The sequence below is a fragment of the Salvelinus namaycush genome, chromosome 39 (assembly GCF_016432855.1).
Source record: "Salvelinus namaycush isolate Seneca chromosome 39, SaNama_1.0, whole genome shotgun sequence".
In the NCBI taxonomy this organism is placed as follows: domain Eukaryota; kingdom Metazoa; phylum Chordata; class Actinopteri; order Salmoniformes; family Salmonidae; genus Salvelinus; species Salvelinus namaycush.
This window is the reverse complement of record NC_052345.1, coordinates 3,702,464-3,839,726: the sequence shown is the minus strand read 5'-3', so window position 1 is coordinate 3,839,726 and position 137,263 is coordinate 3,702,464. Positions and strand designations below refer to the sequence as shown.

The 137,263-nt window shown below is 42.6% G+C and overlaps 5 protein-coding genes and 1 pseudogene across 12 annotated transcripts; 3 read left to right on the top strand and 3 right to left on the bottom strand.

The window, feature by feature from the left end:
* The first annotated feature begins 2,058 nt into the window (after nucleotides 1–2,058).
* Nucleotides 2,059–4,260, top strand: LOC120032461 (zinc finger protein 239-like). The gene is made up of 2 exons (XM_038978565.1): nucleotides 2,059–2,062; nucleotides 2,924–4,260. Exons 1-2 carry the CDS (start codon nucleotides 2,059–2,061, stop codon nucleotides 3,877–3,879), a joined length of 960 nt encoding a protein of 319 aa, XP_038834493.1. The 3' UTR covers nucleotides 3,880–4,260.
* Nucleotides 4,261–18,648: 14,388 nt separating this feature from the next.
* Nucleotides 18,649–25,176, top strand: LOC120032413 (zinc finger protein 271-like). Its single transcript, XM_038978499.1, has 3 exons — nucleotides 18,649–18,828; nucleotides 21,296–21,449; nucleotides 22,447–25,176. The coding sequence occupies exons 1-3, from the start codon at nucleotides 18,820–18,822 to the stop codon at nucleotides 24,567–24,569; spliced, it is 2,286 nt and encodes a 761-aa protein (XP_038834427.1). The 5' UTR covers nucleotides 18,649–18,819; the 3' UTR covers nucleotides 24,570–25,176.
* Nucleotides 25,177–43,776: 18,600 nt separating this feature from the next.
* LOC120032414 (zinc finger protein 883-like) lies at nucleotides 43,777–61,826 on the bottom strand. Of its 6 annotated transcripts, none has more exons than XM_038978502.1 (4): nucleotides 61,554–61,826; nucleotides 60,751–60,809; nucleotides 58,286–58,466; nucleotides 54,014–56,249 (listed from the first exon to the last, which is right to left on the bottom strand). In XM_038978502.1, the coding sequence occupies exons 2-4, from the start codon at nucleotides 60,757–60,759 to the stop codon at nucleotides 54,304–54,306; spliced, it is 2,136 nt and encodes a 711-aa protein (XP_038834430.1). In that variant the 5' UTR covers nucleotides 60,760–60,809; nucleotides 61,554–61,826; the 3' UTR covers nucleotides 54,014–54,303. The 6 variants fall into 6 exon arrangements, with proteins under 6 accessions (XP_038834434.1, XP_038834433.1, XP_038834432.1 ...); XM_038978503.1 differs by having other exon boundaries at nucleotides 61,742–61,771; XM_038978506.1 differs by lacking the exons at nucleotides 60,751–60,809; nucleotides 61,554–61,826 and adding an exon at nucleotides 43,777–45,788 and having other exon boundaries at nucleotides 54,351–56,249; nucleotides 58,286–58,813.
* An 8,935-nt stretch (nucleotides 61,827–70,761) lies between these two features.
* Nucleotides 70,762–78,814, top strand: LOC120032415 (annotated as a pseudogene).
* Nucleotides 78,815–117,803: 38,989 nt separating this feature from the next.
* LOC120032532 lies at nucleotides 117,804–121,269 on the bottom strand. Of its 2 annotated transcripts, none has more exons than XM_038978672.1 (4): nucleotides 121,046–121,269; nucleotides 120,495–120,583; nucleotides 119,227–119,435; nucleotides 117,804–118,898 (listed from the first exon to the last, which is right to left on the bottom strand). In XM_038978672.1, exons 1-4 carry the CDS (start codon nucleotides 121,069–121,071, stop codon nucleotides 118,212–118,214), a joined length of 1,011 nt encoding a protein of 336 aa, XP_038834600.1. In that variant the 5' UTR covers nucleotides 121,072–121,269; the 3' UTR covers nucleotides 117,804–118,211. The 2 variants fall into 2 exon arrangements, with proteins under 2 accessions (XP_038834600.1, XP_038834599.1); XM_038978671.1 differs by having other exon boundaries at nucleotides 120,495–120,688; nucleotides 121,046–121,268.
* An 8,127-nt stretch (nucleotides 121,270–129,396) lies between these two features.
* On the bottom strand, nucleotides 129,397–134,642 carry atf4a (activating transcription factor 4a). 2 transcript variants are annotated; one of them, XM_038978579.1, is made up of 3 exons: nucleotides 134,482–134,642; nucleotides 131,925–132,458; nucleotides 129,397–131,294 (listed from the first exon to the last, which is right to left on the bottom strand). In XM_038978579.1, exons 2-3 carry the CDS (start codon nucleotides 132,310–132,312, stop codon nucleotides 130,288–130,290), a joined length of 1,395 nt encoding a protein of 464 aa, XP_038834507.1. In that variant the 5' UTR covers nucleotides 132,313–132,458; nucleotides 134,482–134,642; the 3' UTR covers nucleotides 129,397–130,287. The 2 variants fall into 2 exon arrangements, with proteins under 2 accessions (XP_038834507.1, XP_038834508.1); XM_038978580.1 differs by having other exon boundaries at nucleotides 129,397–131,291.
* Between the last annotated feature and the right edge of the window lie 2,621 nt (nucleotides 134,643–137,263).

Here is a 137,263-nt window from a genome sequence, read left to right as displayed (position 1 = left end):
ACTACTGTAGGTGGGAGTAGCCATGGTGGACTCACAGGGATAGGTACCGTGGGGCTTCAGTCCCTGCCATACATTCCCATCTGCCTCGCCTGCTTATCACCCACCCATCCAAAGCTTTTATTCTGTCCACGTTATGCTCCCAACTTTTCTGTAGCACCCCTTTTGTGGGGTGAGACACCTCATGTTCCTGTAAGTTAACCCAATAATTCATTCCCAGCGATTGCCTTCTAATATGTAATGGCAATGAAAATACATTTCTTAAATGTAAGGCTGTCGTTACCACAGCCACAAAGTCAAAAATGTTTGTCGTGGAAGTTCATGGAAACAAAAATGTGCTTTTTGGATTTTAAGGTTAGGATCAGGCGTTAGGATCAGGCATAAGGTTAGCAGTGTGGTTAAGGTTAGGTTTAAGATTACATTTTAAGTAGATACATTTTTTAAAATAGGCTTGGCTTATGACTTTGTTGCTGTGGTAACAAATGTCGACCTGGCACTAGTGTTTTGCTAGCATGTCACGTGTCCTACTTTTATCAGTAAACTCGTAACAACCTAATAATTACGAAACATATAATCGATCAAATAAGCCACAAGTCGCCTCTTCCTCTGTTTTGGAAGGAAATGACTGGTATAATAAATATGGTGGAAACTCTGACTAGCCCATGCCTCCACCAACCTAATGCTATTAGATTAGTGGGATGTTGTGAACGATTGAACATATGAGGAAACTCTAGGGCTGCTCCCAAATCAGAGTTTCAGACTAAATTAATATAAAAATTGGTTTAATGATAAACTATGTTTAATAATTCTTGTTGCCAACAGGACAAAGCTAGCCCGTTCCCCTCTACCCTCCCGGAGTCCCCAGGTCAAACGTCTCCCGGTACAGCTTTATTGCTGGGTCTGGTTGGCTGCAGGAAAACACTGGGGCCGCGTGGAACTGAGAGGGGAGCAGGAGGAGGAGAAGAGAAGGAAGATGAAGATTTGAACCATGGTTTGTAGATTAGACTACAGTCTTCTTCTGAACTGATATCGGAGGTGCATAAAGATGGCACTTGTACACTTCATGTACTTACCACAAATTCCTTGTATTGCTAAGTTCACTGTATTGTACATTGCTCTCCTTTACTGTTTTTTTGAATGGTCATTGGCACAGTAAAGATGATCCCAATTTTAGCTTCAAGATGCTGGCAATAAAAAATAAAAAAAACAAATAAGTAGATTGTGTTGATTTATTGGAGCGTTGAACAATGTAGCGCACCGTAGTTTCAAAACTCAGTGGATAGTGCTAAAACAAGGATGTTATATCAGAATTCTGCCATCTTTATGAACTTTAGTCATTCATTGATGAATTATATATTTATTCAAATATCTGGGTCATTCCACCCATTTTTAAAAGTGTAACTTGGTCCTAAAATATTTTTCACCTAATTTTAAAATTCTGTAATGTTCAACTTAATAAAATATATTTTTTTTCCCCATCTCAAGACATCGAATTAAAATATTACTGTAATAAGTGCCTATGTGCCAAATAAAGTAACAGTGCATAGATGTGACAAGGAATACAACGTGGCTGCTATGAAAGTGAATTGTGTCTACGCGTGATCAGGTGTGTGTTCATACCGCTGATTCTGTTAAAATGTTTCTTGAACAGAAGCAAACTGGAAAAAATTGGGACGAACATACCTGAAGTTGTTTGCAAATGTTTGTATAATGATTACCCGCTATAGATAATTAGCAGCCAGTGTGTGTTAACTGTCCTGTTGCGTAATAATCATATTTTAGAACACTGAGTGCATTCTGACATCACGTGCATAAAACAACTCACGCTGGGGTGACCGTTAGAGATATTTGGAACTTTTCATTCCACCCATTTGGTGTAAATTGGTCCCCAAAAATGTTTCACCTAATTTTAACATTCTGTAATAAAGAGCACATGTTCAACTTTTTAAAAAACAAGACATTGAATAAAAATATTACTACACTAAGTGCCTATGTGCCAAATAAAGTAAAAGGGTTGACCGTAACAGGGGACTACTGAAAACAACAAAACCACCAAATTACATGGGTATGTGAACCATAACACCGCTTGTGACAGGGAATAGAAGGTTGTTTTGTGAGACAAGGAGTGGCATTTGAATGCAATCTTCACCAAAAAATGTAATTGTAAAACATTTCTAGCATGTCTATGTATGGGGAGAGGGTTGACTTGCTCAGTTTTCCACCACAAACAGCAGTAAATTGTCAAAAAGAGTAGAACCAGCTCACCTGCTTTTACTCTGATTTGACTATTAGATGTTCAATGTTTCTTTTGAAAACATATTTTTTAAAGGAATAGTTTCACCATATTAAAACGAGAGTTCAGTTCATGGAACTGGGTTGACCTTAAAATGAGGGTCACTAATCACATTGATAAAAATCTTCAGAAAGGACTTTGTCAAAGCAACAAAATAACTAGTGCTCCTACAATGAGTGTGTTTACATGCACACTCATCATTTGACATTAAACTAGTTATGGAATTAGTCATGTAAACACCTTACTCTGCTTATCTTAATTGGCTTAAGGTCATAATCAAAGTGACGCTGTTAAAAACACCTGGTTTTCTGAGCAATTTCTCAATTTATTAGGACACGTCAAGGCCTACAGATTCATAGAGGCATATTTCATCTTTACATGTTCTAACACGAGCAGCGCAAGCTTCCTTCTTTTGACCAAGTCCAGTGAGTTCAGGAAAAACTGAAAGTATGCATCTTAGAAATAGTTTTCACATACAAACTGTCCGAAATCGGAATCTAATATGCTAATCAAAAATAACATGGACGCTGTGGTAGTACGTTTATTTAGATGGGACTTTGATAAATGCAGAACATTGCCTATCAGTTAACCTGATTACAGATGTCTATGCTATTCAATATCTTTGTTTCACAGGGGACAGCCCTAACCGTTGCTTTCTGAGTGGCAAGGGCTTATCATCTGGGGATCCTCAACATGATGCTGACAAGACGTCTCTCCAGAAGAGTCTCTCCAGATCAGAACATCTCAATAAACACAAGCAGAGACTTATAGGGAAGAAACCTCACCACCGCTGCTTTGAATGTAGGAAGAGTTTTTCTGAACAGAGAGAATTGATCATTCACCAGCGGACTCACGCTGGAGAGAAACCTTATTGCTGTGATCAGTGTGGGAAGAGTTTCAGGAAGTCAGAACACCTGACTACACACCAACGCATACACACAGGAGAGAAGCCTTATAGCTGTGATCAGTGTGGGAAGAGCTTCAATCATTCAGGACACCTGACTACGCACCAACGCATACACACAGGAGAGAAGCCTTATAGCTGTGATCAGTGTGGGAAGAGCTTCAATGATTCAGGATCCCTGATTAAACACCAACGCATACACACAGGAGAGAAGCCTTATAGCTGTGATCAGTGTGGGAAGAGCTTCAATCAATCAGGAAACCTGACTACACACCAGCGCATACACGCAGGAGAGAAGCCTTACAGCTGTGATCAGTGTGGGAAGAGCTTCAATAATTCAGGAGACCTGACTGCACACCAACGCATACACACAGGAGAGAAGCCTTATTTTTGTGATCAGTGTGGGAAGAGCTTTGCTTTTTCCGGACACCTGACTGCACACCAACGCATACACACAGGAGAGATGCCTTATAGCTGTGATCAGTGTGGGAAGAGCTTCAATCAATCAGGAGACCTGACTAGACACCAACGCATACACACAGGAGAGAGACCTTATAGCTGTGATCAGTGTGGGAAGAGTTTTGCTCGAGATTCCACCCTGACTACACACCAGCTCACACACACACTAGAGAGAAACCTTACTCCTGTCTATGTGGCAAGAGCTTCAATCATTCAGGGTCACTGATAAAACACCAGGAAGCACAAACATGTTTTCTTTCATCTCCCTCCTCTCTGGCACCGGTTCCAGATCTCTAAATAAAGTTTCAATAGAAAACATCTTGTAAAGAGTCATATATCTCCCATTCTCAAACAGTTTACTAAGTCTGATTACCATGGTAACCTGTGAAGCATAATATGCAGCTCTGGATCCACATGTATCAAGCATCTCGGAGTAGAAGTGCTGATCTAGTGCTGTGTGGGATGGGGGTTTTCAGAGACATTAAATAATGTAGAAAAATGTTTCAACAATAGTAGGTGGATATTCATGTATGAGGGAAATGTCTTAAGAGATAGCCTTGGATTGTACATCTTGTCTCATATAATCATTGGTTCCTGTAGGTGCTGGGTAGAGATGTAAGGGGGAGACAGTCATGAGCCCCTCCTTAGACCTTTTGGCAGAATACCCAGAATATGTTCTATAAATTAAGATAGTGCTAGTTAGATGCAGGAACCAAACGTTAAAGATGAAAAATGACAAATTTAAATCATGCAAATATAACTTGTCTGTGTAAGCAGTATATAGGAGAACTAACGGGACTGGCCCGAAAGAGCTCCTGACCGACGTGTACTACGGTGCATTACGTTTGTTGGGACCTCCAGCTTGCTGATAATAAATAATGATTCATTTAAGTTTGACTTTGAGTCCCTGGTGGTAATTTCCACGACACATTTTCAATACAAAGATCAATTATTGTGAAGGAGAGGTGTCGATCTGCATGAGGCAAATGGTGGTCACACCAGATACTGACTACCTTTTTTTAAAGGTATCTGAGACCAACAGATGCATATCTGTAAACCCAGTCATGTGACATCCATAGATTAGGGCCTAATTCATTTATTTCAATTGACGGATACCTTTATATGAACTGTAACTCAGTAAAATTGTTGAAATTGTTGCATGTTGCGTAAAATATTTTTGTTTAGTGCAATAATAATTTAAGAATCTAATGGAAGAAATGAATGGGCCTCCTACTGTTTTAGGTGTTTTGGGTCAGAACTGTTTCAACGTGACTTACACCAATCAGAGTATCTGTGCTATGAAGGGCTCAACAGTGGAACTGCCCTGCACATATCAACATCTAAGTTATCATGTAGTCTCAGAACCAAACTGGTATATACAAGAGAAATGTAATGAGGCACCTAAAATACTGAGCTCTGTGCCAGAGTATGCAGTTCGTGCTGAGTACCTTGGGACTAAAGAGAAAGACTGCACCCTGAGAATCACAGACCTGAGAGAGATTCAGCTGAGTACTGGTTCGGATTTAAAACACAGAATGCAGAATGGGGGTACAGCTTCTCTGGAACAACTCTGACTGTCACAGGTAATATATAATATCTAATTCTAATAATTCATTTGAATCATTCAGACCTACAGGTGAAGGTGTCTTCCTCCACAGAGGAAAAGAAGAGAACACTGAACTGTAGCACCACCTGTCTTCTGACTGACAACTCCAACTACATCTGGTACAAGAACGGACAACATCTCCATCGCCCTACTCCCCAACAATACTCCTGTAATACTCTACTGTACTGGTGTTACTCTGCAGACAGTTACTCCTGTGCTGTAAAAGACCATGAGGATATTATACAGTATAATAGAAAAGGTAGAAAATGCCTGGTATGTTACCTTGTTATAACGTTTTACAAAAACATATATTTTTTATCCATTTTAGAATAAGTCTGCAACGTAATAAAATGTGGAAAAAGTCAAGCGGTCTGAAAACTTTCCAAATGCAATGTAAGTGTCTATATATTTTGTTAATTTCAATGGACCAGTCCAATACATTTTAAACACTTGAAAATAGTCTCATTATCGTTTGAGGAGTTGATCAGATACATTTTGTGTCAGATGTTCGTTGTCAGAGCGGTTTGAATGTGACTCACACCAAGAGGATATCTGTGCCTTGAAGGGGTCAACAGTGGACAATACCTGCACGTATAGACATCCCAGCTGGCAAAACGTCACAGAAGTATCCTGGTTCAACAAATGTGAGAATGGAGTTACAACAGATCTAAGCCAGGACCCAGAGTATGCAGGTCATGTGAAGTACCATCCAACTACAGACAAGGACTCCACCCTGAGAATCACAGACCTGAGAGAGAATGACTCTGCTGAATGGAGGCTGCCTTAATTAATCGACATCCACGTCTTCGGGGCCCTGAAGAGATCAAATCAAATTGTATTAGTCACATGGGCCGAATACAACAGGTGTAGACCTCACAGTGAAATGCTTACTGGCTGGAGTCTTTGACAATTTGTAGGGCTTTCCTCTGACTCCGCCTGGTATAGAGGTCCTGGATGGCAGGACGCTTGGCCCCAGGGATGTACTGGGCCGTACGCACTACCCTCTGTAGTGCCTTGCAGAAGGAGGCTGAGCAGTTGCCATACCAGTCAGTGATGCAATCAGTCAGGAGGCTCTTGATGGTGCAGCTGTAGAACCTTTTGAGGATCTGAGGACCCATGCCAAATCTTTTCAGTCTCCTGAGGGGGAATGGGTTTCGTTGTGCCCTCTTCACGACTGTCGTGGTGTGGTTGGACTACGTTAGTTTGTTGGTGATGTGGACACTAAGGAACTTGAAGCTCTCAACCTGCTCCACTACAGCCCTGTCGTTGAGAATGAGGGCGTGCTCGGTCCTCCTTTTCTTGTAGTCCACAATCATCTCCTTCGTCTTGATCACATTGAAGGAGAGGTTGTTGACCTGGCACCACACGGCCAGGTCTCTGACCCCCTCCCTATCGGCTGTCTTGTCATTGTCGGTGATCAGGCCTACCACTGTTGTGTCATTGGAAAACTTAATGATGGTGTTGGAGTCGTGCCTGGCCGTGCAGTCATGAGTGAACAGGGAGTACAGGATGAAACTGAGCACGCACCCCAGAGGGGCCCCTGTGTTAAGGATCAGCATGGCGGATGTGTTGTTACCTACCCTTACCACCTGGGGGCGGCCCGTCAGGAAGTCCAGGATCCAGTTGCATAGGGAGGTGTTTAGTCCCAGGTTCCTTAGCTTATTGATGAGCTTTGAGGGCACTATGGTGTTGAATGCTGAGCTGTAGTCAATGAATAGTATTCTCAAAAAGGTATTCCTTTTGTCCATGTGAGAAAAGGCAGTGTGGAGTGCTATAGAGATTGCATCATCTTTGGATCTGTTCAGGCGGTTCGAGTGCAAATTGGAGTGGGTCTAGGGTTTCTGGGATAATGGTGTTGATGTGAGCCATGACCAGCCTTTCAAAGCACTTTATGGCTACAGACGTGAGTGCTGCGGGTCGATAGTCATTTAGGCAGGTTACCTTACTGTTCTTGGGAACAGGGACTATGGTGGTCTGCTTCAAACATGTTGGTATTACAGACTCGGACAGGGAGAGGTTGAAAATGTCAGTGAATGCACTTGCCAGTTGGTCAGCGTGTGCTCGCAGTACACGTCCTGGTAATCCATCTGGCCCTGCGGTCTTGTGAATGTTGACCTGTTTAAATGTCTTACTCACATCGGCTGCAGAGAGTGTGATCACACAGTCTTCCGGAACAGCTGGTGCTCTCATGCATGTTTCAGTGTTATTTGCCTCAAAGCAAGCATAGAAGTGGTTTAGCTCGTCTTGTAGGCTCGTGTCACTGGGCAGCTCTCGTCTGTGTTTCCCTTTGTAGTCTAATGGTTTGCAAGCCCTGCCACATCCTACGAGCGTCGGAGCCGGTGTAGTACGATTCGATCTTGGTCATGTATTGATTCTTTGCCTGTTTGATGGTTCGTCGGAGGGCATAGCGGGATATCTTATAAGCTTCCGGGTTAGAGTCCCACTCCTTGAAAGTGGCAGCTCTACCCTTTAGCTCAGTGAGGATGTTGCCTGTAATCCATGGCTTCTGCTTGGGGTATATACGTCACTGTGCGGACAACGTCCTCAATGCACTTATTGATAAAACCTATTCCCCCTCAGGTGACGGAAAATATTTGGCATGGGTCCTCAGATCCTCAAAAGGTTCTACAGCTGCACCATCGAGAGCATCCTGACTGGTTGCATCACTGCCTGGTATGGCAACTGCTCGGTCTGCGCATGGCAAGCGGTACCGGAGCGCCAAGTCTTGCTCCAAGAGGCTTCTAAACAACTTCTACCCCCAAGCCATAAGACTCATGAACATCTAATCGAATGCTCCCCTCCCCTCTTTTCGCCGCTGCTACTCTCTGTTGCTATCATCTATGCATAGTCACTTTAATAACTCTACCTACATGTACATACAACTGTCACATCTGCTCCTGCTACGCCCCCTTGTGTTCATCCGGTTTCTTCTTGACCTGCAGCCACTCCCCCAGTACACTCTCTCTCTCTCCCTCTCCCTGTCTGTGTGATTGTGTGGTTGGAGACAGGTGTGCTGGAGTCAGAGCAGATCCCCACCAGCTGCAACCTGTTCCATAATCAAGACCTCTACAAATACTCAGTCCTGCCACCTCCACTCGCTGTTTATCCTCTCACTGCAGTTTTGCCGCTCTGACTCTGGTACATGTCTCCTGTTCCACATCTCACCACCCTGCTCCCATGTTCTGGATTCAGCTCACCATCCCTCCCTTGGATTTCCCCCCAGACCTGTTTACCCTGTCTCAACCCAGCTCACTCCAAACTCAGCCTCCACTTCTGGTTTCCTACAACCACCCGAGCTTCCTCTGGCCTGCACTCCATCTCTCTCTGTTTGGCAAAAAATATTTTGGTTTATTCATCCAGTTTCCTCATCTGAGTCTGCTCTTGGGTTCCTCTGTGCCGCTCCACCTAACAGTACGATCTGGCCAAGAGATGAACTCAGCAGACCACTACTCTCCACCACACTCTGGTTGGACAAGAAGCGCTGCTTGAAAAACATGACTAAGCCCTGAAAGCCCTTCTCGAGAACATCAAGGAGTTTTCACGGAGCCTGTCTGACCTACGGGCCCGAACCTCCGCCCAGAGCTCACAACCAGTCCCAAGTCCTTCTTCTCCGCCCTGGAGCCTTTTGTTCCGACTCCCTAGTGCTACGATGGTAATCTCTGCGTTTGAGCATCAGCCCTACTCTTATGCTAGTGAATGAGCCAAGATTTATTTTCTGATTGGCTGCCTCCGTGGAGCAGCGCTTTCCTGGGCCACTGCGGTGTGGGAGAGACAGTCACTCATCTGCTTCTCCTACGGTAGATTCACAGAGGAGATGAGGAAGGTCTTCAACCACCCGGTCTGTGGAAAGGATGCCCCTAAACAACTCCTGTTCCTTCATCAAGGCTCCCAGAGTGTGGCTGAAATGGCATGTGAGTTCCGCACCCTCGCCACAGAGAGCGAATGGAATGAGGAGGCCCTTCAGGGAGCATTCTAGAATGCGACCCTCAAAGACGAGTTGGTGTCCAGAGAGGAGCCCGATGGACTTGACAAACTAATTTCTCTCACTATCCGCATTGACAACCATCTCCGTGAGCGTTGAAGGGAGAGGGTAGGTTGGATTGCATGTCCCATAACATCTGCTTCGGGGCCTTGCTCTCCTCCCCCGACTGCATCACATCTCCAGGCATGTTCTAATCCTGAACCCTTGCAGCTCGGCCGGAACCGTCTATCTCCAGAGGAGAGGCAGCGGCTTATCAGTACTAGGAGCTGTCTATATTGTGGCCAGGTTGGTCACCTGGTCTCCACTTGTTCCCTGTGTCCAGCAAAAGAGGGGGCTCAGCAGTAGTGGGGGATATACTGTTGAGCCAAATCGCCTGCCCATCAACTCCCAGACCCCTGCTTGAAGCCAACCTTGTGTGGCAGAGCCAGGCTTTTCCTCTGTCTGCTCTCATCGATTCAGGTGCCGAAGAGAGCTTCCTGGACCGAGGGGTCAATAACCAGTTGGGTCTGGACACTGTTTCACTCGATTCACCTCTTAATGCCAACGCTCTCAATGGAAAGCTCCTTTTCCGTGTCTGTGAGAGAACCGTTCCTGTTATCCTGCATCTCTCTGGAAATCACCAGGAAAAGATCAGTTTCCACACAATCGACTGTCCTTACTCTCCCCTGGTTCTGGGTCATCCATGGTTAAAGCTAAACAACCCACAGATTGACTGGGCCACCGGGAGGGTAACTATTTAGAGAACATTTTGTCATTCCAATTGTCTACATTCTGCCCTTCCACCTGCCTTGTCTGCACCCCAGTCCATTCCAGAACCCCCGGACCTGTCTTCTGTTCCTCCAGAGTATCACTGTCTAGCTCCTGTGTTCATTAAGTACCACACGCCTTCTCTGCCGCCTCATCGGCCATACGACTGCGCTACCGAGCTTCAGCCTGGAGCTCCTCTCTCCAGTAGCAGGTTGTATAACCTTTCTCGCCCCGAGCAAGAGGCTATGTAGGAATACATCCAGGATTCCCTGGCTGTCGGACATGTCAGACCTTCTTCCTCTCCTGTGGGAGCTGGGTTTTTCTTTGTCAAGAAAAAGGATGGGTCACTGAGGCCGTGCATAGTCTTCCGTGGGTTGAACAGTATCACTGTCACGAACAAGTATCCCTTGCCACTCATCAGTGCTGCTTTTGCCCCCCTCCATGGTGCCACGGTGTTTTCTACAAAACTCGACGGTGTTCACTAAACTCAACCTCCGGAATGCCTACCACCTTGTCCGCATCAGAGAGGGAGACGAGTGGAAAACGGCGTTCAACACACCACTTGGACACTTGAGTATTTGGTCATGCCGTTTAGTCTCACTAACGCCCCTGCTGTTTTTCAGAGCCTGGTAAATGATGTTCTGAGGGATGTTATTGGGTGTTTTGCTTTTGTCTATGTGGATGACATTCTTATTTTTTCGAAGGACCTTGAGGCTCACAAGCAACACGTTCACCAAGTTCTCCAACAGGTGGTGGAGAATAAGCTGTTTGTTATGTTTCCTCTGTGTCCTTCTTGGGTTACATCATTGCACAAGGACAGCTACGAGTGGACCCTGCCATGGTTAGGGCAGTCACAGAGTGGCCTGTGCCCGCGAATCTGAAGCAGCTACAGCGTTTCCTGGGGTTTGCCAATTTTTATAGACGTTTCATCCATGACTACAGTCGTTTGGCAGCTCCTCTCATCACTCTCCCCTCCACCTCCACTCCGTTACACTGGTCCCCTGAGGCAGGGTTCCGGGAACTCAAGCACCGCTTCACTTCCGCTCCAATCCTAACCCAGCCAGACCCAGAACTCCAGTTCGTCCTCGAGGTGCACGCTTCCGACACCGGGGTAGGTGCAGTTCTGTCTCAACGTTCACCCTCGGATCAGAAGCTACATCCATGTGCCTTGTTCCGCAAGGTCTCACCTGCAGAGAGAAATTTTGACATAGGAAACTGGGAACTTCTGTCCGTGAAGCTGGCTCTTGAGAAGTGGCGTCACTGGTTAGAGGGTTTGGTCCTCCCCATCATTGTGTGGACGGATCACAAAAACCTAGCCTACGTCTGAACTCTCGGCAGGCCAGGTGGGCATTGTTTTTTGGAAGATTCAACTTCACACTCACACTAAACTGGGATCTAAGAATACCATGCCTGACGCCCTCTCCCGTCAGTTCACAGCAGACAACACAGGTTCCGAGCCAGAAACTATTATGCCATCCTCCTGCTGTCTCCTGGGAGATTGAGTCCCGTGTTTCCAGGCTCAGCTGAACCAGCCTGATCCAGGAAACGGTGCATGTAAGGCTCTGTTTGTGCCAGATTCAGTTCGCTCTGAAGTTCTTCAGTGGGCCCACCTCACCTGTCACCCTGGCATGAATCGGACTGTCGCCTCACTTCATTCCCCTCTCCAAGCTTCCTTCCTCCAGGGAGACTGCGGACCTGCTGGTATCCCATGTGCTGCGGCTGCATGGCATCCCTATTGACATAATTTCTGACAGGGGACCCCAGTTTACTTCCCAGGTATGGAGAGCCTTCTGCACAGAACTTGGCATTAATGTTAGCCTTTCATCTGGATATCACCCCCAGACTAACGGCCAGACCGAGTGGGCCAACCAGGAGTTGGAGACTGCCCTACGCTGTGTGACTTCGGCTAACCCTTCCTCCTGGAGTGCCCAGCTACCCTGGGTGGAATATGCCCACAACACCCTCATCAACGCCTCGTCAGGTATATCACCCTTTGAGTGTGCTCTGGGTTACCAACCCCCCTTGTTCCCTGCCCAAGAGGTCGAGGTAGTGGTGCCCACAGTCCAGGACCACATGCGCTGTTGTCATCGCACCTGGAGGAGGGCCCGGGCCGCTCTTCTTCGTGCCTCCGCCAGGACCCAATCCCAAGCTAACCGTCGCCGTGCTTCAGGCCCAGTCTACACTCCAGGCCAAAAGGTATGGCTTTCATCTAAGGATTTGCCCTTGAATGTGGTTTCCAAAAAACTAGCCCCCCGAGTCATAAACCCCTCTGCTGTGCATCTGAAACTCCCAGGCTCTCTCAAAATGTCACGACTTCCGCCGAAGTCGGGTCCTCCCCTTGTTCGGGCGGCAGTCGGCCATCGTCGATCCACTTTTCATTTTCCATGTGCTTTGTCTTGTTTTTCCACACACCTGGTTTCAATTCCCTCATTTACTTGTTGTGTATTTAACTTCTTTGGAGTAGGGGGCAGTATTTTCACATCCGGATGAAAAGCGTGCCCAGAGTAAATGGCCTGCTACTCAGCCATAAAACCTAGAATATGCATATTATTAGTAGATTTGGATAGAAAACACTCTGCAGTTTCTAAAACTGTTTGAATTATGTCTGTGAGTATAACATAATTCATATGGCAGAGGTTGGTCGATTTTCAACTCAGCCCCTATTGAAGATACAGTGGGATATTGGTCATGTTGCACTTCCTAAGGCCTCCACTAGATGTCAACAGTCTTTAAAGCCTTGTCTGATGCTTCTACTGTGAAGTGGGGCCGAATGAGAGGGGATTGAGTAAGGTCTACCATGAGCTGAACATGCGCTGACCATGTGCGTTCATGTGAGAGCGAGCTCTGTTCCATCGCACTTCTGAAGACAAAGGAATTCTCCGGTTGGAACATTATTGAAGAATTATGTTAAAAACATCCTAAAGATTGATTCAATACTTAGTTTGTCATGTTTTTACGGACTGTAATATAACTTTTGTAACTTTTCGTCCGTACTTTCCGCTGGACTTGCACGTGCGTCGTGAGTTTGGAAAGTGTACTGAACGCTAGAACAACAAGGAGGAATTTGGACATAAATGATGGACATTATCGAACAAAACAAACATTTATTGTGGAACTGGGATTCCTGGGAGTGCATTCTGATGAAGATCATCAAAGGTAAGTGAATGTTTATAATGTTATTTCTGACTTCTGTTGACTGCACAATATGGCGGATATATTTTTGTCTTGATTGGGCTCTGAGCGCCGACCTCAGATTATTGCATGGTTTGCTTTTTCCGTAAAGCTTTTTGGAAATCTGACACAGCGGTTGCATTAAGGAGAAGTGCATCTAAAGTTCCATGCATAACACTTGTATTTTCATCAACATTTATAATGAGTATTTCTGTAAATTGATGTGGCTCTCTGCAAAATCACCGGATGTTTTGGAACTACTGAACGTAACGCGCCAATGTAAACTCAGATTTTTGGATATAAATATGAACTTTACCGAACAAAACATACATGTATTGTGTAACATGACGTCCTATGAGTGTCATCTGATGAAGATCATCAAAGGTTAGTGATTCATTTTATCTATATTTCTGCTTTTTGTGAATCCTCTCTTTGGCTGGAAAAATGGCTGTGTTATTCTGTGAATAGGCACTCACCTAACATAATCGTTTGGTTTGCTTTCGTCGTAAAGCCTTTTTGAAATCGGACACTGTGGCTGGATTTACAACAAGTGTATCTTTAAAATGGTGTAAAATACATGTATGTTTGAGGAATTTTAATTATGGGATTTCTGTTGTTTTGAATTTGGCGCCCTGCAGTTTCACTGGCTGTTGTCATATCGATCCCGGTAGCGGGATGCAGCCATAAGAAGTTAAATGTGCAACCAGAGGGAAACAGGCACAGCAGGGTAACAGGATCTTGAATAATCATAAATAGCTAGAAGCATAAACTGACTGAGCAGAGATTACGATCTGGCAGATTGGAAGTGGCAGGACTGAGTATTTGTAGAGGTCTTGATTATAGAACGGGTTGTAGCTGGTGGGGATCTGCTCTGACTCCAGCACAGCTGTCTCTAACCACACAATCACACAGAGAGGGAGAGGGAGAGAGAGATAGTGTACTGGGGGAGTGGCTGCAGGTCACGAAAACACCGTATGCACACAAGAGGGCGTAGCAGGAGCAGATGTGACAGTACCCCCCCCCCCCCCCCCTTACTGGCTGGTCTGGGTGTGAGGTATGGAAATCCTGTAAGAGGGAGGGATCCAGAATGTGATGAAGGGCCACCCAGCAGTGCTCCTCAGGCCCGTATCCCTCCCAGTCCACCAGATACCACCAACCGCGACCCCGACGGCGCACATCCAAAAGCCGCCGGACGGTATAGGCAGGATGGTTGTCGATAAGCCGAGGGGGTGGAGGAGCTGCTGCAGGAGGGGACAGAGGACTGGAGCAGACTGGTTTAATTAAGGACACATGGAAGGTGGGGTGGATTTTCAGTAGCGGGGTGCGTAATTGGCGGCAGAGAAGTCAGGCGCAGGAGAGCAGGACTGGGTATTAACCGGAGATTTATGAAGCAAAACCAACAGCATCCAGAACAACAAGATAATTGAAGAAAAACTCTTTGTCTAATCTGAGGTGAGTAATCGCAGTTCTGATGTCCAGAAGCTCTTTTCGGTCAAAAGAGACGGTAGCAGCAACATTATGTACAAAACAAGTGAGGAACAACGCGAAAAAAACTACAAAATAGCATGGTTGGTTAAGAGCCGGTAAGACGGCAGCCATCCCCTCCGGTGTCATCACGTCATTTTGATGCAGCACTCCATCACTCTTGTTATTGGTCAAATAGTCCTGATACAGCCTGGAGGTGTGTTTTAGGTCATTGTCCTGTTGAAAAACAAATGATAGTCCCACTAAGCGCAAACCAGCTGGGCTGGCGTATCGCTGTAGAATGCTGTGGTAGCCATGCTGGTTAAGTGTACCTTGAATTCTAAATAAAAAACCAACAATGTCACCACAAAGCACCCCCACACCTCCTCCTCCATGCTTCATGCTGGGAACCACACATGGGGAGATCATCTGTTCACCAACTCTGTGTCTCACAAAGACACGGCGTTTGTAACCATCTCAAATGTGGACTCATCAGACCAAAGGACAGATTTCCACCCATCTAATGTCCATTGCTCGTGTTTCTTGGCCCAAGCAAGTCTCTTCTTATTATTGGTGTCCTTTAGTAGTGGTTTCTTTGCAGCAATTCGACCATGAATGCCTGATTCCTCTGAACAGTTGATGTTGAGAGATGTCTGTTAGTTGAACCCTGTGAAGCATGTATTTGGGCTGCAATCTGAGGTGCAGTTAACTCTAATGAACTTACCCTCTTCATGTAACTCTGGGTCTTCCTTTCCTGTGGGGGTCCTCATGAGAGCCAGTTTCATCATAGCGCTTGATGGTTTTTGCGACTGCACTTGAAGAAACTCAAAGTTCTTGACATTTTCCGTATTGACTGACCTTCATGACTTAAAGTAATGATGGACTGTTGTTTCTCTTTGCTTATTTGAGCTGTTCTTTCCATAATATGGACTTGGGTCTTTTACCAAATTGGGCTATGTTCTGTATACCACCCCTACCTTGTCACAACACAACTGGAACCCAAAAGGGTTCTCCTATGTGGACAGCTGAAGAACCCATTTGGAATCCTTTTTTCTAAGAGACTACCCTGCATGTGTCACAGGTGTAACCAAGGTCTTATAATGAGTGACATCCTCCTCGCCTCCTCCATGGCGGCTACACTGTTGCTCCTGGCAACGGCTCAAGGTTCTGAGCACGGTCGCTAGGCGACGGTCCAGGGCGGACAGGTGCAGCTCGTGGAGGGGCCACGGAGAATAGATGATCATGGACAAGAGAGTCCTTCATGACATCACAGACTGTACGGGGCAGGGAGAGAAGACACAGACAGATGCAGGAGGGTGGAACGACAGATCATAGAGAAGGAGAAAGAGAGAGAAATTGACTGAAAGTTGAGAAAGAAAAATAATATTTTTCATGTATCATGTTCTCTCCTCCAGCTGAGTATATATATTCATGATAACACAACTTATTGCGCCTTAATGTTTAATCATGTACCATGTTTTAGGATTGAGGGTTCATCTTTAGAGGGGCCTCCAAACCTGTGGTCCACACACAGTGTCAATGTTACAATCAGCTAACGTTAGTTAAACTTGTAGTCAGCACACAGTGTCAATGTTACAATCAGCTAACGTTAGTTAAACTTGTAGTCAGCACACAGTGTCAATGTTACAATCAACTAACGTTAGTTAAACCTGTAGTCAGCACACAGTGTCAATGTTACAATCAACTAACGTTAGTTAAACCTGTAGTCAGCACACAGATAGTGTCAATGTTACAATCAACTAACTTTTGTTAGCTAGCATTCGAGTGCTGACTGTTCTCAATGATTTGTGCAGTGTAAAAATAAAATGTTGGTAATTGGTGTAGCCTGACTACTGCAGTAGGCTACTGCTTGTCCATGTGTTAGCTAACAGCAAAAAACCCAGACGAGAGAAACTTGAAACCATTCAGGCAGCAGAGATGAGCTTGTCATTAGCTAGCTAACGTTAGCTTTATTGTAGCTATAAAGCGTTATGTTTATTGTTATTTATTTTATTGTATACAAGTTATATACATAGACAGAAGGGAGTTAGTTATAAATACAGTATATTTGTCTGTAGTTTAGAAGAAAGACTTACGCAGTGGTGTAAAGTACTTAAGTAAAAATACTTTAAAGTGTTACTTAAGTAGTTTTTGGGGGGAATCCGTACTTTACTTTAGTATTTATATATTTACAACTTTTACTTTTACTTCACTACATTCCTAAAGAAAATGATATACTTTTTACTCCATACATTTTCCCTGTCACACAAAAGTACTCATTACATTTTCAATACTTAGCAGTACAGAAAATGGTTCAATTCACACACTTATCAAGAGAACATCCCCGGTCATCCCTACTTCCTCTGATCTGGCAGACTCACTAAACACAAATGTTTTGTTTGTAAATTATTTCTGAGTGTTGGAGTGTGCCCCTGCCTATCCGTACATTTTTAAAAACAAGAAAATTGTGCCGTCTGGTTTGCTTAGTATAAGGACATTTTAATTATTCATACTTTTACTTTTAATACTTAAGTATATTTGAGCAATTACATTTATTTTGATAGATAAGTATATTAGAAACCAACTACTTTTAGACTTTTACTCAAGTAGAATTTTACTGGGTGACTTTCACTTTTACTTGTCATTTTCTATTATGGTATCTTTACTTTGACTCAAGTATGACAATTGGGTTCTTTTTCCACCACTGGACTTAAGTTTATTTTTGACAGGAGAATTACTTGTGAAATAGGTTTGATGCACCCATTGCAAAGACTTGCATAAACAGCTCTTTGTCCTATCTGTGCTAGTAGTGTACAGCAGCTGCCATTATAGCAGCAGCGAAAGACCAGAAGTAGTAATTCTCAGACACCCCCTCACGAGAGGCCTATTCAGATAAGGAATTCTTATCACTTTACAAGGTCCCTGTAACACCTAAAGATTTTGCAATTGTTTTAGATGCCATTCCCTCAGGTGTTGCTTTGTTATTCAGGAACGTGTCAAGACCTGGCCTCAGAACCTACCTTCCATTAACCCTGTTGACTCGTCAGTAGGAAAGATTTGTTTCTTTTTTGGTCCATTCAACAACAGAGCGATACGAACCTTGTTTCAGCAGGATGTTGTATCATATACCTTATGTCATGCATTATTGGAACGGATTTATTGATAATATCTGTTGAGAAAAAGTTTGGATGTTGCCACACATATACCTACTTGTTAACAAAACTAAGGAAGTTTCCTTTTAAATTATTAATAAATATTATCCTGCTAACCACTATATGAAGAAGTTTAAGGAAAACATCAACTTGAATTGCTCCTTTTTGTAATGACCACCCAGAAACAGTGTTGCATCTTTTTTGGCATTGTATTCATGTAAGAAAACTGTGGCAAGACATCAGTAGATTTATAATTGAACACATTTATGAAGATCTTACACTATTGTGGAGAGATGTACTGCTTGGATTCTTTACCTACGATAGAAATAACCTGAAACACTTTTATGTAATTAATTTCATTATTCTTTTGGCCAAATTTCATATTCACAAATGTAAATTTACAAACAAAACACCATGTTTTCTTACCTTACAAAAATAAATTGAACTGTACTTTAAGACAATTAAATACTCTACTAACAAAAAAGCTGTTAGAATAATAAGTGTATGTATGTCCCTTAAGGTCCTTGTGTAATGTGATATTGTACTTCCTAGCCCAATTGTCCGTTGTATATTATTTATATAAACTTGTGTTCCCATATGTACTTCCTGTATTGATTTGTTGTTAATAAAAGATACAATTTAAAAAAAAAAATGCCCATTCAGATACTCCCTCTTTGCGCATGTGTTCCAAGTTACTGCCAGGCAAGGGTAGACAATAGCAGACTACAGGATTCTTAGCGAAATGCGGTGTTGAACGTTTTCTTGACTTTAATCGAATTGTATAGATCACGTAAAATGTTATCCAGGAACTTTCGGAAGTAATATTAGGCTACATGAGACGTTTATTTGTTTGAACTTAATTCCGTTTTGATATTGAAGTACATGTTTGATTGCTCTGGTCTAGGGGCGCATCAGTTGCAGCCTTGGGATTCGAATTTTCTCTCCGCAAGTCCCTAGTCATTATCTGAACACTACAACAAAGTAGTCTAACTGTACTGTACCCAACAATATTTCATTCCATACAAAGAAACAATAGCTTCCACAATGGATCGGGTAAGTCTGGCTTTAACAGTATAAGTCTGCTGGTTTGTACAAAATGTCTAGGCCTAGTTTTCATAATCTTTGATCCTCCACTTCCTGTGCTCGGTTTAAACGGCTCAACAAAAAATACATCACGGTAAAACTTGTTGTGATTTTTTTCCTTCGTCAAAGTAGCCTACTACTATATCATGTTTAGGAATCTGTGATTATGAACTAATTATCTCTCCTTCCTCCCAAAGTGTTCACATTCCTTTCGAACACATTATCCATTATTTGACCAGATACTCAAGTGGCCGTTCTAACAAAGAAAATAAAGGTTTTCTTAAATGGAAGGCAATCGGTAAAGAGGCAAGATCAGGTGGGACCATTATAGCCAATGAGAGGGCAGACATGGGTGTTTCCACAGCCACAAAGGTCTATATCGCATTTTCATTTATTCAAGGTTCGGGCAAAAAGTCAGAAGTGTTGTTAGGGTTAAAATCACATTTTAATAAGATCAATGCTAGAAATGTGCGTGGTTTATGGCTTTGTTTGTGGTAACTAGTGACGTCCAGGCAGGCCAGTTGAGAACAAGTTGTCATTTACAACTGCGACCTGGCCAAGATAAAGCAAAGCAATGCGACAAAAACAACAACACAGAGTTACACATGGGATAAACAAAGTACAGTAAATAACACAATAGAAAATATGTATACAGTGTGTGCAGATGAAGTAAGGAGGTAAGGCAATAAATAGGCCATAGTGGCGAAGTAATTACAATTTAGCCATTAACACTGGAGTGATAGATGTGCAGTTGAGGATGTGCAATTATAAATACTGGAATAAATACTGGTGTGCAAAAGAGCAGAAAAAAAACAAATATGGGGATGAGGTAGGTATTTGGTTGGAAGGGCTATTTACAGATTGGCTGTGTACAGCTGCAGTGATCGGTAAGCTGCTCTGACAGCCAATGTTTGAAGTTAGTGAGGGAGATATAAGTCTTCAACTTCAGTGATTTTTGCAATTCGTTCCAGTCATTGGCAGCAGAGAACTGGAAGGAAAGGCGGCCAAAGGAGGTGTTGGCTTTGGGGATGACCAGTGAAATATACCTGCAGGAGCGCGTGCTACAGGTGGGTGCTGCTATGGTGACCAGTGACCTGAGATAAGGCGGGGCTTTACCTAGCAGAGACTTGTAGATGACCTGGAGCCAGTGGGTTTGGCGACAAATATGTAGCGAGGACCAGCCAATGAGAGCATGCAGGTCGCAATGGTGGGTAGTATATGGTGCTTTGATGACAAAACGGATGGCACTGTGATAGACTGCATCCAATTTGCTGAGTAGCGTGTTGGAGGCTATGTTGTAAATGACATCGCCAAAGTCAAGGATCGGCAGGATAGTCAGTTTTACGAGGGTATGTTTGGCAGCATGAGTGAAGTAGGCTTTGTTGCGAAATAGGTAGCCGATTCTAGATTTAACTTTGGATTGGAGATGCTTAATGTGAGTCTGGACGGAGAGTTTACAGTCTAGCCAGACACCTAGGTATTTATAGTTGTCCACATATTCTAAGTCAAAACCGTCCAGAGTAGTGATGCTAGGCGGGCAGGTGCGGGCAGCGATCGGTTGAAGAGCATGAATTTAGCTTTACTAGCATTTAAAAGCAGTTGGAGGCCACGGAAGGAGTGTTATATGGCATTGAAGCTCGTTTGGAGGTTAGTTAACACCGTTTCCAAGGGAGGGCCAGATATATACAGAATGGTGTCGTCTGCGTAGAGGTGGATCAGGGAATCACCCGCAGCAAGAGCGACATTGATATATACAGAGAAAAGAGTCGGCACGAGACAACAGGCCCTCCGATTTGACACACTGAACTCTATCTGAGAGGGGGGCCAGAAGCTGCAGGGGGTGCAGAGCTGTTGGCCGGGGTTGGGGTAGCCAGGTGGAAAGCGTGGCCAGCCGTAGAGAAATGCTTATTGAAATTCTCGATTATCGTGGATTTATCGGTGGTGACAGTGTTTCCAAGCCTCAGTGCAGTGGGAAGCTGAGAGGAGGTGCTCTTATTCTCCATGGACTTTTGGAGTTAGTGCTGCAGGATGCAAATTTCTGTTTGAAAAAGCTAGCCTTTGCTTTCCTAACTGACTGTTTATATTGGTTCCTGACTTCCCTGAAAAGTGGCCTACTTTTACCAATACACTCCTAATAACCTAATCTTTACGAAATGTATATTCGATCAAATAAGGCAGAAGACAGATTTTGGGCCCAGTTATCTCTCTCGCTTCACCTCTTCCTCACTGTTTGAAGGGAAATTACTGGTATGAGATATATGGTGCAAACTAGCTCATGCCTCCACCAACCCAATGCTCTTAGATTTGTGGGTTGTAGTGAACGATTCAACATTAAAGGAAAAAGGAGATATTCGAGGGATGCACCCAACTCAGAGGTTTAGACTGAATTAATACAATATTTGGTTTAATGTTAATCTATGTTGAATACTTCCAACAGGACAAATCCAGCCCGTCCCCCACCAACCTCCAGGAGTCCCCAGGTCAACCGCCTCTCCGTACTTTACTGCTGGTTCTGGTTGACTGCAGGAAAACACCGGAGCAGAGTGGAACTGAGAGAGGAGAAGAGGATCATGGAGATGTGATTTCATTAAGTAAGAACCATGGCGTGTGGATTAGACTACAGTCCGCTTCTGTAACAATTAATTGATGAGTTATATATTGATGAAAATATCTGGTCGTTACACCCAATTTTAAGAAGTGTAACTTGGTTAAAAAAAAGTTTGATTTCACATCATTTCAACATTCTGTCATGTCATAAAGAGCACGTGTTCAACTTAATAAAATACATGTTTTGCCATATGGCAGTAGGCTGAGTTTGGCATTAGTCATGTAAACACCTTACTCTGCTGATCTTAATTGGTGTAAGGTCATAACAGAAGGAAGCATACGCCTTTAAAAACACCTGGTTGTCTTATCAATCTTTAGAATAATTAGGACATGAAACACTTTAATCAGAGTTATAGAGGTGTATTTCATCTGCATGTTCTAACACAAGCAGCGCCAGCTAACTTCTTTTGACAGAGTGCAGTGAGTTCAGGAAAAACTGAAAGTATGCAGCTTAGAAATAGTTTCACATACAAACTTTATTTGTCCAAACTCGTATTCAAATATGCTTTTTTTTTTTTTTTTTTACATGGATGTTGTTGTAGAAAGTATATTTTAATAGCCAATTTTTCATTTATCAAAGTCCCATCAGGTAGCCTGATTTCAGATGTGTCCATGTAAACAGGTTTATTAGGGAAATTGTTCTTCTTTCCAAGCTTGTCGACGTTTAAATCAAACTCCTATACTAATTGACTATTCACAATAATCATATTATTCTGCGCTTGTAACCGTACTCAAAATGCTGAAATGTCACTTTAGCAAGTGTTTATTCATATTACAATTCTGATGAATTGAATGTTCCATGTGTCCTGTATTAAAGGGCACTTTATTTAATATAACAGAGATTTAAAATTGAATTTTGGTGCACAATTATTACTGGAAAATATCTAAGGAACGCAAAAGGCATTCATTTCATGTAACGCCCCATCTGTTTATGGACCCATATTTTACAAAACTTAATTATTCAATATCTTTGTTTCACAGGGGACATCCCTAATCGTTGCTCTCTTAGAGGGAGGGGCTTATCATCTGGGGAGCCTCAACAACATCATGACGCTGACAAGAAAGAGAAGAGTCTCTCCAGATCAGAACACCTCAAGAAACACCAGTATAGAGGTATAGGGAAGAAATCTCACCACACCTGCTCTGACTGTGGGAAGAGTTTTGCTAAACAGAAGGATTTGATAATTCATGAACGGATTCACACCGGAGAGAAATCGTACCACTGCTCTCAGTTTGGGAAGAGTTTCGTTGCATCTAAAACCTTCAAATCTCATCAGAGAATTCATACAGGGGAGAGGCCTTACCCCTGCTTTGATTGTGGGAAATACTTCAATCAATCAGGAGACCTGACTACACACCAGCTCGAATACAAAGGAGAGAAATCTTATAGCTGTGATCAGTGTGGGAAGAGCTTCAATAAATCAGGAGCCCTGACTACACACCAGCGCATACACACTGGAGAGAAGCCTTATAGCTGTGATCAGTGTGGGAAGAGCTTCAGTCATTCAGGAGCCCTGACCACACACAAACGCATACACACAGGAGAGAAGCCTTATGGCTGTGATCAGTGTGGGAAGAGCTTCAATCAATCAGGATCCCTGATTTTACACCAACGCATACACACAGGAGAGAAGCCTTATAGCTGTAATCAGTGTGGGAAGAGCTTCAATCATTCAGGACACCTGATTATACACCAACGCATGCACACAGGAGAGAAGCCTTATAGCTGTGATCAGTGTGGGAAGAGCTTCAATCATTCAGGAGCCCTGACCACACACCAACGCATACACACAGGAGAGAAGCCTTATAGCTGTGATCAGTGTGGGAAGAGCTTCAGTCGATCAGGAGACCTGATTACACACCAACGCATACACACAGGAGAGAAGCCTTATAGTTGTGATCAGTGTGGGAAGAGCTTCAATGGATCAGGACACCTGATTACACACCAACGCATACACACAGGAGAGAAGCCTTATAGTTGTGATCAGTGTGGGAAGGGCTTCAATCAATTAGTACATCTAACTACACACCAACGCATACACACAGGAGAGAAGCCTTATAGTTGTGATCAGTGTGGGAAGGGCTTCAATCAATTAGTACATCTAACTACACACCAACGCATACACACAGGAGAGAAGCTTTATACCTGTGATCAGTGTGGGAAGAGCTTCAATTATTCAGGATCACTGACTACACACCAGCGCATACACACAGGAGAGAAGCCTTATAGCTGTGATCAGTGTAGGAAGAGCTTCAGTCGATCGGGAGACCTGATTACACACCAACGCATACACACAGGAGAGAAGCCTTATAGTTGTGATCAGTGTGGGAAGAGCTTCAATCGATCAGGACACCTGATTACACACCAACGCATACACACAGGAGAGAAACCTTATAGTTGTGATCAGTGTGGGAAGAGCTTCAATCGATCAGGACACCTGATTACACACCAACGCATACACACAGGAGAGAAGCCTTATAGTTGTGATCAGTGTGGGAAGAGCTTCAATCGATCAGGACACCTGATTACACACCAACGCATACACACAGGAGAGAAGCCTTATAGTTGTGATCAGTGTGGGAAGAGCTTCAATCGATCAGGACACCTGATTACACACCAACGCATACACACAGGAGAGAAACCTTATAGCTGTGAGCATTGTGGCAAGAGCTTCAATCAATCAGGATCCCTGACTAAACACCAACACATACACACAGGAGAGAAGCCTTATAGCTGTGATCATTGTGGGAAGAGCTTCAGTCGAACAGGAGACCTGACTATACACCAACGCATACACACAGGAGAGAAGCCTTATAGCTGTGATCATTGTGGGAAGAGCTTCAGTCGAACAGGAGACCTGACTAAACACCAACGCATACACACAGGAGAGAAGCCTTATAGCTGTGATCAGTGTGGGAAGAGTTTTGCTCTAGATTTCACCTTGACTACACACCAGCGAATCCACACGGGAGAGAAACCTTACTCCTGTCTATGTGGAAAGAGCTTTGCTCATTCAGGGTCACTGAAAAAACACAAGGAAGCACAAACATGTTTTCTTTTATCTCCCTCCTCTCCGGCACCGGTTCCAGATCCCTCAATATAGTTTCAATAGAAAACAAAGAGTCATCCATCTCCCATTCTCTAACAGTTTACTAAGTTTGATTACCATGGTAACCTGTGTAGATAATATGCAGCTCTGGATCCATATGTATCAATTGTCTTGGAGTGGTGTGTGTGGAGTGGGGTGTTCAGAGCTGTATCTTATTTCAGTAACTCCTGTAATCCATTAAATAATGTAGAATGATGTTTCAAAAATAGTAGGTTCATATTAATGTGTGAGAGAAATGTTGTCTGAAGAGAGAGCCTTGAATTGTACATCTTTCCTCATACAGTCATTGGTTCCTGTTGGTGCTGGGTAGAGATGTGAGGGGGGTCATTACCCCCTCAGACCTTTTGTCAGAAGGCCCAGAACATGTTCTATAATTTAAGATAGGAGACGGTGCCAGTCACATGCATTAACCAATCGTTAATGATGAATTAATTATGAAAAATGTAAATCATGCAAATATAACTTGTCTGTGTAAGCAGTATATAAGAGAACTAACGGGACTGCCCCGAAAGAGCTCCTGACCGACGTGTACTGTGGTGCATTAAGTTTGTTGGATCCTCTCCAGCTTGCTGATAATAAAGAATGATTCATTTAAGTTTGACTTTGAGGCCCTGCTGGTAATTTTCAGAAAACATGTATTCAATACAGAAATACATTCAATCTATTGTATTATGTGAAGGAGATGTGTTGCACTGCAAGTGGTGGTCACACCAGATACTGAGTACCTTTTTTTTAAGGTATCTGTGACCAACAGATGCATATCAGTATTCCCAGTTATGTGACATCTATAGATTAGTGCCTAATTCATTTATTTCAATTGACTGATTTCTTTATATGAACATTTAACTCAGTAAAATCATATAAATTGTTGCATGTTGTATTAATATTTTTGTTGAGTGCAACAGTTCTGGGTCAGAACTGTTTCAACATGACTTACACCCATCAGAGTATCTGTGCTGTGAAGGGCTTAACAGTGGAACTGCCCTGCACATATCAACATCCAAGTTATCATGTAGTCTCAGAACCAAACTGGTTTAAAACCTCTCACTGCACGGTCTAGTTTCCTGAATTTCCGCCTGTCTGACGTGCCCAAAGTAAACTGCCTGTTACTCAGGCCCAGAAGCTAGGATATGCATATAATTGGATAGAAAACACTCTGAAGTCTCTAAAACTGTTAAAATAATGTCTGTGAGTATAACAGAACTGATATAGCAGGTGAAAACCCGAGGAAAATCCATCCAGAATTTTTTTCTTTAGGCCCCGAATGACTTCCAATGCAATGCTATTGAAAGATATAATTTCCGCCTCCCAGATTGCAGTTCCTATGGCTTCCACTAGATGTCAACAGTCTTTATACAAGGTTTTAGGCTTGTATTTCTGAAAAATGAAGAAGTATTTGTAGTCTTTCCAAAGTGAGCGCCAATGCAAAAGTTGTCTTTTTGCATGCGCGAACGTGGGCGCGGTCTTCGCTCTTTTCCTTTCCTATTGAACATAGTAATCTCCGTCCGAAATATTATTGTTTATTTATATATTAGACAACCTGAGGATGGTTAAAAAACATAGTTTGACTTGTTTGTACGAACTTTTCTGGTAACATTTTGGAATCCTTTGTCGGCATGTTGGGTTATTGAATTCAATGGCGCCAACTAAACGGCGTTTTTGGGATATAAAGAAGGACTTTATCGAAAAAAAAACACAATTTATTGTGTAGCTGGGACCCTTGGGATTGCAAACAGAGGAAGATCTTCAAAAGTAAGTGATTTTATTTATCTTTATTTGATATTTTGTGATGCCTGTGCTGGTTTGGAAAATATGCTAATGTGAGGCGCTGTCCTCAGACAATCGAATGCTATGCTTTTGCCGTAAAGCCTTTTTGAAATCTGACAACGCAGTTCGATTACCAAGATTCTAAGCTTTTGAACCATGTAAGACACTTGTATTTTCATGAATGTTTAATATTCCGATTTTTTTATTTTGAATTTGGCGCTCTGCAATTTCACCGGATGTTGTCGAATTTGATCCCGCTAGCGGGATCCGTGCGCTAAGAGGTTTTAAACAAGAGAAATGTAACGAGGTGCCTAAAATCCTGAGCTCGGTGCCAGAGTATGCCGGTCGTGCTGAGTACTTTGGGACTAAAGAGAAAGACTGCACCCTGAGAATCACAGACCTGAGAGATTCAACTGAATACAAGTTCAGATTTAAAACACAGAATGCAGAATGGGGTACAGCTTCCATGGAACAACTGACTGTCACAATATACTGTTGAAGTCGGAAGTTTACATACACTTAGGTTGGAGTGATTAAAACTAATTTTTAAACCACTCCACAAATTTCTTGTTACCAAACTATAGTTTAGGCAAGTCGGTTAGGACATCTACTTTGTGCATGACACAAGTCATTTTTCCAACAATTGTTTACATACAGATTATTTGACTTATAACTTACTGTATCACAAATCCAGTGGGTCAGAAGTTTACATACACTAAGTTGACTGTGCCTTTAAACAGCTTGGGAAATTCCAGAAAATTATGTTATGGCTTTAGAAGCTTCTGATAAATTATGTAAATTAGGCTAAGTCAATTGGAGGTGTACCTGTGGATGTATTTTCAAGGCCTACCATCAAACTCAGTGCCTCTTTGCTTGACATCATGGGAAATCAAAAGAAATCAGCCAAGACCTCAGAGAAATAAATTGTAGACCTCCACAAGTCTGGTTCATCCTTGAGAGCAATTTCCAAATGCCTGAAGGTACCACATTCATCTGTACAATCAATAGTATGCAAGTATAAACACCATGGGACCATGCAGCCGTCATACCGCTCAGGAAGGAGACGCGTTCTGGCTCCTAGAGATGAACGTTCTTTGGTGCGAAAAGTGCAAATCAATCCCAGAACAACAGCAAAGGATCTTGTGAAGATGCTGGAGGAAACAGGTACAAAAGTATCTATTTCCACAGTAAAACGAGTCCTATATCGACAAAACCTGAAAGACCGCTCAGCAAGGAAGAAGTCACTGCTCCAAAACCGCATAAAAAAGCCAGACTACGGTTTGCAACTGCACATGGGGACAAAGATCGTACTTTTTGGAGAAATGTCCTCTAGTCTTATGAAACAAAAATAGAACTGTTTGGCCATAATGACCATCGTTATGTTTGGAGTAAAAAGGGGGGGGGCTTGCAAGCCGAAGAACACCATCCCAACCATGAAGCACGAGGGTGGCATCATGTTGTGGGGGTGCTTTGCTGCAGGAGGGACTGGTGCACTTCACAAAATAGATGGCATCATGATGTGGCAAATTATGTGGATATATTGAAGCAACATCTCAAGACATCAATCAGGAAGTTAAAGCTTGGTCGCAAATGGGTCTTCCAAATGGACAATGACCCCAAGCATACTTCCAAAGTTGTGACAAAATGGCTTGAGGACAATAAAGTCAAGGTATTGGAGAGGCCCTGACTTCAATCCTATAGAACATTTGTGGGCAGAACTGAAAAAGCATGTGCGTACAAGGAGGCCTACAAACCTGACTCAGATACACCAGCTCTGTCAGGAGGAATGGGCCAAAATTCACCCAACTTATTGTGGGAAGGTTGTGGAAGGCTACCCGAAACGTTTGACCCAAGTTAAACAATGTAAAGGCAATGCTACCAAATACTAATTGAGTGTATGTTAACTTCTGACCCTCTGGAAATGTGATGAAAGAAATAAAAGCTGAAATAAATAATTCTCGACTATTATTCTGACATTTCACATTCTTAAAATAGTGGTGATCCTAACTGACCTAAGACAGGGAGTTTTTACTAGGATTAATTGTCAGGAATTCTGAAAAACTGAGTTTAAATGTATTTGGCTAAGGTGTATGTAAACTTCCGACTTCAACAGTATTATAACAAATTATATTAATTCATTAGAATCATTCAGACCTGCAGGTGAAGGTGTCTTCCTCCACAGAGGAAAAGAAGAGAACACTGAACTGTAGCACCACCTGTCTTCTGACTGACAACCCCAACCCCACCTACATCTGGTACAAGAACGGACAACTTCTGCTGTGGAATATTCTAATCAAGTGAGAGACTTTGTCATTTTTTCAAACAATCATCTTTATTCAATATCGATTAATCATTGCAATAATGAGGCTGTCGACCCAACACCCTTGAGTGTTGGACCGAGTAACCCAACTGATAATGAGAAAACAGATGTTATACAGGACTTAAAAATTCTTAGTCGGGCTAGTTCGACTCCTCCCCGGCTTAGTTTCCCAGATGCAAGGATGAGAACAAACAATGAGATGTTTGTTCTATTCCTTCAGGCTATCTCTATCTCGAGTCACAGACACAATCTCATGTATAGAATGCAGGCTCAGTTAGACCGGAGACATATGTCTCACATGCACCACTAATGATAGAATGGAATGTTTGTTTTTTTATCACTAAGACATCAATCAATTGTCAGCTTCAAGCTATCTCTAGTAAAACCCATGTCCTCGACTAGCTGCAGGAAGCTAGAGTGGAGACCATAAAAAACACATCATTAATAGGACAGAAATGTCTTACTATTGTTAGGTATATATTGTTAACTATTAATATCAAACAAATAAGGTAAATATGTAATTTTTCTATCATACTTCTCACCAACCCAAACACCCAAGATAACTACCTCTACCTAGACCAAGTCAGCAGTGAGGACGCAGTCAGCTACTCCTGTGCTGTTAAAGGCTACGAGAATCTCTGTTCTCCTGTTATGTTCGTTGGGGAACCAAAGTCTTTGAAGAATGCAGTTGTAGGAATCCTAGTTGTTGTTCTGATTCTCATTTTCTGTCTCGTTGGGTTCATGTGGTTCAGGTGAGTGAGATGAATTTACCCTTATTCACATTCTGTTTTTTATCATTGATCTTGACACATTTTTATTGATTGATTCTTCCATTCATCTGTTCATTCATTCTTTCATTTACAAAACAGGAAGAAGGCCTCCATATCCACCTCTGACACAAGAGACAGAAGAGACACAGTAGAGAATGGACAGGTGAGTTTTGGAATCAGTTGACTGAGAACTACAGTGGTCTGTGAAAGGGATACCTAGTCAGTTGTACAACTGTCATTTCCGGTCACAACTTGCAGACTTGTTTACGTGCTGCTGCTCTGTGTTTTGTTGCCAACCTTACTTTGCTACCTGGTAACTTTACGGTTTATACTTTTTAATTACCATTTATATTTTTTGTTTTTCCCTCACTCAACTTTTTTTCAATCAACTTTTTCACTCCGGACGTTTTATCTGGACATGGTTCGTCAGGACCTCCAACAGCCGAAGCTAAGTAGTAACATTAACATGATGTCTTCTAATTGCAGTCGCTGTACTCATAATATACAATGATCGGCTATGAAAAGCCAACTGACATTTACTCCTGAGGTGCTGACTTGTTGCACCCTCGACAACTACTGTGATTATTATTAATTATAATAATAATCATTTGATATATCAGCTGATGTAAGAAGGGCTATATAAATACATTTGATTTGAATGCATTCAGAGAGGCGCGGAGGGCTGTCGCAATCGACATGTCTTCGGCGCCCTGATCAAATCAAATCCAATTTTATTAGTGTGCCGAATAGTAGACCTTACAGTGAAATGCTTACTTACAAGCCCCTAACCAACAATGCAGTTAAAAAAACATGAATAAGAAATAAAAGTAACAAGTAATTAAAGAGCAGAAGAAAAAAATAACACTAGCGAGACTATATACAGGGGGTACCGGTACAGAGTCAATGTGCGGGGGCACCGGTTGGTCGAGGTAATTGAGGTAATATGTACATGTAGGTAGAGTTATTAAAGTGGCTTTGCATAGCTAATAACAGAGAGTAGCAGCTGTGTAAAAGGGGGAGGGGGCAATGCAAATATTCTGGGTAGCCATTTGAAGCTGTTTAGAAGCCTCTTGGACCTAGACTTGGCGCTCCGGTAAAGAGAAACATCTATGACTGGGGTGGCTGGAGTCTTTGACAATTTATAGTTCCTTCCTCTGACACCGCCTGGTATAGAGGTCCTGGATGGCAGGAAGCTTGGCCCCAGTTATGTACTGGGCCGTACGCACTACTTTCTGCAGTGACTTTTGGTCGGAGGCCGAGCAGTTGCCATTCCAGGCAGTGATGCAACCAGTCAGGATGCTCTCGATGGTGCAGCTGTAGAACCTTTTGAGGATCTGAGGACCCATGCCAAATCTTTTCAGTCTCTTGAGGGGGAATAGGTTTTGTCGTGCCCTCTTCATGGCTGTCTTGGTGTGCTTGGACCATGTTAGTTTGTTGGTGATGTGGACATGTGGAGCTCTCAACATGCTCCACTACAGCCCCATCGATGAGAATGGGGCGTGCTCGGTCCTCTTTTTCCTGTAGTCCACAATTATCTCCTTTGTCTTGATGAGGGAGAGGGAGAGGTTGTTGTCCTGGCACCACATGGCCAGGTCTCTGACCTCCTCCCTATAGGCTGTCTCATCGTTGTCGGTGATCAGGCCTACCACTGTTGTGTCATCAGAAAACTTAATTGAGGTGTTGGAGTCGTGCCTGGCCGTGCAGTCATGAGTGAACAGGGAGTACAGGAGGGGACTGAGCACGCACCCCTGAGGGGCCCCTGTGTTGAGGATCAGCGTGGCAAATGTGTTGTTACCTACCCTTACCACTTGGGGGGCGGCCCGTTAGGAAGTCCAGGATCCAGTTGCAGAGGGAGGTGTTTAGTCCCAGGGTCCTTAGCTTATTGATGAGCTTTGAGGGCGCTATGTTGTTGAACGCTGAGCTGTAGTCAATGAATAGCATTCTCACATAGATGTGTCTTTTGTCCAGGTGGGAAAGGGCAGGGGAATGGGCAGTGTGGAGTGCAATTGAGATTGCATCATCTGTGGATCTGTTCGGGCGGTATGCTAATTGGAGTGGGTCTAGGATTTCTGGGATAAGGGTGTTGATGTGAGCCATGACCAGCCTTTCAAAGCACTTCATGGTTACAGACGTGAGTGCTACGGGTCGGCAGTCATTTAGGCAGGTTACCTTAGTGTTCTTGGGAACAGGGACTATGGTGGTCTGCTTAAAACATGTTGGTATTACATTTTCGAACAGGGAGAGTTTGAAAATATCAGTGAAGACACTCGCCAGTTGGTCAACGTGTGCTCGCAGTACACGTCCTGGTAATCCGTCTGAATGTTGACCTGTTTAAAGGTCTTACTAACATCGGCTGCGGAGAGCGCGATCACTATGTCTTCCCGGAACAGCTGGTGCTCTCATGCATGTTTCATTGTTATTTGCCTCGAAGCAAGCATAGAATTGGTTTAGCTTGTCTGGTAGGCTCGTGTCACTGGGCAGCTCTGCTGTGCTTCCCTTTGTAGTCTGTAATGGTTTGCAAGCCCTGCCATATCCCACGAGCGTTGGAGCCGATGTAGTACGATTCGATCTTAGTCCTGTATTGATGCTTTGCCTGTTTGATGGTTCGTTGGAGGGCATAGCAGGATTTCTTAATACAAAGGACCCACGTTTAGAAAGTCTGTTTATTAATTTGATGTTGCATTTCCCAAAATAAAAATACGATTTCTGTGGTCAATAGCCAACAGTGGGAATAGATTAGAAAATCCTTTAAAAGTGGTTTCCCAGAAAAATCCTCCATCTGTTGTCTCTGTTTTCTGCAGGTGCCAGGATCAATGCTCAGACAGAGGAGACGGTGCTGCTGGGGCCAATATCGAGCTGGGCTGCTCAATGCCTTGAGCTGGTGGACAATACAATACACCTGTCTGCAGGTGAGCAAAACCTCTCCTAACAGGACAGCCTCTCAGTTTGGCTCTCAAACCAAACTCTACCAAGCTCTATTTGAGATTCTCTCATCCTCAAGTCATACATTATTGAAAGGAACTTGGCTATCACCAAAAATGTTATGCATTGTGCATCCTTCCTACTTTTGTGTGAAATATGTCTTGAGTTTTTCCCTGTCATACGTGTTCCAGCCAAGGGCAATGTAAATATGAATGTCCTTTTGCTAATACGGTCTTCTCACAATTGGTAACAGTTCTCTTTATTTAGATGTTTTTGTATTTTTTTCAGTCCCACTGTGGCAAAAAAGGAGATCCATGAAGTGAACATGGACAGCATATCTAAGCCTGAGTCGAGTAAAGAGTAAGGATGGCTCACCTAGGGAGTTCCTACACTAGCTAGCTAGCAAGCCATATGAGTGATGCACTGAAATGCTGTAAATTAATGTCACCAGGTGTGGAGGTGTAACCAGGGTGTAGTGATGTAGTAAATTAATGTTCGCAGGTGTGGCGATGTAACCAGGGTGTAGTGATGTAGTAAATTAATGTCGCCAGGTGTGGCGATGTAGCGATATCATAACCGCCATCGATAAGAGACATTACTGTGCAGCCGTATTCATCGACCTGGCTAAGGCTTTCGACTCTGTCAATCACAACATTCTTATTGGCAGACTAAACAGCCTTGGTTTCTCAAATGATTGCCTCGCCTGTTTCACCAACTACTTCTCTGATAGAGTTCAGTATGTCAAATCAGAGGGCCTGTTGTCCGGACCTCTCTATGGGGGTGCCACAGGGTTCAATTCTCGGGCCGACTCTCTTCTCTGTATACATCAATGATGTCGCTCTTGCTGCTGGTGATTCTTTGATCCACCTCTACGCAGATGACACCATTCTGTATACCTCTGGCCCTTCTTTGGACACTGTGTTAAAACTTCTTATGGCTGAGATCCCGCTAACAGGATCGATATGACAACAGCCAGTGAAAGTGCAGGGTGCCAAATTCAAACAACAGAAATCTCATAATTAAAATTCCTCAAACATACAAGTATTTTACATAATTTAAAGATACACTTCTTGTTAATCCCACCACAGTGTCCGATTTCAAAAAGGCTTTACAACGAAAGCATACCAAACGATTATGTTAGGTCAGTGCCAAGTCACAGAAAAACACAGCCATTTTTCCAGCCAAAGAGAGGAGTCACAAAAAGCAGAAATAGAGATAAAATTAATCACTAACCTTTGATGATCTTCATCAGATGACACTCATAGGACTTCATGTTACACAATACATGTATGTTTTGTTCGATAAAGTTCATATTTATATAAAAAAATCTCTGTATACATTGGCGCGTTATGTTCAGTAGTTCCAAAAACATCCGGTGATTTTGCAGAGAGCCACATCAATTTACAGAAATACTCATCATAACTGTTGATGAAAATACAAGTGTTATACATGGAACTTTAGATAAACTTCTCCTTAATGAAACTGCTGTGTCAGATTTCAAAAAAGCTTTCCTGAAAAAGCACACCATGCAATAATCTGAGTACAGCTCTCAGAGACCAAAACCAGCCAAACATATGTTGTGTAGTCAACAGAAGTCAGAAATAGCATTATAAATATTCACTTACCTTTGATGATCTTCATCAGAATGCACTCCCAGGAATCCCAGTTCCACAATAAATGTTTGATTTGTTCGATAAAGTTCATCATTTATGTCCAAATACCTCCTTTTTGTTCGCGCCTTGAGTTCACAAATGCAATTTCATGACGCGCAAAAAGTTCCGTTACAGTCCGTAGAAACATGTCAAACGATGTATAGAATCAATCTTTGGGATGTTTTTATCATAAATCTTCAATAATGTTCCAACCGGAGAATTCCTTTGTCTGTAGAAATGCAATGGAACTCAAGCTAACTCTCACGTGAACGCGCATGGTCAGCTCGTGGCTCTCTGCCAGACCTCTGACTCAATCCCCTGTCATTCGCCGCCACTTCACAGTAGAAGCATCAAACAAGGTTCTAAAGACTGTTGACATCTAGTGGAAGCCTTAGGAAGTGCAATATGACCAATATCCCACTGTATCTCCGATAGGCAATGAGATGAAAAACTACAAACCTCAGATTTTCCACTTCCTGGTTGGATTTTTTCTCAGGTTTTTGCCTGCCATATGAGTTCTGTTATACTCACAGACATCATTCAAACAGTTTTCGAAACTTCAGAGTGTTTTCTATCCAAATATACTAATAATATGCATATTTTAGCTTCTGGGACTGAGTAGCAGGCAGTTTTCTCTGGGCACCTCTGGGCATCTTATTCATCCAAGCTACTCAATACTGCCCCCAGCCATAAGAAGTTAAATGCAAGTAAAACTAAATGCATGCTCTTCAACCGATCGCTGCCCGCACCTGCCCGCCCATCCAGCATCACTACTCTGGACGGTTCTGACTTAGAATATGTGGACAACTACAAATACCTAGGTGTCTGGTTAGACTGTAAACTCTCCTTCCAGACTCACATTAAACATCTCCAATCCAAAATTAAATCTAGAATTGGCTTCCTATTTCGCAACAAAGCCTCCTTCACTCATGCTGCCAAACATACCCTCGTAAAACTGACTATCCTACCAATCCTCGACTTCGGCGATGTCATTTACAAAATAGCCTCCAACACTTTACTCAACAAATTGGATGCAGTCTACCACAGTGCCATCCGTTTTGTCACCAAAGCCCCATATACTACCCACCACTGCGACCTGTACGCTCTCGTTGGCTGGCCTTCGCTTCATACTCGTCACCAAACCCACTGGCTCCAGGTCATCTACAAGACCCTGCTAGGTAAAGTCTCCCCTTATCTCAGCTCGCTGGTCACCATAGCAGCACCCACCCGTAGCACGCGCTCCAGCAGGTATATCTCTCTGGTCACCCCCAAAACCAATTCTTCCTTTGGCCGCCTCTCCTTCCAGTTCTCTGCTGCCAATGACTGGAACGAACTACAAAAATCTCTGAAACTGGAAACACTTATCTCCCTCACTAGCTTTAAGCACCAGCTGTCAGAGCAGCTCACAGATTACTGCACCTATACATAGCCCATCTATAATTAAGCCCAAACAACTACCTCTTCCCCTACTGTATTTATTTATTTATTTTGCTCCTTTGCACCCCATTATTTCTATCTCTACTTTGCACATTCTTCCACTGCAAATCTACCATTCCAGTGTTTTACTTGCTATATTGTATTTACTTCGCCACCATGGCCTTTTTTGTTGCCTTTACCTCCCTTATCTCACCTCATTTGCTCACATTGTATATAGACTTATTCTTCTACTGTATTATTGACTGTATGTTTGTTTTACTCCATGTGTAACTCTGTGTTGTTGTATGTGTCGAACTGCTTTGCTTTATCTTGGCCAGGTCGCAATTGTAAATGAGAACTTGTTCTCAACTTGCCTACCTGGTTAAATAAAGGTGAAATTAAAAATGTAAACATTTTTAAAAAGTACCAACGCATATTTTCAACTGGTTGGATTACCGAAATATGGTTCCGTTTCCCACCTTTTGATGTTACCAGACTCTCTATGTTAACAAAGGCTTTCCAAGAGTCAACTCTATAGATTAGAGAGAGAGAGAAAAGGGGAAAGTTATTTATGGGGGTCATAAACCTCCCCCAACAGGCCAACTTCATGACAGAAGAAAATGCATCACCTATAACAGCCAATCACAGTTATAGAGAGACCCTTTGAAACTTCAATATTCAAATCAAGACATTCCAACTGTTTACAAATAGTTTCAGACTTTGCCACACTTACAAGGAATTTAGTCTTTACATATATAGCCACACCCCCACCCTTCTTAACTCGACCAGGGCGATACACAATGTAACCATTTATACAAATATCCTTATCAAGAAAAGACTTGCTGAGCCAGGTTTCAGAAAACACAATTACATCAGCATCAGGGTGTAGGGATGTAGTAAATTAATGTCACCAGGTGTGGAGGTGTAACCAGGGTGTAGTGATGTAGTAAATTAATGTCACCAGGTGTGGAGGTGTAACCAGGGTGTAGTGATGTAGTAAATTAATGTCACCAGGTGTGGAGGTGTAACCAGGGTGTAGTGATGTAGTAAATTAATGTCACCAGGTGTGGAGGTGTAACCAGGGTGTAGTGATGTAGTAAATTAATGTCACCAGGTGTGGAGGTGTAACCAGGGTGTAGTGATGTAGTAAATTAATGTCACCAGGTGTGGAGGTGTAACCAGGGTGTAGTGATATAGTAAATTAATGTCACCAGGTGTGGAGGTGTAACCAGGGTGTAGTGATGTAGTAAATTAATGTCACCAGGTGTGGAGGTGTAACCAGGGTGTAGTGATATAGTAAATTAATGTCACCAGGTGTGGAGGTGTAACCAGGGTGTAGTGATGTAGTAAATTAATGTCACCAGGTGTGGAGGTGTAACCAGGGTGTAGTGATATAGTAAATTAATGTCACCAGGTGTGGAGGTGTAACCAGGGTGTAGTGATGTAGTAAATTAATGTCACCAGGTGTGGAGGTGTAACCAGGGTGTAGTGATGTAGTAAATTAATGTCACCAGGTGTGGAGGTGTAACCAGGGTGTAGTGCTGCTTGAGATTTAATTAATAAAATACTATGTGATCTTTACTCACCTGTCCGTCGTCTGCTGTATCACTTGTGACATAGGTGGATGTGGAGGCCTTCTTTCTGTTTAAAATAATGAAATGATTGAACAAATCAATCAATAAATCATTGAATAGCAATCAAGTTAATAACAAATGAAAATGATAAAGTGGAAGATAAGTCTTAGAAAGATGCTCACCTGAACCACATGAGTCCAGAGAGACAGAAGATGAGAACCAGAACCACCACTATGATTCCTACAGATGCATTCTAACAGAAGCTTGTTCCCCTAAAGAATAAAGAATGATATGAATGTTATCGTATAGCTTTAAATAAAAAAGTATCTTACCGGCTACAATGATCAATTGAGGTGTAGATTTCTGGGCTCCGATTGTATTCTCAGCCTCACAGTCGTATTCTCCACTGTCCTCAGAGCTGATGTTAGTGATGCTGTAACTCTGTCCTGATGATTTTGGTGAGGTTACATTCTTGTACCAGGTGTATTTGTCCACAGGTGGGTTGGCATCACTGCTGCAGGTCAGAGTCACTGAACTGCCCTCCACTATTTTACCAGAAGGACTGACTGATACTGACACTCTCTTTGGGCCATCTAGTGTTGGGAATGACATACAAATGAACACACAGTGTAACCAAAGTATAATACTAGAATTAAATGACAGTGAGATTATATATGTATTGTACTTACATGTGACAGTGAGAGTCTATTTAGGAGAGTGGTGTTGTTTCTGGACTATCATTAAATGTGAAGACTTATTTTATCAAATCAATTCTCTATGTGTAATTATTATTACGTGATTAAACTAATCATGTAAACTTTAATTAACTAGGAAGCCGGAGCACCATGGAAAAAATGTGTTTATGGAGTGTCAATTTCCCGAATATAACTATTTAGATATTTTCATGTCTTATCGATTAGTCATTCTCATTAATGTATTATTATTACATCATCAGTTCTCATTACTGAACATCGCAAACCCATGAATATCTGCACGAACCCTAGCCTAAATCATGAATCAGCGATATACAAATTGGCTTAATTATTGATTTACTAACTAACTAAATAATTACACATAACACACAAACAGTAGGTATTTGGGTTACTACGTGATACAAAGAAAAAGTCCTTCGCAAACGAAGCCGCTATGATGGCTTGGTAACAAAGGAAAGGGGTGGGGACTGAGAAAGAGCGGGAAAGACAAAATGGATTACACACAGTTAGTTGATAATTGTGCTCATGGACATGCTAATACTTTGCACATGAATGGTCGCTCATTCTGAAAGAAATTGCAATGTACATATTTACGCTTGTATGTTGTTGTTGTCTCTCCGTTGAAAACACTAGATCATCCTGAAGAGTTCATCAGAGTCTCTGGTTAACTTTCCCAGAAGTCACAATGTCTTTCGTGGTTGTAGGTGGTTACAATGGATACTTCAGAGTACCATTCGGAAATGTTCTCAAAGATAGATGCTTTGGCGGTTGTCTGTATTCTCGTTCTAGGTTTATGTAATTTCTAGCTGCAGACTAGTAATTCATGTCGTCTAGAATTTGCCCCTTCTGTAGTGAATCGATAGTCTCAGAGTTTAACAATTTTTAGCAATGTAGCCACCGCTCCATGCTTTTCTGGTTACCTTGAGTTGTAGCCATTTCAACATGTGGATGACGTCCCGGCATTCTCTGACTTAATGTATATTTTGTAGTAAGTGGGTTTTATACTCTGTGGAAGAAGGGGCGATTTTATGACGCCTAATGTGATGTCTAGCCTCACGGGGGTGTGGCCACTGACTAGTTACAGTTGAAGTCGGAAGTTAACATACACTTAGGTTGGAGTCATTAAAACTCAATTTTCAACCACTCCACAAATTTCTTGTTAACAAACTATAGTTTTGGCAAGTTGGTTAGGACATCTACTTTGTGCATGACACAAGTAATTCTTCCAACAATTGTTTACAGATTATTTCACTTATTACAATTCCAGTGGTTCAGAAGTTTACATACACTAAGTTAACTGTGCCTTTAACAGCTTGGAAAATTCCAGAAAATGAAGTCATTGCTTTAGAAGCTTCTGATAGGCTAATTGACATCATTTGAATCAATTGGAGATGTACCTGTGGATGTATTTCAAGGCCTACCTTCAAACTCAGTGCCTCTTTGCTTGACATCATGGAAAAATCAAAAGAAATCAGCCAAGACCTCAGAAAAACAATTGTAGACCTCCATAAGTCTGGTTCATCCTTGGGAGCAATTTCCAAACGCGTGAAGGTACCACGTTCATTTGTACAAACAATAGGACACAAGTATAAACACCATGGGACCACGCAGCCGTCAAACCGCTCAGGAAGGAGACACGTTCTGTCTCCTAGAGATGAACGTACTTTGGTGCGAAAGGTGCAAATCAATCCCAGAACAACAGCAAAGGACCTTGTGAAGATGCTGGAGGGAACAGGTACAAAAGTATCTATATCCACAGTAAAACGAGTCCTATATCGACATAACCTGGAAGGCCGCTCAGCAAGGAAGAACCCACTGCTCCAAAACTGGTATAAAAAAGCCAGACTACGGTTTACAACTGCACATGGGGACAAATATCGTACTTTTTGGAGAAATGTCCTCTGGTCTGATGAAACAAAAATAGAACTGTTTGGCCATAATGACCATCGCTATGTTTGGAGGAAAAAGGGGGGGGGCTTGCAAGCCGAAGAACACCATCCCAACCATGAAGCACGGGGGTGGCAGCATCATGCTGTGGGGGTGCTTTGCTGCAGGAGGGACTGGTGCACTTCACAAAATGAATGGCATCATGAGGAAAGGAAATGATGTGGATATATTGAAGCAACATCTCAAGACATCAGTCAGGAAGTTAAAGCTTGGTTGCAAATGGGTCTTCTAAAATTACAATGACCCCAAGCATACTTCCAAAGTTGTGGCAAAATGGCTTAAGGAAAAAAAGTCAAGGTATTAGAGTGGCCATCACAAAGTCCTGACCTCAATCCTATAGAAAATTTGTGGGCAGAACTGAAAAAGCGTGTGCGAGCAAGGAGGCCTACAAACCTGACTCAGATACACCAGCTCTGTCAGGAGGAATGGGCCAAAATTCACCCAACTTATTGTGGAAGGCTACCCAAAAAGTTTGACCCAAGTTAAACAATTTAAAGGCATTGCTACCAAATACTAATTGAGTGTATGTGAACTTCTGACCCACTGGGAATGTGATGAAAGAAATAAAAGCTGAAATAAATAATTCTCTCTACTATTATTCTGACATTTCACATTCTTAAAATAAAGTGGTGATCCTAACTGACCTAAGGCAGGGAATTTTTACTTGGATTAAATGTCATGAATTGTGAAAAACTGAGTTTAAATGTATTTGGCTAAGGTGTATGTAAACTTCCGACTTCAACTGTAATCTTTATATGAAAACCACTCTCATTTAGAAGGTTAACATCACATGACATCTTTTCACAAATAGTTTAATCACATACGTTTCACAATATTTATATGTAAACCTGACAGCTGGGAAATGTACACATTAAGAGATATAGTTGTGTGTCAAACAACTTCGACAGGATTGTTCTTTAAATGTCCACGGACCATTCCCACATTCTCAAAAATAGAAATTGTTTAGTTCTCCCATTTTGGGGATTAGCAGTTTTGAACAAAGAGAAGCTCTTTGCTCTGGTAGACTCTCTCCCTCAATACTGCATGGCAGTTTCTACCAGGTATTTATGACAGTTGTAAAACCTGACGTGGGAGAGAGAGAGAGAGAGAAGGGGGGAGCCACAATATACATCCAAAAAGCCAAATCTTGACAGTGAGAGTCTTTTCAGGAGAGAGGAGATCCTCATGGCCGTTTACAGCACAGGAGTATCTGTCTGTATCCTCACTGCTGACTGGGTCTAGGTACAGGTAGTTATTTTGGTATTTGGTTTGGTGAGACGTTGCCTGTTCTTGTACCAGATGTAGCTGGGGTTGGGGTTGTCAGTCAGAGTACTGGTGGTGCTTCAGGTCAATGCCATTCTCTGTCCCTCTGTCACTGTTGTTGGAACATTTGCCTTCGGGCCTGTGATTAAAAACAAACGACAACCATTGTAATCAAATGACACCAGACATTCATATTACATACAGACTGTCATTTGTAATGTACTGTATAATGTCAAATTAAAACAGATTTCCAAAGGCTTTAATGTAACTGATAAAGCATTACAAAATAGTGTACCTGTGACAGACAGCCTGACTCCAGGACTGCCAGAATATCTCTCACTTGTCACACTTTGAAAGACATGACCTTGTATGATCTGAGTCTTGAATGTGAACCAGTACTTAGCTGAGTCTCTCTCAGGTCTGTGATTCTCAGGGTGGAGTTACTCACTCTGTCCCCATAGTACTCCACACGATCATCATTCTGAGGTTTCACACCAGACTATCTATAGCACCATGATGTCTCTGTGACTGTATGACCTCTGGGATATGTGTAAGAGCAGGACAGATCCACTGTTGACCCCTTCAAGGCACAGATACTCTGAGTGGTGTAAGTCACACTCCAACCTTCCTGCCCCAGTATCACTGCAACACAATCACACATCAAAAATATATTAAATTAGGCACAAACATATTAGCTCACACAGACAGAGTTTGTCAACACTTTGTTGCCGTAGTTGCTGAGTTCAGTGTGAATAACAACCATGGAGAAGCATCACGAGATGTATTGTTGTCTCTACTTTCTTGCCCTTTGTGCTTTTGTCTGTGCCCAATAATGTTTGTACCGTCTTGTGTGCTGCTACCATGTTGTGTTGCTACCATGCTGTTGTCATGTTGTGTTGCTACCATGTTGTTGTCATGTTGTGTTGCTACCATGCTGTGTTGTTGTGTGTTGCTGCCTTGCTATGTTGTTGTCTTAGGTCTCTCTTGTCATGATGTGTACTTTGTTGTATATTTATATATATATATATCGGGGTAGGCCTTTTCCCTTTTGGTAGGCCGTTATTGACTTGCATAGTTAAATAAAGGTTAAATAAAAAAATGTAAATCCCTCTGTTTTATTCTCATGATTATAACGCTGATGGTACTTCACATGACCTGCATACTCTGGTTCCTGTTGTAAATCTAAACTTGTATTCAGCAGTCACTCTCTCTCAGTCCTGTGATTCTCAGGGTGGAGTCCTTGTCTGTAGTTGGATGGTACTTCACATGACCTGCCTACTCTGGGTCCTGGCTTAGATCTGTAATAACTCCAGACTCCCATTTGTTGAACCAGGATACTTCTGTGACGTTATTCCAGCTGGGATGTCTGTACGTGCAGGTAATGTCCACTGCTGACCCCTTCAAGGCACAAATACTCCTCTTGGTGTAAGTCACATTCAAACAGCTCTGACCATGAACACCTGAAACAAAATGTATCTGATCAATTCCTCAAACGATAATGAGACGATTTCATGTGTTTTAGATGTATTGGACTGGTTCATTTAAAATGAATAAAAAATATAGACACATACAGTGCATTCGGAAAGTATTCAGACCCCTTGATTTTTTCCACATTTTGTTACGTTACAGCCTTATTAAAAAAAGTATTATTCTAAAACAGTAGAACAAGATAACATACCATCAGCCATTTTCTACCTTTTCTATTATTCTGTATAATTTCCACGAGTGTTACAGATTTGTCTGTTTTTCCCCACATGTTCTACTATTGGTCCACAGGCCTTAATGATTGATACTTAAGATGATTATTATAGGAGAGTCCAGACTCACACACTGTAGGAGCGAGAAAATCCTCATGGTCTTTTACAGCACAGGAGTAACTGTCTGTAGAGTAACGCCAGTACAGTAGAGTATTACAGGAGTATTGTTGGGGAGTATGGAGATGTTGTCCGTTCTTGTACCAGATGTAGGTGGGGTTGGGGTTGTCAGTCAGAAGACAGGTGGTGCTACAGGTCAGTGTTCTCTTCTTTTCCTCTGTGGAGGAAGACACCTTCACCTGCAGCTCTGAATGATTCTAATGAATTATTGTAATTTGATATTATATATTACCTGTAGATATTATATATTACCAGTAGATATAATATATTCCCTGTAGATATTATATATTACCTGTATATATTATATATTACCTGTATATATTATATATTACCAGTAGATATTATATATTACCTGTATATATTATATATTACCAGTAGATATAATATATTCCCTGTAGATATTATATATTACCTGTATATATTATATATTACCAGTAGATATTATATATTACCTGTATATATTATATATTACCAGTAGATATTATATATTACCTGTAGATATTATATATTACCTGTAGATATTATATATTACCAGTAGATATTATTTATTACCTGTAGATATTATATATTACCTGTAGATATTATATATTACCTGTATATGTTCTGACACAGAACATCTAAAACAGTAGTAGGCCCATTAATTTATTCAATTAGTTTATTATATTATTATTACTATACTGAATAACAATAGAAACACAACATGCAACAATTTATATGATTTTACTGAGTTAAAGTTCATATAAACAAATCAGTAAACTGTTCTAAATGAATTATGCCCTAATCTATGGATGTCACATGACTGGGAATACAGATATGCATCTGTTGGTCACAGATACCTTTAAAAATAAAATGGTAGTCAGTATCTGGTGTGACCACCATTTACCTCATGCAGTGCGACACATCTCCTTCACATAAGACAATAGATTTCATGTATTTTTGTATTGAATACATGTGTTCTGGAAATTACCACCAGGGCCTCAAAGTCAAACTTAAATGAATCATTCTTTATTATCAGCAAGCTGGAAAGGTTCCAACAAACTTAATGCACCGTAGTACACGTCCTTCAGGAGCTCTTTCGGGGCAGTCCCGTTAGTTCTTTTATACACTGCTTACACAGACAAGTTATACATGCATGATATATATTATTCATCATTAACGTTTGGTTCCTGCATGTGACTGGCACCGTCTCCTATCTTAACTTACAGAACATATACTGGGCATTCTGCCAAAAGGTCTGAGGGGGTCATGACCTTCTCCCCCTCATAGCTCTAACCAGCACCTACAGGAACCAATGTTTGTATGAGACATGATGTACAATTCAAGGCTCTCTCTTCAGACATTTCCCTCACACATGAATATGCACCAACTATTGTTGAAACACAATTCTACATTATTTAAAGGATAATAGGAGTTAATGAAATAAGATACAGCTCTGAACACCCCCACCCCACCACACACACACACACTGCACTCCTACTCCAAGACGCTTGATACATATGGATCCAGAGCTGCATATTATGCTACACAGGTTACCATGGTAATCAGACTTAGTAAACTGTTAGAGAATGGGAGATGGATGACTCTTTACAAGATGTTTTCTATTGAAACTGTATTTAGGGATCTGGAACCCGTGCAGGAGAGGGAGATAAAAAACAACACATTTGTGCTTCCTGGTGTTTTATCAGTGACCCTGACTGACCAAAGCACTTTCCACATAGACAGGAGTAAGATTTCTCTCCTGTGTGTATTCGCTGGTGTCTAGTCAGCTCTACTGATTGAATGAAGTTCTTCCCACACTGATCACAGCTATAAGGCTTCTCTCCTGTGTGTATGCGCTGGTGTGTGGTCAGGTGTCCTGACTGAATGAAGCTCTTCCCACACTGATCACAGCTATATGGCTTCTCTCCTGTGTGTATGCGTTTGTGTGTAGTCAGTGATCCTGAATGATTGAAGCTCTTCCCACACCGATCACAGCTATAAGGCTTCTCTCCTGTGTGTATGCGTTGGTGTTCAGTCAGGGATCCTGAATGATTGAAGCTTTTCCCACACCGATCACAGCTATAAGGCTTCTCTCCTGTGTGTATGCGTTGGTGTGTAATCAGGGATCCTGAATGATTGAAGCTTTTCCCACACTGATCACAGCTATAAGGCTTCTCTCCTGTGTGTATGCGTTGGTGTGTAGTCAGGGTGGAATCTCGAGCAAAGCTCTTCCCACACTGATCACAGCTATAAGGCTTATCTCCTTTGTGTATTCTCTGGTGTGTAGTCAGGGTGAAATCTCGAGCAAAGCTCTTCCCACACTGATCACAGCTATAAGGCTTCTCTCCTGTGTGTATGCGTTGGTGTAAAGTCAGGTGTCCTGACTGATTGAAGCTCTTCCCACACTGATTACAGCTGTAAGGCTTCTCTCCTGTGTGTAGGCGTTTGTGTGTAGTCAGGTCTCCTGATCGAATGAAGCTCTTCCCACAATGATCACAGCTATAAGGTTTCTCTCCTGTGTGTATGCGCTGGTGTGTAGTCAGTTGTCCTGAATTATTGACGCTCTTCCCACACTGATCACAGCGATACGGCTTCTCTCCTGTGTGTATGCGTTGGTGTCTAGTCAGGTCTCCTGATCGACTGAAGCTCTTCCCACACTGATCACAGCTGTAAGGCTTCTCTCCTGTGTGTATGCGTTTGTGTATAGTCAGGTGTCCTGATTTCTTAAAGCTCTTCCCACACTGATCACAGGTATAAGGCTTCTCTCCTGTGTGTATGTGTTTAGTCTGGGCTCCTGATTGATTGAGGTATTTCCCACAATCAAAGCAGGGGTAAGGTATCTCCCCTGTATGAATTTTCCGATGAGAATTTAAGGTTTTAGATGCAGCTAAACTCTTCCCACACTGAGAGCAGTGGTACAGTTTCTCACCGGTGTGAATCCGCTCATGAATGATCAATTCCTTCTGTTTAGCAAAACTCTTCCCACAGTCAGAACAGCAGTGGTGAGGTTTCTTCCCTATACGTCTGTGCTGGTGTTTCTTGAGGTGTTCTGATCTGGAGAGACTCTGCTCTTTCTTGTCAGCATCATGACATTGTTGAGGCTCCCCAGGTGATAAGCCCCTCCCACTAAGAGAGCAACGGTTAGGGCTGTCCCCTGTGAAACAGAGACATTTAATCATTAAGTTTTGCAAATATGGGTCCATAAACAGATCGGTATTTCCATTAAATGAATGCCTTTTGCGTCCTTTTGATATTTTTCCAGTAATAATTGTGCACCAATATTCCATTTTAAATCTATGTTATATTAAATAAAGTGTCATTTAATACAGAACACATGGAGTATTTTATTAATTCGATTGTTTATATGAATAAAAACTTGCTAAAGTGACACAATTCAGCATTTTGACAAGTCCCTCCGTCAACCCTGTTTAACGTCAGAAAGATTTTAACCCAACAAGTACAATAATTACTCCTAGGTTTACCATCATTGAGTACGGTTACAAGCACAGAATAATATGATTATTGTGAATAGTCAATTAGTAATAGGAGTTTGATTTAAACGTTGACAAGCTTGGAAAATAGAACAATTTCACCTCATAAACCTGTTTATATGGACAGATCTGAAATCAGGCTACCTGACGGCATTTTGATAAATGCAAAAAATAGGCAATCAAAATAAAGGTTCTACAACAGCGACCATGTTATTTTCAACATATTTGAGTTCGGATAAATAAAGCTGCATATTTTCAGATTTTTCCTGAACTCACTGGACTCGGTCAAAAGAAGTTAGCTGGCGCTGCTTGTGTTAGAACATGCAGATGAAATACACCTCTATAACTCTGATTAAAGTGTTTCATGTCCTAATCATTCTAAAGATTGATCAGAAAACAAGGTGTTTTTAAAGGCGTATGCTTCCTTCTGTTATGACCTTACACCAATTAAGATCTGCAGAGTAAGGTGTTTACATGACTAATGCCAAACTCAGCCTACTGACATAATCAGTTTAATAGGAAATTATTAGTGTGCATGTAAAGCACTGGTTATTTGGTTACTTTGACAGTCATTTCTGAACATTATTTATTTAATGTAATTAGTGATTCATTTACATTTGTCCCTCATTTTAAGGTCTACCCTGTTACATGAACTGAACTCTCGTTTTAATATGGTTAAACTATTCTTTAAAAAATAAGAAACATTAAACATCTAATAGTCAAATCAGAGTAAAAGCAGGTGAGCTGGTTCTACTCTTTTTGACAATTCTCTGCTGTTTTGTGGTGGAAAACTGAGCATCTCAACCCTTCTATCCAGACACAGACATGCTAGAAATGTTTTAACAAAAACTTTTTTGGTTAAGATTGCATTCAATTACTACTCCCTATTGCACAATACTAGCTTCCATCCCCCTGTCACAAGCAGATTCATGACTGATTTAAAGGACTATTTTAACAATGTAGTGTTTTTTTTTGTTTCACTAGTCCCCTGTTACGGTCAACCCTGTTACTTTATTTGACACATTGGCACTTACTATAGTATTTATTTCCATGTAACCTCTTGAGATGACAAACGTGTTTTTTTATTTAGTTGAGATCTTGCTCTTTATGACAGAATGTTAAAATGATGTGAAATCAAACGTTGTTTTTAACCACTTCTTAAAATCGACCAGATATTTGAATCAATATATACTTAAATCAATTAATTGTTACTGAAGCAGACTGTAGTCTAATCCACACCATGGTTCTTACGTAATGAAATCACATCTCCATGTTCCTCTTCTCCTCTCTCAGTTCCACTCTGCCCTGGTGTTTTCCTGCAGTCGACCAGACCCAGCAGTAAAGTACAGGGAGGCGATTGACCTGGGGACTCCGGGAGGGTGGAGGGGGACGGGCTAGCTTTGTCCTGTTGGCCACAATAAGTATTCTACATTGATTAACATTAAACCAAATATTTTATTAATTTAGTCTAAACCTCTGATTTTGGGTGCATCCCTAGAATATCAAATTTTTCCACAAATGTTGAATCGTTCACTACTTCCCACAAATCTAATAGCATTGGGCTGGTGGAGGAATGGGCTAGTTTCCACCATATTTCTTATGCCAGTCATTTCCTTTCAAACAGCGAGGAAGAGGCGAAGCGAGAGGGATAACTCGGGCTAAAAGCTGTCTTCTGTTTTATTTGATCGAATATAAAATTCGTAACGATTAGGTTGTTAGGAGTCTATTGATAAAAGTAGGACAGTTTATATGGGAGTAGTGCCTGGTCGTCACTAGTTACCGCAAACAAAGTCATAAACCACGCCTATTTCTACCATTGTCCTTATTAACATGTGATTTTAACCCTAACATTAACCACACTTTTAACTTTATTCCTAACCCTAACATTAACCACACTTCTAACGTTATGCCTAATCCTAAATAGATTAAAATGCGAAATAGAAATTAAACTCTGTGTATCTGCCCTCTCGTAAACCCCATTAATATCTGCCCTCTCGTAAACCCCATTAATATCTGCCCTCTCGTAAACCCCATCAATATCTGCCCTCTCGTTGGCTATAATGGTCCCACCTGATCTTGCCTTTTTCCAATTGCCTTCCATTGTTGAAGACATTTATTTTCTTTGTTAGAACGGCCACTTGAGTATCTGGTCAAATAATGGACAATGTATTCGAAATCAGTGAAGGAATGTCAACACTTTGTGAGGAAGGAGAGATAATTAGGTCATAGTCCCAAATTCCGAAACATACTTAGGCTACTTTGAAGGAGAAGAAAAAAATCCCAACAAGTTTTTCCGTCATGTTTTTTTTGTCCGGCCGTTTAAACCGAGCACAGGAATGTGGAGGATCAAAGATTATGAAAACTAGGCCTAGACATTTTGCACAACACAGCAGGCCTATACTGTTAAAACCAGACTTACCCGATCCATTTTGGAAGCTATTGTTTCTTTGTATGGCATGAAATGTTGTAAGCTACAGTACAGTTTAACTACTTTGTTGTAGTGTAGAGATAATGACTAGGGACTTGCGGAGAGAAAATTCGATTCTCAAGGCTGCAACTGATGCGCCCCTAGACCAGAGCAATCAAACATCTACTTCAATATCAAAACGTAAATAAGTTAGAGCAAATAAACGTCTCACGTAGCCTAATATTACTTCAGAAAGTTCCTGGATAACATTTTACGTGATCTATAACAGTCAAGAAAACGTTCAACAACACCCCCTTTCACTAAGAATCATGTTGTCTGCTATCCTCTACTTTTACCTGACAGCCACTTGGAACACATGCGCAAACAGGGAGTATCTCAACAGGCCAATCTCGTGAGGGAGTCTTTATTTAGTTGAGCTCTTGCTCTTTATGACAGAATGTTAAAATGATGTGAAATCAAACATTGTTTTTAACCACTTCTTAAAATCGACCAGATATTTTCATCAATATATAATTAATCAATGAATTGTTACAGAAACAGACTGTGTCTAATCCACACACCATGGTTCTTACTTAATGAAATCTCCATATTCCTCTTCTCGTCTCTCAGTTCCACTCTGCCCCGGTGTTTTCCTGCAGTCGACCAGAACCAGCAGTAAAGTACCGGGAGGCGGTCGACCTGTGGTCTGGAGGGTGGAGGGGAACGGGCTAGATTTGTCCTGTTGGCCACAAGAAGTATTTTACATAGATTACCATTAAACCAAATATTGTATTAAGTCAGTCTAAACCTCTGAGTTGGGTGCATCCCTCGAACATCTCCCTTTTCCTTTAATGTTGAATCGTTCACTACAACCCACAAATCTAAGAGCATTGGGTTGGTGGAGGCATGGGCTAGTTTCCACCATATATCTCATACCAGTCATTTCCTATCAAACAACACAGAAGAGGAGAAGCAAGAGGGATAACTGGGCCCAGAATCTGGCTTCTGGCTTATTTGATCAATATACACTGCTCAAAAAAATAAAGGGAACACTTAAACAACACAATGTAACTCCAAGTCAATCACACTTCTGTGAAATCAAACTGTCCACTTAGGAAGCAACTGCTGGAGGTCATTTTGCAGGGCTCTGGCAGTGCACCTCCTTGCACAAAGGCGGAGGTAGCGGTCCTGCTGCTGGGTTGTTGCCCTCCTACGGCCTCCTCCACGTCTCCTGATGTACTGGCCTGTCTCCTGGTAGCGCCTCCATGCTCTGGACACTACGCTGACAGACACAGCAAACCTTTTTGCCATAGCTCGCATTGATGTGCCATCCTGGATGAACTGCACTACCTGAGCCACTTGTGTGGGTTGTAGACTCTGTCTCATGCTACCACTAGAGTGAAAGCACCGCCAGCATTCAAAAGTGACCAAAACATCAGCCAGGAAGCATAGGAAAAGAACGTGGCCAGCCAGTGTGGCAATGGAACATTTAGAATGAACAACTGGGTCGCGTCCATAGATACAGAACAAAAAGACTGAACGACTGGGTCACGTCTCTAGCAACCGAACCGTCTCGGGCCTGACAACACCAGTGCCAATATATCGTCCAAATACCCGCATCTCGGGCATTATCACTTAAGTGACTAATTAAATATGGCACCATCCCATTCTCTGGGCTCTGTCTGCAATCATAACCAGTAGTATAAACCAGGAATAATGAAACATAAATAATGATCGATGTTTGGTGAATCTATGAATTATGTATGACCACTGGAGCCTTTACCACAATTTTTTTTTAAATCATATTTTTAAACGTATTTAATCACTCAATCTTGCCAAAGCATATTCTGTGGGAGGGGTTAATATGAATTTAAAATAATTTGACATGATTTATATGAATCGGGGCATGAACATATGGACTTTGAAATGAACAAGGGAGAGGTTAAATGTAGGCTAGTCTAGAATAAGCTTATTCCCACACTTTACAATAACTGTTGCAGTGGTCTTAGGTAGTCTCCCTATAGGCTGTTCCCTCCATTGTGACACTGCTACCCAGTTGAAGAGCTTGTGATCTGCATGCAGCACCACGCGCCTTAGTAAAAGCACCTCTCAGCCTCAGAAGACGCCCTTCTGGAAGCATGTAGCCATAGAGTCATTATACCCTAATGTAGACCTATTTGCCTACTAGCCAAATAAAGTGCAGAGCATGCATGATGCATGCAACTCATCATTCCAACATATTTGAACATTTAATTCATCCTGCATGAAAAACTACACCTGATACTTCAATAAAGCAGTAAAAAGCACTTATTATAACAGATGTGTAGCACTGTAAGACACATGTTTCTCTGTTGTTGTTTTAAACCTGTTTTATTCTCAGGACCAGGACTACAACATTGAGTGTTGGGACCCAGGCCAACAACATATCCTGGTCTCTATTCTCAGGACCAGGACTACAACATTGAGTATTGGGACCCAGGCCAACAACATATCCTGGTCTCTATTCTCAGGACCAGGACTACAACATTGAGTGTTGGGACACAGGGCAACAACATATCCTGGTCTCTATTCTCAGGACCAGGACTACAACATCGAGTGTTGGGACCCAGGCCACCAACAACATATTGGTCTCTTCTACATAATACAACTAAATATAAAAAAATACATGTTTAAATAAATGAATATACAATCAGCAATGTAAAACAAATGAAGAAAACATGAAACCACATTCCAGATATGTTTTACAATGACATTTACATGCAATCATTCGTTCTGCATAACAAATCACCAATAGTAAGGTATAAGATATTATCAAGTGTATTTTCAGAGTGAAGAGAGAGAAGTTTGGTAGGAGAACTTACTGGCCGTGAGAAAACCGAACAGTGTGAGGTCTGTGGTTGACATGACCTATAAGTACTGATGGGCAGAGCTGGCTTTCTGCCCCCATGATGCCTCTTCCTAACAACCAACACATCATTCGATTCACAATAAAAATGTGTGAAAGTCTTTTTGGAGCACACTTAATATACAGTACCAGTCAAAAGTTTGGACACACCTACTCATTCAAGGGTTTTTCTTTATTTTGACTATTTTCTACATTGTAGAATAATAGTGAAGGCATCAAAACTATGAAATAACACATATGGAATCATTGTTAAACAAATCAAAATATATTTGATATTCTTCAAATTAGCCACCCTTTGCCTTGATGAAAGCTTGGCACACTCTTGGAATTCTCTCAACCAGCTTCGAGGTAGGCACCTGTAATGCATTTCAATTAACAGGTGTGCCTTGTTAAAAGTTAATTTGTGAAATGTATTTCCTTCTTAATGTGTTTGTGCTAATCAGTTGTGTTGTGACAAGGTAGGGGTGGTATACCGAAGATTTGGTAAAAGACCAAATCTATATTACTGCAAGAACAGCTCAAATAAGCAAAGAGAAATGACAGTCCATCAAGACTTTAAGACATGAAGGTCAGTCAATCCGGAAAGTGCAATCGCAAAAACCATCGAGCGCTTTGATGAAAATGGCACTCATGAGGACCGCCACAGGAAAGGAAGACCCAGAGTTACCTCTGCTGCAGAGGATAGGTTCATTAGAGTTACCAGCCTCAGAAATCGGTAATTAACTGCACCTCAAATTGCAGCCCAAATAAATGCTTCACAGAGTTCAACTAACAGACACATCTCAACATAACTGTTCAGAGGAGACTGTATGAATCAGGCCTTCATGGTCGAACTGCTGCCAAGAAACCACTACTAAAGGACACAAACAAGAAGAAGAGACTTGCTTGGGCCAAGAAACACGAGCAATGCACAATAGACTTGTGGAAATCTGTCCTTTGGTCTGATGTGTCCAAATTTTAGATTTTTGGTTCCAAAAATCTTTGTGAGACACAGAGTAAGCAGCATACCACCCTGCATACCACTGCTGGCTTGCTTCTGAAGCTAAGCAGGGTTGGTCCTGGTCAGTCCCTGGATGGGAGACCAGATGCTGCTGGAAGTGGTGTTGGAGGGCCAGTAGGAGGCACTCTTTCCTCTGGTCTAAACAAAGATCCCAATGCCCCAGGGCAGTGATTGGGGACACTACTCTGTGTAGGGTGCCGTCTTTCGGATGGGACGTTAAACGGGTGTCCTGACTCTCTGAGGTCATTAAAGATCCCATGGCACTTATCGTAAGAGTAGGGGTGTTAACCCCGGTGTCCTGGCTAAATTCCCAATCTGGCCCTCAACCATCACGGTCACCTAATAATCCCCAGTTTACAATTGGCTCATTCATCCCCTCCTCTCCCCTGTAACTATTCCCCAGGTCGTTGCTGCAAATGAGAACGTGTTCTCAGTCAACTTACCTGGTAAAATAACAAAAAAAAAGGGAAAGGGGGATACCTTGTCAGTTGTCCAACAGAATGTATTCAACTGAAATGTGTCTTCGGCATTTAACCAAACCCCTCTGAAAAGGTGAACAGATGATCTCTGCATGTGTGGATCCCACTGTGAAGCATGGAGGAAGAGGTGTTATGGTGTAGGGATGCTTTGCTGATGACACTGTCTGTGATTTATTTAGAATTCAAGGCACACACTTAACCAGCAAGGCTACCACAGCATTCTGCAGCAATACGCCATCCCATCTGGTTTGCACTTAATGGGACTATCATTTGTTATTCAACAGGACAATGACCCAAAACACGCCTCCAGGCTGTGTGAAGGCTATTTGACCAAGAAGGAGAGTAATGGAGTGCTGCATCAGATGGTTTGGGATGAGCTGGACCGCAGAGTGAAGGAAAAGCAGCCAAAAAGGGCTCGGCATATGTGGGAACTCCAAGAATGTTGGAAAAGCATTCCAGGTCACTACCTCATGAAGTTGGTTGAGAGTATGCCAAGAGTGTGCAAAGCTGTCATCAAGGCAACCTTGAAGAATCTAACATATATTTTGGTTACTACATTATTCCATATGTGTTATTTCATTGTTTTGATGTCTTCACTATTATCCTACATGTACATGTACATCCTACATGTAGAAAATAGTCAAAATAAAGAAAAACCCTTGAAGGATTAACTGTGGCCTAACTTTTCACTGGTACTGTACAATAAGGAAAGTTGAAAGATATACCCATTAAAATCATTGAAAACAAATGCAACAACATAATATGACCACACTAATAGTATTTTTGACCACACTTCCTCATGGCTCATCAGCTACAGTAAAACCTGATGAAGGGTTTTAAAAATAAATATGTTAACATCTTTAGGACCAAAGAAATTATACAAGAGGCCTATGTTCCTTATAAAAAAAATATTATTATAGATTTTAAAAGCATATAATTAATGTGATAAGCAGACGTTGAACAGATAATGGATTTAATATTTATCTATTGAATACATACCTAATATTGTTGAAACATTATTCTACATTAAAGTTAATTAATGGATAATAGGAGTTAATGAAATAAGATACAGCTCTGAACACCTCCACCCCACCACACACACACACCACTCCTACTCCAAGAAGCTTGATACATATGGATCAGAGCTGCATATTATCTACACAGGTTACCATGGTAATCAGACTTAGTAAACTGATAAAGAATGGGAGTTGCATGACTCTTTACAATATGTTTTCTATTGAAACTTTATTTAGGGATCTGGAACCGGTGCCGGAGAGGAGGTAGATAAAAGATGACATGGTTGTGATTTCTGGTGTTTTTTCAGTGACCCTGAATGAGCAAAGCTCTTTCCACATAGACAGGAGTAAGGTTTCTCTCCTGTGTGTGTGAGCTGGTGTGTAGTCAGGGTGAAATCTCGAGCAAAACTCTTCCCACACTGATCACAGCTATAAGGTCTCTCTCCTGTGTGTATGCGTTGGTGTGTAATCAGGTCTCCTGACTGATTGAAGCTCTTCCCACACTGATCACAGCTATAAGGCTTCTCTCCTGTGTGTATGCGTTGGTGTGCAGTCAGGGTGGAATCTCGAGCAAAACTCTTCCCACACTGATTACAGCTATAAGGCTTCTCTCCTGTGTGTATTCGTTGGTGTATAGTCAGGTATCCTGATTGATTGAAGCTCTTCCCACACTGATCACAGCTATAAGGCTTCTCTCCTGTGTGTATGCGCTGGTGTGCAGTCAGGTGTCCTGAGTTCCTGAAGCTCTTCCCACAATGATAACAGCTATAAGACTTCTCTCCTGTGTGTATGCGTTGGTGTTTAGTCAGGTCTCCTGATTGATTGAAGCTCTTCCCACACTGATCACAGCTATAAGGCTTCTCTCCTGTGTGTATGCGTTGGTGTGCAGTCAGGTGTCCTGAGTTCCTGAAGCTCTTCCCACAATGATAACAGCTATAAGGCTTCTCTCCTGTGTGTATGCGTTGGTGTGTAGTCAGGTCTCCTGATTGATTGAAGCTCTTCCCACACTGATCACAGCTATAAGGCTTCTCTCCTGTGTGTATGCGTTGGTGTGTAACCAGGGATCCTGAATGATTGAAGGTCTTCCCACACTGATCACAGCGATAAGGCTTCTCTCCTGTGTGTATGCGTTGGTGTTTAGTCAGGTCTCCTGGTTGATTGAAGCTCTTCCCACACTGATCACAGCTATAAGAAGTCTCTCCTATGTGTATGCGCTGGTGTTCAGTCAAGTGTCCTGACTTCCTGAAGCTCTTCCCACACTGAACACAGCTATAAGGTTTCTCTCCTGTGTGTATGCGTTGGTGTGAAGTCAGATTTCCTGAATGATTGAAACTCTTCCCACACTGATCACAGCTATAAGGCTTCTCTCCTGTGTGTATGTGTTGATGTGTAATCAGGGATCCTGAATGATTGAAGCTCTTCCCACACTGATCACAGCTATAAGGCTTCTCTCCTGTGTGTATGCGTTTGTGTGTAGTCAGATTTCCGGATAGTGCAAAGCTCTTCCCACACTCTTCACAGGTATAAGGCTTCTCTCCTGTGTGTATGCGTTTGTGTCTAGTCAGGTGTCCTGAGTTCCTGAAGCTCTTCCCACACTGATCACAGCTATAAGGCTTCTCTCCTGTGTGTATGCGTTGGTGTGTTGTCAGATCTCCTGATTGATTGAAGCTCTTCCCACACTGATCACAGCTGTAAGGCTTCTCTCCTGTGTGTATGCGTTGGTGTGTAGTCAGGTGTCCTGACTTCCGGAAGCTCTTCCCACACTGATCACAGCTGTAAGGCTTCTCTCCTGTGTGTATGTGTTGGTGTGTTGTCAGGGCTCTTGATTGATTGAAAGTCGTCCCACAATCAAAGCAGGGGTAAGGCCTCTCCCCTGTATGAATTCTCAGAGATTTTAAGGTTTTAGATGCAGCGAAACTCTTCCCGCACTGAGAGCAGTGGTACGGTTTCTCTCCGGTGTGACTTCGCTGGTAAATGATCAATTCCCTCTGTTTAGCAAAACCCTTCCCACTGTCAAAGCAGCAGTGGTGAGGTTTCTTCCCTATACGTCTCTGCTGGTGTTTCTTGAGGTGTTCTGGTCTGGAGAGACTCTTCTCTTTCTTGTCAGCATCATGATGTTGTCGAGGCTCCCCAGATGATAAGCCCTTCCCACTGAGAGAGCAACGATTAGGGCTGTCCCCTGTGAAACAAAGACATTGAATAGCATGGACATCTGAAATCAGGCTACCTGATGGGACTTTGATAAATGCTGAAAATTGGCAATCAAAATAATTGTACTACCACAGCAACCATGTTATTTTTTAGAAGCATATTTGATTCCGAATTCTGACATAACGTTTGTACGTGAAAACTATTTCTAAGATGCTTACTTTGTTTTCCTGAACTCACTGCACTCGAGCAAAAGAAGGAAGCTTGCGCTGCTCGTGCTAGAACATGTAAAGATGAAATATGCCTCTATGAATCTGAAGGCCTTGACGTGTCCTAATAAATTGAGAAATTGCTCAGAAAACCAGGTGTTTTTAACAGCGTCACTTTGATTGTCAACTTAAGCCAATTAAGATAAGCAGAGTAAGGTGTTTACATGACTAATGCCATAGTCGGCCTACTGCCATAACTAGTTTAATGTCAAATGATGATTGGGGATGTGTTGGATTCTAGCTTGAAATATACCTATTCATGTTACCATACTAGAACTTGTTGATTACTTTGCATGTAGAAGGAATGTATATGTTGGGGTCAATGGAGGGTGGATAGGAACTAAGTGTATGGAAAGTTACTGAGTGAGACAAGGGAGGGGTGCAGAAAGTTTACACTGTCAAAACATGTTATTTCCTAAGGAGGGAGGCAAAGGGCAACAGTCCGGTTTCAGTCACTGATAAATTGGACAGCTGTGGATTAGAGAGGAGCGAGGAATTTGTGGTAGGCTGATGAAGTGAGAAGAAACAGTCCTATTTGACACATATACTTCCACGCCCACAAGGGTTCTAGCATCAGGCAAGGCCATGACAACACCAATGAGAGGAAACAATTAAGTTCCTGCCTAGCAACAAAGATGTGTTGGCTGTCTAGCTGTGCAAGGAGTTGACTCCGCCTAGTAGGAGGGTATAAATATATGTGCTTGTGTAATCATGTCTTTGCAGCTGTATGACCCAGTGGGTGAATAATCTTGGTTTGAGCCTCTCCTAGTTGTCTGAGTTTTTACTCTGTTAGTTCAGAACCTAACACATGTAAACATACTCATTGTAAAGCACTAGTTATTTTGTTGCTTTGACAAAGTCATTTCTGAAGGTTACTATGGATGTGATTAGTAATTCATTTACGTCTGTCCCTCATTTTAAGGTCAACACTGTTACATGAACTGAACTCTCGTTTTAATATGGTGAAACTATTCCTTTAAAAAATATGTTTTGAAAACAAACATTGAACATCTAATAGTCAAAATCAGAGTAAAAGCAGGTGGTTCTACTCTTTTTATCAATTTATTGCTGTTTTGTGGTGCAAAACTGAGCAAGTCAACCCTCTCCCCATACATAGACATGCTAGAAATGTTTTACAATTACATTTTTTGGTGAAGATTGCATTCAAATGCCACTCCTTGTCTCACAAAACAACCTTCCATTCCCCCTGTCACAAGCAGTGTTATGGTTCATTTAAAGGACTATTTTACCCATGTAATCTGGTGGTTTTGTTGTTTTCAGTAGTCCCCTGTTACAGTCAACCAGGTTACTTTATTTGGCACATAGGCACTTAGTGTAGTAATATTTTTATTCAATGTCTTGTTTTTTGTGAAGTTGAACATGTGCTCTTTGTTACAGAATGGTAAAATCTTTTGACCAAGTTACACTTGGCCAAATGACCCAGATATTTTCATATATAATTAATCAATGAATGACTAAGTTCATAAAGATGGCAGAACTCTGATATGACGTCATTGTTTTATCCACTGAGTTCTGAAACTACGGTGCGCGACATTGAACAATGTTCCAATAAATCAACAATCTACTTTTTGTTTTTTTCAAATTGCCGGCGACTTGAAGCTAAAATTGGGATCATGTTTACTGTGCTAATGAGCATACCAAAATAGCAGTAAAGGAGAGCAAAGTAGAATACAGTGAACTTAGCAAAACAAGGAATTTGTGGTAAGTACATGCAGGCAGCCATCTTTATGCACCTTCGCTATAGTTTCAGAAGCAGACTGTAGTCTAATCTACACACCATGGTTCTTACTTAATGAAATCAAATCTCCATCTTCCTTCTCTTCTTCTTCTCCTCCTCTCTCAGTTCCACTCGGCCCCGGTGTTTTCCTGCAGTCGACCAGACCCTGCAGTAAAGCGGTACCCGGAGACGTTTGACCTGGGGACTCCAGGAGGGTGGAGGGAAACGTGCTAGCTTTGTCCTGGTGGCCACAATAAATATTAAACAGTATCATTAAACCAAATATTTGATTAATTTAGTCCACACCTCTGATTTGGGTACATCCCTAGAATATCACCTTTTTTCTCAAATGTTCAATCGTTCCCTACTTTCCACAAATCTAATAGCATTGGGTTTGTAGAGGCATGGGCTAGTCAGAGTTTCCACCATATTTCTTTTACCAGTCATTACCTTTCAAAACGACTTGTGGCTAATTTGAGCGTATATACATTTCGTAATGATTAGGTTGTTACGAGTGTACTGAGAAAAGTAGGACACGTGACATGCCAGCAACTTTGAGAAAAAAACAGTAGTGCCAGGTCGTCACTAGTTACCACAGCCACAAAGTCATAAGCCACGCCCATTTCAACAATTTCTCTTCTTAAAATGTAATCTTAAACCTAACCTTAAGCACACTGCTAACCTCATGCCTGACCCTAACCTTAAAATCAAAAAAACACATTTCTGTTACCATGAATTTCTATGATATACATTTTTGACTTTGTTGCTGTGGTAACGACTGCCTTCCATTTGTGAAGACATTTATTTTCATTGCCATTACATATTAGAAGGCAATCGCTGGCAATTAATTATTGGGTTTTAACTTACAGGAACATGAGGTGTCTCACCCCACAAAAGGGGAGCTACAGAAAAGTTGGGAGCATGAACGTGGACAGAATAAAAGCTTTGGATGGGTGGGTGATAAGCAGGCGAGGCAGATGGGAATGTATGGCAGGGACTTTAGCCCCACGGTACCTATCCCTGTGAGTCCACCATGGCTACTCCCACCTCCAGTAGTTGATTTACAAGTGTTGAAGAGAGTACGGAAAGACAGGGAGGGGGTTGATCAATGCAAGTTCTTTAAAAGGCGACTGTTAACTGTAAATCAGTATTTTTTGCCCATATATACAGATGGATCAAAAGACCCAAGGACAGGTCAGATTGGACCAGCCGTTGTTGAACAGGAGAGTGGGGTGGCTGTCAGGAGACAAATTACAGACCACCTGGCTGTGTACATGGCAGAGCTGATGGCCATACTGTTGGCCTTGCAGTGGGCGGAGGAAGTCAAACCAGACAGTGTAGTTATATGTTCTGTCTCATGTGCTGTGTTGAGTTGGCAATCATTTAGCTCAAATAGCAGACAAGGCCTGCTATACGAGGCCTGCTATATGAAGGAATTCAAATTCATGCCCAGGTGAGACATATGGGTGTCCATATAAGCTTTGCTTGGGTCCCGGCCCATGTGGGGGTGGAAGGGAATGAGGAAGTAGATGTGCTAGCTAAACACGCCCTTAGGAGACAGGAGGTGGAGGTGCCAATGAGCAAGGCAGAGGCTAAGGGAATGATATGGGCAGTGGTGGTGCAGAGATGGCAGGAGCAGTGGAACAGTGACAATAAGGGCAGGCATTTATTCAGTGTTTATATTTTAGTCATTTAGCAGAAACTCTTATCAGAGTGACTTACAGGAGCAATTAGTGTTAAGTTGCTCAAAAGTACATTGACAGATTTTCCACCTAGTCGGCTCAGGTTACTGGCCCAACGCTATAAACCGCTAGGCTACCTGCCGCCCCTATTCCAGGTACAGAGTAAAGTAGGGGAGGATGGTAGGAATGGACAGAAGAGAGGAGGCTTTCCTTACAAGGCTAAGAGTAGGGCACAGCCAGCTGAATAAGTTATTAAATGTGATAGGAAATCATTCAACAGGAAGGTGTGATTACTGCCAGGAAACAGAGACAGTGGAGCATGTACTGATAGTGTGGGCAGTATGATAGGGAAAGAGAGAGTGATACTGTATAAGGGACAATAGGGTACAGAAATTGAGTTTGATAAGCATACTGAGTTGAACATTGTTAGACACAGTCGCAAATATTTATGTTTTAAGAGAAACGGGGCTGGCACATAGGATTTAGTTCCTCGATCCCTGTCGCTGGCCCACACTCCAGTACAGGAGATGGCTTAATGTACCATAAAGTTAGATGCCAACCGCTGATAAACCCCACAGGAGATGATGTATTTTCAGTATCTGGTCATATAATGGATAATCTGACTTTCAAAATCAGTGGAGGTGAACAAGTGCACACTTTGGGAGGAAGGAGAGATAATGAAGTAATTAACCCAGATTCCTATGCATGATACATTAGTAGGTTTTTTTGTCCAGCCAATAACACAGAACACTGGAATGTGGAGGATCAAAGATGATGAAAACTAGGCCTAGACATTTTATATAGCACAGCAGGCCTATACTGTTAAAAGGAAACCAGACTTACCTGATCCATTGAGGAAGCTATTGTTCCTTTATCAGACAACTTGTCATATAAATGATATCCTGAATTGTAGAAAAAAAAAGTCAACAGTAGAAAAGTTACTTTTTTAAAAAGTGTTCACAAGAGGTCTCCCGGGAGGCGTAATTTCCTTCAGCAGGAAGGGGCAATGTCATGAATATTCATTCATCTCGACATAAAACCTGTCGGGTGACTGGATGAGTGTTCTTAAGTGCTTGACGTCACTGAGGCCTAAACGAAATAAAAACATTGCGGACAATTTCTCGCTTCGGATCTGTAACCAGTAGTAACCATCAACTTCAATGACAGTGAACATACAATTAAAACACGAATCTGACATTCCTGCCCCACAATAACATTATCGCCGAGGGTGGCTTGCTAGCTAACTACAGTGTTTGATTCATTTCATCGTTTTGATATAAAACAGCTTAGCTAGGTAGCAAATTGCTAACTCGCGGCGCTAGGTAACGTTACGTGAACGCGATTGTTACGTTAGTTAGACTCAGGAGCCCGTGGGTTTGATATGATTCCACCATGGGCAACAACAACTGGCTACTAGTTCGTTTTCTGACATATGTTCAACTCGGAGCTAGTTTATCCACTGACCACCGCATTTGGAATGACAACTACTGACTGACATGTAACGTTAGCTGGCTAGTTAGCGTTCTGGCTCACACTGGCCATGCAATAACAAAATACACTACTATCTCGATTTAACAGCGACATTAGGGAAAGGAGGATTTAGGAATCCCATTCGTTAATGAATGGAGGAACGTATATCGCCTCACCCAGCAGACTGTCGAACAATCTCGTTCACGTTGTCATGCTGGGTCACAAGGTTGCTAAACGAATCGTCACTCAGTCCCTTCTCATAGTCAGGATATGAGTCGAGAAACCTGCATATTTTTCTCCGCAGTAGATAATGTCCCGATTCCAAAGCTATACGATAGTACAGAGAACAAGTAAATTATCTCACATATCGGAAAAGATTTGCAATGACCAAATTCTACTTATTCTTCTTCAGTGGGCTTTAATGGCACCCACCATTAAAGCATCCAATATCTTGCATTACCGCCCCCAACTGGACTTCAGTATATATCCATTATACTTCAGGGACAGGCAGAAATGTAAGCAATTACTGTATTTCTCGGAGGAAAATGGGGGAGTGTCATGCTTTTTCAATTTCAGTCTGGGAAGCTATTAGTATTTTTTGATTTAGTCCAGGGGAGTCATGTAATGACAGTATTTGTCACCATTTTGGAACTTACGTATTGAATTACCATCCAACTTCAGGGTACAACCCTGCTCGCTCTCTCTCTCTGAATTCAATTTAAGGTTCATTAATGGCATGGGAAACATATGATTACATTGCCAAAGCAAGTGAAATAGATAATAAATAAAAGTGAAATAAACGATAAAAAATTGACAGTAAACATTACACTCACAAAAGTTCCAAAAGAATAAAGACATTTCAAATGTCATATTAAAATCAAATTGTATTGGTCACATACACGTGTTTAGCAGATGTTATTGCAGGTGTAGCAAAATGCTTGTTATTCTAGCTCTGACAGTGCAGTAATATCTAACAAGTAATATCTAACAATTTCACAACATATACCCAATACATACAAATGTAAGTAAGGAATGGAATTAAAAATATATACATATATTGACGAGTGATGTCAGAGCGGCATGGACTAAGATACAGTAGAATAGTATAGAATACTGTATATACATATGAGATGAGTAATGCAAAATATGTAAACATTATCAAAGTGACTAATGTTCCATTTCTTAAAGTGGCCAGTGATTTCTAGTCTATGTCTATAGGCAGCAGCCTATAATGTGCTAGTGATGGCTGTTTAACAGTCTGATGGCCTTGAGATAGAAGCTGTTTTTTGATCATATTACTAAATTTGATCATATTACTCCAGTGCTAGCTTCCCCACACTGGCTTCCTGTTAAGGCAAGGGCTGATTTCAAGCTAGTTATCTTGCACTTGCTAGCTAATTTGTCCTATTTAGCTAGCTTGCTGTTGTTTGCTTATTTGTCCTCCGATATAAACATAGAGTTGCTATTTTCCCTGAAATGCACAAGGTCTTCTACTCCGACAATTAAGGTATTCTACTTCCATACATAAAACAAGGTCTTCTACTTCCACACATAAGACGGCCAACCGAATCGTTTCTAGTCATCTCTCCTCCTAGGCCTTTTCATGTTTGAACTTATATGGTGATTGCATCTACACTTTTACCACGACAACCGGCAAAACATTTAGTCTTTCAATCACCCACGTGGGTATAACCAATGAGGAGATGGCACGTGGGTACCTGCTTCTATAAACCAATGAGGAGATGGGAGAGGCAGGACTTTCAGCTCGATCTGCGTCAGAAATAGAAAGGAATTCTATTTTAGCCCTTGGCATCGCAGACGGTCGTTGGAGCGCGCGAGCAGTGTGGGTGCAATAATTGAATAAAATGGATTTCTACATTTATTTTTGCGACGCTCACGCACACGATGTGTCCGGTCTGGTCAGCATGTAATTGTCCCTAGAATTTCTAAGCAAACAGCTGGAGGCAGGGCTTTCTCCTATAGAGCTCAATTTTTATGGAATGGTCTGCCTACCCATGAGAGAGACGCAGACTCGGTCTCAACCTTTAAGTCTTTATTGAAGACTCATCTCTTTAGTAGGTCCTATGATTGAGTGTATGTAACAGTTTAACTTTAGTCCGTCCCCTCGCCCATACCCGGGCTCGAACCTGGGACCCTCTGCACACATCAACAACAGTCACCCACGAAGCATCGTTACCCATCGCTCCACAAAAGCCTTGGCCCTTGCAGAGCAAGGGGAACCACTACTTCAAGGTATCAAAGCGAGTGACGTCACCGATTGAAACGCTATTAGCACGCACCACCGCTAACTAGCTAGCCATTTCACATCGGTTACATGTAGTCTGGCCCAGGAGTGTGAAGGTGAACGGAAAGGCACTGGAGCAACAAACCACCCGTGCTGTCTCTGCCTGGCCAGTTCCACTCTCTCCACTGGGATTCTCTGCCTCTAACCCTTTTACAGGAGGGGTGCGTCACTTGAGTGGGTTGAGTCACTGACGTGGTCTTCCTGTCTGGGTTGGCGCCCCCCCTCGGGTTGTGCCATGGCGGAGATCTTTGTGGGCTATATTCGGCCTTGTCTCAGGATGGTAAGTTGGTGTTTGAAGATATCACACTAGTGGTGTGGGGGCTGTGCTTTGGCAAAGTGGGTGGGGTTATATCCTGCCTGTTTGGCCCTGTCTGAGGGTATCATCGGATGGGGCCACAGTGTCTCCTGACCCCTCCTGTCTCAGCCTCCAGTATTTATGCTGCAGTAGTTTATGTGTCGGGGGGCTAGGGTCAGTCTGTTATATCTGGAGTATTTCTCCTGTCTTATTTCTCCTGTGTCCTGTGTGAATTTAAGTATGCTCTCTCTAATTCTCTCTTTCTCTTTTTCTTTCTTTCTCTCTCTCGGAGGACCTGAGCCCTAGGACCGTGCCTCAGGACTACATGGCATGATGACTCCTCGTTGTCCCCAGTCCACCTGGCCGTGCTGCTGCTCCATTTTCAACTGTTCTGCCTGCGGCTATGAAACCCTGACCTGTTCACTGTGATTACTATTATTTGACCATCCTGGTCATTTATGAACATTTGAACATCTTGGCCATGTTCTGTAATAATCTCCACCCGGCACAGCCAGAAGAGGACTGGCCACCTCTCATAGCCTTGTTCCTCTCTAGGTTTCTTCCTAGGTTTTGGCCTTTCTCGGGAGTTTTTCCTAGCCACCGTGCTTTTACACCTGCATTGCTTGCTGTTTGGGGTTTTAGGCTGGGTTTCTGTACTTTGATATATCAGCTGATGTAAGAAGGGCTATATAAATACATTTGATTTAATTAGATTTTTCAGTCTCTCGGTCCTAGCTTTGATGCACCTGTGCTGACCTTGCCTTCTGGATGATAGCGAGGTAAACAGGCAGTGGCTCGGGTGGTTGATGTCCTTGATGATCTTTTTGGCCTTCCTGTGACATCGGGTGCTGTAGGTGTCCTGGAAGGCGGGTAGTTTGCCCCCGGTAATGCGTTGGGCATACTTGCCGATGGTGCAGTTGCCGTGTCAGGCAGTGATACAGCCCAACAGGATGCTCTCAATTGTGCATCTGTAAATGTTTGTGAGGGTTTTAGGTGCCAAGACAAAAAAAAAATTCAGCCTCCTGAGGTTGAAGAGGTTCTGTTGCACCTTCTTCACCACACTGTCTGTGTGGGTGGTCCATTTCAGTTTGTTATTGATGTGTACACCAAGGAACTTGAAGCGTTCTACCTTCTCCACTGCGGTCCCATCGATGTGAATAGGGGGGTGCACCCTCTGCTGTTTCCTGAAGTCCACAATCATCTCCTTTGTTTTGTTGACGTTGAGTGAGAGGTTATTTTCCTGGCCCCACTCTCCCAGAGCCCTCACCTCCTCCCTGTAAGCTGTCTCGTCATTGTTGGTAATCAAGCCTACTACTGTTGTGTCATCTGCAAACTTGATGATTGAGTTGGAGGCGTGCTTGACCACGCAGTCATGGGTGAACATGTAGTACAGTACTTACTGTACTCGTCTGTCCACGATCATCTCCTTTGTTTTGTTGACATTGAGTGAGAAGTGCAAATAGATAAGTACAAAAGGGAAAATAAAGAAATATAGGTTTTATTTATAATGCTGTTTGTTCTTCACTGGTTGCCCTTTTCTTGTGGAAAAAGGTCACAAATCTTGCTGCTGTGATTGCACACTGTGGTATTTTACCCAATAGATATGGCAGTTCATCAAAATTGGATTTGTTTTCGAATTCATTGTGGGTCTGTGTAATCTGAGGGAAATATGTGTCTCTAATATGGTCATACATTTGGCAGGATGTTAGGAAGTGCAGCTCAGTTTCCACCTCATTTTGTGGGCAGTGTGCACAGCATGTCTTCTCTTGAGAGCCTGGTCTGCCTACGGTGACCTTTCTCAATAGCAAGGCTATGCTCACTGAGTCTGTACATAGTCAAAGATTTCCTTTATTTTGGGTCAGTCGCAGTATTCAGGTATTCTGCCACTGTGCACTCGCTGTTTAGGGCCAAATAGCATTCTAGTTTGCATAGTCTTTTTGTAAATTCTTTCCAATATGTCAAAGCCCCAGGACCAGTTTGCTTAGGGGACTCTTCTCTAGGTTCATCTCTCTGTAGGTGATGGCTTTGTTATGGAAGGTTTGGGAGTCGCTTCCTTTTAGGTTGTTGTAGAATTTAACGGCTCTGCATGCATTATTTGGTGTTTTACGTTGTACACAGAGGATATTTTTGCAGAATTCTGCATGCATAGTCTCAATTTGGTGTTTGTGCCATTTTGTGAATTCTTGGTTGGTGAGCGGACCCCAGACCTCACAACCATAAAGGGCAAGCGGTTCTATAACTGATTCAAGTATTTTTTAGCCAGATCCTAATTGGTATGTTGAATTTTATGTTCCTTTTGATGGCATAGAAGGCCCTTCTTGCCTTGTCTCTCAGATCGTTCACAGCTTTGTGGAAGTTACCTGTAGCGCTGATGTTTAGGCCAAGGTATGTATAGTTTTTTGTGTGCTCTAGGGCAATGGTATCTAGATGGAAGTTGTATTAGTGGTCCTGGTAACTGGACCTTTTTCCAAGCTTTTTAAAGGCACAGAATAAAGGAAATCTTTGACTATGTACAGACTCAGTGAGCATGACCTTGCTATTGAGAAAGGTCACCGTAGGCAGACCAGGCTCTCAAGAGAAGACATGCTGTGCACACTGCCCACAAAATGAGGTGGAAACTGAGCTGCACTTCCTAACATCCTGCCAAATGTATGACCATATCAGAGACACATATTTCCCTCAGATTACACAGACCCACAACGAATTCGAAAACAAATCCAATTTTGATAAACTGCCATATCTATTGGGTAAAATACCACAGTGTGCAATCACAGCAGCAAGATTTGTGACCTTTTGCCACAAGAAAAGGGCAACCAGTGAAGAACAAACAGCATTATAAATAAAACCTATATTTCTTTATTTTCCCTTTTGTACTTATCTATTTGCACTTCTCACTCAATGTCAACAAAACAAAGGAGATGATCGTGGACAGACGAGTACAGTAAGTACTGTACTACATGTTCACCCATGAGTGTGTGGTCAAGCACGCCTCCAACTCAATCATCAAGTTTGCAGATGACACAACAGTAGTAGGCTTGATTACCAACAATGACGAGACAGCTTACAGGGAGGAGGTGAGGGCTCTGGGAGAGTGGGGCCAGGAAAATAACCTCTCACTCAACGTCAACAAAACAAAGGAGATGATTGTGGACTTCAGGAAACAGCAGAGGGTGCACCCCCCTATTCACATCGATGGGACCGCAGTGGAGAAGGTAGAACGCTTCAAGTTCCTTGGTGTACACATCACTAACAAACTGAAATGGACCACCCACACAGACAGTGTGGTGAAGAAGGTGCAACAGAACCTCTTCAACCTCAGGAGGCTGAATTTTTTTTTTGTCTTGGCACCTAAAACCCTCACAAACATTTACAGATGCACAATTGAGAGCATCCTGTTGGGCTGTATCACTGCCTGGCACGGCAACTGCACCATCGGCAAGTATGCCCAACGCATTACCGGGGGCAAACTACCCGCCTTCCAGGACACCTACAGCACCCGATGTCACAGGAAGGCCAAAAAGATCATCAAGGACATCAACCACCCAAGCCACTGCCTGTTACCCCGCTATCATCCAGAAGGCAAGGTCAGCACAGGTGCATCAAAGCTAGGACCGAGAGACTGAAAAAACGAATCAAATCAAATGTATTTATATAGCCCTTCTTACATCAGCTGATATATCAAAGTGCTGCACAGAAACCCAGCCTAAAACCCCAAACAGCAAGCAATGCAGGTGTAAAAGCACGGTGGCTAGGAAAAACTTCCTAGAAAGGCCAAAACATAGGAAGAAACCTAGAGAGGAACAAGGCTATGAGAAGTGGCCAGTCCTCTTCTGGCTGTGCCGGGTGGAGATTATAACAGAACATGGCCAAGATGTTCAAATGTTCATAAATGACCAGCATGGTCAAATAATAGTAATCACAGTGAACAGGTCAGGGTTTCATAGCCGCAGGCAGAACAGTTGAAAATGGAGCAGCAGCACGGCCAGGTGGACTGGGGACAACGAGGAGTCATCATGCCATGTAGTCCTGAGGCACGGTCCTAGGGCTCAGGTCCTCCGAGAGAGAGAAAGAAAGAAAGAGAGAATTAGAGAGAGCATACTTAAATTCACACAGGACACAGGAGAAATAAGACAGGAGAAATACTCCAGATATAACAGACTGACCCTAGCCCCCCGACACATAAACTACTGCAGCATAAATACTGGAGGCTGAGACAGGAGGGGTCAGGAGACACTGTGGCCCCATCCGATGATACCCCCGGACAGGGCCAAACAGGCAGGATATAACCCCACCCACTTTGCCAAAGCACAGCCCCCTCACCACTAGTGTGATATCTTCAAACACCAACTTACCATCCTGAGACAAGGCCGAATATAGCCCACAAAGAGATCCGCCACGGCACAACCCAAGGGGGGGGGGGGCAACCCAGACAGGAAGACCACGTCAGTGACTCAACCCACTCAAGTGACGCACCCCTCCTGTAATAGGGTTAGAGGCAGAGAATCCCAGTGGAGAGAGTGGAACTGGCCAGGCAGAGACAGCACGGGTGGTTCGTTGCTCCAGTGCCTTTCAGTTCACCTTCACACTCCTGGGCCAGACTACATGTAACCGATGTGAAATGGCTAGCTAGTTAGCGGTGGTGCGCGCTAATAGCGTTTCAATCGGTGATGTCACTTGCTTTGAGACCTTGAAGTAGTGGTTCCCCTTGCTCTGCAAGGGCCGAGGCTTTTGTGGAGCGATGGGTAACGATGCTTCGTGGGTGACTGTTGTTGATGTGTGCAGAGGGTCCCTGGTTCGAGCCTGGGTATGGGCGAGGGGACGGACTAAAGTTAAACTGTTACATACACTCAATCATAGGACCTACTGAAGAGATGAGTCTTCAATAAAGACTTAAAGGTTGAGACCGAGTCTGCGTCTCTCACATGGGTAGGCAGACCATTCCATAAAAATGGAGCTCTAAAGGAGAAAGCCCTGCCTCCAGCTGTTTGCTTAGAAATTCTAGGGACAATTACATGCTGACCAGACCGGACACATCGCGTGCGTGAGCGTCGCAAAAATAAATGTAGAAATCCATGTTATTCAATTATTGCACCCACACTGCTCGCGTGCTCCAATGAGCGTCTGCGATGCCAAGGGCTAAAATAGAACTCCTTTCTATTTCTGACGCAGATCGAGCTGAAAGTCCTGCCTCTCCCATCTCCTCATTGGTTTATAGAAGCAGGTACCCACGTGCCATCTCCTCATTGGTTATTCCCACGTGGATGATTGAAAGAGTAAATGTTTTGCCGGTTGTCGTGGTAAAAGTGTAGATGCAATCACCATATAAGTTCAAACATGAAAAGGCCTAGGAGGAGAGATGACTGGAAATGATTCGGTTGGCCGTCTTATGTGTGGAAGTAGAAGACCTTGTTTTATGTATGGAAGTAGAATACCTTAATTGTCGGAGTAGAAGACCTTGTGCATTTCAGGGAAAATAGCAACTCTATGTTTATATCGGAGGACAAATAAGCAAACAACAGCAAGCTAGCTAAATAGGACAAATTAGCTAGCAAGTGCAAGATAACTAGCTAAATTGCCATACATGCTTTTCGACCTGTCCCCAAATTAATGTCATTGGTTCAGAGTTTGTTTTGATATTTTAACCTGGTGTCGTGATTGCGTTTGGTGTAGGGGGACAAAATAAATGTATGCACGATAGCGCACGCGCGCAGCCGGTGTGTGTTCCGTGTTAGGAAGCCTGCGTCTTGTGACCTATGTAAGGCAGGACCAAATCGGAAAGATAGGTAGGAGCAAGCCCATGTAATGCTTTGTAGGTTAGCAGTAAAACCTTGAAATCAGCCCTTGCCTCAACAGGAAGCCAGTGTAGGGAAGCTAGCACTGGAGTAATATGATCAAATTTAGTAATATGATCAAAAAACAGCTTCTATATCAAGCCCATCAGACTGTTAAACAGCCATCACTAGCACATTATAGGCTGCTGCCTATAGACATAGACTAGAAATCACTGGCCACTTTAAGAAATGGAACATTAGTCACTTTGATAATGTTTACATATTTTGCATTACTCATCTCATATGTATATACAGTATTCTATACTATTCTACTGTATCTTAGTCCATGCCGCTCTGACATATTTTTAATTCCATTCCTTACTTACATTTGTATGTATTGGGTATATGTTGTGAAATTGTTAGATATTACTTGTTAGATATTACTGCACTGTCAGAGCAAGGAATAACAAGCATTTTGCTACACCTGCAATAACATCTGCTAAACACGTGTATGTGACCAATACAATTTGATTTTAATATGACATTTGAAATGTCTTTATTCTTTTGGAACTTTTGTGAGTGTAATGTTTACTGTCAATTTTTTATCGTTTATTTCACTTTTATTTATTATCTATTTCACTTGCTTTGGCAATGTAATCATATGTTTCCCATGCCATTAATGAACCTTAAATTGAATTCAGAGAGAGAGAGCGAGCAGGGTTGTACCCTGAAGTTGGATGGTAATTCAATACGTAAGTTCCAAAATGGTGACAAATACTGTCATTACATGACTCTCCCCTGGACTAAATCAAAAAATACTAATCCCTTCCCAGACTGAAATTGAAAAAGCATGACACTCCCCCATTTTCCTCCGAGAAATACAGTAATTGCTTACATTTCTGCCTGTCCCTGAAGTATAATGGATATATACTGAAGTCCAGTTGGGGGCGGTAATGCAAGATATTGGATGCTTTAATGGTGGGTGTCATTAAAGCCCACTGAAGAAGAATAAGTAGAATTTGGTCATTGCAAATCTTTTCCGATATGTGATATAATTTACTTGTTCTCTGTACTATCGTATAGCTTTGGAATCGGGACATTATCTACTGCGGAGAAAAATATGCAGGTTTCTCGACTCATACCCTGACTATGAGAAGGGATTGAGTGACGATTCGTTTAGCAACCTTGTGACCCAGCATGACAACGTGAACGAGATTGTTCGACAGTCTGCTGGGTGAGGCGATATACGTTCCTCCATTCATTAACGAATGGGATTCCTAGATCCTCCTTTCTCTAATGTCGCTGTTAAATCGAGATAGTTGTGTATTTTGTTATTGCATGGCCAGTGTGAGCCAGAACGCTAACTAGCCAGCTAACGTTACATGTTAGTCAGTAGTTGTCATTCCAAATGCGGTGGCCACTGGACAAACTAGCTGAGTTGAACATATGTCAGAAAACGAACTAGTAGCCAGTTGTTGTTGCCCATGGTGGAATCATATCAAACCCACAGGCTCCTGAGTCTAACGAACGTAACAATCGCGTTCACGTAACGTTACCTAGCGCCGCGAGTTAGCATTTTGCTACCTAGCTAAGCTGTTTTATATCAAAACGATGAAATTAATCAAACACTGTAGTTAGCTAGCAAGCCACCCTCGGCGATAATGTTATTGTGGGGCAGGAATGTCAGATTCGTGTTTTAATTTTATGTTCATTGTCATTGAAGTTGATGGTTACTACTGGTTACAGATCCGAAGCGAGATAAATTGTCCGCAATGTTTTGTTTCGTTTAGGCCTCAGTGACGTCAAGCACTTAAGAACGCTCATCCATTCACCCGACAGGTTTTATGGCGAGAGGCATGAATATTCATGACATTGCCCCTTCCTGCTGAAGGAAATTACGCCTCCCGGGAGACCTCTTGTGAACACTTTTAAAAAAAAGTAACATATCATTTATATGACAAGTTGTCTGATAAAGGAACAATAGCTTCCTCAATGGATCAGGTAAGTCTGGTTTCCTTAACAGTATAGGCCTGCTGTGCTATATAACATGTCTAGGCCTAGTTTTCATCATCTTTGATCCTCCACATTCCAGTGTTCTGTGTTATTGGCTGGACAAAAAAAAACATGACGGTAAAACTTGTTTAGTTTTTTTTCCTTCAGAAAAGTAACCTACTAATGTATCATGCAGGAATCTGGGTTTATTACTTAATTATCTCTCCTTCATTACTTAATTATCTCTCCTTCCTCCCAAAGTGTGCACTTGTTCACCTCCACTGATTTTGAAAGTCAGATTATCCATTATATGACCAGATACTGAAAATACATCATCTCCTGTGGGGTTTATCAGCGGTTGGCATCTAACTTTATGGTACATTACACCACCTGCTGTACTGGAGTGTGGGCCAGCTACAGGGATCGAGGAACTAAATCCTATGTGCCAGCCCGTTTCTCTTAAAACATAAATATTTGCGACTGTGTCTAACAATGTTCAACTCAGTATGCTTATCAAACTCAATTCCTGTACCCTACTGTCCCTTATACAGTATCACTCTCTCTTTCCCTATCATACTGCCCACACTATCAGTACATGCTCCACTGTCTCTGTTTCCTGGCAGTAATCACATCTTCCTGTTGAATGATTTGCTATCACATTTAATAACTTATTCAGCTGGCTGTGCCCTACTCTTAGCCTTGTAAGGAAAGCCTCCTCTCTTCTGTCCATTCCTACCATCCTACTTTACTCTGTACCTGGAATGGGGGTGGCAGGTAGCCTGGTGGTTTAGAGCATTGGGCCAGTAATCCGAGCCGACTAGATGAAAAATCTGTCAATGTACTTTTGAGCAACTTAACCCTAATTGCTCCTGTAAGTCGCTCTGATAAGAGTTTCTGCTAAATGACTAAAATATAAACACTGAATAAATGCCTGCCCTTATTGTCACTGTTCCACTGCTCCTGCCATCTCTGCACAACCACTGCCCATGTAATTCCCTTAGCCTCTGCCTTGCTCATTGGCACCTCCACCTCCTGTCTCCTAAGGGCGTGTTTAGCTAGCACATCTACTTCCTCATTCCCTTCCACCCCCACATGGGCCGGGACCCAAGCAAAGCTTATATAAACACCCATTTCTCTCACCTGGGCATGAATTTGAATTCCTTCATATAGCAGGCCTCGTATAGCAGGCCTTGTCTGCTATGTGAGCTAAATGATTGCCAACTCAACACAGCACATGAGACAGAACATATAACTACACTGTCTGGTTTGACTTCCTCCGCCCACTGCAAGGCCAACAGTATGGCCATCAGCTCTGCCATGTACACAGCCAGGTGGTCTGGAATACGTCTCCTGACAGCCACCCCACTCTCCTGTTCAACAAAGGCTACTCTCCTGTTCAACAAAGGCTGGTCCAGTCTGACCTGTCCTTGGGTCTTTTGATCCATCTGTATATATGGGCAAAAAATACTGATTTACAGTTAACAGTCGCCTTTTAAAGAACTTGCATGGATAAACCCCCTCCCTGTCTTTCCGTAATCTCTCCAACACTTGTAAATCAACTACTGGAGGTGGGAGTAGCCATGGTGGACTCACAGGGATAGGTGCCGTGGGGCTAAAGTCCCTGCCATACATTCCCATCTGCCTCGCCTGCTTATCACCCACCCATCCAAAGCTTTTGTTCTGTCCACGTTCATGCTCCCAACTTTTCTGTAGCACCCCTTTTGTGGGGTGAGACACCTCATGTTCCTGTAAGTTAAAACCCAATAATTAATTGCCAGCGATTGCCTTCTAATATGTAATGGCAATGAAAATAAATGTCTTCACAAATGGAAGGCAGTTGTTACCACAGCAACAAAGTCAAAAATGTATATCATAGAAATTCATGATAACAAAAATGTTTATTTATTTATTTTAAGGTTAGGGTCAGGCATGAGGTTAGCAGTGTGCTTAAGGTTAGGTTTAAGATTACATTTTAAGAAGAGAAATTGTTGAAATAGGCGTGGCTTATGACTTTGTGGCCGTGGTAACTAGTGACTACCTGGCACTACTGTTTTTTTCTCAAAGTTGCTGGCATGTCACGTGTCCTACTTTTCTCAGTACACTCGTAACAACCTAATCATTACGAAATGTATATACGCTCAAATTAGCCACAAGTCGTTTTGAAAGGTAATGACTGGTAAAAGAAATATGGTGGAAACTCTGACTAGCTCATGCCTCTACAAACCCAATGCTATTAGATTAAAGTAGGGAAGGATTGAACATTTGAGGAAAAAGGAGATATTCTAGGGATGCACCCATCAATCAGAGGTGTAGACTAAATTAATCAAATATTTGGTTTAATGATTAACTATGTTTAATATTTATTGTGGCCACCAGGACAAAGCTAGCACGTTCCCCGCCACCCTCCTGGAGTCCCCAGGTCAAACGTCTCCGGGTACCGCTTTACTGCTGGGTCTGGTTGACTGCAGGAAAACACCGGGGCAGAGTGGAACTGAGAGAGGAGGAGGAGGAGAAGAAGAAGAGAAGGAAGATGGAGATTTTATTTCATTAAGTAAGAACCACGGTGTGTAGATTAGACTACAGTCTGCTTCTGTAACGATAGCGGAGGTGCATAAAGATGGCGGCCCGCATTACTTAACACAAATTCCTTGTTTTGTTAAGTTCACTGTATTCTACTTTGCTCTCCTTTACTGTTGGTATGGTCATTAGCGCAGTAAACATGATCCCAATTTTAGCTTCAAGTCGCTGGCAATTTGAAAAAAAACAAAAAGTAGGTTGTTGATTTATTGGAACATTGTTCAATGTCGCGCACCGTAGTTTCAGAACTCAGTGGATAAAACAATGACGTCATATCAGAGTTCTGCCATCTTTATGAACTTTAGTCATTCATTGATTCATTATATATGAAAATATCTGGGTCGTTCCACCCATTTTTTAAAAGTGTAACTTGGTCAAAAGATTTTACCATTCTGTAACAAAGAGCACATGTTCAACTTCACAAAAAACAAGACATTGAATAAAAATATTACTACACTAAGTGCCTATGTGCCAAATAAAGTAACAGTGTTGACCGTAACGGGACTACTGAAAACAACAAAACCACCAGATTACATGGGTAAAATAGTCCTTTAAATGAACCATAACACCGCTTGTGACAGGGGGAATGGAAGGTTGTTTTGTGAGACAAGGAGTGGCATTTGAATGCAATCTTCACAAAAAAAAATGATTTGTTAAAACATTTCTAGCATGTCTATGTATGGGGAGAGGGTTGACTTGCTCAGTTTTCCACCACAAAACAGCAATAAATTGATAAAAAGAGTAGAACCAGCTCACCTGCTTTTACTCTGATTTTGACTATTAGATGTTCAATGTTTGTTTTCAAAACATATTTTTTAAAGGAATAGTTTCACCATATTAAAACGAGAGTTCAGTTCATGTAACAGGGTTGACCTTAAAATGAGGGACAGATGTAAATTAATTACTAATCACATCCATAGTAACCTTCAGAAATGACTTTGTCAAAGCAACAAAATAACTAGTGCTTTACAATGAGTATGTTTACATGTGTTAGGCTCTGAACAAACAGAGTAAAAACTCAGACAACTAGGAGAGGCTCAAACCAAGATTATTCACCCACTGGGTCATACAGCTGCAAAGACATGATTACACAAGCACATATATTTATACCCTCCTACTAGGCGGAGTCAACTCCTTGCACAGCTAGACAGCCAACACATCTCTGTTGCTAGGCAGGAACTTAATTGGTTCCTCTCATTGGTGTTGTCATGGCCTTGCCTGATGTTGGAACCTTCGTGGGCGTGGAAGTATATGTGTCAAATAGGACTGTTTCTTCTCACTCCACTTCATCGGCCTACCCCAAATTCCTCGCTCCTCTCTAATCCACAGCTGTCCAATTTATCAGTGACTGAAACCGGACTGTTGCCCTTTGCCTCCCTCCTTAGGAAATAACATGTTTTGACAGTGTAAACTTTCTGCACCCCCCCCCCCCCCCTTGTCTCACTCAGTAACTTTCCATACACTTAGTTCCTATCCACCCTCCATTGACCCCAACATATACATTCCTTCTACATGCAAAGTAATCAACAAGTTCTAGTATGGTAACATGAATAGGTATATTTCAAGCTAGAATCCAACACATTCCCAATCATATTTTGACATTAAACTAGTTATGGCAGTAGGTCGACTATGGCATTAGTCATGTAAACACCTTACTCTGCTTATCTTAATTGGCTTAAGTTGACAATCGGAGCGACGCTGTTAAAAACACCTGGTTTTCTGAGCAATTTCTCAATTTATTAGGACACGTCAAGGCCTACATCAGATTCATAGAGGCATATTTCATCTTTACATGTTCTAACACGAGCAGCGCAAGCTTCCTTCTTTTGACCGAGTGCAGTGAGTTCAGGAAAACTGAAAGTATGCATCTTAGAAATAGTTTTCACATACAAACGTTATATGTCAGAATTCGGAATCAAATATGCTTCTAAAAAATAACATGGTTGCTGTGGTAGTACGTTTATTTTGATTGCCAATTTTCAGCATTTATCAAAGTCCCATCAGGGAGCCTGATTTCAGATGTCCATGCTATTCAATGTCTTTGTTTCACAGGGGACAGCCCTAATCGTTGCTCTCTCAGTGGGAAGGGCTTATCATCTGGGGAGCCTCGACAACATCATGATGCTGACAAGAAAGAGAAGAGTCTCTCCAGACCAGAACACCTCAAGAAACACCAGCAGAGACGTATAGGGAAGAAACCTCACCACTGCTGCTTTGACTGTGGGAAGAGTTTTGCTAAACAGAGGGAATTGATAATTTACCAGCGGAGTCACACTGGAGAGAAACCGTACCACTGCTCTCAGTGTGGGAAGAGTTTCGCTGCATCTAAAACCTTAAAATCTCTGAGAATTCATACAGGGGAGAGGCCTTACCCCTGCTTTGATTGTGGGACGACTTTCAGTCAATCAAGAGCCCTGACAACACACCAACACATACACACAGGAGAGAAGCCTTACAGCTGTGATCAGTGTGGGAAGAGCTTCCGGAAGTCAGGACACCTGACTACACACCAACGCATACACACAGGAGAGAAGCCTTACAGCTGTGATCAGTGTGGGAAGAGCTTCAATCAATCCGGAGATCTGACTTCACACCAACGCATACACACAGGAGAGAAACCTTATAGCTGTGTTCAGTGTGGGAAGAGCTTCAGGAACTCAGGACACCTGACTAGACACCAACGCATACACACAGGAGAGAAGCCTTATACCTGTGAAGAGTGTGGGAAGAGCTTTGCACTATCCGGAAGTCTGACTACACACAAACGCATACACACAGGAGAGAAGCCTTATAGCTGTCATCATTGTGGGAAGAGCTTCAATCATTCAGGATCCCTGATTACACATCAACACATACACACAGGAGAGAAGCCTTATAGCTGTGATCAGTGTGGGAAGAGTTTCAATCATTCAGGAAATCTGACTTCACACCAACGCATACACACAGGAGAGAAACCTTATAGCTGTGTTCAGTGTGGGAAGAGCTTCAGGAAGTCAGGACACCTGACTGCACACCAGTGCATACACACAGGAGAGACGTCTTATAGCTGTGATCAGTGTGGGAAAAGCTTCAATCAACCAGGAGACCTGACTAAACACCAACGCATACACACAGGAGAGAAACCTTATCGCTGTGATCAGTGTGGGAAGACCTTCAATCATTCAGGATCCCTGGTTACACACCAACGCATACACACAGGAGAGAAGCCTTATAGCTGTGATCAGTGTGGGAAGAGCTTCAATCAATCAGGATCCCTGGTTACACACCAACGCATACACACAGGAGAGAAGCCTTATAGCTGTGATCAGTGTGGGAAAAGCTTCATTCAACCAGGAAACCTGACTAAACACCAACGCATACACACAGGAGAGAAGCATTATCGCTGTGATCAGTGTGGGAAGACCTTCAATCATTCAGGATCCCTGGTTACACACCAACGCATACACACAGGAGAGAAGCCTTATAGCTGTGATCAGTGTGGGAAGAGCTTCAATCAATCAGGAAACCTGAGTACACACCAACGCATACACACAGGAGAGAAGCCTTATAGCTGTGATCAGTGTGGGAAGAGCTTCAATCAATCAGGATACCTGACTATACACCAACGAATACACACAGGAGAGAAGCCTTATAGCTGTAATCAGTGTGGTAAGGGTTTTGCTCAAGATTCCACCCTGACTGCACACCAGCGCATACACACAGGAGAGAAGCCTTATAGCTGTGATCAGTGTGGGAAGAGTTTTGCTCGAGATTCAAACCTGACTACACACCAGGTCACACACACTGGAGAGAAGCCTTACTCCTGTCTATGTGGAAAGAGATTTGCTCATTCAGGGTCACTGAAAAAACACCAGAAAACACAAACATGTCATCTTTCATCTCCGGCACCGGTTCCAGATCCCTAAATAAAGGTTCAATAGAAAACATCTTGTAAAGAGTCATCCAACTCCCATTCTCTAACAGTTTACTAAGTCTGATTACCATGGTAACCTGTGTAGATAATATGCAGCTCTGGATCCATATGTATCAAGTGTCTTGGAGTAGGAGTGGTGTGTGGTGGGGTGGAGGTGTTCAGAGCTGTATCTTATTTCATTAACTCCTATTATCCATTAATTAACTTTAATGTAGAATAATGTTTCAACAATATTAGGTATGTATTCAATAGATAAATATTAAATCCATTATCTGTTCAACGTCTGCTTATCACATTAATTATATGCTTTTAAAATCTATAATAATATTTTTTTAATAAGGAACATAGGCCTCTTGTATAATTTCTTTGGTCCTAAAGATGTTAACATATTTATTTTTAAAACCCTTCATCAGGTTTTACTGTAGCTGATGAGCCATAAGGAAGTGTGGTCAAAAATACTATTAGTGTGGTCATATTATGTTGTTGCATTTGTTTTCAATGATTTTAATGGGTATATCTTTCAACTTTCCTTATTGTACAGTACCAGTGAAAAGTTAGGCCACAGTTAATCATTCAAGGGTTTTTCTTTATTTTTTACTATTTTCTACATTGTAGGATAATAGTGAAGACATCAAAACAATGAAATAACACATAAGGAATCATGTAGTAACCAAAATATATGTTAGATTCTTCAAGGTTGCCTTGATGACAGCTTTGCACACTCTTGGCATACTCTCAACCAACTTCATGAGGTAGTGACCTGGAATGCTTTTCCAACATTCTTGAAGGAGTTCCCACATATGCCGAGCCCTTTTTGGCTGCTTTTCCTTCATTCTGCGGTCCAGCTCATCCCAAACCATCTCAATTGGGTTGAGGTCGGGTGATTGTGGATGCCAGGTCATCTGATGCAGCACTCCATTACTCTCCTTCTTGGTCAAATAGCCTTCACACAGCCTGGAGGCGTGTTTTGGGTCATTGTCCTGTTGAATAACAAATGATAGTCCCATTAAGTGCAAACCAGATGGGATGGCGTATTGCTGCAGAATGCTGTGGTAGCCTTGCTGGTTAAGTGTGTGCCTTGAATTCTAAATAAATCACAGAAAGTGTCACCAGAAAAGCATCCCTACATCATAACACCTCTTCCTCCATGCTTCACAGTGGGATCCACACATGCAGAGATCATCTGTTCACCTTTTCAGAGGGGTTTGGTTAAATGCTGAAGACACATTTCAGTTGAATACATTCTGTTGGACAACTGACAAGGTATCCCCCTTTCCCTTACTCTGTGTCTCACAAAGATTTTTGGAACCAAAAATCTAAAATTTGGACACATCAGACCAAAGGACAGATTTCCACAAATCTAATGTCCATTGCTCGTGTTTCTTGGCCCAAGCAAGTCTCTTCTTCTTGTTGGTGTCCTTTAGTAGTGGTTTCTTGGCAGCAATTCGACCATGAAGGCCTGATTCATACAGTCTCCTCTGAACAGTTATGTTGAGATGTGTCTGTTACTTGAACTCTGTGAAGCATTTATTTGGGCTGCAATTTGAGGTGCAGTTAATTACCGATTTCTGAGGCTGGTAACTCTAATGAACCTATCCTCTGCAGCAGAGGTAACTCTGGGTCTTCCTTTCCTGTGGCGATCCTCATGAGTGCCATTTTCATCAAAGCGCTCGATGATTTTTGCGATTGCACTTTCCAGATTGACTGACCTTCATGTCTTAAAGTCTTGATGGACTGTCATTTCTCTTTGCTTATTTGAGCTGTTCTTGCAGTAATATAGACTTGGTCTTTTACCAAATCTTCTGTATTCCACCCCTACCTTGTCACAACACAACTGATTAGCACAACACATTAAGAAGGAAATACATTTCACAAATTAACTTTTAACAAGGCACACCTGTTAATTGAAATGCATTACAGGTGCCTACCTCATGAAGCTGGTTGAGAGAATTCCAAGAGTGTGCCAAGCTTTCATCAAGGCAAAGGGTGGCTAATTTGAAGAATATCAAATATATTTTGATTTGTTTAACAATGATTCCATATGTGTTATTTCATAGTTTTGATGCCTTCACTATTATTCTACAATGTAGAAAATAGTAAAAATAAAGAAAAACCCTTGAATGAGTAGGTGTGTCCAAAATTTTGACTGGTACTGTATATTAAGTGTGCTCCAAAAAGACTTTCACAAATTTTTATTGTGAAGTGAATGATGTGTTGGTTGTTAGGGAGAGGCATCATGGGGCAGGAAGCCAGCTCTGCCCATCAGCACTTATAGGTCATGTCAACCACAGACCTCACCACTCTTCGGTTTTCTCACGGCCAGTAAGTTCTCCTACCAAACTTCTCTTTCTTCACTCTGAAAATACACTTGATAATATCTTATACCTTACTATTGGTGATTTGTTACGCAGAACAAATGATTGCATGTAAATGTCATTGTAAAACATATCTGGAATGTTGTTTTACATTGCTGATTGTATATTCATTTATTTAAACATGTATTTTTTAAATATTTAGTTGTATTATGTAGAAGAGACCAATATGTTGTTGATGGCCTGGGTCCCAACACTCGATGTTGTAGTCCTGGTCCTGAGAATAGAGACCAATATGTTGTTGGTGGCCTGGGTCCCAACACTCGATGTTGTAGTCCTGGTCCTGAGAATAGAGACCAATATGTTGTTGGTGGCCTGGGTCCCAACACTCGATGTTGTAGTCCTGGTCCTGAGAATAGAGACCAATATGTTGTTGGTGGCCTGTGTCCCAATACTCAATGTTGTAGTCCTGGTCCTGAGAATAGAGACCAGGATATGTTGTTGCCCTGTGTCCCAATACTCAATGTTGTAGTCCTGGTCCTGAGAATAGAGACCAGGATATGTTGTTGGCCTGTGTCCCAATACTCAGTGTTGTAGTCCTGGTCCTGAGAATAGAGACCAGGATATGTTGTTGGCCTGTGTCCCAATACTCAGTGTTGTAGTCCTGGTCCTGAGAATAAAACGGGTTTAAAACAACAACAGAGAAACACGTGTCTTACAGTGCTACACATCTGTTATAATAAGTGTTGTTTCCTGCTTAATTGAAGTATCAGGTGTAGTTTTTCATGAAGGATGAATTAAATGTTCAAATATGTTGGAATGATGAGTTGCACGCATCATGCATGCTCTGCACTTTATTTGGCTAGTAGGCAAATAGGTCTACATTAGGGTATAATGACTCCGTGGCTACATGCCTCCAGAAGGGCGTCTTCTGAGGCTGAGGGGTGCTTTTACTAAGGCGCGTGGTGCTGCATGGAGATCACAAGCTCTTCAACTGGGCAGCAGTGTCACAATGGAGGGAACAGCCTATAGGGAGACTACCTAAGACCACTGCAACAGTTATTGTAAAGTGTGGGAATAAGCTTATTCTAGACTAGCCTACATTTAACCTCTCCCTTGTTCATTTCAAAGTCCATATGTTCATGCCCCGATTCATATAAATCATGTCAAATTATTTTAAATTCATATTAACCCCTCCCACAGAATATGCTTTGGCAAGATTGAGTGATTAAATACGTTTAAAAATATGATTTAAAAAAAAATTGTGGTAAAGGCTCCAGTGGTCATACATAATTCATAGATTCACCAAACATCGATCATTATTTATGTTTTATTATTCCTGGTTTATACTACTGGTTATGATTGCAGACAGAGCCCAGAGAATGGGAAGGTGCAATATTTAATTAGTCACTTAAGTGATAAGGAGTGTCTAGTTGGCAGAAGAGAAGAAGGGACAAAGAAGGGACAAAGTGGGACAAAATAAGGACAGAAGAAAAGGGAAAGGGGACATTAAGGTGAAGCAGTCCTCTAAAGACACAAAAGACAATAATACAAGAAACAACACTTCTATTGCCTCTCCCTCTACAATACGCACTCCCGGTTTGGTTTGGAGCGAGTAGTTGCATTCCGCTTTGCTCCACAGGTAGTATTACAGGTAGTATTACATTTCATTTCATTACAGTACAACAGTTTGATTTGTTTGATCTTAGCTGGCTACATAGCCGTCTTTGTATCCAAGATAATTGTGTAGTCTAGAGTAATTGTCGAGGTTACCTAGCCAGTTAGAGGTTACCTAGCCAGCTACACTTTCAAACAAAGTCAACAACGCAGCCACTGCTAGCTAGCCTATTTCACCAGCCAGCAGTACTATATCATTTTAGTCAATAAGATTTTTTGCAACGTAAGCTTAACTTTCTGAACATTCGAGACGTGTAGTCCACTTGTCATTCCAATCTCCTTTGCATTAGCGTAGCCTCTTCTGTAGCCTGTCAACTATGTGTCTGTCTATCCCTGTTCTCTCCTCTCTGCACAGACCATACAAACGCTTCACACCGCGTGGCCGCTGCTACTCTAACCTGGTGGTCCCAGCGCGCACGACCCACGTGGAGTTCCAGGTCTCAGGCAGCCTCTGGAACTGCCGATCTGCGGCCAACAAGGCAGAGTTCATCTCAGCCTATGCTTCCCTCCAGTCCCTCGACTTCTTGGCACTGACGGAAACATGGATTACCACTGATAACACTGCTACTCCTACTGCTCTCTCCTCGTCTGCCCACGTGTTCTCGCACACCCCGAGAGCTTCTGGTCAGCGGGGTGGTGGCACTGGGATCCTCATCTCTCCCAAGTGGACATTCTCTCTTTCTCCCCTGACCCATCTGTCTATCGCCTCCTTTGAATTCCATGCTGTCACAGTTACCAGCCCTTTCAAGCTTAACATCCTTATCATTTATCGCCCTCCAGGTTCCCTTGGAGAGTTCATCAATGAGCTTGACGCCCTGATAAGTTCCTTTCCTGAGGATGGCTCACCTCTCACAGTTCTGGGTGACTTTAACCTCCCCACGTCTACCTTTGACTCATTCCTCTCTGCCTCCTTCTTTCCACTCCTCTCCTCTTTTGACCTCACCCTCTCACCTTCCCCCCCTACTCACAAGGCAGGCAATACGCTTGACCTCATCTTTACTAGATGCTGTTCTTCCACTAACCTCATTGCAACTCCCCTCCAAGTCTCCGACCACTACCTTGTATCCTTTTCCCTCTCGCTCTCATCCAACACTTCCCACACTGCCCCTACTCGGATGGTATCGCGCCGTCCCAACCTTCGCTCTCTCTCCCCCGCTACTCTCTCCTCTTCCATCCTATCATCTCTTCCCTCTGCTCAAACCTTCTCCAACCTATCTCCTGATTCTGCCTCCTCAACCCTCCTCTCCTCCCTTTCTGCATCCTTTGACTCTCTATGTCCCCTATCCTCCAGGCCGGCTCGGTCCTCCCCTCCTGCTCCGTGGCTCGACGACTCATTGCGAGCTCACAGAACAGGGCTCCGGGCAGCCGAGCGGAAATGGAGGAAAACTCGCCTCCCTGCGGACCTGGCATCCTTTCACTCCCTCCACTCTACATTCTCCTCTTCTGTCTCTGCTGCTAAAGCCAATTTCTACCACTCTAAATTCCAAGCATCTGCCTCTAACCCTAGGAAGCTCTTTGCCACCTTCTCCTCCCTCCTGAATCCTCCTCCCCCTCCTCCCCCCTCCTCCCTCTCTGCTGATGACTTCGTCAACCATTTTGAAAAGAAGGTCGACGACATCCGATCCTCGTTTGCTAAGTCAAACGACACCGCTGGTTCTGCTCACACTGCCCTACCCTGTGCTTTGACCTCTTTCTCCCCTCTCTCTCCAGATGAAATCTCGCGTCTTGTGACGGCCGGCCGCCCAACAACCTGCCCGCTTGACCCTATCCCCTCCTCTCTTCTCCAGACCATTTCCGGAGACCTTCTCCCTTACCTCACCTCGCTCATCAACTCATCCTTGACCGCTGGCTACGTCCCTTCCGTCTTCAAGAGAGCGAGAGTTGCACCCCTTCTGAAAAAACCTACACTCGATCCCTCCGATGTCAACAACTACAGACCAGTATCCCTTCTTTCTTTTCTCTCCAAAACCCTTGAACGTGCCGTCCTTGGCCAGCTCTCCTGCTATCTCTCTCAGAATGACCTTCTTGATCCAAATCAGTCAGGTTTCAAGACTAGTCATTCAACTGAGACTGCTCTTCTCTGTGTCACGGAGGCGCTCCGCACTGCTAAAGCTAACTCTCTCTCCTCTGCTCTCATCCTTCTAGACCTATCGGCTGCCTTTGATACTGTGAACCATCAGATCCTCCTCTCCACCCTCTCCGAGCTGGGCATCTCCGGCGCGGCCCACGCTTGGATTGCGTCCTACCTGACAGGTCGCTCCTACCAGGTGGCGTGGCGAGAATCTGTCTCCGCACCACGTGCTCTCACCACTGGTGTCCCCCAGGGCTCTGTTCTAGGCCCTCTCCTATTCTCGCTATACACCAAGTCACTTGGCTCTGTCATATCCTCACATGGTCTCTCCTATCATTGCTATGCAGACGACACACAATTAATCTTCTCCTTTCCCCCCTCTGATAACCAGGTGGTGAATCGCATCTCTGCATGTCTGGCAGACATATCAGTGTGGATGACGGATCACCACCTCAAGCTGAACCTCGGCAAGACGGAGCTGCTCTTCCTCCCGGGGAAGGACTGCCCGTTCCATGATCTCGCCATCACGGTTGACAACTCCATTGTGTCCTCCTCCCAGAGTGCTAAGAACCTTGGCGTGATCCTGGACAACACCCTGTCGTTCTCAACTAACATCAAGGCGGTGACCCATTCCTGTAGGTTCATGCTCTACAACATTCGCAGAGTACGACCCTGCCTCACGCAGGAAGCGGCGCAGGTCCTAATCCAGGCACTTGTCATCTCCCGTCTGGATTACTGCAACTCGCTGTTGGCTGGGCTCCCTGCCTGTGCCATTAAACCCCTACAACTCATCCAGAACGCCGCAGCCCGTCTGGTGTTCAACTTTCCCAGGTTCTCTCACGTCACCCCGCTCCTCCGCTCTCTCCACTGGCTTCCAGTTGAAGCTCGCATCCGTTACAAGACCATGGTGCTTGCCTACGGAGCTGTGAGGGGAACGGCACCTCCGTACCTTCAGGCTCTGATCAGGCCCTACACCCAAACAAGGGCACTGTGTTCATCCACCTCTGGCCTGCTCGCCTCCCTACCTCTGAGGAAGTACAGTTCCCGCTCAGCCCAGTCAAAACTGTTCGCTGCTCTGGCACCCCAATGGTGGAACAAACTCCCTCACGACGCCAGGTCAGCGGAGTCAATCACCACCTTCCGGAGACACCTGAAACCCCACCTCTTTAAGGAATACCTAGGATAGGATAAAGTAATCCTTCTAACCCCCCCCCCCCCCTTAAAAGAGTTAGATGCACTATTGTAAAGTGGTTGTTCCACTGGATATCATAAGGTGAATGCACCAATTTGTAAGTCGCTCTGGATAAGAGCGTCTGCTAAATGACTTAAATGTAATGTAAATGTAAATAATGCCCGAGATGCGGGTATTTGGATGATATATTGGCACTGGTGTTGTCAGGCCCGAGACGGTTCGGTTGCTAGAGACGTGACCCAGTCGTTCAGTCTTTTTGTTCTGTATCTATGGACGCGACCCAGTTGTTCATTCTAAATGTTCCATTGCCACACTGGCTGGCCACGTTCTTATCCCTTGCTTGCTAGCTAGCCAACTACGGCTAACTTAGTCAGAATAACAGCAAAGTAGCTGCATTTGCATTTCTTTAACAGTTTTCTAGTGACATTTATTTGGATACATCCATAACAATGAGCTAATGAGAAGCGATTTCGCCTGGCATAGAAAATGTGCTCACTCGTCAGGACACGGTTGTTCAGAGGAGCTAGCCAACAACAAAGCTAACACATTCACTTCAAACTGAAGCTGGAAAGACTGCAAACTAGCTGCACTTCGTTTCATTTCACCTTTTTCAATTGACATTTCTTTGTACAGTGGGGAGAACAAGTATTTGATACACTGCCGATTTTGCAGGTTTTCCTACTTACAAAGCATGTAGAGGTCTGTCATTTTTATCATAGGTACACTTCAACTGTGAGAGACGGAATCTAAAACAAAAATCCAGAAAATCACATTGTATGATTTTTAAGTAATTAATTTGCATTTTATTGCATGACATAAGTATTTGATCACCTACCAACCAGTAAGAATTCCGGCTCTCACAGACCTGTTAGTTTTTCTTTAAGAAGCCCTCCTGTTCGCCACTCATTACCTGTATTAACTGCACCTGTTTGAACTCGTTACCTGTATAAAAGACACCTGTCCACACACTCAATCAAACAGACTCCAACCTCTCCACAATGGCCAAGACCAGAGAGCTGTGTAAGGACATCAGGGATAAATTGTAGACCTGTACAAGGCTGGGATGGGCTACAGGACAATAGGCAAGCAGCTTGGAGAGAAGGCAACAACTGTTGGCACAATTATTAGAAAATGGAAGAAGTTCAAGATGACGGTCAATCACCCTCGGTCTGGGGCTCCATGCAAGATCTCACCTCGTGGGGCATCAATGATCATGAGGAATGTGAGGGATCAGCCCAGAACTACACGGCAGGACCTGGTCAATGACCTGAAGAGAGCTGGGACCACAGTCTCAAAGAAAACCATTAGTAACACACTACGCCGTCATGGATTAAAATCCTGCAGCGCACGCAAGGTCCCCCTGCTCAAGCCAGCGCATGTCCAGGCCCGTCTGAAGTTTGCCAATGACCATCTGGATGATCCAGAGGAGGAATGGGAGAAGGTCATGTGGTCTGATGAGACAAAAATAGAGCTTTTTGCTCTAAACTCCACTCGCCGTGTTTGGAGGAATAGAAGGATGAGTACAACCCCAAGAACACCATCCCAACCGTGAAGCATGGAGGTGGAAACATCATTCTTTGGGGATGCTTTTCTGCAAAGGGGACAGGACGACTGCACCGTATTGAGGGGAGGATGGACGGGGCCATGTATCGCGAGATCTTGACCAACAACCTCCTTCCCTCAGTAAGAGCATTGTATATGGGTCGTGGCTGGGTCTTCCAGCATGACAACGACCCGAAACACACAGCCAGGGCAACTAAGGAGTGGCTCCGTAAGAAGCATCTCAAGGTCCTGGAGTGGCCTAGCCAGTCTCCAGACCTGAACCCAATAGAAAATCTTTGGAGGGAGCCGAAAGTCCGTATTGCCCAGCGACAGCCCCGAAACCTGAAGGATCTGGAGAAGGTCTGTATGGAGGAGTGGGCCAAAATCCCTGCTGCAGTGTGTGCAAACCTGGTCAAGAACTACAGGAAACGTATGATCTCTGTAATTACAAACTAAGGTTTCTGTACCAAATATTAAGTTCTGCTTTTCTGATGTATCAAATACTTATGTCATGCAATAAAATGCAAATTAATTACTTAAAAATCATACAATGTGATTTTCTGGATTTTTGTTTTAGATTCCTTCTCTCACAGTTGAAGTGTACCTATGATAAAAATGACAGACCTCTACATGCTTTGTAAGTAGGAAAACCTGCAAAATCGGCAGTGTATCAAATACTTGTTCTCCCCACTGTATATATCCATAAAAATGATGCCAGCTGATTTAATGACTTCGACTGGCTGAGAAACGCTGCCTGTCAGTCTCCTCCCGACTCCCAACACGGTCATTACTAATGGGACAGCTGGATATCGAATTTGAATATATAAACAATGTTGCAAATGTCGGAGAGACAGTCAGCAAGGTTTATACAAATCTGCGCTGTTGAAAACTAAATGTTAGACTAAACGAAATGTGAGATAATGTCTAGATGCTTGTTATTGTGGAGATCAAGTTTATAAAGTGCCTGGCTGGGCTGATGAGACAGTGGATTGCACATGTAATAGTATAACTTTAGATCGTCCCCTCGCCCCGACACGGGCGCGAACCAGGGACCTTCTGCACACATCAACAACTGACACCCACGAAGCGTCGTTACCCATCGCTCCACAAAAGCCGCGACCCTTGCAGAGCAAGGGGAACCACTACTTCTAGGTTTCAGAGCAAGTGACGTAACTGATTGAAACGCTATTAGCGCGTACCCGCTAACTAGCTAGCCATTTCACATCCGTTACACACAGTTAGATGGAACAGAGTAAATAGGCATTTTAAGGTCATAGATTTAGCTGCTGGTAACTTATGGAATAGACACAGGCTGAAATGCGGTTTTAACCAATCAGCATTCACGATTAGACCCACCCTTTGATAAGGTGCATGCATGGGGATGTCCACGTCACCCAGAGATCTACCCATACTGTAGAGAAACACCTAGCGGACTGGAACTAAACTGTTGTAGGCATAATACAGCTAGTGCTATCTAGACTCACGCTGGCAAACAAATCCATTACATTATCTACCTAAATGTGAAGTAAACTCAACTGGGGAGTTGAGGCTTCTCTGTCATGGTGCACACGGGTTTCTTCATCCCGCTCCCACAGGCCATATAGACAGGTACAGGTCTAATGATGATACTAGCCTATAATAACCATGATACAGGCCCTATAGACCAGTACAGGTCTAATGATGATACTGGCCTATAATAACCAAGATACAGGCCCTATAGACCAGTACAGGTCTAATGATGATACTGGCCTATAATAACCAAGATACAGGCCCTATAGACCAGTACAGGTCTAATGATGATACTAGCCTATAATAACCAAGATACAGGCCATATAGACCAGTACAGGTCTCATGATGATACTAGCCTATAATAACCAAGATACAGGCCCTATAGACCAGTACAGGTCTAATGATGATACTGGCCTATAATAACCAAGATACAGGCCCTATAGACCAGTACAGGTCTAATGAGGATACTAGCCTACAATAACCAAGATACAGGCCATATAGACCAGTACAGGTCTAATGATGATACTAGCCTATAATAACCACTATACAGGCCCTATAGACCAGTACAGCTCTAATGATGATACTAGCCTATAATAACCAAGATACAGGCCATATAGACCAGTACAGGTCTAATGATGATACTGGCCTATAATAACCAAGATACAGGCCCTATAGACCAGTACAGGTCTAATGATGATACTGGCCTATAATAACCAAGATACAGGCCCTATAGACCAGTACAGGTCTAATGATGATACTAGCCTATAATAACCAAGATACAGGCCATATAGACCAGTACAGGTCTCATGATGATACTAGCCTATAATAACCAAGATACAGGCCCTATAGACCAGTACAGGTCTAATGATGATACTGGCCTATAATAACCAAGATACAGGCCCTATAGACCAGTACAGGTCTAATGAGGATACTAGCCTACAATAACCAAGATACAGGCCATATAGACCAGTACAGGTCTAATGATGATACTAGCCTATAATAACCACTATACAGGCCCTATAGACCAGTACAGCTCTAATGATGATACTAGCCTATAATAACCAAGATACAGGCCCTATAGACCAGTACAGGTCGAATGATGATACTAGCCTACATTAACCAAGATACAGGCCATATAGACCAGTACAGATCTAATGATGATACTAGCCTATAATAACCACTATACAGGCCCTATAGACCAGTACAGCTCTAATGATGATACTAGCCTATAATAACCATGATACAGGCCCTATAGACCAGTACAGGTCAAATGATGATACTAGCCTATAATAACCAAGATACAGGCCCTATAGACCAGTACAGGTCTAATGATGATACTGGCCTATAATAACCAAGATACAGGCCCTATAGACCAGTACAGGTCTAATGAGGATACTAGCCTACAATAACCAAGATACAGGCCATATAGACCAGTACAGGTCTAATGATGATACTAGCCTATAATAACCACTATACAGGCCCTATAGACCAGTACAGCTCTAATGATGATACTAGCCTATAATAACCAAGATACAGGCCCTATAGACCAGTACAGGTCTAATGAGGATACTAGCCTACAATAACCAAGATACAGGCCATATAGACCAGTACAGGTCTAATGATGATACTAGCCTATAATAACCACTATACAGGCCCTATAGACCAGTACAGCTCTAATGATGATACTAGCCTATAATAACCATGATACAGGCCCTATAGACCAGTACAGGTCTAATGATGATACTAGCCTATAATAACCAAGATACAGGCCCTATAGACCAGTACAGGTCTAATGATGATACTAGCCTATAATAACCAAGATACAGGCCCTATAGACCAGTACAGGTCTAATGAGGATACTAGCCTACAATAACCAAGATACAGGCCATATAGACCAGTACAGGTCTAATGATGATACTAGCCTATAATAACCACTATACAGGCCCTATAGACCAATACAGCTCTAATGATGATACTAGCCTATAATAACCAAGATACAGGCCCTATAGACCAGTACAGGTCTAATGATGATACTAGCCTATAATAACCAAGATACAGGCCCTATAGACCAGTACAGGTCTCATGATGTTACTAGCCTATAATAACCACTATACAGGCCCTATAGACCAGTACAGGTCTAATGATGATACTAGCCTATAATAACCAAGATACAGGCCCTATAGACCAGTACAGGTCTAATGAGGATACTAGCCTACAATAACCAAGATACAGGCCATATAGACCAGTACAGGTCTAATGATGATACTAGCCTATAATAACCACTATACAGGCCCTATAGACCAGTACAGCTCTAATGATGATACTAGCCTATAATAACCAAGATACAGGCCCTATAGACCAGTACAGGTCTAATGATGATACTAGCCTATAATAACCAAGATACAGGCCCTATAGACCAGTACAGGTCTCATGATGTTACTAGCCTATAATAACCACTATACAGGCCCTATAGACCAGTACAGGTCTAATGATGATACGAGCGTATAATAACCTTTGGAGGGAGTTGAAAGTCCGTGTTGCCCAGCAACAGCCCCAAAACATCACTGATCTAGAGGAGATCTGCATGGAGGAATGGGCCAAAATACCAGCAACAGTGTGTGAAAACCTTGTGAAGACTTACAGAAAACGTTTGACCTCTGTCATTGCCAGCAAAGGGTATATAACAAAGTATTGAGATAAACTTTTGTTATTGACCAAATACTTATTTTCCACCATAATTTGCAAATAAATTCATTAAAAATCCTACAATGTGATTTTCTGGATTTTTCTTCCTCATTTTGTCTGTCATAGTTGAAGTGTACCTATGATGAAAAGTACAGGCCTCTCTCATCTTTTTAAGTGGGAGAACTTACACAATTGGTGGCTGACTAAATACTTTTTTTGCCCCACTGTATATGTATGTATGTGTGTGTGTGTGTGTGTAAAAATACTTATTTATTAAATGTTTTTATACATTTGTTGTTGGCTCTTTGGCCACACACGGGCCCCAGGGGCTTCAGCCCTGGTAAACCCCTGCATTAATCCAGCCCTGATTGCGTCACAAAATTATGCCAGGACCACAGCTCATGAAAAAAGTTATCTTCACAGTAATTTAAGGGTTTCTTTGCAGTCTCTGTCCACTGAAGAGCGTCTAGAAAAGTTAAAGGACATTTTGGAGTCGAAAGGAGATGGTTCCTCAATGTGGAAAAAAGTTATTGGATTAGATTGGGTTTTGGAGTAGTTGATACCAACTGTCCATGTGGATGACTGGACTATCTGCATGTCTTCTTTTTCGAGTGATATGTTTATCCTAGGCTGCCTGTCATTTCAAATAGTTCATTATTTCCAGTAATTACTCTTTAGCTCTTGGAGTCCCAGGAAAAGCTACACTTATTTTGAGTGTTTATTTACGACAACAGCTTGCTCTTGCTTGCTGAATGTAAAACAAAGAAAACAAAAGAACTGTGGAATATTCATTATGCTGATTCTGTTGCAAAGCGTTTCTTAATCGGAAGCAAACGAAACGGGGAGGAACCTACCTGAATTTGTCCAATAGAAACTCACATTTTTCTATGTTTGCTTCCGTTTGTTTATAAACGGTAAACGGTTTCTGTAATAAATAAGCCCCTGGCTGTGAATTTAAAAGGAGAGAGAGAGAGAGAGCACGATGGTGTGATCAAAATTCACCATGTGAGTAGCCTGCTAATGTACCTTTCTGGACATAAATGGTATAGACCCATAACTGATCCAAATGGTTGCATAATCAGGCTAAGGCTGTGTGGTACTCCCTGTATATAGTTCCATTTTGTGTATTTTATTCCGCTTGTGTTATTATGTTATTTTTTAACTCTGGGCTCGTAAGCAAGCATTTCACGGTAATGTCTACACCAGTTGTATTCGGCTCATGTGATGAATACAATTTGATTTGATTTTACGCAGTTATTTCAGCATGAATTCAAAACAGGACATTTAAGCTGTTATTGTCTTGCTCTTTACTGTAATCAGAGGGCTAATATCAATACTATGCATGCCAGTCTCTCTTGGCTAAAAGTAAAGGAGAGACTGAGTACAGTTACAAGCACACAATAATGAGATAATTGTGGATATAACAAAATGGCCGCTACTGACCAATAAGCATACATTTGGGCGTGGTGTGGCAGATACATTTATAGAAATCAGACTTGGATATTGATAGACATGTTCCCAACACTGTCAAGATTCAACATATCTAAGCACATTCAGATCGACAATGTGAGGAACACGGAGGAGAGAGTGGTCCTTTGTCATTGGCAGTCGGGCCATGTCAATATCAGGCAGGAGCTGTGTCCAATGACGGGATGCTCCACCCATTTCAGCAGGCTGGACCGGCATATGGACTCACACACAGAGTACAGAGGAGACAGGCTTTAGATGCGGTTAGGAGACGGCTGACGATGGAGCGGCTGGTGACGTTGAGGGCTTCCATCCCTGTCATCCCACTGGCAACCGATTTGGATATTGTGAAGGTTGCAAGGCATGAAGAGGAGGACTTTTTAGATTCACTTCCTTTGGCAGAGGAAGAGGAGGAAATGGGCTTCAAAGATTATTCCTACAACTGCACAGCGCCAATCCTGAGTCTGTGAAAGCTGTGCAAGAGAGGGATGAGGCCCTGACCAAGAGAAGTGAGACCATCCAATTCGTTAGAGGACCACCTGAAGCTGACCTCTGAGACTGCTTTAAAATAGCTCTTTGATATCTGTACCTGTCTATATGGCCTGTATCATGGTTATTATAGGCTAGTATCATCATTAGGCCTGTACTGGTTATAGGGCCTGTATCATGGTTATTATAGGCTAGTATCATCATTAGACCTGTACTGGTCTATAGGGCCTGTATCATGGTTACTATAGGCTAGTATCATCATTAGGCCTGTACTGGTCTATAGGGCCTGTATCATGGTTATTGTAGGCTAGTATCATCATTAGACCTGTACTGGTCTATAGGGCCTGTATCATGGTTATTGTAGGCTAGTATCATCATTAGACCTGTACTGGTCTATATGGCCTGTATCTTGGTTATTGTAGGCTAGTATCATCATTAGACCTGTACTGGTCTATAGGGCCTGTATAGTGGTTATTATAGGCTAGTATCATCATTAGACCTGTACTGGTCTATAGGGCCTGTATCATGGTTATTATAGGCTAGTATCATCATTAGACCTGTACTGGTCTATAGGGCCTGTATCATGGTTACTATAGGCTAGTATCATCATTAGGCCTGTACTGGTGTATAGGGCCTGCATAGTGGTTATTATAGGCTAGTTTACCAGGAATGGTTTGGCTAACTATATTGTGGTTATTATAGGCTAGCGTACCGCGAATGGTTAGACCAACTATATTGTGGTTATTATAGGCTAGTTTACCGGGAATGGTTAGACTAACCATATTGTGGTTATTATCGGCTAGCATACCGGAGAGGGAGCTATAACTCTGAGGTAGATGCAGACGTCTTGCTCGTTCAACTTCTGCATCAAGGGGAACGTCTCGCTCGTTCAACTTCCGCATCTAGTTCAACATACACTCAAGGGTTCCCACTGGCGGGGGCCTTCCAGGTGCGCTATGCGGTCAGTCTTGCAAGGATGTCTCTATGAGGGTCATGGCTAGCATTCTAGCTAACCATCAACATGGGTTTGGTTAGCTAGCTAACTTGGCTAGCTAGTGTCATCAGCAATAACTGTATATATGTCAGCCAGATTAGCATCTGAATTCAAATTATTTCGAGTGAAATACAGTTGACAATTGGGCAATCGTATGATGATATTTTCCTCATTATAGCATGATTATGACCCAAAATAAATATGGAATGGCATGTACAGACATCGGCTGGTCTTGCTAATTGCTAACGTTAATCAGTAGAGCGTTGCATGCTGGACGTTGCAATGCCCAGCTAGGACAAGGACTCGGCCGAACTCGGGTTGAGTGAAGGCATGAACGGCTGAGAGTCAGCGTCGGGTCCTTCATGGTGTCACAAGGTTTTGTGTTACGGCGATAAGAGCTCAGGCTGATCAAGGCAACTACATGAAAGTTGGTGGAAAAAATGAATTACATACGTTAATATTGCTATCAATTGTATTGGGTTGCACAAAAACAGTCTGCGGGAAGCCAGAAGTTAAATACAATTCCATTTCGAAGTACTGTGCCAGTGGGCAGGAAGGTTGGTCATTATGAAGGGGGGGATTTGGAACAAAATATAAAATAAAAGTCATGCACATGCGCCATATGCAGACAAAAAAATTGTTGGGGACTACAACAGACCCACGTTTGGAAAGTCTGTTTTATAATACAATGCTGGATTTTCCAAAATTAAAATGAATAGCCAACAATGGAAATACAATACAATACACCTGTCTGCAGGTGAGCAAAACCTCTCCTAACAGGACAGCCTCTCAGTTTGGCTCTCAAACCAAACTCTACCAAGCTCTATTTGAGATTCTCTCATCCTCAATTCATACATTATTGAAATTAACTTGGCTATCACCAAAAAATGTGATGCATTGTGCATCCATCTTACTTTTGTGTGAAATATGTCTTGACTTTAGCCTTGTCATTCATGTTCCAGCCAAGGGCAATGTAAATATGCATGTCCTTTTGCTAATACGGTCTTAAAAGTTGTATGTACGTGTATTTAGATGTTTTCGTATTTTTTTCAGTCGTGGCAAGAAAGGAGATCCATGAACATGGACAGCATATCTAAGCCTGAGTCGAGTAAAGGTAAGGAGGACTCACCTAGGGAGCTCCTACATTGGCGGCAGGTAGCCTAGTGGTTAGAGCATTGGGCCAGTAACTGAAAGGTTGCTGGATTGAATCCCCGAGCTGGCAAGGTAAAAATCTGTCGTTCTGCCCCTGAGCAAGGAATTTAACCCACTATACCCTGGGCACTGAAGACGTGGATGTTGATTAAGGCAGCACCCTGCACCTCTCTGATTCAGAGTGGTTGGGTTAAATGTGGAAGACACATTTCAGTTGAAGGCATTCAGTTGTACAACTGACTAGGCATTTCCCAACGCCTCTGAATCAGAGAGGTGCGGGGGGCTGCCTTAACTTCTCTAGGGTAGGGGGCAGCATTCGGAATTTTGGATGAAAAGCATGCCCAAATTAAACCGCCTGCTACTCGGACCCAGAAGATATGATATGCATATAACTGGTAGATTTGGATAGAAAACACCCTGAAAGTTTCTAAAACTGTTAAAATAGTGTCTGTGAGTATAACAGAACTGATTTGGCAGGCGAAGACCTGAGAAAAATCCATTCAGGAAGTTTTTTTTTTTTTTTTTTTGTAGTTTTCTATTCAATGCCATTACGGTATCCATTGACTTAGGACTCAAATTGCAGTTCCTATGCCTTCCACTAGATGTCAACAGTCTTTAGAAATTGTACATTTAATAAATGTATTTAAAATTGCTCCAATTTAGGTCATTTGAAATATACTTAGTTATATTTGTCACAGACATACTTAAATGTAATAAAATATATTAATTTAAGTATATTTAAATATATTTGTTCCGCTTGGGACAGCTATGAATATGAACAAGGAAATGAACAATACACACCAGGACAAACCTTCGGAAGCTACTTATTGTGAATTGTTATATAGCAATTTGCAAATGTCTATAGATTGAATAGTAAAGGATAGGAGAAAGATGATTACTGAAAAGTTATGAATGAGACCGCACCTACCACAGACCAGAGAAAGACCACCAACACACTTCGTGCTGTTCTCAAGGCCATTGTTGCATCTCCCACCCTACAGTCTTAGCAACATGAAGGAAGTCAAATATAGCTGGTGAATTACTACACCTTATACATCAAATGAGAAAGATCTGTCTATAGCACTGTATTCACATAATTATTCATTTATTGCTTCAAATACATTTAATTTTTACAATCCTGACTGTAGCATTGAGACCAATTATTAACAGAATATACACAGAGTGTACAAAGCATTAGTAACACCTTCCTAATATTGAATTGCACCCCTTTTTGCCCTCAGAACAGCCTCAATTTGTCGGGGCATGGTGTCGAAAGCGTTCCACAGGGATGCTGGCCCATGTTGACGCCAATGCTCCCCACAGTTGTGTCAAGTTTGCTGGATATCCTTTGGGTGGTGGATCATTCTTGATGCACACAGGAAACTGTTGAGCGTGAAAAACCCAGCAGCGTTGGAGTTCTTGACACAAACCGGTGAGCCTGGCACCTACTACCATACCCCCTCTGAATGGCACACACACACAATCCATGTCTCAATTCTTTCAAGACTTAAAAACCCTTCTTTAACCCGTCTCCTCCCCTTCATCTAGACTTATTGAAGTGGATTTCACAAGTGACACCTGGATTCACCTGGTCAATCTATGTCATGGAAACAGCAGGTGCCCCTAATGTTTTGTGAACTCAGTGTATTGTTTATCACTAAAAACATACTATCAAACACTATATTATAAGATATCATCAAGTGTACTTACAGAGTGAAGTGGAGAGGTTTTGTATGGAAACAGGAAGTAAGTATGTGGTATACATATTAAATGTAGTCAGGGCTTATGTCATTTCTTTCCTCTCTAAGACATGGTACTAGAAGGTTCCAGGCCGAATACATTGCAGACGTTGCATTGTAACTAATGGTTACGCAACACATTATCGAGTTTGCAGATGGGCATCAGATTGCTCTATCATATATTTTTTTATAATAGTAATTTGACCATTTAAAATACATAAAGAAGCCACACCAGACAACCAATACATGTACCAAAATTCCCAAAGATTATACACACAAAAACTCAAAGACTTGTTTCCATTGTGGTCCACTATTCTAAGAGTGTAGCCAAAATTGCTTAATTAACTAAGGAACAACACCTGGGTGGGGTGCACCTGCTTCAATATACTTTGTATCCCTTATTTACTGAAGTGTTTCCTTTATTTTGTCAGTTACCTGTACACTGGCAATGTGAAGCATTAGACAGGCCAGATCCGGTCCAAATGGGAGATCGACACTGGGAGACATTGCTTATGGGCCAACTATGGTGAATTTTTATTTATTTATTTTATTTAACCTTTATTTAACTAGACAAGTAAGTTAAGAACATATTCTTATTTACAAAGACGGCTTACACCGGCCAAACCCGGACGACGCTGGGCCAATTGTGCGCCGCCCTATGGGACTCCCAATTATGTCCGGTTGTGATACAGCCTGCATTCGAACCAGGCTGTTTGTAGTGACGCCTCAAGCACTGAGATGCAGTGCCGCTGCGACACTCGGGAGCGCAAAATGAAGTATCAATAAATAAACAAACACATTCTCAGAAATCACAAATGATTATTCATTATTAATGATAATAATAATACATATTAATAGTATTTATTGGCAATACAGCAGTATAGATGTCCATCCACACACAATACATTTACCCTGTGATATATCTAAATGTGTGTATTGCGGCCTACCTAATTTAAGACATGCCAGGAGTGTGCAGGCTGAATCTAATGTGTACTGCAGGCCTGGTACTAAAGCCTGCACAGCAGTAGCTCTCCTGGACAGGAGTTGGTAGATGGTCACCCCACTGTCCCCTGTCCTTCTTTCCCCCAGAGGAGGCTGGGGGGCAGAGATATAGGAGGACAGGCTCATTGTAATGGTTGGAATGGAATAAATGGAACAGAATCACGCACATGAAACACATGGTCCATTCCATTTATTCCATTCCAGCCATTACAATGAACCCATCCTCGTATAGCTCCACCCACCAGCCTCTTCTTCTCTCTCTCATCACATGGTTCCCAGTAGATGGCCAAGCTGCAAAGTCAGAATTGGCTTTATCGTAAAACTTTCTGCCAACAGAAATGTTATTTTCGATCTTAATTTAAGGTTAGGGTTAGGCATAAGGTTAGCAGTGTGGTTAAGGTTCGGTTAAAGTTAAGGTTTAAAATCAGAGTTTAAGAAAAGGAATCGTAGAATTTAGTGGGCCTTCTGACTTTGTAACTTGGCAGGATAGTGATGAGCCCCATCACACATTAATCTCGTAGGGTTTCTTGGCCGAGCTCTCCCCCGCACAGCACCAGCCAGGTACACACGCAGGCCTGTCCATCTTGGTAATATACAGCAGTGGCTCCATACTACAACTCAGATCCATGATGGAGAACACACTTATAGTCACCTGACAGCGGAACTGGACGAACGTGTAGTAGGAGAAGAACGGAACAAGAGCCACAGGAGGAAGGTAGTTGACGAAGATTATACCCAAGACGACCAGCACCATTTTGAAGGCTTTCTTCTTCACAGGGTGCATCACCTCCTTCCCGGCTACGGAGCGGCGTAGGACCCATATGATGGAGAGGTTACAGTAGATCATGAGGGCGAAGGCGAAGAGGATGAGGCCGCTGAACACCTCGTTGACAGACATGACTCCCAGGATGCTCTTGGTGAGGCTGTAGGCCAGGATGAGGGCCCAGGTTACCACGGAGACACCAACGCGGATCTTGTTGTCACGGATACCAGTGAACAGCACCGGGTGGACCACGGCCACATAGCGGTCCAGACAGATACACACCTGGGAGGAGAGAGATGGAATATAACTCAGATTATAATATAACACAGATTAATATATAACCCAGATTATAACATAATTCTGATTATAACATGACCCAGATTATAACATAACCCAGATTATAATATAACCCACACTACAAAATAATGAACATCATAAAATAACCCAGATTATAACATAACCCAGATTCAAATATGACCCAAATTATAACAGTTTTTTACATTTACATTTGAGTAATTTAGCAGACGCTCTTATCCAGAGAGACTTGCAGGATAATTTAGGGTTAAGTGCCTTGCTCAAGGACAGATTTTTCACTTAGTCTGCTCAGGGATTCAAACCAGCGATCTTTTGGTTCAATGCTCTTAACTGCTAGGCTACCTGACACAGATTATTATAACATAACCACCCAGGTCTAGACAAATACACATCTGGGAGGAGAGAGATGGAGAGGGATTAGGTCTGACCCACATTATAACCCAGAATATAATATGAACATAACCCAGACTATAACATAATAACCCAGGTCTATATAACATAACTCAGATTATAACATAAACCCAGATTATAACATATCCCAGGTCTTTATAACATAACCAAGATCTATATAACATAACCAGATTATAACACAACCCAGATTATATCATAACCCAGATTATAATATAACCCAGGTCTATATAACATAACCCAGATTATAACATAACCCATATTATAATATAACCCAGGTCTATATAACATAACCCACAATATAATATAACCCTGGTCTATATAACATAACTCAGATTATAACGTAACCCAGATTATAACATATCCCAGGTCTATATAACATAACCCAGATTATAACATAACCCAGGTCTATATAACATAGCCCACATTATAATATAACCCAGGACTAGATAACATAATCCAGATTATAACATAACCCAGATTATAACATAACCCAGGTGTATGTAACATAACTACCTAGGTCTTATTATCTACTCACCAGGAAGAGGGGTCCTGTGTCTTTGACCCCGTAGGCAAAGCGTTGGAAGTACCAGATGCCTTGGTGGTCCAGGACCAGCCTGTTGACCATGTCTATGGGCCCCATGAGGCAGAAGTAGGTGTCCATTATAGCCAGATTAAAGATGAAGATGTCAGACGTGGACGAGTCACTTTTCCTGCTGGAGATCTTCCACAGCACCAGTATGTTGCAGGGTGTGCCTGTTGTATCAATAAGGACTGTGTTAGGATGCGTCCCAAATGGCATCCTATTCCCTATGTCGTGCACTACTTTTGACCAGACTCCATAAACAGTAGGGACACCACTGTGTTAGTGACAGGAATATCTTTACCAAGGCTGAGTCCAAAATGGCACCCATTCCCAATATAGTGTCCTACTTTCCCTATTCCCTGTATAGTGCACTACTTTTGAGCAGAGCCCTCTATACAGTGCACTACTTCATAGGGTTCTGGTCAAAAGATACATCATGCTACTCCACCTACTACCACAGCATTACGGGTACTGTAGTATATCACGCTACTACACCTACTACCACAGCATTATGGGTACTGTAGTACATCACACTACTACACTTACTACCACAGCATTATGGGTACTGTAGTACATCACGCTACTACACTTACTACCACAGTATTATGGGTACTGTAGTACATAATGCTGCCACATAGTTTCTAAATCCAAAGGCGGAAGATTGCAAGACTTCCGGGAAGCAGACCAAGCAGATCAGGACTGGGTTTGGGATATGAGAAGTCAATGATAGAAGGGAAACTTTCTTCCTTAGTTGTTCATTTTTGCTAAATCTAAAGCCACAACCTAGATTCCAGCCAATGTCTTAAGTAGTTGAACATGTTATTACTCCAACTACGTGAAAGTGTCAAACTGTAATGTTTCCATTTTCGTCATAAACAACATGCTACAAGCTACCAGAACAACATGCACCTGCTACCAGAGCATTATGGGTAATGTAGTACATTGTCCTACTACAACTACTACCAGAGCATTATGTGTAATGTGGTACATCATGCTACTACACCTATGGCCAGGTTGAAGACTTTGACTCCAAAGTAGAAGATGAATCCGTAAGGGGCCACGGAGCAGACGTGGAATTGGTACCAAGGAGGCGGGGTCCAAGGTTCCGGGCTAAGGGTCGACGTTGAGTTCAGGGAGAGGTCATTGGAGGTCATCCCCGTGGAGTTAGCCATCATCGCCATGGAAGGTGTGGTCAAAGTGGAGAAGAGATTTGGTTCTAAACAGAGGGAAAAGGGAACAATTGACATGAGTTATGAATGTATAATTGTATATAATATATACTGTATAGCTGTATATAATCGTAGTGTATATCATTGTATCTGTATTGTGTATGACAGAGTTGAGGACCAATAGACTTTGACATGCTGCCTGCTATCATCAAGCTATTATATTCCACTACATTAACTTTTGCATGTTGTCATAAAAAGTGTTTTATATGATTTACGCATCTGTTCAGTTTATTGTATGAATGGATTTTCATACCAAAAGAAATTGGCACAAAAATCACTCCATATTGTTGGCTGACGTCAAAAAATCACTTTATAAATATAATTGAATTGCGCTTGCTGCACCTATTAAAATTGATGCTTAAAAATCCGTTATCATAATGCATTACTCGTTCAAATCGAATAGATAGCCACTTACATTTCTTCTGAGCAATATTACGACTTATAAAATGGACAAATTGCTATCAAATACAGTAAAAAAATGATCTTTCAATTACATCAAAATCTCACCTACCTCAACAGAGATGATACGTCCCTCTACTGGTCCTCCTCCACTCTCCTTCAGTCTCAATCCCTCAGTAGAACAAACTATTTCACTGGTCCTCCTCCACTCTTCTCCTTCAGTCTCAATCCCTCAGTAGAACAAACTATTTCACTGGTCCTCCTCCACTCTTCTCCTTCAGTCTCAGTCCCTCAGTAGAACAAACTATTTCACTGGTCCTCCTCCACTCTTCTCCTTCAGTCTCAGTCCCTCAGTAGAACAAACTATTTCACTGGTCCTCCTCCACTCTTCTCCTTCAGTCTCAGTCCCTCAATAGAACAAACTATTTCACTGGTCCTCCTCCACTCTTCTCCTTCAGTCTCAGTCCCTCAGTAGAACAAACTATTCCACTGGTCCTCCTCCACTCTTCTCCTTCAGACTCAGTGCCTCAGTAGAACAAACTATTTCACTAGTCCTCCTTCAGTCTCAGTTCCTCAGTAGAACAAACTATTTCACTGGTCCTCCTCCACTCTTCTCCTTCAGTCTCAGTCTCTCAGTAGAACAAACTATTTCACTGGTCCTCCTCCGGTCTTCTCCTTCAGTCTCAGTCCCTCAGTAGAACAAACTATTTCACTAGTCCTCCTTCAGTCTCAGTCCCTCAGTAGAACAAACAATTTCAGTGAGTGTGTGTTTTCCGTTTCCAATCTATATGTCTAGTCAACCCTGGACTCAATAACTGTTGATTACAAACTATCGAATCGAGCACGCCAACTGACTCCCAGTAGCAAAGCCACAGCTCTTCACTATCCTCCGTAGCAAAGCTCTCTATCTCTCTGTTGGCCCCCAGAAGCCCAGCTGTATGCCAAACCGGGCCCTTACTCCATATAGCACCGTTTCACAGGGGCCAATGCTTAATAAAGACAGTCTCCTGGGAGAGAGAGAGGTAGGGAGGGAGAGAGAGACAGTAGGAGGATGACACTTATGGATACGACCAATCTGGGGAACCTCGACAACCTAAACATTATGGCCTCTCTTTGGCGCAGCCGCAACGGAAGGTCGTGATTGGTTGATGGTACTGAACAGGGTGGGCGGTGCCTATGAAAGGGGTAACGTGATTATGTTTCGGGAAATGACTCCAAAGATAGGGGTGGGGTGTAGAGTTGGATAGATGTAATGAACAACATGGTATCCATATACTAAGCCTGCGTCCGAAATGGCACCCTATTCCCTATATAGGGCCATATGGCTCTGGTCAAAACTAGTGGACTATATAGTGAGTAGGGACGCATCTTGGCTGTCTTACAATGTAATATGTTCTCTCTCTGATGCAACTTAGAGGGCCAAGTAAACTAGGCCCTCCACACTGTCAACAGGTGATGCAAGTCAGCAGTAGCACCAGAGACATGAGAAATACAATGCAAGATCTTGCAGATAAGGCTCAGGTTGTCTTGTAGGGTAGACTCAGGTTAGCAGAAGAATGATGCCTTTAGGGCATTTAGTTCTCAACAAGTCAACAGACACAACCCCCCCCCCCCCCCCCCCCCACACACACACACACACTAAGCCTATATAAAAGTAAGAGAAGCTTAGGCCTAACTCAGAGAGATAGAGATATGCCGTGGCATGCTATGACACCGACATGCATTTATTTTATTTATTTTATTTAACCTTTATTTAACCAGGTAGGCAAATTGAGAACACGTTCTCATTTACAATTGCGACCTGGCCAAGATAAAGCAAAGCAGTTCGACACATACAACAACACATAGTTACACATGGAGTAAAACAAACATATAGTCAATGATACAGTGAAAAAAAAATAAGTCTATATACAATGTGAGCAAGTGAGGTGAGATAAGGGAGGTGAAGGCAAACAAATATATGTATAAATAAATAAAAATATAAAAAGGCCATGGTGGCGAAGTAAATACAACACAGCAAGTAAAATAAAAACTAAAAACACTGGAATGGTTGGTTTGCAGTGGAAGAAAGCGCAAAGTAGAGACAGAAATAATGGGGTGCAAAGGAGCAAAATAAATAAATAAATACAGTAGGTAAAGAGGTAGTTGTTTGGGCTAAATTATAGATGGGCTATGTACAGGTGCAGTAATCTATGAGCTGCTCTGACAGCTGGTGCTTAAAGCTAGTGAGGGAGATAAGTGTTTCCAGTTTCAGAGATTTTTGTAGTTCGTTCCAGTCATTGGCAGCAGAGAACTGGAAGGAGAGGCGGCCAAAGGAAGAATTGGTTTTGGGGGTGACCAGAGAGATAAACCTGCTGGAGCGCGTGCTACAGGTAGGTGTTGCTATGGTGACCAGCGAGCTGAGATAAGGGGGGACTTTACCTAGCAGGGTCTTGTAGATGACCTGGAACCAGTGGGTTTGGCGACGAGTATGAAGCGAGGGCCAGCCAACGAGAGTGTACAGGTCGCAGTGGTGGGTAGTATATGGGGCTTTGGTGACAAAACGGATGGCACTGTGATAGACTGCATCCAATTTATTGAGTAGGGTTTTGGAGGCTATTTTGTAAATGACATCACCGAAGTCGAGGATTGGTAGGATGGTCAGTTTTACAAGGGTATGTTTGGCAGCATGAGTGAAGGATGCTTTGTTGCGGAATAGGAAGCCAATTCTAGATTTAACTTTGGATTGGAGATGTTTGATGTGACTCTGGAAGGAGAGTTTACAGTCTAACCAGACACCTAGGTATTTGTAGTTGTCCACATATTCTAAGTCAGAGCCGTCCAGAGTAGTGATGTTGGACAGGCGGGCAGGTGCAGGCAGCGATCGGTTGAAGAGCATGCATTTAGTTTTACTTGTATTTAAGAGCAATTGGAGGCCACGGAAGGAGAGTTGTATGGCATTGAAGCTCGCCTGGAGGGTTGTTAACACAGTGTCAAAAGAAGGGCCAGAAGTATACAGAATAGTGTCGTCTGCGTAGAGGTGGATCAGAGAATCACCAGCAGCAAGAGCGACATCATTGATGTATACAGAGAAGAGAGTCGGTCCAAGAATTGAACCCTGTGGCACCCCCATGGAGACTGCCAGAGGCCCGGACAACAGACCCTCCGATTTGACACACTGAACTCGATCAGAGAAGTAGTTGGTGAACCAGGCGAGGCAATCATTAGAGAAACCAAGGCTGTCGAGTCTGCCGATGAGGATGTGGTGATTGACAGAGTCAAAAGCCTTGGCCAGGTCAATGAATACGGCTGCACAGTATTGTTTCCTATCGATGGCGGTTAAGATATCGTTTATGACCTTGAGCGTGGCTGAGGTGCACCCATGACCAGCTCTGAAACCAGATTGCATAGCGGAGAAGGTATGGTGGGATTCGAAATGGTCGGTAATCTGTTTGTTGACTTGGCTTTCGAAGACCTTAGAAAGGCAGGGTAGGATAGATATAGGTCTGTAGCTGTTAGGGTCAAGAGTGTCCCCCCCTTTGAAGAGGGGGATAACCGCAGCTGCTTTCCAATCTTTGGGAATCTCAGACGACACGAAAGAGAGGTTGAAAAGGCTAGTAATAGGGGTGGCAACAATTTCAGCAGATAGTTTTAGAAAGAAAGGGTCCAGATTATCTAGCCCGGCTGATTTGTAAGGGTCCAGATTTTGCAGCTCTTTTAGAACATCAGCTGACTGTATTTGGGAGAAAGAGAAATGGGGAAGGCTTGGGCGAGTAGCAGAGGGGAGGGCAGTGCTGTTGTCCGGGGTAGGGGTAGCCAGGTGGAAAGCATGGCCAGCCGTAGAAAAATGCTTATTGAAATTCTCAATTATAGTGGATTTGTCGGTGGTGACAGTGTTTCCTATCTTCAGAGCAGTTGGAAGCTGGGAGGAGGTGTTCTTATTCTCCATGGACTTTACAGTGTCCCAGAACTTTTTTGAATTTGTGTTGCAGGAAGCAAATTTCTGCTTGAAAAAGCTAGCCTTGGCTTTTCTAACTGCCTGTGTATACTGGTTTCTAGCTTCCCTGAAAAGTTGCATATCACGGGGGCTGTTCGATGCTAATGCAGAACGCCATAGGATGTTTTTCTGTTGGTTAAGGGCAGTCAGGTCAGGAGAGAACCAAGGGCTATATCTGTTCCTGGTTCTAAATTTCTTGAATGGGGCATGCTTATTCAAGATGGTGAGGAAGGCATTTTTAAAAAATGTCCAGGCATCCTCTACTGACGGGATGAGATCAATATCCTTCCAGGATACCTCGGCCAGGTCGATTAGAAAGGCCTGCTCGCTGAAGTGTTTCAGGGAGCGTTTGACAGTGATGAGTGGAGGTCGTTTGACCGCTGACCCATTACGGATGCAGGCAATGAGGCAGTGATCGCTGAGATCTTGGTTGAAAACAGCAGAGGTGTATTTGGAGGGCAAGTTTGTTAGGATGATATCTATGAGGGTACCCGTGTTTACGGAATTGGGGTGGTACCTGGTAGGTTCATTGATAATTTGTGTGAGATTGAGGGCATCAAGCTTAGATTGTAGATGCATACAGTCTTCCTCACCTCAAGTTGACCTACAGTAGCTAAAGCTTAATAATAGCCACACCATAGCAAACCTTCACAAACGTTTCTAAACTTTATTAGGGTAATATCAAAAGTAAGACAACCCATTGTTTATAGAGAAAAGGAGATGAGCAAATGTAAACCAGGGGAAAAACCTACTACCCTACCCTGTGCCAAATAAAAAATATTTGTAAAAATATATATATTTTTAAACGTTTGACAACCCTCCCCTATTTTGGACCACCCGTGAGTACATTTTGATCTGTCCCTTACAGTTGCATATTACAGGCAGCTACATTTCACATGATGTTTACTCACCGTTTTATCATCTGGAATAGGGCATGTCATGTACTGTGAAGTGTGTGGCCTGAATGGGTTATTGTGTATTGATCCATTGACTTTATACAGTCACTAGACCATGGCTACATATTGATTCTCAGTTATTCTTAATATATATATACATTGCCTTCGGAAAGTATTCAGACCCCTTGACTTTTTCCACATTTTGTTACATTACATCCTTATTCTAAAATGTATTAAAAAATAAATAATCCTCTGCAGTCTACACACAATAACCCATAATGAGAAAGCAAAAACAGGTTTTTAGAAATGTTTGCAAATGTATTAAAAATAAAAAACCTTATTTACATAAGTATTCAGACCCTTTGCTATGAGACTCGAAATTGAGCTCAGGTGCATCCTTATTCCATTGATCATCCTTGAGATGTTTCTACAATTTGATTGGAGTCCACCTGTGGTAAAATCAATTGATTGGACATGATATGGAAAGGCACACACCTGTCTATATAAGGTCCCACAATTGACAGTGCATGTCAGAGCAAAAACCAAGCCATGAGGTCAAAGGAATTGTCCGTAGAGCTCAGAGACAGGATTGTGGTGAAGCACAGATCAAAACATTTCTCATTTCACAGATCAAAACAAACAGTCGGCTCCATCATTCTTAAATGGAAGAAGTTTGGAACCACCAAGACACTTCCTAGAGCTGGCCGCCCGGCCAAACTGAGCAATCGTGGCGGCAGGTAGCCTAGTGGTTAGAGAGTTGGGCCAGTAACCGAAAGGTTGCTGGATCAAATCGCCAAGCTGACAAGGTAAAAATCTGGCGTTCTGCCCCTGAACAAGGCAGTTAACCCACTGTTCCCCGGTAGGCCGTCATTGTAAATAAGAATTTGTTCTTAACTGTCTTGCCTAGTTAAATAAAGGTTACATTTTTTTAAATATTTTTTTTAAATCTGGGGAGAAGGGCCTTGGTCAGGGACATGACCAAGAACCCGATGGCCACTTTGACAGAGCTCTAGTGTTCCTCTGTGGAGATGGGAGAACCTTCCAGAAGGACAACCATCTCTGCAGCACTCAACCAATCAGGCATTTATGGTATAGTGGCAAGATGGAAGCCAGTCTGCAGTAAAAGGCACATGACAGCCCACTTGGAGTTTGCCAAAAGGCACCTAAAGACTCTCAGACCATGACAAACAAGATTCTTTGGTCTAATGAAACCAAGACTGAACTCTTTGGGCTTAATGCCAAGCGTCACGTCTGGAGGAAACCTGGCACCATCCTTACGGTGAAGCCTGGTGGTGGAAGCATAATGCTGTGGGGGTGTTTTCAGCGGCAGGGACTGGGAGACTAGTCAGGATCAAGCGAAAGATGAACAGAGCAAAGTTAAGAGAGATCCTTGATGAACCTGCTCCAGAATGCTCAGGACCTCAGACTGGGGCGAAGGTTCACCTTCTAACATGACAATGACCCTAAGCACACAGCCAAGACAACGCAGGAGTGGCTTCGGGACAAGTCTCAATGTCCTTGAGTGGCCCAGCCAGAGCCCGGACTTGAACACGATCGAACATCTCTGGAGAGACCTGAAAATAGCTGTGCAGCAACGCTCCCTATCCAACCTGACAGAACTTGAGATAATCTGCAGAGAAGAATGGGAGAAACTCCCCAAATACAGATGTGCCAAACTTTTAGCATCATACCCAAGAAGACTCGAGGCTGTAATTTCTGCCAAAGGTGCTTCAACAAAGTACTGAGTAAATGGTCTGAATAAGTATGTAAACGTAATTTGTAAACCTGTTTTTGCTTTGTCATTATAGGGTATTGGGTGTAGAATGACATTTTTTTCATACATTTTAGAATATAGGCTGTAACCTAACAAAATGTGGAAAAGGTTTGGACACACCAACTCATTCAAGGGTTTTTCATTATTTTACATTGTAGAATAATAGTGAAGACATTAAAACTATGAATTAACACATATGGAATAATGTAGTAACCAAAAGAGTGTTAAACAAATCAAAATATATTTTAGATTTTAGATTCTTCAAAGTAGCCACTGTCATGCCCTGACCACAGAGAGCCTTTTATTCTCTATGTTGGTTAGGTCGGGGTGTGACTAGGGTGGGTTATCTAGGTGATTATATGTCTATGTTGGCTTGGTATGGTTCCCAATCAGAGGCAGCTGTTTATCGTTGTCTCTGATTGGGAATCATATTTAGGCAGCCTTTTCCCACTGGGTTTTTGTGGGATCTTGCTTGTTTGTGTGTAGTTGCCAGTGTGCACTGCATTTGACTTCATGTTTCGTTTTTGTTCTGTATTGTTTTGGTGAGTTTCTTTAATTAAACATGTGGAACTCTATGCACGCTGCGCTTTGGTCCGTTAATTCTACAAATGACCGTGACAGCCACCCTTTGCCTTGATGACAGCTTTGCACACTCTTAACATTCTCTCAACCAGCTTCACCTGGAATGCTTTTCCAACAGTCTTGAAGGAGTTCCCACATATGCTGAGCACTTGTTGGCTGCTTTTCCTTCATTCTGCAGTCCAACTCATCCCAAACCATCTCAATTGGTTTGAGATTGGGTGATTGTGGAGGCCAGGTCTCCATGCAGCACTCCATCACTCTCCTTGTTCAAATAGCCATTACACAGCCTGGAGGTGTGTTGGGTCATTGTCCTGTTGAAAAACAAATGATAGTCCCCCTAATCGCAAACCAGATGGGATGGCGTATCACCCCAGAATGCTGTGGTAGCCATTCTGTTTAAGTGTGCCTTGAATTCTAAATAAATCACTGACAGTGTCACCAGCAAAGCACCCCCACACCATCACACCTCCTCCTCCATGCTTCATGGTGGGAACCACACATGCGGCGATCATCCGTTTACCTACTCTGCGTCTCTCAAAGACATGCGGTTGGATCAAAAATCTCTCATTTGGATTCATCAGACCAAAGGACAGATTTCCACCTGTCTAATGTCCATTGCTCGTGTTTCTTAGCCCAAGCAAGTCTCTTCTTATTATTGGTGTCCTTTAGTAGTGGTTTCTTTGCAGCAATTCAACCATGAAGGCCTGATTCACGCAGTCTCCTCTGAACAGTTGATATTGAGAAGTGTCTGTTACTTGAACTCTAATGAACTTATCCTCTGCAGTAGAGGTAACTCTGGGTCTTCCTTTCCTGTGGCGGTCCTCATGAGTGCCAGTTTCATCATAGCAATTGATGGTTTTTGCGACTGCACTTGAAGAAACTTTCAAAGTTCTTGACATTTTCTGATTGACTGACCTTCACGTCTTAAAGTAATGATGGACTGTGTTTCTCTTAGCTTATTTGAGCTGTTCTTGCCATAATATGGACTTGTTTTTTTACTAAATGGGCTATCTTTTGTGTACCACCCCTACCTTGTCACAACACAACTGACTGGCTTAAATGCATTAAGAAGGATAGAAAGTCCACACATTTCCTTTTAACAAAACACAACTGTTAATTAAAATGCATTCCAGGTGACTACCTCATGAAGCCGGTTGAGAGAATGTCACGCCCTGACCATAGTAAGCTGTTTATTCTCTGACTTGGGTGGGTCATCTAGGTGAATTTGTATGTCTATGGTGGCCTGATATGGTTCCCAATCAGAGGCAGCTGTTTATCATTGTCTCTGATTGGGGATCATATTTAGGTAGCCATTTCCCCATGGTTATTTGTGGGATCTTGTCTACATTTAGTTGCCTGAGTGCACAACAGTAGCGTTTGGGTTGGTTTGGTTGTTTGTTGTTTTGGTCAGTGAGTTTCGGTTTATTAAAATTATGTGGAACTTTACGGACGCTGCGCCTTGGTCTACTCATTTCAACGTGACAGAGAATGCCAAGAGAGTGCAAAGCTGTCATTAAGGCAAAGGGTGGCTACTTTGTAGAATCTCAAATATAAAATATATGTAGATTTGTTTAACACTTTTGTGGTTACTACATGATTCCATATGTGGTGTTTTGTAGTTTTGATGTCTTCACTATTATTATACAATGTAGGTGTGTCCCAACTGTGTACTGGTACTGTGTGTGTGTGTATATATACAGTGGGGAGAACAAGTATTTGATACACTGCCGATTTTGCAGGTTTTCCTACTTACAAAGCATGTAGAGGTCTGTAATTTTTATCATAGGTACACTTCAACTTTGAAAAACGGAATCTAAAACAAAAATCCAGAAAATCACATTGTATGATTTTTAAGTAAATAATTTGCATTTTATTGCATGACATAAGTATTTGATCACCTACCAACCAGTAAGAATTCCGGCTCTCACAGACCTGTTAGTTTTTCTTTAACAAGCCCTCCTGTTCTCCACTCATTACCTGTATTAACTGCACCTGTTTGAACTCGTTACCTGTATAAAAGACACCTGTCCACACACTCAATCAAACAGACTCCAACCTCTCCACAATGGCCAAGACCAGAGAGCTGTGTAAGGACATCAGGGATAAATTGTAGACCTGCACAAGGCTGGGATGGGCTACAAGACAATAGGCAAGCAGCTTGGTGAGAAGGCAACAACTGTTGGCGCAATTATTAGAAAATGGAAGAAGTTCAAGATGACGGTCAATCACCCTCGGTCTGGGGCTCCATGCAAGATCTCACCTCATGGGGCATCAATGATCATGAGGAAGGTGAGGGATCAGTCCAGAACTACACGGCAGGACCTGGTCAATGACCTGAAGAGAGCTGGGACCACAGTCTCAAAGAAAACCATTAGTAACACACTACGCCGTCATGGATTAAAATCCCGCAGCGCACGCAAGGTCCCCCTGCTCAAGCCAGCGCATGTCCAGGCCCGTCTGAAGTTTGCCAATGACCATCTGGATGATCCAGAGGAGGAATGGCAGAAGGTCATGTGGTCTGATGAGACAAAAATAGAGCTTTTTGGTCTAAACTCCACTCGCCGTGTTTGGAGGAAGAAGAAGGGTGAGTACAACCCCAAGAACACCATCCCAACCGTGAAGCATGGAGGTGGAAACATCATTCTTTGGGAATGCTTTTCTGCAAAGGGGACAGGACGACTGCACCGTATTGAGGGGAGGATGGATGGGGCCATATATCGCGAGATCTTGGCCAACAACCTCCTTCCCTCAGTAAGAGCATTGAAGATGGGTCGTGGCTGGGTCTTCCAGCATGACAACGACCCGAAACACACAGCCAGGGCAACTAAGGAGTTGCTCCGTAAGAAGCATCTCAAGGTCCTGGTGTGGCCTAGCCAGTCTCCAGACCTGAACCCAATAGAAAATCTTTGGAGGGAGCTGAAAGTCCGTATTGCCCAGCGACAGCCCCGAAACCTGAAGGATCTGGAGAAGGTCTGTATGGAGGAGTGAGCCAAAATCCTTGCTGCAGTGTGTGCAAACCTGGTCAAGAACTACAGGAAACGTATGATCTCTGTAATTGCAAACAAAGGTTTCTGTACCAAAAATTAAGTTCTGCTTTTCTGATGTATCAAATACTTATGTCATGCAATAAAATGCTAATTATTTACTTAAAAATCATACAATGTGATTTTCTGGATTTTTGTTTTAGATTCCGTCTCTCACAGTTGAAATGTACCTATGATAAAAATTACAGACCTCTACATGCTTTGTAGGTAGGAAAACCTGCAAAATCGGCAGTGTATCAAATACTTGTTCTCCCCACTGTATATACACAGTTGAAGTCATACGTTTACATAGACCTTTGCAAAATACATTTAAACTCAGTTTTTCACAATTCCTTACATTTAATCCTAGTAGAAATTCAATGTCTTAGGTCAGTTAGGATCACCACTTTATTTTAAGAATGTGAAATGTCAAAATAATAGTAGAGAATGATTTATTTCAGCTTTTATTTATTTCATCACATTCCCAGTGGGTCAGAAGTTTACATACAGTAAATTAGTATTTGGTAGCATTGCCTTTAAATTGTTTATCTTGGGTCAAATGTTTCGAGTAGCCTTCCACAGGCTTCCACAATAAGTTGAGTGAATTTTGTCCAAGAGCTGGTGTAACTAAGTCAAGTTTGTAGGCCTCCTTGCTCGCAAATGCCTTTTCAGTTCTGCCCACACATGTTCTATAGGATTGAAGTCAGGCTTTGTGATGGCCAATCCAATACTTGACTTTGATGTACTTAAGCAATTTTGCCACAACTTTGGAAGTATGCTTGGGGTCATTGTCCAGTTGGAAGACCCATTTGCGACCAAGCTTTAACTTCCTGACTCATGTCTTGAGATGTTGCTTCAATATATCAAAATAATTGTCCATCCTCATGATGCCATCTATTTTGTGAAGTACAACAGTCCCTCCTGCAGCAAAGCAGCCCCACAACATGATGCTGCCACCCCCGTGCTTCACGGTTGGGATGGTGTTCTTCGGCTTGCAAGCCTCCCCCTTTTTCCTCCAAAGATAATGATGGTCATTATGGCCGAACAGTTCAGAGGACATTTCTCCAAAAAGTACGATCTTGATCCCCATGCGCAGTTGCAAACCGTACTCTGGCAGTTTTGGAGCAGTGGCTTCTTCTTTGCTGAGCGGCCATTCAGGTTATGTCGAGATAGGACTCGTTTTACTGTGGATATAGATACTTTTGTACCTGTTTCCTCCAGCATCTTCACAAGGTCCTTTGCTGTTGTTCTGGGTTTGATTTGCACCTTTCGCACCAAAGTACGTTCATCTCTAGGAGACAGAACGCGTCTCCTTCCTGAGAGGTATGACGGCTGCGTGGTCCCATGGTGTTTATACTTGCGTACTATTGTTTGTACAGGTCTTGGCTGATTTCTTTTGATTTCCCCATGATGTCAAGCAAAGAGGCACTGAGTTTGAAGGTAGGCCTTGAAATACATCCACAGGTACACCTCCAATTGACACAAATTGTGTCAATTAGCCTATCAGAAGCTTCTAAAGCCATCACATCATTTTCTGGAATTTTCCAAGCTGTTTAAAGGCACAGTCAACTCAGTGTATGTAAATTTCTGACCCACTGGAATTGAATTATAGGTGAAATAATCTGTCTGTAAACAATTGTTGGAAAAATTACTTGTGTCATGCAGATGGTAAATGTTCTAACCGACTTGCCAAAAGTATAGTTTGTTGACAAGAAATTTGTGGAGTGGTTGAAAAAACAGTTTTAATGACTCCAACCTAAGTGGATGTAAACTTCCGACTTCAACTGTATATATATACATTATGACATGTTTTATCCAGGTTTGGAAGTTACATCATACTAAACATGAGGAACACAAGCATGAGCTACACCCGCCATAACATCTGCTAAATATGTGTATGTGACCAATACAATTTGATTTGTTTTGAGGGTCATTGGAATTACACCAGTTCTTGGAACTAACGGATTCCTCACTGATTTGAATAGATAGAATTTAATGTTATGGAACATCGAAACACCATTACAATGCCAGGGGTGTTATTGTGTATGACCAGATGTAGGTCTATAGGTCTGTGTACAGAGAGAGCAGGGCAGCTACTGGGTGTGCAGGCTTTTGCTCCAGCCCTGCTCAAACTCACCACCATCACCATGGACAACCTGACCCATCTATACTCCCGAGACAGCATTATAAGGAGTCCTCATCATCATCATCATCATCATCACCATGGACAACCTGACCCATCTCTACTCCCAGAGACAGCATTATAAGGAGTCCTCATCATCATCATCATCATCACCACCATCACCATGGACAACCTGACCCATCTCTACTCCCAGAGACAGCATTATAAGGAGTCCTCATCATCATCATCATCATCATCACCAAGGACAACCTGACCCATCTCTACTCCCAGAGACAGCATTATAAGGAGTCCTCATCATCATCATCATCATCATCATCATCCTCACCATCACCATGAACAACCTGACCCATCTCTACTCCCAGAGACAGCATTATAAGGAGTCCTCATCATCATCATCATCATCACCAAGGACAACCTGACCCATCTCTACTCCCATAGACAGCATTATAAGGAGTCCTCCTCATCATCATCATCATCATCATCATCCTCACCATCACCATGAACAACCTGACCCATCTCTACTCCCATAGACAGCATTATAAGGAGTCCTCATCATCATCCTCACGATCACCAAGGACAACCTGACCCATCTATACTCCCAGAGACAGCATTATAAGGAGTCATCATTATCATCACCATGGACAACCTGACCCATCTCTACTCCCAGAGACAGCATTATAAGGAGTCCTCATCATCATCCTCATCATCACCATGGACAACCTGACCCATCTCTACTCCCAGAGACAGCATTATAAGGAGTCCTCATCATCATCATCACCATGGACAACCTGACCCATCTCTACTCCCATAGACAGCATTATAAGGAGTCCTCATCATCATCATCACTACCATCACCATGAACAACCTGACTCTCAATTCCAGCCACTCCTCCTACAACACCACAGAAGAAGTTGCCTTCGACCATTACACCCTCTACATCCTCCTCTTGGTCGCCATGGTTCCCATCATGGGTCTCCCGGGCCATGATCTGTTTCTATGCTCCCTCCTGGGTAAACACACACACACTAGGAGACACACACACGCTCTCTCTCTCTCTCTCTCTCTTTACACCCTAACGGAACTTTCACCAAAGATTAATACATTCCATGGCATGTGAAATGACTTGATCCTTTTGCTATGTTGTCTATGTGTGGACAGCTACCTCGCTGTGTGTCACCCACTGTTCCTTCTGAAAATCAAGAAGCCCAAGTTTCATCTGTCTGTGTTTTTCGACGTGTTCCCTAGCCACTTCATACTGCCTCTCGCTGAAGTTTGCGAATGCCGAACGCAAGTGGATGGTCATCATGAGCCTCCTCCTCGTTGCCATGGCGATCACCTCAAACTGCAACATACTGGTCCTTAAGTCCCTGAGCAAATCAGGTCCAAGCAGACAGGAGTTCCACCCAATCAAAAAAGCAGGCCTTTAAAAAGTGCTGACTGTTTTTGTGTTGATTAGCATTCACTACATTCAACCTCTGGTTGACTTTGTGTTACGGTTCTTTATCAAAACGTTGCAGCCCTACTCACCACTGACCTGCGTGGTCTACACGGTGCTCTCTATGAGCAGTTTCATTCAGCCTCTGTGTTATCTCATCCGGACCAGGAAACTGCCCAAGCTGCCGTGTCAGCGTTTCCCCGCTGCTCAGAGTTAGACGCCATCTTCCCTTCCTAAGACTGTGATAAAAGTGTAGAGAAACCCTGTCTCTATACAATCCTGGGTTGTTATCGGGAGGTAGACCTGTGTCATGTTTATTAAGCACCAAACGGAAGAAAATGTACTGAAACAAAAAACGACTATCATGAACTTGTCCAATAAGAAACGCTTTCTTAAGTTTTCAGTTGCAAAAAGTTTTGATATGTGTTCATTAATGAAAGCGACCCTAATAATATTGCCTTCAAGATTATGTTTGTTGTCAAAGGTTGACATGTCTTTTTAAGCCCTTTCACCTGTTTGGGGTACTGAAAGAAAGGAAGCCATGACAGAGTATCGAGATGAAGCCATGCGCCGGGTTGAAGTTTCCCCTAGGTAAAGATCTAGGATCAGCTTCCCCTCCCTCAATCCTATCCTTAACTATCTTTCTGTTTCTCTAGTAACCATGGAAAGAGTATTGAGATGAAGCCCCACTCTTTCTGTTTCTCTAGTAACCATGGAAAGAGTACTGAGATGAAGCCCCACTCTTTCTGTTTCTCTAGTAACCATGAAGAGTACTGAGATGAAGCCCCACTCTTTCTGTTTCTCTAGTAACCATGAAGAGTACTGAGATGAAGCCCCACTCTTTCTGTTTCTCTAGTAACCATGGAAAGAGTATTGAGATGAAGCCCCAGTCTTTCTGTTTCTCTAGTAACCATGAAGAGTATTGAGAGGAAGCCCCACTCTTTCTGTTTCTCTAGTAACAATAGAACGAATATTGAGATGAAGCCCCACTCTTTCTGTTTCTCTAGTAACCATGAAGAGTATTGAGATGAAGCCCCACTCTTTCTGTTTCTCTAGTAACAATAGAACGAGTATTGAGAGGAAGCCCCAGTCTTTCTGTTTCTCTAGTAACCATGGAAAGAGTATTGAGATGAAGCCCCAGTCTTTCTGTTTCTCTAGTAACCATGGAAAGAGTATTGAGATGAAGCCCCAGTCTTTCTGTTTCTCTAGTAACCATGAAGAGTATTGAGATGAAGCCCCAGTCTTTCTGTTTCTCTAGTAACCATGGAAAGAGTATTGAGATGAAGCCCCAGTCTTTCTGTTTCTCTAGTAACCATGGAAAGAGTATTGAGATGAAGCCCCAGTCTTTCTGTTTCTCTAGTAACCATGGAAAGAGTATTGAGATGAAGCCCATCTTTCTGTTTCTCTAGTAACCATGGAAAGAGTATTGAGATGAAGCCCCAGTCTTTCTGTTTCTCTAGTAACCATGGAAAGAGTATTGAGATGAAGCCCATCTTTCTGTTTCTCTAGTAACCATGAAGAGTATTGAGATGAAGCCCCACTCTTTCTGTTTCTCTAGTAACCATGAAGAGTATTGAGATGAAGCCCCACTCTTTCTGTTTCTCTAGTAACCATGAAGAGTATTGAGATGCGGCCTCAGTCTTTGTATAACGATAGCCTCGGGTAATGCCCTGTTTATAACCCGCTAATTAACCACTTATCTGCTCATTAATTCAACCTCTTAATTGAAACACTGAGGGACCAATTAGAAGCCTTGTTAGGCAGAGATCTTAAGACCTCGTTAGGGGAATATGCAGATGTGTTGTGAGCGCTGAACTCTGTAAATAGATCCCGCAAAACATAATTGAGAGAAAACGCTGGGTGATGATGATTCAATGATATGACTGAAGCATATGTAATATAATGATTAAAGGGATAGTTCACTAAATTACATTGCTTACAGGGTAAGAAAAAAAATGTCTATCTGACATTTGTTTCAAATGTAAACTTTTGAAGGAATCCAATACTTCATTTTGTAATTTGGGTGAACTAGCCCTATATGAAGGTGCTTGGTTTCATGGTCGTTTGTACTAATTTAATACAATTAGAGGGATAATGAGTAATGACATATGTATAGTAACATTTGACAATGAAAGATGGCGGTTAATTTCTTTGCGTTTTCTCAGCCTGTTGTGCTCTTACTAATATCATCTGAAAATAAACTTTACAAAACGTAATAGAAATCACATGTTTATTTTGATCAAACAATCATGTATTTTTCCATGCTACTGTTAAGTACTTTTCAAAGGATATGTCTAAAAACCTGACCGTACCATGTTTATCAAATAAAGCTATTGATTGTTGTCCTATTTCAAGTAGATAATAAAATGAATTACAGAAACATCTATAGAATTTGGTATACCAAATCAGTATGTACATGAATCAACAGGCTTAGTATTGAAAAAAAGCTATCCCATTACCAAGTCAACCAATAATGCAATTGGAATGTATGTAGTCAAGTGCAATACATCAATACTATAATCACCCAGTTTCAGGTCGTTCATAATATGCAATTACATACATATTTCATAACATGTCAATGTAGCCTAGTAGCCTAGTAATAGTAATTAATTACATTATCATTACTGTGTGATTTTGGCCTGTAACTCCTTCAAACACTCCAGGCTGGCCTCAGGGCCATCCTCCGAGGTCACAAACCCAGGATAGGTGGCACTAAACTGGGCCTGAGGAGGTGGAGAGCCAGTGGTGGTGGTGGAGCCCCCATCAACCTGGTGAGAGGAGGGCGGAGAGAGCAGAGGTATCAATTTAGCATGAGCGTAGTCAATCTCAAACCCCTCGAATATCAACCCCACCCCCCAAGCTCCGAGACCCTCTTCCAAAACCCTGGCCACCTTCTGGGTTGCCAGTACCAAACTCGTATAATCTGCCTCTTCGAGTCTAAATATATCCGAGGTCAGAGGTCGACGGGGGACCAGTACGGTGATGCCGGGGGCATTGGGGAAGGGGGTGAGGAATGCCACGTGTCCCTCATCCTCCCACACCCTCCACTGCTGCTCCTCTCCACGGACAATCCGGGAGAAGAGGCCGGGGTGCGATGGGTCTTCCCCCAGGAAGGTGAGGTTTGGTAGGGCATTGGGGGAAGGGAGCTGGGCCTGGATCTCAGCCTGGATCTCCTGGAGGGACGTGTCAGTCCATCGAGGGCCGCTTTTAGAGGTGACGTAGCCGGGGTCGTGGTGGGTGTAGTGCTCATCTCCCGCCAGGTGGGGGCGCCACTCACTGTCAAGGCCGTGTAGCGGCAGCACCCGGATCTGTGAGTCAATAACAGGGACTATTACTAGGCTACCTGTTCATACTAGAAAGGAGGACAGAATTATGGTGCTATCTAAACACAAATGTAATGTTTTTGTTCATCAACGTAAATTATATTGTCAGTTTTTATTCAAAACTAGATGAGACACACAATAGAATAGAGTAGAATAAAAAAGAATGAAGTAAAAATAGAAAATAGCAGAATAGAATAAGAGTAATTTAGAAGATAGCAGAATTTAAAAGAGTAGAATAAAATAGAAAAGAGTAAAGTAGAATAGAGTTGAATAATAGTAAAGTAGAAAAGAGTAGAGTACAAACACAACAGACCTGGGGTGGACTGTTACTGTCTGGGTGGGGCCTGCAGACCAGGGCACATCTCTTCACCCCCAGCCTCTCACACAGCAGGGCCCCCACCTCCCTGGCCCCCAGCAGCAACCTCAGGTAGGCTCCCTCACCCAGCCTGAAGAGACTGCCTTGAGCTGTGCTTGGTTCCTCATCGGGGCCCCTGGGGGTCTTCGGCTCCAGGATGGTAGTGCCTGTGATTGATATTCCATATATGAAGATAAAGATTGTCCCAAATGGAACCCTATTCCCTATGCAGTGCACTATAGAGGGGATAGGGTGCCAGACAGCAAGATATAGTAGATGATAGTATACTATAGGATTGCACAGTTCACTGTACATGTTCAGTGGTTGCGTAGCAACTGACTATTATAAAATGTAAAAGCAATGGATTGACATGAGGTGTGTTACTTGGCTGGAAACCCGACGATGAATTACATTGAATTCTACGTTGGGCAGAAATGAGCGTTTGAATCAGGACAGTTTCCTCTCAACTTCTACAAGACGTAATTTTATTCAACATTCTAATTATAATTGAATGTACTTTACTGGTTGTCTGTGTGGTTGGTCCTTTTGGTCGGTATATGAGACAATATATCCACAGGAAAGTATATATCCACAGGAAAGTATAATTCCATCAACCTTTCAAAGCGCAGGTAGTGCATTCAGATTCCTATCACCTGAAGCATGCGCACAAGACAAAAATACATGCACGAGACACATGCATACTTGCCGAGCTCTTGCACATGTTTACATGTTTCTGCGCATGCTTCAGGTGATAGGAATCTGAATGCACTACCTGCGCTTTGAAAAGTTGATGGAATTATACTTTCCTGTGGATATATTGTCTCACATTGATTGAAAACACATATGCTATAAACAGTAGGCTATCTTTGGCTTGTTTGTATCAACTGCAAAGACATTGGCAACTTCATCTTTGTAGTCAACTTTTGTTCTGAAGTTATCAGTGGTCGTAGAGATGGATCAACCATTTGATTCTATGTTTAGTTGAGATTTTCTGTATATTAAGTGACACAGGAGGGGGAAAAAACAGGTTCTACGAGTGGTCTGAGGCAGGCGTTAGATTATGAGCGTTTTCAAGTGCAGCGTTAATAGCGATGGTTTAGGGAAACAGCTTGGATATTTAACGATGCTCCTACGAAAGTTCTAACGATTAACTTAGCCTTAAGATGCTTTTGGGAAACCGGGCCCTGGACCAGAGCTAGGTATTGTGGTAAAGAATATGCATCTACCTGGGGTCCAGGGCTGGGGGTGGAGGTAGGCCACCAGCTCCTCTGTCTCCCAGATCACATGACGAGGTCGGGGAAGAGATGATGACATCCTGATGGAGGCAGGTAGTGAAGGGAAAAGACAGAGGGGGAGGAAGAGAGTGAGGTCAGGAGAGGGGGGAGAAAGAGGGAAATAGAGAGAGAGAAAGATGGGAAGTCTGTAATACAAGGACGGTAAGAAAAGATGAGTGTCATCATGACATGCTGCACTTTGGGGTGGAACTGTCTCAATCAATGAGAGATTTTAAATAGACAAGATGGCGCCGTACACATTGTTGAATTACTTAATGGAGCAAAACATGTATTTATTTTAATAACCGAGCATTTTCTAAATTCAAACCCACCACCTGAAACTGGACACGGACATTCAAGTTAAGGTTGGTCGAAAATTATCTGTGCTACAAACAGTACCTAGCCTGTAACTCCCAGTAATGGATCTCAAAAATATTTGGTTAAATAACATTATCTGGTATAACTGTAGCTAGCATCGATGTTTGTCGACCTACTTACGGTACCTTCTTAGAAACCGTGCAAGCAGCATACAGCTAGAACGTGGGTTCAAAACGACTCCCGGTTCTTGGTGTTCATTCAAAAGAGTTCAGAATGATGGAGGTGAGCGCTGTATAACACGGTCGTTTCTATCATACCGTAACAACAACCTTAGTTCGGTCAACTTTCTGTTTCTCGTAAAAGCTGTGGCCGTGTTCGGGAGCATCAAAACCGTGATGCAAATGCATGACTGATCTACAAATAATAATATCGTTATTTATGATGCAAGGTGATTTGTAGATCAGTCAGTCCGCTGCAATGTCGGAACAAGCCCAGTGTTTGCTGGTCACATGACAGTCTACGGTGATTATGTTATCATAAAAATTGGGAAGTGTAGTTTTCAGTAAGGACACCAGGTGGCACTCTAGCATTAGAGGTAAAAAGGCGGGAAGGTACTGTACATTTATGAAATGAAGACTTGGAGGCCTACTTTTATCACGAGTGCATTTCTGTATGTTTGCTAGCATAACTTAAAAAGAACAACACAAATCAGACAATGGACGGAGAGAAAAACAATTTAAAGTTTACAAAAGAGGAGTACCCTAGGAAGACACACATATTTGGCAATGCAATTGTTTCTTTGATGCTGTATTTATATTCATCATATTATCCAAAATGTTCACATTATCCGTGACAAGTTTACTTTGTTTATCTTTATTGCTGATTGAGTCGAGGTTTGAAAATATTATTAACGTTACAGTACCTCAAGTCCTTCCTTCCCAATTCTCTAGAAATGTAGAATGACACCATACCACTGGTTCTTTCACAGTGACTCATAGTTTCCTTATACACACCTCTCGCTTACACACACATACATAAACACACACACACACACACACACACACAGTCTAGAGACTAGTCTAGGGTTACTTTTTATTCATAAACGCACATAATTCACATCGTTTTTATTCATATGGTAGTGTCGATAACATTACCTCATAAACACAACCGGTATTTATTGGGTAGTGTTTATAATGTTGCCTCATTAGCATAGCAGGCATTTGGTAATGATTATAATGTTACCTCATAAGAATAGCAGGTATGGTAGTGTCTATAATGTTACCTCGTCAGCATAGCAGGTAGGGTAGTGTCTATAATGTTACCTCATCAACATAGCAGGTATGGTAGTGTCTATAATGTTACCTCGTCAGCATAGCAGGTATGGTAGTGTCTATAATGTTACCTCATCAGCATAGCAGGTAGGGTAGTGTCTATAATGTTACCTCATCAACATAGCAGGTATGGTAGTGTCTATAATGTTACCTCATCAACATAGCAGGTATGGTAGTGTCTATAATGTTACCTCATCAGAATAGCAGGTATGGTAGTGTCTATAATGTTACCTCATCAGCATAGCAGGTATGGTAGTGTCTATAATGTTACCTCATCAACATAGCAGGTATGGTAGTGTCTATAATGTTACCTCATCAGCATAGCAGGTATGGTAGTGTCTATAATGTTACCTCATCAACATAGCAGGTATGGTATTGTCTATAATGTTACCTCATCAACATAGCAGGTATGGTAGTGTCTATAATGTTACCTCATCAACATAGCAGGTATGGTAGTGTCTATAATGTTACCTCATCAGAATAGCAGGTATGGTAGTGTCTATAATGTTACCTCGTCAGCATAGCAGGTAGGGTAGTGTCTATAATGTTACCTCATCAACATAGCAGGTATGGTAGTGTCTATAATGTTACCTCATCAGAATAGCAGGTATGGTAGTGTCTATAATGTTACCTCATCAACATAGCAGGTATGGTAGTGTCTATAATGTTACCTCATCAACATAGCAGGTATGGTAGTGTCTATAATGTTACCTCATCAACATAGCAGGTATGGTAGTGTCTATAATGTTACCTCATCAGAATAGCAGGTATGGTAGTGTCTATAATGTTACCTCATCAGCATAGCAGGTATGGTAGTGTCTATAATGTTACCTCATCAACATAGCAGGTATGGTAGTGTCTATAATGTTACCTCATCAGCATAGCAGGTATGGTAGTGTCTATAATGTTACCTCATCAACATAGCAGGTATGGTAGTGTCTATAATGTTACCTCATCAACATAGCAGGTATGGTAGTGTCTATAATGTTACCTCATCAGCATAGCAGGTATGGTAGTGTCTATAATGTTACCTCATCAGAATAGCAGGTAGGGTAGTGTCTATAATGTTACCTCATCAGCATAGCAGGTAGGGTAGTGTCTATAATGTTACCTCATCAACATAGCAGGTATGGTAGTGTCTATAATGTTACCTCATCAGAATAGCAGGTATGGTAGTGTCTATAATGTTACCTCATCAACATAGCAGGTATGGTAGTGTCTATAATGTTACCTCATCAGAATAGCAGGTATGGTAGTGTCTATAATGTTACCTCATCAACATAGCAGGTATGGTAGTGTCTATAATGTTACCTCATCAACATAGCAGGTATGGTAGTGTCTATAATGTTACCTCATCAACATAGCAGGTATGGTAGTGTCTATAATGTTACCTCATCAGAATAGCAGGTATGGTAGTGTCTATAATGTTACCTCATCAGCATAGCAGGTATGGTAGTGTCTATAATGTTACCTCATCAACATAGCAGGTATGGTAGTGTCTATAATGTTACCTCATCAGCATAGCAGGTATGGTAGTGTCTATAATGTTACCTCATCAACATAGCAGGTATGGTAGTGTCTATAATGTTACCTCATCAACATAGCAGGTATGGTAGTGTCTATAATGTTACCTCATCAGCATAGCAGGTATGGTAGTGTCTATAATGTTACCTCATCAGAATAGCAGGTAGGGTAGTGTCTATAATGTTACCTCATCAGCATAGCAGGTATGGTAGTGTCTATAATGTTACCTCATCAACATAGCAAGTAGGGTAGTGTCTATAATGTTACCTCGTCAGCATAGCAGGTAGGGTAGTGTCTATAATGTTACCTCATCAACATAGCAAGTAGGGTAGTGTCTATAATGTTACCTCGTCAGCATAGCAGGTATGGTAGTGTCTATAATGTTACCTCATCAACATAGCAGGTATGGTAGTGTCTATAATGTTACCTCATCAACATAGCAGGTAGGGTAGTGTCTATAATGTTACCTCATCAACATAGCAGGTAGGGTAGTGTCTATAATGTTACCTCATCAACATAGCAGGTAGGGTAGTGTCTATAATGTTACCTCATCAACATAGCAGGTATGGTAGTGTCTATAATGTTACCTCATCAACATATCAGGTAGGGTAGTGTCTATAATGTTACCTCATCAGCATAGCAGGTAGGGTAGTGTCTATAATGTTACCTCATCAGCATAGCAGGTATGGTAGTGTCTATAATGTTACCTCATCAACATAGCAGGTATGGTAGTGGCTATAATGTTACCTCATCAACATAGCAGGTATGGTAGTGTCTATAATGTTACCTCATCAGCATAGCAGGTATGGTAGTGTCTATAATGTTACCTCATCAGCATAGCAGGTATGGTAGTGTCTATAATGTTACCTCGTCAGCATAGCAGGTATGGTAGTGTCTATAATGTTACCTCATCAGCATAGCAGGTATGGTAGTGTCTATAATGTTACCTCATCAGCATAGCAGGTATGGTAGTGTCTATAATGTTACCTCATCAGCATAGCAGGTAGGGTAGTGTCTATAATGTTACCTCATCAGCATAGCAGGTATGGTAGTGTCTATAATGTTACCTCATCAGCATAGCGTCACATCTCTCCTCCTCCTTTACTATTGGCAAGAATGCAGAATGTCATTCACCTATTCACTTCAGCCTATGAGCATGGCACACTAAGGCAATCCCACCCCGCTTGCTGATTAACCTATGGGCTCACTCGTGCAGTAATCACTTTCCTTTCTTTCAACCAATGAGCATGAATCTAGGGGAGTATTTATGTCAACTCAAACTTTGTCTCCCACTTGCTGTTTTGCAGCAACAGCCTTTCAACGACCTTCCACCTCCCCACCACCAACTGAAGGCCTGTCATCGCATCCCCGTTCTTCCAGCATAGGGCAACTTGTCATCAGCATCTGGCTCTGAGGAGCATTCCACGGAGATGAGGCTACCCCAAACTATTCAATACAATTCCATATTGTATTCTGTCTTTGTTGTCATTCAGTTGAACTTGTATTTGATTTAACTAACTATTTAAGCTCCACCCCCTACTTCCTCTTTCTTCCTCTCTCACATGTCTGTATACTGACTGACATGTCCCTAGATGACTCACTCTGATCCCGAGACTTCAGGCTAATTACCTGGTCTCTCTCTCACTCACTCACTCACTCACTCACTCACTCACTCACTCACTCACTCACTCACTCTCTCTCTCTCTCTCACACACACACACACACACACACACACACACACACACACACACACACACACACACACACACACACACACACACACACACACACACACACACACACACACACACACACACACACACACACACACACACACACACTAATTATCACACACAGTCTAATTATCTGGTCACAGTGACATTATCTGAGCCCATTAACAGGCTGATGGCTGGGGATTAGGGAACTATATATACTCTCAGAGAAGTAGGGCCATTGCTAAACCTATCACTACCACATCTCTGTGTTACCCCTCAGTCAACTCAGCTTACTCAACCATCTTTATGACGCAGACCAGTGCGCTTGTCCTGTGACTGACTGAGTTGAAGAGTTGCTGGGTTAAGTTCTGCTTCAGATTAAAGTTAGCCTAAAATAGACCTACTTGAGACGAGTCATCTGGTTTTAGACTCCTATATACAGTAGCGAGAGAGAGAGAGCCAGAAGAGAGGGGGTTGGAAAGAGAAAGAAGGGAAGAGGAGAGAGAGGTAGAAAGAGACTATCCCCACTGGGCACACGCTGGTTGAATCAAAGTTGCTTCCCCATCATTTTTGTTAGGTATAGTATTTTGTGCTTTGAAAGGCAAGTGCCTAAAATAACATTTAGACAAGTCTTTGGGAAGTAGCAACGGACTGCTAGAGGTCACATCCCAAATAGCACTATTCCCTACACAGTGCACTACTTTTGACCAGAACCCTATAGGTGCCATTGGGATGCAGTCTCGGTTTCATGGTACTGTAGTCCCTCTTTGGATCTACTCAGTGGGGGACAGATACATCTATACTATTCCTTACTCAGACCTTCTTTGCTTTTGTTAACCAATGAGGCCTCTACCTGGGCTCTAGCCAAGTTATTAACACTACAATTAACACTACATACCACCAGTAACTGCTATGTGGCTGTGGCCTGATCAAACCTTAGTTTAGGGCCAGTGAATCATGAAACACACACACACATGCCAGTGAGAATCCCTGTTATTGTGAATGGCTCAAAACACCAAAAGCATACTGACAAGCCAACCCAAGCCATTAATGAATGAAGCCCATTGTGGTTGGTAGGATAGCATCCCAAATGGCACCCTATTCCCTATGTAGTACACTCCTTTTGACCAGGTCCCGTGGGGAATAGGGTGCCATTTGGTACGCAGGCCAAATAACAGTAGATTCATGTGGAATGAACACTACAAGTCAAGGCTCATCTTCAGTCAGCCTGCTTTAAAACGCTTCGTCGATCCCAGCACTCACACCCATGATCTCCTAATGAGCTATTCAGACCTGGGTTCAAATACTACTCGAAAACGTTCAAATAGAGTATTTGCTTTAGTCTGCCTGGAGTGCCAGGTCACAGGTGGGCCGGTTTTGCACTTTTGGGACTCTATTGGTTCCATTTCAACAGGCAACCTCAATCAAGCACAGATCAAGTATGTGAAATGATTTCAAATGGTATTTGAACCCAGGTCTGGAGCCATTTCAAGTCCCATTTCAAACAGGCATTCATTCCCTGCATGGCATTTGCCTTGGCTTGACATGCCTCTCACTTGTTCTCTCTCCCTCTCTTTCTATTGCTCTCCCTCCATCTAGCGGTTAAGAGCATTGGGCCAGCAACCGAAAGGTCGCTGGTTCGATACCCAGAGCCAGAAAGGTAGATAAATCTGCCGTTCTGCCCTTGAGCAAGGCAGTTAACTCCCAACAACAACTGCTCCCCAGGCGCGATGACGTGGATGTCGATTAAGGCCCCCTCCCCCCTGCACCTCTCTGATTCAGACGGGTTGGGTTAAATGCAGAAGACACATTTCAGTTGAATGCATTCAGTTGTACAACTGACTAGCTATTCTCTCCCTCCTCTCTCTTCTACTCTCGCTCTCTCCCTCTAGCTTTCTTTCTAACTCTCTCCCCTTATCGTTTCCACTCTCTCCTTCTCCTTCCCTCCTCTTCTCCCCCCCTTTCTCTCTCTCTATCAGGGTGGTTCTTATCAGGGCCTGTGCAGGAGTGGAAGGCCTCACTACTGTGGACTCTGTGTGTGTGTCTGTGTGTGTCTGTGTGTGTCCTCCAGGCTTACACGGTTGTAAATAAAGGTAAAATAAATCTGTGACGTTTTACTGCCCTAGCTAAATGTACACATCTGCCTGCCATGTTTCTTTCAACCCACTGAACTCTTTCACACAAACATTTGTACACACGAACAGACACACACTCTCGCATACACGTGCACTAGTCTTACATATAGACACACACAAATAAACAGTCTAATGACCATATAGACACTATTTTCATTGCACATACTCACACACTAACCCACAACCTTTTTCTCTCTCTCACTCACTGACACACAAGCTGTCAACCCACAGCTTTTTGCCACACACACGCACACACACACACACACACACAGACAGAGACAAATGTTTCCCCTCAGTCTGTCTGGTTTCAGATAAAACAAATGGGGGAGATAGACAGAGATTCTTTCCTGTGAGACGTTTTCACAGCTGTGCTTCTCTCTATACTCCCCCACTCAGTCTCTTTCTCACTCACACACCTCCTTTTTCTCTGTCTCACTTCTGCTCTTTGGGTTTTGTTCCTTCAGCCAATGGCAAGAAAATGTGTCGAATGTTAGCCGGTTCAAACCTGTTTTCTAAGACTTTCTGAAATAGCTCAACTCGCACCAAGGCTTATTTTCAGAAGATTAGTCTTTAAATTGTTTAATTAAGGATAATATATTTTTTATACAAATGTTATTGTAAAACAGCTAATGACACAGTATAAGCGAAGCTTGTTAAAGCAGGGTGTACTGGCTAACCCTTAAAGCACAATGACAAACACTGATATTATATAGATTCTATAGACCAGGGATCATCAACTAGACTCAGCCGCAGGACAATGTTTTTCTTGAGCGGCTGGTCGGGGCGCCGGAACATAATTATTCATCATTTGTACTCTGAAAATTGACGTAAGAAGCCCAAACAGATATTGTATTTGACAGAAACAATTATTTCAAACCTTGCTTACAAGATCACGTCTCTATTTGTGAGTGGAAATACTTGGGAATGGATTTCCTAAATAACATTTTGAGGTGAATTCCTAGTGATTTTATTACTTTATGCCCCAATTTTTTTATGCTAAAAATGTATTCTGAAAACAAATGTGAGAGCCACCAGTTGACAACCCCTGCTATATATCCTTATGGTTTAATAAAGGATACATAGCTTGTTTAATAATTATCTAAATAACATTTAAAAACAAACATTAAGAGCTAATCACTCTAAAAGCTCAAACATGTAGTGTACTTGCCAACCCCTGCATTAGCTATTGCTCAATGACAAGTAGTATAGCTGTACTAGTTATAGCATGGATGTTTGCACTACCAACTACCCAGACATTTCCTGTTTGCGCAATCTTACATGTAAATCAGGTATACCTGGGGCCGTATGTATCAAGAGTCAATCTAGGATCAGTCCTCCCTGTCCATGTACTCTTATTCATTGTGAATTAAAAGGCAAAACTGAGCTCAAATCAGCACTCCTACTCCAAGATGCTTAAGACCCGATATACACAAAGCTCAGGTTGGAGCTCGAGTGTGACAGACCCAGGGTCTCTATTCATAAAACTTCAAATTAGGGAGTGCTGATCTATGACCGGTTTATATTTCAGATCAAGATTACATGGACACGAGACCTGATCCTAGATCAGCACTCCTACTCAGATGCTTCATGAATATTCTTCCCAGGACTCACCTGCCATTCCAGTTGCACAGGCTTAAAATACCAGAGTACTGTTGCTTAGTCAGAATCAAATTGATTCAACGCTTCTATGGTATCAGTCGTATGTGTACACTACTAGTGCTTTACTAAACTTGCATCTCAACTGCACATTTGTCATGGCATTTAGATTTGCCACTAATAGCTAACATGTACTTCTTTATCCAGATAAAAGATCACACTTCAAACAGATCAGTTGAGATTCAATAAGGAGCTTTAATAGTAAACAATAGCAAAGCATTTATACAAGCCAAACAAACATGTAGCTAAAAGCTACACTAGAGTTGCCAACTAGGTCTAGGACAGTCTAGTAGATGGATGGTTTTCTACTATCCAGCGTTAAATAAAACCCTGATGAAGCCAGAGTAGAGTTCAGGTGAAGATATATACATACCAAACATAACATTGTGACAGAGGGAATTCAGTGTAACAATTAAAAATCTGCCACAGGGCGAGGCCCCTTTCTGGACTAAAGCTGCATGGAGGAAGTCAAAGGGTTTTGGGGTAACGAGAAAAGAGGGGGAAGGTAAGGGGTGAGTGGGGTAAGAGTAACAGTAGGGTGACAGTTTGGGGGGGTTGTAACTGGTCTTTGAAACTGGAGTATTTTGGGGGAAGGTTATGGGTTGGATCTTGGTAAGTGTGGCCATACTAATTTGTGTTCGTCGTAATTCTACATTTTCCTACCTACGCAGTAACCATGGCCTAGTCAAGACATACCATACAACACTTGTGTGTGTTTAATAATGTGTATGTATACCAGTGTAACACTGTGATAGGGTTCATACAGAACAGACCAGCATGACTGATGCTCCGCCTGACTAAAATCAGTCCCACATCTTCTCCCCCTGATAATAATCTCATCAACTTTTCTATTATCTTTCTAGCCATTACCCGACTGCCTTCTCCATTCTCCACCCTTCTCCTAAAGTATGCAAATGCACACTTCCCATCATAGACCGCAAGTATGCAAAAGTACACTTTGGTAGAAGGGTGGATAACCAAGACGTAGCCCCTCCTCCACAAGGTACTGGATCTCATTCTATGCATTCCCCTTTCTTGCCTTCCTTCTATCCATAATTTCCGCTGACTACGCCACACTAACAGTGGTCTTCTTCCTGTTCTTCGCTGAGCGGACCTCCTCCATCAGATCTCTGAGGTACTGGATCTCTCTGCTGATGCCGTCAGCCTTCTCTGCCAGCTCACTGTTCCTCTGCTCCAGCTCGGAACACTCCGCGCTCAGCACTTCCTGTTCACTCTTCTTCTTCTGTCGGTAACGTGTCGCTGCAGTCTTGTTCTGCTCCATCTTCTTGAGCTTCTTCTCCACGACCTTGGGCGCCCCGGATACTGATTTGACCTTGCCGCTGAGGGTTGTGGGGGATGTAGTCTCAGGTTCAGGTTTGGAGTAGGGTTTGGTCCTGGAGGACCCGGCTATGGAGGGAGAAGGAGAGGGGGAGGAAGATGGGTGGTGAGGAGGGGAGCCGGATACAGAGTCGATGCCGGAGTCGCTGTCATCAGACTGGTCATCACAGCTACTGGAGGCTGAGAGGGTTGATGTGGGGAGGATGGTTGGCTCCTCTTTAGGAGAGAGGACCACCACAAAGTGGCCTGAGGGCAGGAGGGAGAGGACGATAGGGGCGGTGGTCTGGAGGCTGTCGCTAGGCTCAGAGATGATGGTAGGTGGAGTGTGGGTTGTCTTGACTTCCAAGACATCAACGTCCACTTCGCTCCCCAGCTCGAGGGTATACCCCATGGAGAGGGGTGCTGGAGACTGTGGCTCAGACTTCACCACGACCTCTTGATCCTGAACCGTCACCACAGGACCTCTGACCTCATCCCTTACCTCTTCTTCAGGGAGCTCCAGGGAGGGGAGGTCAGCCAGAGGGATGCCCAGTGAGAGCACCTCGTGTGGGGCAGGGATTGTGGCGGTGAAGGGGTCCACCAGGTCTAGGTCCATGTGGGTCTCCAGGGAGGCCAGGAGCTCCTCAGGGGAACTGGGCGGGGCGTCGGAACAACAGGAGCCAATCAGAGAGTCCAGGTCGAAGTCACTCAGGTCTATCTTCTCAGCCATCCAGTCCATGCCCGAAAACGCATCATCTGGGGAAGAAGCGATAAGTAAATTCCATCTCAATATACAACATATTATACTCAATGCTTATGACATGACAATTTTAATAATTATTGTACAGTGATAACGAAGTATAAATCAGTCCTCTGAAAAGTCCTTTCCCAAACAAAAATCTGCCCTGAAAGACAATATTCCAGTCTAATCATGATTTGAAGGGACATTGGAGTTGCTGATACCGGAACCCTACTATAAAACCCTATTGTTTGCCAACATGTTTCCTGCCTGTACAACAGGAGGAAAAGCACCGCTGACACCAGTCTTGTTTTACAGTAATAGCCAGGAAATCTGGTGCAAACCAGTTTGTTGGGGTGATGGGCGGCTTGTCATCACATGTGGATGTGCAAACGGGTAATACCGGTAGTTACTAACGACCTCTATGGTTAATTACCATACACGTTGGTATTAGGCAACTGTTTATGACAAACCGAGCCCAGGGGAGAGCGTAGGTGGGGGATAGGTTTAAGCCTAATAGATGTGATAACAGCACAGATGGAACCACGTATAGGGTTAGGCAGCAAACAAAGGAGGAGTTTGTATGTGTTTAGCAACACTTGAGCTGTGCGTTTTTGTTGTGGTTTTCTTTTCAGCTGTGTTCTCACCTCTGCAGACGTTTGTTCCCATGTGGGCATGGAGCAGCTCGCTAGAGTCCAGCCACGGAGTCAACGGCATCAGGTGGTCCTCTACCCCGGACCCGGCCTTGCTGCTCCCCAGGAACGAGGGACGAGGGGATGTAGGGAGGGAGTCGGAGGACGAGAGATGGGAGGGGGAAGGAGACAAACTAAACAAAGAGGAGGGAGAGAGGGAAGAGGCGGAAGAGTTGGAGAGAGAGAGGGAGCGGGAAGAAGAGAAGGAGGAGAGAGAGGGGGGTAGATCATCCTCTTCATCTTGGTCCAGACGGGGCCCCATGGGGTCAGCCGTCAGAAACCAGTTGTCCAGTAACAGGGCCCCAACGTCCTCCAAGACCAGTTGGGAAGTCAACAGGGACATGACTGCTTCTTCTGGTGGCTGTCAACAGTAACAGGGTACTATAACGGGATAACAGAGAGTCTTCTGACGTTGTCGTCGTTAGGGGGAACGGTGATATCGTGCTGTGGTAGACAACAGCAGAGCTGAGGGTGGTTGGTTTGAGAGAACTGGAAGCAGAAAGGAGAGATGGAGGGATAGGGGTTACAAATTGCAGTATGACAAGTAGTTCCACAGAGGAGAGAACATTACTTTATTGGTCCATTTACTACATGAGCAACAGAAATGTATTTTGCATATCCCATTCTCTCCGGTAGACATACACATACTGTAGGAGAGAAGGTGTGATAGGGGTGAGATTGCATGTATGACAGGGCCTTAGTACCATCATAGCTAGGCTACATAAAAAGGAAAATAATCAATAAAAATGTATTTATAAAGCCTATTTCTTTTCTTAAATCAGCAGATGTCACAAAGTGCCTAAACAGAAACCCAGCCTAAAACCCCAAACCGCAAGCAATGCAGAAGAACGGTGGCTAGGAAAAACTCCCTAGAAAGGAAGGAACCTAGGAAGAAACCTAGAGGAACCAGGATCTGAGGGGTGGCCAGTCCTCCTGACTGTGCCGGGTGGAGATTATAAGAGTACATGGCCTTTAAGGTCAGATCGTTCTTCAAGATAATCTCTTCGCCACATGTCATTGTTTTGAGGGCTAGGTAATCATATCAATAAATGGTGTCAGTTAAATGGTGCAACTCATTGAATACCCTCATTGTACTGTGTTAGTAACACCCATCGAGGAAGTTCTATTACGCTGGCCTGGGTTGAACCGGGGAATAGTCCTTCACGTCGGGCGAAAGTGGGGAGGGAGGAGCGCCCTTGACAAATCACGCTGCTCTGTCATGTTGTCAACAAAGGCAGCATGGTGCGTGGTCCAGAAACATACATCGCTTCTCCATATAATAAATATTTAACTCGTTTTCACTTTGAAGACAGATACAGCATTTATCAAAAGCAACCACTTTTGCATGTGAAAACACAGAACCCTACACATCACTCCACATGCTTATTTATGTCACTTTTGATTTGAGCTGGCTTCGCAGTTGGACTGAGCAGGGCACCTGGCTCAACGAATGCACCGGTTCAAACTTCTCCCACCAGGGTAGGGACAAATAAACAAATGCCCCAGTGTTAGGAGGAAGTATTTTAAGAGGAAGTATGCATTTGGGAAATACACATGAAAACAGTCTGCTAGAGATATCTTGTAAAACCTGTGGTATCTGAAGTTATGTCCTAGTGACCTAGTCAACAGTAACAGTCGGTCGTTTCCTGGTAAAACTGAGGCCAATTGTTAAACTAAGTGCTAAAGGAACAAGTCGAGTCAATAACAACTTTGACTTAATATCTCCTAAAACGCATTCATGTATTTCACAATAAAATAGTACGAGAGATATTCTGGTCTAATACTTCAGTGGAAATTCCGCCAGTGTTGGTAAACTCCCCGCCCTCCGCCACGGGATAACGTTGCCTAATTTGGTCATGATGTGACCGGTAACGCCGCCTCCTCGCTGACTCACTATGGAAACGGAGAGGGGAGGGTGAGGATACCGCCATTTTCACAACAACCATCTGTCATGAAAGGAAAGTAGAAAGCGAGAGGACAAAAGTACGCCATTTTGAAAGTGCCACGTTGCCATGTCTGGCATAGTAACTTCATTAATTTATGAGCCTGGGTTTAATAACATTAGTTAAAAATCATAACAATATTGTTATTCAATATGAGAAGGGGGTAGTTGATTAGTTATGACGTAGATATCGGTTTAAATGACCCACTGTAGATGGCACGGGATCCACATGGTTGTATTGTCACTTTGTTGAAAGGCACTGAAACGCCGACACTGAATAACGTTAGCATATGCCATCTAACGTTAGTTATTTCAGGCAGACAGTTGATACGAGTTACTATTTCCACAGCTGGGTAGGTGCCAAAGACAGCCCAAATCTAGCTGACAGTCTGACATATCGAATATCTGAAGTAAAGTTAGCTAACAGTATAAGCTATTGTATTGTAGAGTTAGCTAGCTAGAACGCTAACAACAACTTCCCAAGCCTGCTTGCCAGCCACACATGCCCGACAGCTGACATGTGACTGACTTTACATTTTGTAAGAAGAAATACGTATAATTTTTACTTACGCCATTTTGCGTAAAAAAGCCAGTGCTTGACCGTTGCACTGCCGGGTTGTTGCCGCTGCTGGATAAGCCGCTGCACGTTAAACTGCCATTTTGCGAGGGAGAACTGAGCGCTCGGAATGCTACGAAATTTCGTTGAATGTCACAGAGAAACAACGGTCGAGCTAGGTCACATGATTATTTATAGTCCCGCATCACACCCAAGTGTATCCTTCCGTCAAACAGCGCTGTGGTGTATCACTCCGATCCCGTTACTGCCTCTGATTGGTTTAGATCGTTATTCAGCTCGTTGGAAATAAATAGGTCCAGGGCCATAGTGTAACCGACGAAATGTAGGTCAAATTAACATGTATACATTGAATTAAGATTGAAGAGGAAATTAATGTTTACATTGGTAACTTGTATTTCAAATCTAAAAAAGCCAGTGTATTATGTTTGATTACGTGAAACTTGTTGCCCACTAAACGAAGGACTGCAATGTGTAGAGTAGACTACTTCACAAAGTTAGATAAAAGTCAATCTAAGATCGATCAAAATGTATTAGAACTTGTCTAAAGTGATAAAATAATTGTTTTTCAGCCTTAATACACCCATTACTTATGGTAGAAAAGGACACGTTGAATTTCTAGAGGAGTCTCTCTTTTCAAAGACGATTTGTCCTCAAGGATTCGAGTGTCTTTATTAACTTAACTGAAGACTAATCAACGGTAACTAATCAAAAGATTAAAACGAAAATTGTGGTAACTTTATTTCAATTTTATAAACAGATGTAGTTTAGTTATATTCTGATGACAACTCATGATTACAATTGAATACATGTCCAATCCCTCCACCTGGTGGTTGAAAAGCCAAATAAATTAGTGGAGGTCATTGAGTTCTCTATTGTCTATAATACATCAAAATGGTACCCTATTCCCTATGTAGTGCACTACTTTTGACCACAGCCCTATATGGTGCCATTTGAGAAACAGACAATGTTACTGTTCCATTTGACCAGTGGTATTCCAAGTCAGGGTCTAGTGGGTAGTAAAAATAAAAATGTCAATTGATCAGACATTTTTAACAACAAATGTATAGTACAGATATACACAGAGTATACAAAACATTAAGAACACCTGTTCTTTCCATGACATAGACTGACCAGGTGAATCCAGGTGAAAGCTATGATCCCTTATTGATGTCACTTGTTAAATTCACTTCAGTGTAGATGAAGGGGGGAGACAGATTAAAGAAGGATTTTTAAGCCTTGAGACAATTGAGATATGGATTGTGTATGTATACCATTCAGAGGGGGGATGGGCAAGACAGGCACACTGGTTTGTGTCAAGAACTGCAACACTGCTGGGTTTTTCACACTCACCAGTTTCCCGTGTGTATCAAGAATGGTCCACCACCCAAAGGACGTCCAGTCAACTTGATACAACTGTGGGAAGCATTGGAGTCAACATGGGCCAGCATCCCTGTGGAACTCTTTCAACACCTTGTAGAGTCCATGCCCCAACGAATTGAGGCTGTTCTGAGGGTGAAAGGGGGTGCAACTCAATATTAGGAAGGTGTTCCTAATGTTTGGAAAACGTGACAATATAGAAATGTTTTTTAGAAAGATAATTTGAAAAAATATAGTTTATTGAGCAAAAATATTGTGTCTCTTAATTTTGTTGATAGAGATGTAAATATAATGAATTCAAGGTTATTTGTTTATTACATATTTTGAGGTTGAGTCAATCAATGTGGATTGGGGCATTTGTTAAAGTTACTTGTAAAAATATCTACATCTGGAAAAGCAGCTGTCAAGAGTCCTGACAAATCATGATTAACAACATCATGCCTTCTTATTCACAGACAATCTCAACTATTCATAGAATAGAATAAAACATTATAGGACAGAATAGTATAAAAAAAGAATAGGACAGAATAGAACAGAGCAGACTAAAATAACAAAACATTTTTTATTTTCCTACATATTTTGTACGACTTTCTATTTTTATTGCTAATATTTTTGACAAAGTGTAACGTTACTGGAATGTTGAGAGCTTCCAAGTAAGAATTTCACTGTACAGTTTACACCCTATATTATTTTCACTGTACAGTTTACACCCTATATTATTTCCACTGTACAGTTTACACCCTATATTATTTTCACTGTACAGTTTACACCCTATATTATTTTCACCTTACAAATAAACATTGATTTGGCTCCTCATCCTCTTTCTCCTCCACCTCAGAGGATGAGATTATTTTCTGCTAACACTTCATTCAGCTGCTGAGCCACTTTGCGTATCTTTTTCCCCAAACTTGTACTTCAGTCCTTTCTTCAGCTTTGGACCATCCTCTTGCTTCGTGAAGTAGATATTCATGCCCAGAGCGAAGCCTTGGAGCACCCCCGATGTCTTACTGCTGGCCTCTATGGCACTGGAGCTACCCACTCCTGTCACTTTGGCCACCCTGGTTAATCAAATCAAATCAAGTTTTTTTATATAGCCCTTCGTACATCAGCTAATATCTCGAAGTGCTGTACAGAAACTCAGCCTAAAACCCCAAACAGCAAGCAATGCAGGTGTAGAAGCACGGTTTATTTAAGGTTTATTTGATCATCTTGGTACATATGCAGAAACATTCTTAACATGTTATGTGTCATGTCATTATGTGTCATATCATATAAAACTCCCCAGGGGACCAAGAGGATGAAGTCAGGTAAGTCATGTCATAGTTAAAACTGCAGTTCAAATATAAAGGAATTCAACTTGATGTACGGTATGTTGACAATGGTTGAATCCAATCTTAC

Bases quoted from the DNA above. Each gene is read 5' to 3' on its own strand.
- LOC120032532 (XM_038978671.1), bottom strand. From the start codon at position 121,071: ATGCTGCTTGCACGGTTTCTAAGAAG. The intron at 120,689-121,045 runs GTACCGTAAGTA...CTTGTATTACAG, and splicing joins CTTGCACGGTTTCTAAGAAG to ACTTCCCATCTTTCTCTCTC. The intron at 119,436-120,494 runs GTAGATGCATAT...TATCAATCACAG, and splicing joins CCCCCAGCCCTGGACCCCAG to GCACTACCATCCTGGAGCCG.
- atf4a (XM_038978579.1), bottom strand. From the start codon at position 132,312: ATGTCCCTGTTGACTTCCCAACTGGTCTTGGAGGACGTTGGGGCCCTG. The intron at 131,295-131,924 runs GTGAGAACACAG...CTTCTTCCCCAG, and splicing joins GGGAACAAACGTCTGCAGAG to ATGATGCGTTTTCGGGCATG.
- LOC120032413 (XM_038978499.1), top strand. The intron at 21,450-22,446 runs GTAAGAACCATG...TTTGTTTCACAG, and splicing joins TGGAGATGTGATTTCATTAA to GGGACATCCCTAATCGTTGC.
- LOC120032414 (XM_038978506.1), bottom strand. From the start codon at position 58,499: ATGATACTGTTTAATATTTATTGTGGCCACCAGGACAAAGCTAGCACG. The intron at 56,250-58,285 runs GTGTGTAGATTA...TTTGTTTCACAG, and splicing joins TTCATTAAGTAAGAACCATG to GGGACAGCCCTAATCGTTGC. The intron at 45,789-54,350 runs GTCATCTTTTAT...ACAGACGTATAG, and splicing joins ACACCAGAAATCACAACCAT to GGAAGAAACCTCACCACTGC.